This window comes from Pinus tabuliformis, chromosome 6, assembly GCF_031772625.1.
Source record: "Pinus tabuliformis cultivar Carrire ecotype Pingquan chromosome 6, CPIR1, whole genome shotgun sequence".
NCBI classification, from domain to species: Eukaryota; Viridiplantae; Streptophyta; class Pinopsida; order Pinales; family Pinaceae; genus Pinus; species Pinus tabuliformis.
Genome location: NC_142292.1, coordinates 499,598,516 through 499,742,694, shown reverse-complemented (window position 1 = coordinate 499,742,694; position 144,179 = coordinate 499,598,516). Strand labels below are relative to the sequence as shown.

Genomic DNA, 144,179 nt, shown 5'->3' with positions numbered 1-144,179 from the left:
ACCGTCGGACCCTGAGATGGAAGAGTGGAAATCTCAGATGCCTGATCCAGGCAATACCAGAGGTAGACTAACCCTATACCGTCGAGCTCTTCACACTTACTGGGTCCTCAAGCAACTTTTGGCCAAGGCAATGGAACAAGTCGCGACAGAAATGGTGGAGATGGCTCAGGAATCAATGGCAGCAAGAAAGGAGATGGTTAATGTTGAAGGTATAATGCGTCAACAGAATGAACAGATCAAGGAGATACATGAGATGCTGAAGGAACTGGTAAAAACCAAGGACAATAATGAAATCAAAAGGGGAAGTGCGGAGATTTGACAGGCTAGTTAACTCTCTCTTTTTTATTTTTGATGCTACTGCTCTATTTTTGGGAATTTGATTGCATGTCGCAACAACCAGTAGTGAAGATAGGTCTTTAAGTAGATCTTATAAAAAACAGTCTCTGAAAACATTCTGATTACAAAGGTTTAACGTCTTGCAAGTTTTTTCTGACAGTATGTAAAAAGAAAAACAGTACCGAATGCTTGATGAAGAGGAACCGACAGATCTGGTTTCCCATATGGGCGGATTGAGGTTCCTTAGTATGTATTTTTCAGTTTGCTGTAGATAATAGAAATTCCTTAGCTTACCAAAAAAAAAAGTTAATGTTTAATAATAATAATATCAATAAAGATAAATTTAAAATTAAAGTTTAATAATAATAATAACAATAACTTTGAATATATTATTATTATTATTATATGAATACATATATTATTAATAATTGACTATCATTGAATTTGGTCAACTCAACTCTATAAGAATAATATTAAGAGTTGACCAACCTTACTTACATGTCTAATAATAATGATATTGGAGTTGTGATTAAGATTTAATATTTAATAATAATAATAATAATAGGGAAAATGAATAAGGTTTAATATTTAATGTTTAATAATAATAATAATAATAATAATAAGGTTGATTATATTGTTAATATATAATTGAATATGTTATTAATAATTTACCATGATATAAATTGGTTAATCTTGTGTTTACCACAATCAACTATAGGTAACTTTGATCTCTCATATTCCTTGATCACTCAGAGTCCTTTTTAATCAACATAACTCTACCATTTTCAATTACAACCAACTATTTTTAACCAACTTCAAACTAGGTTAACCTTAGTCAACTAAGATCAACCTTAATTGGTCATAGTCCAGATTCAAAAATGTTTAATAATAATATTGATAATATAAACAATAATAATATTATTATTAATACCATTAATATTTATACATGAATATTAATAATAATATTAAAAAGGTTTATCAATAATATTAATATTAGTTTTTCTAAATAATGTTTAAAATTCAATAATAATATTAGGTATGTGAATAAGATTAAATGAGGTTGAGTAATAATAATAATATTAATGTTAACGTTGACTTTGTAAGGTGACCATAGTTATCTATGGTCATCGTGTTTTATTATGATTAACCATACTCAACTATTATTGCTTGTAGGTAACTATGGTCAACATGGTCAACTATCATCAATTATGGTTCACTCTGTTAACAGTAGTTAACAATAGTCAACCATGTTTAACCATCAACTTTAGTTAGCTACCCTAAGCCATCTTCCACAATGGTCATTAATTATCAACCATGAACAACCATGGTCATATCTAGTTAACCATAGTCAACCTTGGATAACGATAGCCAACACATGATCAACATGGAAAACCATGGTCAACCATGGTTAGCACAGTCAAACATGTTTGACCTTAGCTAACAATGGTCAATATTAATGTGACATTATTAAATAGATTTAAGATTAATACGTTGTTACGTTAATGGTTGACCATGGTCAAGTTAATCCTTGATCAATGATATTGAATTAAGGTCAAGCTCCTCAACCATCTTCAACCATTGTAGACATTGGTCAACAGATCCACACCACACACGTGTAGTACAACCACATTATTAAATTTGGTTCATACAAACCAATTAACATAATTTTCTACCTCTTATAGGCTAATTATGGCTTGGTAATTGATATTCAACCAAGGTCAACCTCGTCAACCATGATCAAACTCCTCAACCATCTTCAACCATTATAAACCATGGTCAACAAATCCCCTCTACACACATCTAGTACAACAAAATTAGTAGATGTAATTGATATACACCAACTAACCTCATTTTCTACCTCTTATAAGCTAATTAGTATATCAAAACTGAGATGATCCACATATATCAACCGCGTTCACTAATATAATTATGTTAGTATTAAATGATTTATTCATATTATAATAATTGTATTACATTAGTAACTTATAATATAATTTATTTATTTTTAATATATCATATTTTAAATTTATATAAAATTTTCATATAATCCAAATTGGTGATATTCTATTTAATTTTCTTTAAATTATCTTTATATTAATAAAATATATTGTTATTTCAATCATGAATATATTTATTTCAAATTTTAAATAATTAAGCCTTGGTAATTGATATTCAACCAAGGTCAACCTCATCAACCATGATCAAACTCCTCAACCGTCTTCAACCATTATAAACCATGGTCAACAAATCCCTCTACACACATCTAGTACAACCACACTAGTAGATGTAATTGATATACACCAACTAACCTCATTTTCTACCTCTTATAAGTTAATTAGTATATCAAAATTGAGATGATCCACATATATCAACCACATTCACTAATATAATTATGTTAATATCAAATGATTTATTCATATTATAATAATTGTATTACATTAGTAACTTATAATATGATTTATTTATTTTTAATATATCAGATTTTAAATTTTGATAAAATTTTCATATAACCCAAATTGGTGATATTCTATTTAATTTTATTTAAATTATCTTTATATTAATGAAATATATTGTTATTTCAATCACGAATATATTTATTTTCCAATTTTAAATAATATTATCATCATACAGTCACATATTACACATAATTGACTATTACTTATTACTTTTCAAAACAACTAAATATAACCATAAAAATAAAAATAATGGTTAATATACTTTCATGTTTTAACGTTCTTTTCAATTACCTTATCCTTTCGTCACTCCTTTGTTGAATTTGTAGTAAAGTCAATGAAGTTTAATAAATAGTTTATGAATGTACCCACATAAAAATAGTTTTATATTTTCATGTTTTAACATTGTCGGCAATTATCTCTAATTGCGAATTTGTTGATGTTTTATTATACGTTGAAGTTTAATGAATACAATTTATCGTTTGATCACGATAATAACATTTGACAAATAGCTTCCTATGCCTTGATCACGACAATAACCACATGCCACACACACTGCTTATTGCTTTAGGAATTTACTTGAAAACGAAATCTACTTTACCAATTCACCCACAACATTTAAAATAAAATATAACAAATTATTACCTTCCTCGTTTGTAGTGCAATCAACCTAATCCATGCTATGTTACCTGCTACTAAATATAATGTGAGTTTTGGCTGGACGTACCAAAATTCCCGCTATATTTTCATACGAGGTTATATATATATATAAAATAGTTTTCGTTGTTTAAAGGGTCACTGAATTTAACATTTAAACTAAAATTTAGTGAAAGAGGTTTTTACTTATTTTATAGAAAAGTTTGTAGATACGTTTTTTTTTTAACTTAATTTTTTATTAATATCGCAAAAAATAGTATATAGAGATAGTCTCAAAATAGGTGGTATTAACTAGACTGAGTTTGTTGGCCAAAAAATTCATTACGAAAAAAATACAAAAAATAGGTAATGACATCGTTCATAAATGGTTGGGTCAGAGGCACCGAAACACAACTAAAACATAAAAAATATCAGAAATCATACTTGTCATGTGACGTAATGGATGCAGGGTCGTTTGGGACCGTTCCAAAAGGCGGAGGAGGGCATAAGTCACATTTAACTTGTTCTTTCTAGTGCACCATCCATGTCTCCAACTTTTCTACTTTCTCTGTGAGCTGGTTTTGCCCAACAAGTATTTCCTGAAGCTGACTTTGAATGTAATGCAACCGCTCAAGAGAGACCATCTACATGGCATGCTCCTCCTGCCCCACTCATTTTGCAGCATCCACCCTGTCCATCAAACTAGCAATGAGAGCATCATAGTTCTCTAGGCAACAGTGTTGGAAACCCTGACCCCCCTGAGCCTTGGGTGCTATCAACCCACACTTCGCCCTGTGGCCTACCCCAAGTTAACTACTGGTTGAATTTAAATTAAAAATGAAGTATATACAAACTAATTAATTTAAAATTTGTAAAATAACTTCTTTAACTTTTAATATAAGTAACTATAAATAACTTTTCAAAAATAATTCTCATCCTTCACTTTTTTTTTTTTAAATTAGGTTCTCAATCCATTATCACTAATGAAAATAAAAATTATACTAACAAATAGATTTAAATACTTTAAATAAATAAATTAATTTTTATTCAAAATTTCAAATTAATAATCAGTGATTATCTAGTAGATGGTAGAAATTTAACTTCCATAAAATATGTTGAAATATTTACTAACTCAACCATTTAAATTAAATAGTTGGTAAATGTAGATATGCATCAATCCATAATAAACATCAAAACATTTTCTTAATCACACATTTCAAATTGCTAAAATTTAAAAAATCATAATAATTAACTAAATTATAACTTTATTTAAAATAGTAACATTTATTATTAAAATTAAAGTGAATTAATATATAAGTTAAATATATATACATTTAAAAAAATTGTATCATGAAAATTCATTAAAGATTTTTAATCTATATATAGACATTGTTACAATACCATGTGTCAATATCCTTATCATTTCCAAAAAACCATAACACATTACACTTATATATCATTTTTTAAATTAATAAATTTAATTAAAAAAAACTTCAAATTATAGCTAGCCTAACCACATGGCAAAAAAATTATGCATATATCACTCCAATTTCGAACAATATGTTATCACATTCCAACTAAATTTAACTCCATAGTATATATATATATATATATATATATATAGATATATATATATATATATATATATATAATTGAATGTAATGTAATATGACCTAATATAATAAAGGTAACCATTATATCCTCTCACAATAAATAATATAATGTACCCTCTCAATATAAATAAAAACCCTTCTGTATTCATTTTAATTGTAAATCTTAAATATCGAAATCTTTTAAGAATATAGGGAACTTGGAAGTGTAATGCATATATCACTCCAATTTCGAACAATAGCCAGAGAGCACATGGATTATGCTATCACATTCCAACTAAATTTAACTCCATAGTTAAGATATATATTTATATATATATAAAACTGAATGTAATGTAATATGACCTAATATAATAAAGGTAACCATTATATCCTCTCACAATAAATAATATAATGTACCCTCTCAATATAAATAAAATCCCTTCTATATTCATTTTAATTGTAAATCTTAAATATCCAAATCTTTTAAGAATATAGGGAACTTGGAAGTGTAAAACAAATTTAAAAGACAATAAATAGAAGAAATTACGTTCGACCAATTTTTCCCTTTTGTGAAAAGTTTTAAGTTGACCAGTACCGATTGTTAGTGTTCGGCTCAATTAGAGCAACAACAAGGTTTTAAACGCGGAAATCATATTATATGTGGAAGTGATTTACGTAAGTACCCTACATCTAGATGTCAATTCGGTTCCTACAGCCAATAAAACCCTCAACGTACTAACGCGTTAACGGATTAAACAACTTTGGCACTGAATCAGTTTTCTCCACACATCAGCACTCTTTGATGGCAATCTGTAATTGCATTTTGCTATCTAAATCCTTTCCGAAATTTGAAGACATCTTCGTCTCTTCGAACTCCGAAGCGAAGTGGTAATCGAACAATTCTGGATGTTATAGGCGCTTGGCTCTGAAATCTAGTAACGCGGCCTCTCTTATAAGGTTAATTATCGTATTGTTGAGGCTTTACAGAATAAATGTAATTTATTATGATTCATGAGGAATTTTGCTTTAACGGTGGTGTATTTGTGTGTTCGAATCGTTTGAAAAGTCTCAAATTTTGTTTCATGGAACAAATGTATCATTATATGCGAAGCTACCTACAGACTATTTGTGGGAGGAACAGACAAGACTTAGCAGAAACAAGGAGACGTATATAAGTAATAAAATAGAGTTGTTCTTCCATATAAGATTTTAGTGGCCTCATAGATGCAGCGTTACATTTTAGATTTCGGTCGTGCTCTTCAACAATCGAAAGTTTATGAAGTGAATATAGTATTTGACGATATCACAGTGGAAAATTTATATGTATCTCTTTCCTGTTTGTTGCATGAGGGTTTGAATTACAAGTAGAGTAATATAATGTATCTTCCATAGTTAGATACTATATGAGGAAATTGTTCTCTTTCTGGGTAGTGGAGAAGTTTGAAGCCATTTCGAAGCTATCTTTTGGTTGAATCCAAGCTTAATTTTATTCTCAGAACATAAAGATATCTATGGGTCACTAGAAACCGATCTTCCAATACGCTGTGGTCCTATCTATCCACTGAGAACAACAACAAAAATTTCTCCCATAATCCGCAACAGTATTTCAAGCAGGGCTTTATAGATATTCCCCTTCCCAGAAAGATGCTCGTATTCGACAATATTTTATCAGATTTGGCCCTAAATGGTAATATATAGAGAACGAAATCTTAACGATTTCTGGAAGAAACGTGATGCTTCGTTATAAAACCCAAAGCACGTAGTGTAAGCATTTCTTCATTTGGCTTCTGTCAATCATTCGAAAAGCTCAAGTGGCGAGCTTTTATAATTTCAACTAGAGAATCTTGGGGCACGCTAAAACCGGAGTGGGCAAGATGTTTGAAAAACATGTTTCAGGTTATAAACGTTACGTCATGACAATATACACTGGGACAATATTAGAAGACCTACAAAGAGGTTCAGATGATTGATTGTTTTATCCATCCGTAGGTTCTTATTCCTTCCTGCATATGGACGACTCCTAGTTAAGCCCGATAGGCGTTTTAATGTGAGTTTTTTTTTTGAGACACTTTAGAGATTCGTCGGCCTTTACTTTAGAGATTTGATGATGTAAGATTTTGTCGTGCTCAAGTCCCGGTCATGAGGTCTTGCACAGTCACGTCACGTTGATTTCTGTGAGAGAACTGGCTAAGGGGATTTTCCTACAATAACCGGCTGGAAGGGCGATGAAAGATGAGGCACGAAGATCTATTTTGGACAACATTGGTGGACATGGGGGACATTCATTCACACCGTTGACTTCCACGACAAAACAGCGCTAAGAAAGTCAAGCAGATTTAGCATAGTAAAATAGAGTAAAAATGGGAGCAACACAATAAAATTTTGTCATTTTGGAAGATGGAGTTTTCGATGGCGGGAACGATGGAGCAAGGGTTTACTCTGTGCAAGAACGCTTTCCTGGGTGCGGCCGCTTTGCCCCTACCTGTTGTCGGCTTGAAGGGCAGCCATGGCGGCCATGATTCATGGCGGCAATGGAGGATTCTTTACTACACGAATGCATCGTCCATGCTTGGTCTTTCTGGCTTATTCTTAGCACATGGGCTCTCGGTGGTATGCCCTCACAGGCAAACTGAAATGCTATGGACGCCCTGTTTCTTGTTGAATCAGACGGGTTTGGGGGCTCAAAGGCCGCAGTGGGTTTCCCTCCACAGTTTGATTCACGCACAGGAAGCGGGACAAGGGGAGTATGTGCCCAATAGTGATTCAGGGCCTGAGAGGGGGCTTTTGTTCGCCCAAGGTATGCAGCAGGGGGTAGAGCTGGGAATTCCCGGAGGTATTACGGGCCCGGGGGTGGACGCTGGACGGACTCTCTTCCTAATCGGTTCACCTGCCGTCATGGGCATTGATACTCACTTCCTGTTGGTTGTTGTGAACCTCGCATATACAGAGGAGGCGTGGACTCAAAATCTCCTGTATGCCAACATCTGCTCAGTGCGGCCCTCGGTGGCCTTTGCCCATTCCTTAGATGCGCGCCCTGGGGGTTACAAGCGTGAGGAAGGCACCAGATTCCAGGCAGATCATGGTACCGAAATAGAGCGGAGCTCTGCATCGACAGCCTGGCTATCAACTGGACAGAGAAAACCCAGCAAAATAGCAAGGGGACAGACCACAGAGGCTTCTTTAGAGCGGGGAACAGAGACGGGGAATAACACAAATGAGTCGCATAAAAACAGGGGAGCGAAGGAAATGACACAGATCACATACAATCCACAGAAGCTCACCCACAAAGCGGCTGAACACTACCAGGACGAAAACAGGATTCAAATTTTTATAAAATCTACTGGGGAAGGTCACCGATGCATGAGACTCCGTAGGGGCTCAAACATACAAGAGCTCAAAAAAGAAATACAACATCAACTTGGAATACCATCAAATCAACAGAACCTGATTTGTGCAGGACGTTGTCTACAGGACCATCATACTTTTCAGGAATATGGGATCTGTCAAGATACAACCATATTTCTTAACCTAAGGCTGCGCGGTGGATGCAAAGGTTCCGGTTCAAAGACGCCAGCTTCATTCCGTGACGCAGTCAAGGGTAAAGAAAAAATGCAGAACAAACCAGTGATACTAACAGAGCTACCAGGCCCATATATAGTAGATCAAAAGCTGGAATCCCCAAGGCTCCAAGTTACAATGCCAGAGGTAACAGCTCTACACTCTGCCCTCACTAAAACTGCTATAATATGTAGATTCAATGGCTTCTGGCCTAAATCTGATGCTTTACACCAGTGGATTTATTCCAATTGGACTCCAGAATGCGATATACATCTATGCTCAAAAGGCTTCTTCATTGTTAGCTTCCATACAGAAGAAGAAAGGGATAGTATCATTACTGAGGGGCCTTGGTTTTGGGGTAATGCTGGTCTTTTTGTAACCCCTTGGTTCGCTGATTTTGATGCAAACACTATGAAAATCACAACAATGCCGGTTTGGGTGCGGCTTCATAATCTCCCACTGCATTTCTGGCATCACTTAGTCTTAGCAGCCATTGGGAATACCTTAGGGAAATTCATAAAAATGGATGAGGACAGATTATGCAGAGGAATCTTCTCCTTCGCCAGAATTTGCGTTGAAGTGGATATGAGTCAGGGGCTGCCTGAACATATCTCACTAAACTTCAACAACACTCAGTGGCTTCAGTCCCTTGACTATGAAAATACCGCATTCGGATGTCGCAGCTGCAGGCAAACAGGACACCTCCAATACTCCTGCCCCCTGGTTAAAAAGAATCCCAAAGGAAACAAGAACAGAAAAAAAAAGCCCAATGGATGGCAGCACACGGAACCGCTGGAAGAAGAGGACATACTCTCAGAACAGGCAGTCAACCAAGAGGAATCGGACACAAATATGGAACAACAGGGTACACAAAATGATATCTCCCCAGACCCTCATCGGGAATCGCCCCAAATTCAAACCCAGCAAAATCCTCAGCTGGATGTAGGTGGCATCAAAAGAACACATGGTTCGGAAGGCTCTGAATCCGACAAGGAATCACCAGTGAACAATCTGGTATCCATGCAGGCTATCATTGTTCCCTCTCCTGACACACAGGGTTGGCGTAGAGTGGAGAAGAAAAAGGGCCGCAAAGTTTAGGCTTGCGGTTATTTGTATTTTATTATTTGTATCCGTCCTTCTCATGGACGGCTTTATGCATATGCTACTAGCATCTACAACATGTAATTTTCTTCATTTTATGAATAAAATTACGAACTCTATTTTCCCCGGAAAAAAAAAAAACACAATAAAATTTTGGATTATATTTCCAATGCACGAAATATATTAATATGGAGAGTGTGGCTCCTTTCAGAAGTAAAATAAAATATATAAAATATTTTATTGCGAAAATAAAATGTTTTATTGCTATTTACATTTCACCGGGACCAAAAATTGATCCTCTATTTTCTCTCTAAAAACTTCTCATAAAGGCTTTCAAATTACTTGTATATTCAAACATACATTTCAACACTCTAATTCATGATAGTCAAAGTATTAAAACATAGTATGGACGTTTGTACAAAATATATGATTTTATAAACTTGCAGGGAGTGTAATAGTGTGGAATAAAAATTTGACCATACTTTTTTACCAACCATGCGTTAAATGCCCATGTGTTCTTAATTACTTCATGTGTGTCGCAGAACGGAGAATTTGTACTCGTGCTTAGAACTTCGTTTGATTCATGTCCTTTAGCTTGCAAACAAAATCCGCAACTTGCAAACAAAATATACTTAGTTGATTTACACTTGTACCACAAGTATGGTTGCACTCAGTTTATTTAAGGTGGTGATTGAGATTAATTTTCCAACACTCCCCCTTAATCAAAACTTCCGCCATTGACATTTCCCAAACAATCTCTCACATAAAAAAAAGTGTGGGTGTCAATGGCTTTATGAAGATGTCTCCAAATTGATCTTGTGACTTGTAGTGGTGAAACACAATTTCACCATTGTTAATCAAATGATATTTAATGTCAATTTGCTTGGTCCTCTTGTGAAAACATAATTATTTGATAGTGAAATTGTGGAATTGATGTCAAAGAAAATAGTTGTTGTTCCCTCTTGTTCATGGCATAAATCCCTCAGCATTATTCTCATCCAAACTGCTTGACATGTTTTTGTTGCGGTGACATATTCAACTTCTGTTGTTGACAATGACACTATCAGTTGCTTATTGGAGGCCCATGAAATGGCTCCCGAACCAAAAATGGAAAACATATCCTGATGTGCTCTTTCTATTGTCAACACTTCCTGCTGAGTCATTGTTAGTGTAACCAACCAGTCTAAAATCATTTGTTGCGATGTAAAAAGTACTATACTCTTTTGTCCCATTAACATATCTTAAAATCTTTTTGGCTGCTTGCCAATGTGTCTCCATGAACTTTGACACCAAACTCATTGCATATGTATTATATCAAGCCTAGTTGTTTTCAAACACGTCAAACTTCCCACCATACTTTTGTATAATGTTGGATTAACATTATTGTTGTAATCTTCCTTTCACAAATTCAATCCCATGACAGTTGGAGTTGGTGTGGGCTTAATGTTTTCCATATTAAACCTCTCCAAAATTTCTACTACATACATTGCTTGGGAAATAAAAATACCATTTTTTGTTTGCTTTACTTCTGTCCCCAAAAAGTATTTTAACAACACCAAGTCAATCATTTCAAACTCACTTTTCATGACTTCTTTGAAATCAATGATGAGGAAATCATCACTCCTATAAAAATCAAATCATCTATATACAAGGAAAAAATAAAAAGCTTACCATCACTCTCTTTGATGTAGAGAGTAGGCTCACGTCACATCTTCTGAATCCATTTTCCATCAAGTAAGCGTTTATCCTCCTATACCATGCACGCAGTGCTTGCTTCAACCCATAAAGAGTTTTCCTCAACATATACACTTTTTCTTCTTGGCCTTCTACCTCATAACCATGTGGTTGCGCAGCATATGCTTCCTCTTTCAGCACTCCATTCAAGAATGTTGATTTTCCATCCATTTGATACAATTTCCATTTATGTTGCACAACAGTTGAAAACACTATAGGAATTGTGTCCATCCTTGCAACTGCGACAAATGTCTTCGCATAATTTCTTGCATGTTGTTTCTTGTATCCTTTGAAAAATAGCCTTTCTTTATGCCTTTCAATATTTCCTTCAACTTTGCTCTTCGTCTTATAGAACCACTTCACTCCAATGACTTATTTTCCTTGTGGAAGGTCCACAATCTCCCATGTCTCATTCTTCTCTATTTCTTCTATTTCTGCACCCATTGTCGTAACCTATTATTCTTCTTTGACTGCATCTTCAAAATGGATAGAGTCATCTACATGAAAAAACAATGCAAATAAAGAATTCAGACCAACGCTACTATCAACTTCATTTTTCTCATAAATTTCACTTGAAATTTTGTATTTATGTCTTCTTATGCTTGCAGAAGATGGGCTTGTCATGTCACTTGATGTTGTGATTGGGGTAAACGACGTTGCGGGCCTTTACGGTGTGCTTAGATTAGTAGTTGCTTGACTACACAACACTGTCCTGTTATTTGTTGACAGTGTCAATTGGTGACTACTTTGTTGAGCTTGAATAGGAGTAGGTGGAATCACCATTGAGGAATTACTTGTTGTGGTCAATTCCTCTTTGTATTCATGTGATATACATGTTTTCACATTGATTCTATTCTCTAAACTTCCATCCTCTGCTTCCTCTTCTATAAAGTTCACATATTCATTGATTATAACCTTCTTGGTTAATCGATTGGAGAGCTTGTATGCCTTGGATTCATCGCTATATCTAAGAAATATGCATTTCTACCCTTTTTTTCCAACCTTTTCCTTAACTCATTTGGGACATGTGCATATTCCACACATCCAAACACTCTCATGTGTGTGACACTATGCTTTCTTTGACTCCATGCCTCTTCATGAACCATATTCGTGACACTTTTGGTTGGATGCATATTAATGACATATGTTGCACAAGTGACAACTTCAGCCCAATATTCATTTGGAAAATGCTTTTCCTTAAATGTAATTTCCTTTTCATTTCCATAATGGTCATATTTTTTCTTTCCGCAATGCCATTTTGTTGAGGTGTATACGTTGTTGTAAATTGCTTGTGAATTTCATGCTGCTTGAAAAAACATAGGAAGTTATTTGAAATGTATTCACCACCTTTATCAGTCCTCAAATATTTGATGTAGTGTCTAGTTTGCTTCTCAACAAGATATTTGTATTGGCGGAAGTTCTCAAACACTTCACTTTTATGCTTTAGTAAGTAGACCCATGTCTTCCTTGTATAATTATCTATAAAAGTGAAAAAATAATAGTTGCCACCAATTAATGGTGTTTGCATTCGTCCACAGAATTTTAAATGGACAATCTCCAAGGGTGTCTTTGCACTCATTGACTTTCCCGCTGGAAATGTCTCTCTATGTTGTTTTCCCAAGATGCATCCTTCAAATATGTTGTCTGTTTTTTCTATGAGTGGAAATCCCTTCACCATGCCTTTCCTATGTAGCAAATTCAAACCTGCAAAGTTCAGATGAGAAAATCTCAAACTCCATAACTAATTTTCAAATCTAGTTTTATCTTCAGAGGAAACATTCTATTGCTTGTCATGTGAACTTTGACAATCAATTGTCTACTTGGAGACTTATCCAAAATTATGGAATAACCATTTTTGGAAAAGGAATTCTATCCCTTTTGCATGAGGCATCCAATGCTTATGAGGTTATGCTTCAAACCATGGACAAAATAAACATCTGAAGCGTACTTCTTCTCCCCCTTCTTTGTTAGAATATTGAATCTTCCTTTGCGCATGACAGAGACTTTTCTATCAGTCCCTAATGTCACTTCAAATTTCACGCTTTCATTTAAATTGGAAAACATTTCTATGTTCCCTATCATGTGGTTGTTGCACCCTGAATCCAAAAACCATACATCCCTTTATTTTTCTTGTGCTACATTACAAGCTAAAAACATGTTATCTTGGCTCTTATTTCCTTTTGTGAAATTTTCACTTGGTTTGTTACTTATGTCATGTTGTTTATTTCTACACTCATATGCATAATGACCATACTTATTACAATAATGACAATGAACTTGAGATTTATCATACATAAGACCTTGTGCTTTATTTTGGCTTGGGGCTTGACTTGGATTTTGATTATTGCCCCTTCAACTTGAGCTTGAAGGGCTACCCCTTCAACCTCTGTGTGGGATTATTCATCTTCCTCTAGCATTTGATCATTCTTTGCCTCTACCTTAACCAAATGAAACTTGTTTCTTGAAGGCATACTCCAATGAAGAGATGTTTTCTCTATTCAGTCTATGTTCATGTGAAATCAGTGATGCATGAAGCTCATCCACTAAAAATTGTAAGAGATCATTTGTCTCTTCTATGGCCAGAACAATGACATCAAATATTTCTTGCAGACTTCTCAAATTTTTCTCAACTATTTTCCTTTCCTTAAGTTGCTCACCATGAGACCTGATTTGAGTAACCAGTCCAATTATTTGTATAAAAAATGAGTCTATATTTTTAGACATTTTCATACAAATTGTCTCAAAATCTCTCCTTAGCATTTGTAGTTTCATTGTCTTCACTTTTGCCATGCCTTGGTAGACTATCTAGAGGGTGTCGCATGCTTGTTTGGACTTTGTTGCTGCTGCATTCCTTGGGAAAATACTATCATGAAATGCTTGAAAAATGTAGAATAGGGCTTTTGAATCATTCTTCCTTTTATCCTTCAACAAATTGTTCTATGCTTGTGACAAGGCATTGTATGATTTGCATCTATTGGTTCTTGGAACCCATTCTCCACCAAATCCCAAATATCATGACAAGAAAATAGAGCCTTCATTGTAATAGCCCAATAATCATAAATTTTCCCATTAAATTCAAGTATCCGAGGATTATTCAATCTTTTGATTGATGTTGCCATTTTAGACTGTAAAAATATGCTCCAAAGAAAATCTACCTTCAAAACAACCTCTAACTCCCAGTGAAAAGGCTTACACTTACACTAATAAAATTTTCAACTACTCTGATTCCACGTCAAAGATGAGGGAGGAGGATTTATTTTGGACAACAGTGGAAAATATTCATTCACATTGTTGACTTTTGTAACAAAATATAGCTAAGAAGCTCAAGAAAATTTACGTAGAGAAAAATAGAGTAAATCAGAGCAACACAATAAAACTTTGGATTATATTTCAAATACATGAAATACATTCATATGGAGAGTACTTCACCAAGTAAAATAAAATATCTTATTGCAATTTACACTTCACCAAGAGTTGGTGAGTAACTGTAAAACCAAGTAACTATTTGTTTTCACGTGCCCACGAAAAATTTCTCCATGATTTTCTCTCTAAAAACTTCTCAAAGTTAGGATTTCAACTTCCTTGTATAGTCAAACATACATTTCAACACATTAATTCATGAAAAAGTCAAAGTATTAAGACATAGTATGGGCACTTGTACAAAATATATGATTTTATGAACTTGTAGATGTTGCGAAGTGTCAGTAACAGTTGTAGAATAAATATTTCATCATACATAAATATTTCATCATACTTTTTTACCAACCCTGCATTAAATTATCATCATGGATAATTTTAGGGGCTAATATTCCTATGTGGGCTAATTTTCCATGATTTCTCCATAAAAAGCATAATAAATATTTCATCATACTTTTTTACCAACCCTGCATTAAATTATCATCATGGATAATTTTAGGGGCTAATATTCCTATGTGGGCTAATTTTCCATGATTTCTCCATAAAAAGCATTCGTTAATTTCCATTTTTTTATAAAACAGATTCGCCCAAATTTTATAATATAAGATTATTTTACCCTAAAAATCACCAACATTATATAGAGAGTATATATGAAATCGTTATAAATATGAATAATTTTACAAATGCACCAATAAACATTTTATAGTTTTCATATTACGGACTAATGAGATTCGCCAATCTTTTCAAACTTCAAGATAACTCTCCATCCTAAAAATTTTCCCTGATGCCCATTTGTTGTTAATTACTTGATGTATATTATAGAATGGATAATTGTACTACTACTCAGAACTTCATTTCATTCATGTCCTTTAGCCTACAAACAAAATCTGCAAGCTGCAAACAAAATCTACCTGGTTGATTTACATGTGTACCACAAGTATTGTTGAGATTAATTTTCCAACAGGAAATACATATTCCCAATCTATAGGACCATTAATGTGGTCGGGTTGTATATGTCTATCATTAGATTTAAACAAGTACATAATCTAGAGGTGGCATATAGAACCCGACCACATTAATGGGCATATGACGTGTGAAATATTGGTTGCAAGCTAGAAGCCTCCCATCATGATACAGAATGGATGTGTGTATCAGGTTTGTTGGTGAATGGAAACTTCTAAAAGGCAGGGATGGATAATAGAACATCACGGGTAAGAGCGATGGATTCGTTGCCTAGGTGAAATATAGAATGGATGTGTGTATCAGGTTTGTTGGTGAATGGAAACCTCTAAAAGGCAGGGATGGATAATAGAACATCACGGGTAAGAGCGATGGATTCGTTGCCTAGGTGAAATATAGATGGCTTGGTGGAATACATCAATGAGGGGAAGAGGGAGGGAAACATGTACTTGGTCTTTCCTGAAGGAAAGCATGCCATGTGGTTGGGAAATGAGGCACATATCAGGTAGCAGATAAGTTTTCAGAAAGGATCCACATATTCTCTCACATTCAGTGTGGTGCGAGCCTGTACACAAATGGAATCGCCTAATATTTTTGTGCACTCGTCTACTAGGAACGTGGATTTGCGGAATTTGTGTAATATTTATGGCTAGGATGCCTATCCCTATGGATATTCCCGGGCTTTGTATAGTATTTATGGTTGGGAAGCATTGATTGTTCTCTGCATTGTATTGTCGAAGGGATTAATTAATTGTGCATCGAGTTTTGATTGTTGCCTATGTTGTCATTGGTTATGCATCTGGTAGCGTTGAAACAATAGTATGCAACATTGAATATCTACATGAAAACGCTGCGTTGAATTCTGGTATGTACGTTGGTTGTTCCTTCTATGCGTTGCAATGGAATGCGTTGGAGTGGTTCGTAAACATTGTTGGAGATGAACTTCTGTAATGATGAAAACAATTGTTTATAGCAAGTTTAGGCATTGTTAACCAATCTTTATTTCAAACCAACAGATCTTGACCTTCGAATAACCCAGAGGATAGATGTGGTGCATGTGGTTAGGTTACATCAGTGACCAAATCAAATACTAAGATTTATGAAATCATCAAGTATCGAATTTTCATAACATTCCAATTTGCAAAGGAGATCATGCTTAATGCTGCAAATGAGGACAATATGTGTTCTAAAAATGAGGACAAAGTTCTTGCATTTCAAAAAAAATTGCAGATCAAGGACGAAGCGAGTACTGGAAAGATTTTTAATTTGAGATTTAACCAAACATGCTTACCTGGAAATTGTATGCCCAAAAAATGTGTAATTTAAAATTGGAATTCTCATTTCTTCATCCTGTCAAACACCTGTCAAAAAATTTAGAAAATTAGGTGTGATGACCCATTTAGTTTTCCTTCAGCTTCGTATATGTCGTGTAGCAAGTGAAAGGAGGCTTTCAATTCCATTAGGGCACGAGATGAGTGGTATACCACGTGCTGGTATGGGATACATGATTATGTATAGATATTGGGTTCAATAAATCCAATGGAATGTGGATTTGCAAACTCTGTATAATATTTATGGCTCGGATGCCTACTCCTGGGATTTTAGAACAATCAATGCTTCCCATTCATAAGCTAAAAATGTGCAGGTTATTTTCCAAAATACTGATTTGGGGGAGGATCCAACTTGTCGTCCCATTCTTGACGCCATCGCCTTAAAACATATTTCTACTCCTGAAAAGCTAGGAGGAAAGTTCAAAATAAACTTGTTTAATTATTCAGGTTTGTTGTTTAAAAATAAATTTTGGTTGCGGTTCTTTGAAAATACGGCTCTCAAACTGGAGGGAGGATGCATAACATTTTTAATAAATGATTGGATGTAAACTTGTTTTTGGTTAAAGTTGGTATTATTATGGAACTTTAACCCAATGTTGACGATTAATTTCAATAATCTATAACTAATTAAATTAATATTTTTAATATTAGTGGTAATCAATCTAAAGAATGTTATCATCTAGAACAGTGATTACAGGTAGTTGAGATAATTCTTTTAAATAATTGAGGGAATCTTAATAATTGAATAACAAGGAAAAAAATGTTAACAAAATACACCTAATATTATGAATTTTAATTATTTAACATGCGTTTTTTTAATGTTTAAATAATTTCAGTGTCTTGAAATGTCAAGGTCTTGTAATTTGTGTTTTACGACTGAAGATTATAAATTTTAGTTATCTTAAATATATTTTAAATATTTCAATGTCAGGAAATGTTAAGGCCTTAAAACCTACAATTTTAAAAAAATCATTAAAATATATTGATGATGACTTTGATAAAAATTTATCTTTACAATAATTTCGACTAGCTTAGCTAGCTAGTCTCCTTTACAGTAATTTGGATTCTAACTTCGCTCACTCGTCTCCTTCATAGTAATTTGTACTTACTCCACTCACAGTCTCCTTTACTGTAATTTGGACGAACTTCGCTCACTGATCTCCTTTACAGTCATTTGGACTAACTTAACTCACTAGTCTCCTTACGGTAACGTGGTAACGTGGAAGTTGGACCAACTTAACTCACTGGTCTTAGAAGCAGCGACGAGCGAGAGCAGGGAAACATTTTATAATAGTTAATACTTAAAATAAAGTTAACCATGTATTAGGAATCTCGAGGCATTGACTTGACTTTCACATTGTTTCCCTTTGTTACTAATTTTTTTGAAGTTTGTGCAAGATTAATAAGTTTTTAATTGATCAATTGAAACTCATATATATATAAAATTTATTTTTACTATATAAGTATTATATATCAAAAAATGGTTTTAAAAAGAATAAATATATATATATATATATATAATTTATTTTTACTATATAGTTATTATATATCAAAAAATGATTTTAAAAAGGAATAAAAAATGATGAATCTTTATTGATTTGAGGCTTCTACGCTCTGTATTCTGGAGTCATCGTATTTATGTTTGATTGGAATGAATGTTTCAACCAATCGATGTTTCAAACAATCTCTATGGTTCATTATCAGGATTAGATCCATGAGTGAAATAAGTCAGAACTCAATGATGATGTAGTTTTACTTTATAATTGTTTATTTTTATTTTTATTATTAATTTAGTCATTGTTTATTGGTTTTAATACATAATTTAATATTTATTTATTTATTTATTTTTAAGATCAAAATTAAGATTATAGGTATAAATATTAATTAGTGATCATTAACTAACCATTAATTAATTGTATAATTAATTAATTTATGAATGATAGTGATATGATGTGATTAAAATGAATAATGAATATATGTGATATGGTATGATTGAAATGAGTATTAATAATATGATATATATGTGTGTGTGTGAGAATTATATATGATATATATGCTTTATCCTAATTTTTAGTTATAAAAATGAAATATGATATAATATAATATATAATGATGTATATTAAAACATGATTAGTACCTAGTGACTAGTAATGATTTAAAAACAAATGTTATTGTTATGCATACTAAGTTAAATATTATTAATTAATTCCAAATAATAAATAAATTAAATTAAGTATTAATTAATTATGTATTTATTTTTGTTTTGTTTGAATTAAACCTATCTAGTCTTAATTGTTTTATGCACTTATTGATTCAATTAAACTAAATTTATCATATTAATTAATTGATTGATTGATTTATTATTGTTATTATTTTTAATGACTTAAAATAATGATTATAGAAAGGGTTTATACTTAATGATCTAAAGGAGAAGGGTTTAATGAATTTAGGGTTTGTGTCATGACGAGGAAGATCGTGGAGGTCCAGTCGAGGGATGAGAAGGCAATGACATTATTTTAGGAGAATGAAGGATTAGAGGTAAGAGTCGGGATCCAATTGTCACTAATTTTCCAACCATCATCGCGGTTGAGGTTATTAGTGTGTTTACCTATTTTGATGGCTTCCCTGAATTTTATATGGTGATAATGGTCAATTTTTGCTACAACACATGAGTTTTGAATGCAAATATGATGATTTATTTTATTGGAGTGCTTGGCTAAAGTTGAGCTTTTAGAGTGGTTATGTTTGATGTCAGTTGCATGTTCTCGAATCCTGGTGGAGATTGATATACCGATCTCACCAATGTAGGTTTTGCCACAAGAACAAGCAACCAAATAAACCCCTTTGTGGCATTTGGGGTCAATGGGATATTTAACTGATTTTAGGCATCTGCTAATGGTGCTCATAGGTTTGAAGGTAGTCTTTATGTTATTCTTCTTTAAAATATGCGATATTTTATCTGTGGTGCCTAATATGTAGGGGAGGTTTACCTTACCAACATACTCATTCATGGGTCGTTTGTTTTTAGGGTTCTCAACTTTCTTGAAAGCTTTGATTCCTTGGTGTCTTCTATATCAATTCTTTTCAAAAAAATCCAAAAGATGGTTCTTTTCTTGTTCAAAATGATCCTGATCCGAAATGTGAATAGCCCTGGTAGCTAGAGTGTTGAGTATCCCTAGTTTTTGAGCAGGATGATGGTGTGAGCTGGCGTGCATGTAATGCTCTCTGTGGGTTTTCTTACGATAGACTTGCTGAGATATTGTTCCATCCTGGTTTCTTTTGATAAGGATGTCAAGAAAGGGAAGGCTTCCTTTCTCTTCCATTTCCATGGTGAATTGAATAGAACTAGATTGACTATTGATGTGTTTTAGGAAATTGTCTAGTTTTTCTTTACCATGAGGCCAAATAATAAAGGTGTCATCGACAAATCTTTTCTAGAGTTTAGGTTTTAGTGGTGAAGAGTCTATGGCTTTAGTCTCAAAATGTTCCATAAATATATTGGCAATGATGGGAGACAGAGGTGATCCCATATCCACACTGTAGGTTTGCTTGTATATATCATCTCTATAACTGAAAAATTGTGATCTCCGACAAACTTCTACTAATTTGGTTGTGTCAAGATCAATGACCTTTTGGATTACCTCCATGGCTTCACCTATGGGAATATTAGTATAGAGTGATTTCACATCAAAACTCATTAAGATGTCTTTTTGGTCAAGTTTTATCTGTTTGATTTCATTGATGAAGTGATTGGAGTCTTTGACAAAGGAACTGGTATTCCCTACCAAGGGTTTACGTTTTTTAGCAAGATATTTGGCAAGATGGTAAGTGGGACCTCCAATAGTGTTGACAATGGGTCTTATGGGGACACCTTCTTTGTGAATTTTGGGGGCTCCATAAATCCTAGGGGTGTAGGGATTGGTTTTGATAAGATTCTTAATGTTGTGTTCTTTGCTAGATTTTATTAAGCTACTAGCGACCTTGGATATCCTTTTTATGGGATTATTTTCTAATTTTACTTAACAGCTATTAGTTAAGTGGTCTATCATCTTCTCATTGTAATCCTTTGTGTTCATTATCACAGTGGCACCATCTTTCTTAGCATTCAGGATCACAATGTTAGGGTTTTGGTTAAGGTTCTTAAGAGCAAGATATTCTTGTTTGGAAATGTTGCTTTTGGGAGGTTTGGCTCTCTGCAGGATGATGGAGCAATCCTGTCTGACAATTTCTTTAATGTTGTCCGATAAATCCTTAATCTCATACTCAATATTGCATAGAATGTCTTCTTTAGGGATTGTACGTGGAGAGATGGCAAAATTGAAACCTCTTTCTAGTAGGCCTAAAGTGACGATCGATCAAGGTGCTGGAAAGATTTACTATATGCTTGCCTACTTTTTCATCGTATGATAATGTTGTTGCCTTTTCAGAATTATCGTTAGTAATCTTATTTTTCGTTGATTTTACCTGGGCAGTTGTATCCACCATTATACTGTAGTTGTTCATTATTGGATGAGATATCGAGGTTGCTGTGAGTTCATAGATGGAATCATGTTTGAATGGATCTATTTTCTTTTCTGCAGACCCGTTTTCTGTTGTTGAAGTTGAAACTTTTTCATTTTTCAAAGTCGAGTCAATCTTTGCATATTCGTGAGCCGAACTGGGTTTCTGCGCAGTGCTTTCCTTAGTTACGCTATCCATTTTATGCATCCTAGTTGTCGTGAGTTCATTGCTGGACTCATATTTCGATGTGGTTGTTCTCTTTTCTGCAGACCCTTTGTGTAATATTGATCTCGGAGTCTTTATCAATGACGAATCAGTAAAACTATATTTGTGAGCCGATCTGGTTTTCTGCGCAGTGTTTTCCTTAGTTACGCTGTCTTTTCTATGCTGGGTTGCCGTGAGTTCATTGCTGAACTCATGTTTCGATGTGGCTATTCTTTCTTCCGCAGACACTTCCTATATTGTTGATTTCGGAGTCTTTATCAATGGGGAATCCATATCCATAAACGCATCAATCGAAATAGGTTTCTGTGCAGTCCCATCTTCAGTTTTGTCTGTCAGAGTGGACTTATTTATTATGGTTTTATACGAAAAGTATTATACACGGTAAAAGAAAATATTAAAATTCATGCGAAGGGTTTTTTTTCAAATTAAAACCGTCACAAACATATTCCTAGATGAGTAGCGGCAGGAGTCAAATTTAACTTCTGATAGGCACTATAAACTAGGTGGTTTTTTTTCAAATTAAAACCGTCATAAACATATTCCTAGATGAGTAGGGGCAAGGGCAGGAGTCAAATTTAACTTCTGATAGGCACTATAAACTAGGTAGATCCTAAAGGAAGCATAAACACAACACACAGAAAGACCTACCTAATCTATGGGACCTTTTCTTAGAATCAACACTGAAATTTGACACCCTAGTCTTCTAGCCATCTTCTAGACTACACCTCCCACACATATTTCCTTCTTTTTTTATTCTGTAACATCTCTTTTCTTATTTGAGGGAGAGAGAGATATTTTATGTCAGGCATGATAGGAGCAAGTCATATAGCCTGTACTGGGTATGTATTGGATGGTGAGAAACATGCTTGTGGTGTGATCCCTCTAGCTAATATAATGGACCATTTGAAAAATAAAATAATAGATTAGGTGGGAATGAGACCTACATAAGGAATGACTAAGAAACTAATTGGATTTATTATACGTATTCATGCACATGTATTGGGTTATTCGATATTGTTACCCTTTAGACATTATTGGAATAATATTTCCTGTTTTTTTAGGTGTTTCAAATACAACTCATCTTTGGTCTTATGTTTGTAGCAATGTTCCTCTTCTATATTCGGCATGTTCAATAATTAGTATTTGTTGTGCTATTTTTGTAACAAGGAACATTACAAGTGAGATCAAAGCTTTGGGTTCATTACCTGTCGCTCGCTATTAAGCATCTGGTAGGAACTCAAAGTAAGTTGCATAATTTGACTTGAGCCGAGTATGGCATTAACATGCTATTATTTGTATAATTTGACTTGATCACCTATTGATTGCCTTAATTGATCTATTTGTCCTCCATTATATCTTAATATTGACACTTAGAGAGCGCTGGTTTATTGCAATATTTTAATCATTTTAATTATATATATATATTAAAAAACATGACTACTATGGACATCATAATCAACAATAATCAACATGACTACCATGGTGAACCATATTTACCACAAGCATCATGGTCCATTTGTACGTGAGCAATATTGAACAATAGTGAGCTATATTGAACCATAATGGATGACCATGGTTGACCATGGAGGCCTGTAGTGGATGGCTAGGGATAACTATAGTCACACCATCATTAACCATTAACAACTACCATTGAAATGGTAACCATAATCAAATCATGGTCAACTACAAAGAAGCCAGAGTCAAAATATGGTCAACCATAGTCAAATTATATTCAAACCATGGTAAACTGTAGTATATATAGTTGTGAAGATCATGAACAATATATAGTCAATCATGGTCAATTAGTTGACTATAGTCAAACCATGGTAAACCAATGGTGAATCATAATCAAACCATGTAGCAGTGAAAGAGTATTGCAGTTATTTTATAGAAAAGTTTGCAGTTATGTATTTTATTTTTTCTAGTGATTTCAATTGCTAGTTGAATTTAAATTAAAAATAAAATATATACACATCAATAAATTTAAAAATGTCAAGTAATTTTTAAAAATTTTAATATAAAAAAGCCATCAACAACTTTTAAAAAATAATTTTCATTTTAACTTTTTTTGGTTAGGTTTTTAATCATTTATTATTAATGAGAATAAGATATAGAATAACAAATAAATTTAAATATTTTATATATTTTCATTAATTTTTATTCAAAAATTTAATTTAATTAACAGTGATTATCTAATGAATAGTAGAAATTTAACCTTCACAGAATATATTGAAATATTAACTAGCTCAATCATTTAAATAAAATAACTGGTAAATGTAGATATGCATCAATCTATAATAAACGTCAACACACTTTCTAAAAATTAAGTAGAATTAACTAAATTTTAACTTTATTTAAAATAGTAACATTTTTTTTTTTTCCTAAGTAGTATCGATCTATTAATATATTACAAAAAAGTTACAGAGAAACCTGATCACAGATAAGTTAAGCATTAGCCATCATCTCAAAATGCAACAACTGGTGTTGGACTGCCACAACAGAGGGGAAACCAGTCTAAGACGCATTAAAGACTACCCCTGTTATTGGATTTTGCCACAACAGAGGGGAAACTAGTCTAAGACGCATTAAAGACTGGCCCTGTTATTGGGGAAACCAACCATTGAACCATAACAACTAAACCTTGGTTTTTCAAAATGAACCAGAAAGTCAAGAACCATGCAAATCCTGAACCAAAAGGACAAGAACAGAGCCAAGGAACAATATGACATTTCCAGTTGGCAGAGAAACACCAGAGAAAACAAGACATTTGGCATGGAGACAGAACCCAAATAGACCACAAAACCACATTACGTAGAAACATATCCACTTGGAAGTCGGAGTCCTAAGCCTGAGACCAAGAGACTACAAAACAATGTGATAAACCCATCTGGGAGCCAAAGGCCTTAGCAAGAGGCCACATGCTAGGCTGGAAGATCCTCCGGAGCTGGCTCTTCCTCAATCTAGCAGGCAAACCGATACCAATCATCTTCCTCTTCAGACGCGCCTCGTCCATGAACGTTTGGAGCCTCCACAGTGCCCTCAGCATCCATCTGTCACTTACCAGTATCCCCACCTTTGTCGTTGCCATGCGGAGCCTGACTGCTTTCACCTTGCTGCATGTTACTCATCCCATGACTTCCTGGCTCTACCCTGTTCTGCTTGTTCTCACGATCGGACAGAGTATCTTGTGCTGCAAATTCCTCCTTGAAAGAAATTGTGACTGTAGCAATAATTGTAAGCCTATTTAGGGAACTGCAGAGATGAAATTGGGTGTTGTGAGGGCCAGAAAGAGGAACGAGTGGGAGCTCCATGGTGTGGACAGCATTGTCCCGCCAACCTCTCCCACTTCTGGTATTTGGGTAACTGGGCAATTCAGTGGTTGAGTCTGGGGAGTCAGAGGAGGAGCTGGTAGAAACTCGCGAGTGGTTGAAGCCTCCACGTCAGCCTCCGCGTCTACTGCGCATGCGGTGCCTGAGGCGAGGCATTACTAAATTGGTAGTAGAAGTATTGGGCTGAAGGCGATGATGAGCGAGAGCAGGGGAGGGCGAGCCACAGTCAAGATGACAATGACGAGAATGCGAGTAATGAAAACCATTACCAAAATCCTGACAAGGGAGAATCAGGCAGCGCCTACCTGTAACAGTTCTGAGACAAGGTTTGGCCGCTTGCAGAGAACAAACACCATGGAGAAGGGGAGGAGAAACTATACTGTTTGCAGAGGCCATGGTGCGGAGGGAAATAAGCTTGTCACAGCTTTCAGAGACAATAAATGTCGCCTGCAAGGTGTGTTAATTTCAATTGCGGTGGGCTCTCAGGACAATGCACTAGGCCAGTTGGCCTCCCAACTCACCGGCAGACCGTCATATCAGTTAAATGCTATTGATAACACCTACATCCGGGTAAAATAGTAACAATTATTATTAACAATAAATTGAATTAATATATAAGTTAAATATATATACATTTAAAAAAATTGTAACAAAATTTTCAACCATAAAAATTTATTTGAGATTCTTAATCTATATAGACTTTGTTGCAATACCATGAAACAATATAAATTATATAAAAAAAACGGCAAGACATCACATTTTTTTAATTAATAAATTTAATTAAAAAATGTAATAACATTTTTATGACATTTATTTAGTTAATAAATTCAATTCAAAGAAAATATAATCACATTTTTTAATTAATAAATTTAATTCAAAGATAAAAAAAATTCACTGCTTCAAATTAGAGTGAACCCCATATCACATTCCAAATTCAAAGAGCAGTAAAGCGCAGGGCACAAGGATTATGCATATATCACCTTCCAACTAAATGAAACTCCATAGTTAGGATGGCTGTAAAAAAAAATAAAAAATTAAATTGAATGTAATGTAATATGACATAATATAATAAAGGTCACCGTTATATCCTCTCATAGTCAATAATATAAAGTAGCCGCTCAATATAAATAAAAACACATTTACATGGTAAATGTCGTAAATATCCAAATCTTTTAAGAATATAGAGAACTGAGAACCGTAAAACAAATTTAAAAGACCATTATATCCTCTCACAGTAAATAATATAAAGTACCCGCTCAATATAAATAAAAACACTTTTACATTCATTTTAATTGTAAATCTCTTAAATATCCAAATCTTTTAAGAATATAAAGAACTGAGAACTGTTTTATTACGTTCGACAATCTTTTTCCCGTTTATGAACTTTATAACTCCAAAATGAAAGTTAATGACGTTTACTCCCACCACTAACCTGCGAAAAGTTTTAAGGTGACCAGTACCGATTTATAATTAGGTTGTTAATGTTCATCTCAATTGGAGCAACACCAATGTTTTAAACGCGGAAATCACATTATATCCCTACATCTAGATGTCAATTCGGTTCGTACAGCCATAAAACCCTGAACGTACTAACGTGTTCACGGAGTAAACAACTTTGGCGCTCAAACAGTTCTTTCTCCATTCCCAAGTCTCCACACATACAGCACTCTTTGATGGCAATCTGTAACTGCATTTTACTATATAATTCCTTTCCGAAATTTGAAGACATCTTCGTCTCTTCGAAGTCCAAAGCGAAGTTGGAATCGAACTATTCTAGATGTCATAGACGCTTGTCTCAGATCTAGTAAGACAGCCTCTCTTATAAGGTTAATTATCATATCGTTGAGACTTTACAGAATAAATGTAATTTATTACGATTTATGAGGAATTTTGCTTTAACGGTGGTGTATTTTGCTTTAATTTGAGGAAAAGGCTCAAATTATGTTTGATGGAACATATGCATCATTATATGCGAAGCTATCTGCAGACTATTTGTGAGAGGAACATACACGGCTTAGCGGAGACATGGAGACGTGTACAAGAAGTAAAATAAAATTGTTCTTCTATACACGATTTTAGAGTCCTAATAGATGCAGCGCTAGATTTTACATCGCAGTCGTGCTCTTCAACAGTCTAAAGTTTAAGGAGTGAATATAATATTTGACATTGTCACAGTGGAAAATTTATATATATCTCTTTCCTGTTTGTTGGTTGAGGGTTTGGATTACAAGTAGAGTAGTATAATGTATCTTCCATAGCTAGATACTATATAAGGAAATTGTTCTCTTTCCGCGCATGGGAGAAGTTTGAAGGCATTTGGAAGCTATCCTTTGGTTGAATCCATGCTTAATTTTATTCCGAGAACATAAAGAGATCTATGGGTCACTAGAAATCGATCTTCCAATATGCTGTGGTCCTATATATCCACTGAGCACAACAGCAAAAAATTCTCCCATTATTGGCAACAGTATTTCAAGCAGGGCTTCTGTCAGATCATTCGAAAAGAGAAGAGCTACAAAGAGGTTAAGATGACTGATCGTTTTATCCATCCGTATTCTTCCTGCAAATGGCCGACTCCTGGTACTAGGAATAGTAGTAGTAATAATGGCTAAAACGACAGGTGGCAATTGCTATCGTCACATTAGGGATACTCCTGGCATCTCACCGCTCGCTAGAAAAGATAAGTAAGAAAGCAATAACATGAATAAAATATCAAACACAAGTCATCCTAATATGCAGTGAACGTAATAAACATTATATTAACTTTAAATATCGTTTAAAAGTATCTAGTGTATCAACAATTCATATCATATTAGCGATTTATATTATATTAATTGTAAAACTGGTTCATAACACGTTGCCATCAAATCATAATAATAACGATTATAATGGTCAGTCCCACCCTACTCATTACAGTAAGAAACTTATAATGAATGTTAAAGAACCTTATAATGAATGTTCGTCCGTCAGCGCTCACTCACCCAGAAAGATGCCCACCTGTACTTTACTTTTCAATGAATACACGTTTCTAAATCTCGATATATCATTCCTATGTTGCATGCAAATAGTTAGGCAGTTCGTTTTTTTGTGTGCGTAAAGAATGGTGTAATTAAAATAATTTATTTTGGTTTTTGTATATTTCTTTATTTTTTTTAAGTAGAATTGTTGTAGGTAGGGTATAATCTATTTAGTTTTGTTTTTTAATGAGGCCAAAAATTTATGACACTTATGTATAGTTTAATATTAAGATTTTATTTTTTTTAATTATTTATTTGCAAGATGATTGGTTGAGGTCTTATTAAAAGTCGTTTAGTAACTTTTATTTTTATTAGGTGTTAAATTTTTGTTTTTAGTTTTATTTCCTTTTTATTTAACTTTTTGATTTTTTCTTTTTCTTTTTTTTGTTATTTCTATTTTCATGAATTATATTTTTTCACAAAATTTTCAATTTAAAATGACTTATTATTACAACAAAAATATATTTTAATAAATTTAATTTTAAACAATTATATATATTATAGCTTAAATAGACCTTAATGAAAGAAAAAAGCAACAAAGGCACAAAAATAAAACAACTAATAAAAAATTATTTTGTTTTAATCTCATCACAAAAAATTAAGAAATATTATTAAGTAATATTGTTTCTATTAAATATATATATCTGTATGTGTAATATAATAATAAATCAACTTCAATTGAAAATAGTATGAAAAAATTATAATTCATGAAAATAGAAATAATAGAAAAATAAAAATAAAAAATAAAAAAATTAAATAAAAAAGAAATAAAATTAAAGGAGTTGTCTATAATGCGACTTTTTGAGATTCCGGTGACGGAATCCGGCGGAAGAAATTGAGATGAAATCATGATTTGTTGCAGTTAAAATGGTTTTTTAACTGCATATTCGGATTCAGCACTCTGAAAAACCCCTGGGACGGTTTCATTGTGCAGAAATTAGCTATCAAACTTGGATTCCAATAAATTACTGCCGGATTTTCACCGGAAAAAATCGCCGGAAAGGCTTTCAAAAAGTCGCGTTAAATACTACTCCAAAATTAAAAACATAAAATTAGTAAACTAATAGAAATAGAAGTTTATAGAAATATTTTCAGAAAAAATCACATCATAAAATCTTTGTCGAAGCCTTTTGAACCAACGATTGTGGTTCAACCTCAATAAGTTAAAAAAATCAGATCATGGCTCCATGTTAAATAGGCATGGCAGATGTTCCAACGGTGAGATTTGACTGGAAAAAAGTCTATATAGGACTCAATTGGACCAAGGTCACAATTGATAAAGAAACGGTTAGATTGGTCAAAATGATTAGTTATAATATTATTATAAAAAAACATTAATATTTTATAATGCCATTTAATAATTTTTCTCTTTAAAATCTTTTTTGAGTTAAAAGTTATAAATTAAAAATGTGGATATAATACTATCATTAAAATTAATAATACTAAATATTATTAAATTATTATCATTATATAATAGTGGTAATATTTTTATCATTATAAATTTAAATAATAATCTTATAATGGATAATAATAACGCATTCAGTTTTTTTTTCCAAAGAAAAAATCCAACTTTTTATTTCCAGGATAAAAAGTTGCATAGTATATGCTAAACCATTCATTTTGCTCTATAATTTGCGAATCATAAATAATTAATTTTTGGGAGAATTAATATTTAAATATATATATGGATTATTAATGAATATAGAATATTTAAGGGTATATTATGATATACCAATATTATTAGTGTTAATATATTTAAACTTGAAATATTGAATTAATATTGAATATTTGACCATCTGTTTAATAGATATTTACGATATACCATTATTATTAGTTACACTTTGATTATGGACTTTAACAACCCTATAATCTGATATTTACCTTAAGGAGCTAAATTCTAGGAATAATTATGATTTGGTTGGAATTATAAATTATTAAGTAGATTATTTAATAAACATATATAACTTACTAAATTTAAATTTGCACAGACCATTATATTTAAATAATAGATAAAAATAATATATTCTAAAGATCTATCTTACCATTATTACCAATTACCTAATAGTGTTTATTACCTTTTTTAGAAAAATATATTGGAATAATATCAAATATAAATAAATGTGAAATGACCAATATAACTAGATTATTAGGATATGGTATTACCTAGGAATTCTCTTATTATTTAATATTAGATTTATTTATTTTTAAATTAACTCCGTTATTAAATTTTTTTTTAAATATTAACTAATTTGACTAGGGTCATTGGTCAAAATTAGCCGTTGGAGTCTCTGCACCTCTATTTAATCAAGCTTAGCCAGATTGGTTCTTCAACTTGTCCTGACGATGAACCACACTGGTTGGTTCAAAACGCGTCGACAAAAGATTGGTTATGTGATTTTGCCGAAGATTATCTAAATAATCATAAAGCTCGCTGGATGAATATCCACCTAAAAGCAAGTAGAGAAAGGCACTGAGCAAATGCATGGCCTCCTTGTATGAGGAAGAGTTCAGGCCATTGCCTATCAAAGATGAGAGCAACGTTGAGAAAAGAAGGGGTAAGAAATAGAAGCAAAATTTCAAACAACCACAACGAGAATAGAGGATGCAAACTTGGAGGATCAAGACTTCCTCCCCTTTTTCTTCTCCACCTTTCACCATTCTCCTTGGGCTCGGGTTATGGGAACAATTTGTAGTGAATTTTCTTTGCCGGACATAGGATTTTCTGTGTCTGAATCTGAAGCATCTGATGAATGCTACCTTTTGGTTCCACTAATTTCCATTGAATTTGGATTTTTCCCAGATTGCAATTCCTTGGTCTCTTGTATAGAAATCTATTGTGTTTTTGTTGGGATACTTTCATTTGGACCACGGTCTTCCTCTTCATCCTCTTCCTCCTCTTCCGAATCTGAATGGTTGAATTTCCATCCTTTTTGTTGACTGCCAGTTCTCTTCTTTCTGTGGTTGTTCTTTTTATATTCCGGACAAGCATTTTGGAGATGTCCAGTTTGTCGACATATTCTGCATCTGAAAGCTGTATTTTCATAGTCTAAAGACTGCATCCAGCTACGATCTTTGTGTTTCAGTTTTATGCTTCCTGGTAATCCTTTACTGAGATCTACTTCCACCCATATGCGTGAAAAGGTAAAATTCTTTCCTCTATTCTCTGTGTATCCATTTTGATATATCTGCCTATGCTTGCTAGCACCTTTTGATCCCAAAAATGGATAGGGAGGTTGTGAAGACGAACCCATACTGGCATCTTAGACACAACGAAAGTGTTTGCATCAAAATCTGGGAACCATGGAGTGATGAAAAGACCCGAAGATCCCCAGAACCAAGGTCCTTCTTGGATCACAAGATCTCTGACTTCTGGGGATTGAAATTTGACTATAAAAAACCCTTTTGAGCAGAGGTGGATCTCACAGTCTAGAGACCATTTCGTGAGAATCCAATGAAACAGATCAAATGGTTTGGGCCAAAAACCGTTAAAACGACAGATGATAGCTTGCTTTTCATAGCTATTACATACCTTCTCTGCTTCTGTTGTTTCAATTGTTAGTTCTGGAGTGTGCTGCAGCTGCTCCACTATGTATGGGCTCGGTTCTGATCCAGCCTGTTTCAGATCTGTTGGAGAAACTTTCCCTCCTTGTAAAATATGCTTGTAAGATGTTTCGTCACCTCTATGCTGCTGGAGTGGATCTAGGATGTGGGTTGATTTAGATCCACTGCCTCCTACTGCTGCTTTGCCAGATGTTGTGCCTCCTTGTAGTCTCAGATTGAGGATAATTGTAGATCCTGGCTTTATATTGTAATCCTTTATGGATCAGAAGTCCTGAAGAGATCTGCCTCCTATTAACAGGTGTTGCTTGCCAGCTGGGTAACCAATCTGATATCTTACACTGTCTATAGCTGAAACCCATATCAGTGTTGAGTTCCCCTTGGGCGTTCTAACAAAGATTTGGAAGCAGTCATTTAATTCCAAATCTACCCCGTTTGCCAAATTTGACTCTATCAGATCTGCATCAGGTCTGGCTCCACAGTCCTGGTCACGACACCAGAATCCTTTCCTCCAGAGTGCCGGCATTGGGAAGATGTCGTGTTTTCTGGCTGCCCCTTTGGATCCCGCTGGGAACAGATTCCTGATAGTCGAAAGCCCGATGCAGCCGATTTCTACCTTGATCGTATGAACTAGGCTGTTGGACGGCCATTCCTTATTGATCCAAGCCGTGTCAGACCAGAGAGAAGAGAAATTCATGGCAAGAAAAGTAGATCTGATTCCAAATCTAGCCTCCAGCACTGCCTGTGGCTCGAGATCTGTTCTCCCAGCAGCATAGAGACTTCGATCTCGTCCTGGGAGTCTCCCTTCCTCCGCTTGTAGGTTTTCGGCATCAGTGATCGCCTCGGAGAAATCGCCAATGCTGCTCTGCGTTCTCCTTTCAGAACAGTTCTTGGGTGCCTGCACCCTCATCTTCCCCACGATGTAGCCATCTAAATCCCTGTGAGGCAGTTCGATCCAGGGGCTGATGGGTTTGCCGAGAGAGTCCTCGATTACAGGTTGCCTTGCTGCGGCCTGCTGCATTTTTGGTTTGCGCGGGATCAAAACCTCCGAGAGCCGCAGAGCCCAATCCCCCTTATCTATAATAAAACAATGTTTATTTTAATGCATTTATAACCCATTTAGTTATAACAAAGGTAATTTGAATTATAATAATATTATTAAGGTATATCAATAATGTTTTATAGTATTCTTTAATACGAAATAATATTAGTATTATAATAATCTTAAATATTATTAAAATATCATGATATTATAGTAGTAATAAATTTACTATTTTAATAATAATCTTATAATATGTAATATTAATTCATTTTAGTTAGTTAAGCCAATGGTAATCTTAAATATATAATACTAATATAATTGTTAATCCAAGTCAATATTAATAGTATTACAATAATATTATCCTTAAATCATAACTAAACATTGTTAAATTATTATTATAATATTATAATAGTAATATTTTATCAATAATGGTTTTGGGAAACATTTTAATGTAACTTATTCAATAAGTTATCTAAAGAGAACCAAAACTTATTATTTAAAAGGGGGAAGGGAAATATTCACCAGTAGGGTTAGTTTAGATAAGGGAAATCTTAGAGAAAAGGAAAGGGGGAAAAGTTTTTAGAAGTCATTAATAGAGGGGGGAGGCATTGAAGAGAGGAGATAGGACTGGGAAGAAAGGGCACGGATCCAACAACTACTAATTTTTTAGCCATTGTCCTTATTGAAATTATGGATCACAGACACTTAAATTAAAATAGAAATAGAAGTTACTAAACAACCAGTATTAAGACCTCAACCAATCATGTTACAAATAAATAAATTTCAATAATAATAAAAATTAATAAAAATTGAATTGCTATTGTTAAATTATGGATAAGCGTTATAAATTTTTGGTCAAATACACACTAATACCCAATCAAAGAAAAAACTGAATGTGTTATACAATGCATGTTGCAGGGATAATAAAAATAAAACACACAAGTAAATATATGTGTTAATATAAACAATATTATTTAATCATATTTCTTAATTTTTGGTGATGGCATTCAGCAATACAGTATTTTATTATTTGTTTTATTTTTTTATGAATTTTTTTTTGTTATCTTTTTGTTTAACTAAGTTTAGTTTAACCTAAGACATGGTATTAGGCATTTAATTTCTCATTTGAGTGTGTATTAGTTTATTTTTGACCAAATATTTATGTCACTTATCCATAGATTAACATAGGGGATTCATTTTTTATTATTTTTTGATTTTATTTAAATTTATTTATTTATAAGATGATTCATTGAGGTCATATTATGAGTTATTTAGTAACTTGCACTTCTATTAGTTATTATTTTTTTCTTTTTAGTTTTATTGCTTTTCTATTTAAATTTTTTACTTTTATTTTCAGTTTTCTATTATTTCTAATTGCAGGAATTATAGTTAATTTTCCCATATTTTCAATTTAAGATGAAAATTATAAATTGAATAAAATAATTTAAATTGTAAAGAGAATAAAATAATTTAAAAAAACCTTAATTTTTTTTATTTTTTTTCTTTTTCAGTTTATTACTTTTTAATTTGACTTGTATATTTTTTTTCTTTTTCAATGTTTTTTTGGAAGATGACAAATTTTAAAGACGAAAAAACAATTAAAAAATCTTTTTCCAACATATATTTTTTTCTTACTTTTTAATTTCACTTATATTTTTTTTTTGTCTTTTTGTATTGGTTTCTCTATTTTAAATTCCAATTACAATAAACATATTTTTTTTTCTTGTTTACACATGGTTTTTCTAATTAATACTTATTATGATAATTAGTTCTTAGTTTTTACAATTTCTTTCCTAATTTTATTAAGAAAGTTTTATTGATGTATAGTTACTCATTTTTAGGATCTCATGACCATTGCTTTTTTAACTTTGAGAAAAAATCAAGAAATTGATCTTATAACAAGAAATTGAATTTAAGAATTCCATAAATTGAACTTTTTGAGTTCAAGAAGTTATTATTATTATTATTATTTTTAATTCCTTTAGTGTGTCTATGATTAATGTTTATTGTTCTCGCATGTCAAAGGATTTTAAACTCTAGCTTCGATATTATGAGGATCCCACCTTGAAGTTCCATATTCTATTTGAAGTCGTTTGACATTATTCCGCATTTATTGGGAGGTTAGTCTTCAATTTCTCATTTGTTTCAATTGGTTTGTTAAAGTTGTGTTATCTTCTTTCCTTGAATCAAACACAAAATATTGATATTAGTTACCATGCAAAAAGTTAATGTGTGAATTTTGTTAAAACTGTTTAATCTACTACAACTTTATTCCTAGTTTGATTCAAAGTGACTATCAAATTCAATCAATTTAGTACTATATCAAAAATCATATAAAAAAGTATATTATTTAGAAAAAAATTGCAAATGGATAATGATATATTTTATTTATTTTAATATCTAAAAATTTTAAATGATTTTTTTTTCACGATACCAAATGTTTTAGGAACTAAATATTTTGATTAGAAAGTAAGTTTTTTGATATCCATCTATAGTTAGTAGTGATTTAATTTATATAACTATGCTAGTTATAATTTAGTTGTTAAATTAATAGCGAGACATTTGTTATTATGAATTATTCATAAATATTAATTAACATGTCTTTATAATTTAATTTAAAAATCAATTTAATACTAAATCACAAATTATAGATCACCTCAACTCAATTTTTCTTTGCAAAAGAAAGAGACACCATTTGAGTGAAACAATAAAAGTTTTGTTTCATATTCCCATATCTTCACTACCACAAACACAATTGCATTCAACTCTATATCAATCATGTTCAATTCCCATGAACTTTGTAATTCCCATGAACTTTGTAAGAGACAATTGGTTGTGAAAAATAAGTTTCTTGGAAACGACATCTCATTGAGTGGAAACTAAGTTTCTCCATATCTATTTGAACTAAACACTACCAAAAAGATATGTTATGAAGCTTCATTATAACCAATGAAAAATTCATACTCCAATTAACTATATTTAAACTAAGCAAGTACTAGGTACTAGCTACTATGTAGCATTGATTCCCTGTTATTTTATTTTTTTAATTCATTAAGATTTATCATTTAATATCAAAATATTAAATTTAAAGCTCTTTTCATAAATCTAAAATCATTTTTTCATTAAGTTTTTTTGTTAGAGTAATTGTGAAACATGGTTTTTGAGGTAATAGGAAAGGCAAAGATTTTTAATTGGAGTAATTTTCATACTCATTTTATTGGTTATTTGAAATTAATTACTTATTGTAACTACTATATCGGAAACACCAATTTTGATGTAATAACAAGGGCTTAAGTTTAGTGATGTTTGTCCACCCAAAAATCCCAATATGGTATTACAAACTTCACTCAGGGTCAATTTCCTTGTCAAAAATCAATAATTACCATCAATAGAAAGAATTTGAAAATTTACAAGTTTTGGTGTAATAAAAAACCTCAATCCCCCTTTTGGTACGTGTTTTCGATTCTTTCTAACTATACCAATAGATCGACTCACTCATGATCAGGCACCTACTCTAGCAAACTTGTGTTCTAAAAAACCTCAATCCCATTTTCAATTCTTTCCAACTACACCCACAACTCAACATGCTGAGGATCGTGCACCTGCTCCAATCAACTTGTATTCTTTATACTACATTGTCTCATCGAAAATTTTTTGACCAATACACCCCAACTAGATGCATAAATCTAGCATATTTTGGAGTCTCATTATCAAGGTTGAGTGGTGTTATTCTACTGTGTAGTGAATTACTCTGATATTCTACTTTTTTATCTAAGCTGTGTGTAGGTTTTAACCCTGTATATAAATTACCTGCATATGAATTCTAAAACACATAAAATAAAAATTGCGAGAGCATAACACATAAAACACATATACACAGAGATTTCCCCTGGTTCCCAAAACCGGGACTACCAGCTTGATTTTTCATTATGTTCCTTTCAATATTATAATACATATTTATACATGTCAAAGCATCCAATACCATGGACCAAAAAATATCGTGTCCAAAACCATTGACCGAAAACCATCGCGTCCAAAAAAATGTGCGCAAATCATGCACAAAACCATAGGTGGGTCTGCCCCAACCTAACATAGGTTCCAAAACCAAAATTTTCTAGGGTGCTTCCCTACACCCCACACAGTGGGGTTACCTTCACCCCTCAAATCCCTTGTGACCCCCCCGCTACGCAATCGGTGCAACGAAAGGGGGGCTCCGCCCCCCCTCTAACCCCCCGCTTAACTATGTCGGCTAGTCGTGGAAAGAGTATAACACAACTCAAAATTCTCCCGCTTGTTGTTTTCTTTCCATAGTGGGCCACAAGAGAGCTTAGTCATTTATCTAGCCCTACAACACCCATTGCTTTTCTACACCAAGAGAACTTCTCAGAGCTCACAGATTTTGTCAATGCATCTGCAATATTCTTCAAAGTGTCCACCTTTACCAGCAACACCTTTTTTCTTCTATCATATCCCTCACAAAGTGATACTGAACATCAATGTGATTTGTCTTTGAATGATACGTAGGGTTATTTTCCAAGAAAATTGCACTTTGGCTATGACAGTCTATCCTATAGCTCCCTATACTAACCCCATACTTGAACACAATCTCTGCAACGAAATTGCTTCCTTTCCTGCATGAGTGACTGCCATGTATTCTGCCTCTGTAGTTGATAGTGCCACTACAGATTATTTCTTACTCATCCAGCTAACTACACCTCCAAATAGGTTAAACATATACCCACTTGTAGATCTTCTCTGATCCAGATCTCCAGCCCAGTTTGCATCAACAAAGCCACGAATATCCAACACTCTGTCCAATCCTGGTCTTCCTTGGTATCGCAAACCATAATCACTAGTGCCACACAAATACTTGAAAACCCACTTCACTATTGTCCAATACTCCTTTCCTGGTTTTGACATAAACCTGCTCAATACTCCCACTGCATGTGCAATGTCTGGTCTAGTACAGGCCATTGCATACATTAGGCTACCGAGTGCACTTGCATATGGAACACGGGACATGTCCTCTTCCTCTTCTTGTGTCATGGGACACTATTCAATAGATAACTTTACACCTACAGGAATAGGAACCTTCATCAGTGTACTATCTTGCATATTAAATCTATGCAATATTGTCTCGACATAGTTCCTCTGGTTTAACCAGAGCTTCCTCTTTGCCCGATCTCTTTTAATTTGCATGCCCAAAATTAAGTTCGCAGCACCAAGATCTTCCATGTCGAATTTGGAGGACAATTGTGTCTTCAAATCCTGGATAATTTCTTTGTCATTTCCAACCAGCAACATATCATCCACATACAAGACAAAATAAATAACACAGTCACCAATTAATTTAAAATACACACAGTGATCTGCTTTGCTTCTAGTGAAGCCAAGTCCCTGTATAAATGTATCAAATTTATGATACCACATCCTTGGTGACGTTTTTAACCCATACAGAGACTTCTTTAACTTTCATACTAGCTATTTCTTACCCTTCACTGCAAATCCTTTAGGTTGCTTCATGTAGATTTCCTCTTCCAGATCCCCGTGAAGAAATGTTGTCTTCACATCCATCTGTTCTACCTCAAAATTAAAAGCAGTAGCAATAGATAAAAGTAATATAATAGAAGTTACCTTGGCAACGGGAGAGAAAATATCACCAAAATAAATTCCCAGCACATGGGAATAACCTTTTGCTACCAACCGAGCTTTGTATTTCTCCACCTTTCCTTCTGCATTTGTATTTTCCTTCAACACCCATTTTCTGCCAATGGGTTTCCTTCTAGCCAATAAATCCACAAGATCCCAAGCCTCATTTTTGTGCAAAGATGCCATTTCATCAACCATGGAATATTTTGAGAGTTTTCCAACCTCTGAATCTACTACTTCTTTCACAGTTCTGGGATCATCATTAGTAATAGATAAAGAAAAATTTGAATAGAAAGTAGATGGACTATACCTTTCTGGCTGCCTTCTTTCTCAAACTGATCTTCTCACACCCGAAGTTTGTGGCTCTTCATCTTCTGATTCCTCCTCTGTTGTAGAGTATGATTCTAGCTCAAACTCTATCTTCTCAGGTTCCTTTGGTTGGACTTCGTGTTTAATAACATCTTTCACCTCTCTGAACACCACATCTCAGTTGTACAGAACTTTCCTTGTTACTGGGTTCCAAAGCTTATAACCCTTTAAACCATCCTTATACCAAATAAAGATGCACCTTTTAGATTTACTATCCAACTTGGTTTGTTTCTCCTTTGGAACATGTACATATGCATCACATCCAAATACCCTCAAATGTGAAAGAGAGGGTTTCTTACTAGTCCATACCTCTTGTGGAGTTTTTTCCTGTGATGCTGATGAAGGTGATCTATTGACCAGGTAACATGCTGTCTCCACTGCCTCTCCCCAGAATTCCTATCCTAACCTGGCACCACTGAGCATGCTTATTTCCCTTTCCATCAACAACTTGTTCATTCTTTTTGCAACTCCACTTTGCTGAGGTGTATATGGAGTAGTCTTCTTCCATGCTATACCACACTTCTTACAAAATTCTTCAAATTCCTTACTACAAAACTCTCCACCGTTATCTGTCCTCAACACCTTTATCTTCTTCTCTGTTTGGCTTTCCACCAGAGCCTTGAATTCTTTAAACCTTTCAAAGACTTCATATTTCTTCTTAAGGAGATATATCCATGTATTCCTTGAGAAGTCATCTATAAATGATACATAGTACATAGACTTACCTAGTGATGGAACCTTCACAGGTCCAAACACATCACTGTGCACAATCTCTAATATATGTTTCACCCTCTTACCACCAGAGGGGAAAATCACTCGATTCTTCTTCCCATATACACAATTTTCACAGAAATAAAAATCTAGAGATCTCTTACTATTACCTTCTACCATACCTTTACCATGAAGTATTCAAAGGCCCTTCACTCCAATATGTCCAAGCCTTTGATGCCACAACATGGTCTTCTCTCTAGAGACCACTAGATTTTTTGCTCCACATTCAGGAACCACAGAATTGTTGCACCCATCAACAACCGTGCTACCTTATAGCTTGTACAGAGTTCCAAGCCAAACTCCCTACATCAATACCAGTGCTCCCCGAACCATCATGCAAGTATCCTTCTCGAACACTGTTTTTACACCTGCATCATCCAACTTGCTTACAGAAATCAGATTTCTGGCCAATGCAGGAATATGCAGAACACCCGAAAGTGTTTTAACCCTTCCACCTTGCAACTTCAACTTTACTTTTCTACGATCAATGATTCTACCCTTCCTATCATCCCCTAAGAAGACATCACCACCATCGTATTTTTCATACTCACAGAACCACTCTCTATGGGGAGTGAAGTGAAAGGATGCACCTGAATCAATCAACCATGCCCCATGATCTACATGTGTACTTGAAGAAGCCAAGTACACATCCCCACCTTCATTTGAGGTGGTTTTCACCTCTACAGAAGGAGCATCATCATATCCCTTTCTTTTATCAGGAGCTTTATATTTACAGTCCCTTTTGTAGTGCCCTTCCTTTCCGCATTTCCAGCACACCACCTTTATAGGTTTTCCTAGAGATTTAGATCTCCCGCTCGATGACTTATTTTTGTTTCTGTTCTATGACTGTCCTCGTATAGACAAGGCATCACCATTCCGGCTCTCCATATTTTTCTGTCTCATCTCCTCCATCAACAAGGATGAGACTATTTCATCAAACTGTAAGGCAGTTGCATTGCTACCTATTGCAATAATCAAACTATCCCACGAATTTGGTAAAGAACACAACAAACTAATGCACTTATCTTCATCTAAAATTTTATTATCAACAGATGTTAACTGACTTACCATAGTATTAAATGCGTTCGGATGCTCTGTCACCAAGTCTCCATTTTTCATCCTCAGGTTATACGACTTTTTCCGTAGGATCCATTTATTCACCAGAGACTGAAATTTGTACAAAGTCCCTAACTTCTCCCACAAAGCATTCGTTGTAGCTTCCCCTGATACATTCAACAATACTCAATATGAGACACACAATTGTATTTTGCTCTTTGCCTTCTAATCCAACTTCTTCCATTCTTCATCGGACACTCTCTTTGGTTTAGTACCTGGATCTACCGTGATCGACTGATCTTTATCCACCAACAGATCCTCCATCTTGAGTTTCCACAACTCAAAAATCTGACCATTAAATTTCCTTGTCTCTATCTTTCCACTTCTCGCCATCATCTTTCACCAGCAGAATCGATCTCACAGATCTCCCATTGAACAGGCTCTAACACAGGCCCGAGCGAAACCCCTCAACAACAAAGGCATCCCCTTGAAGCCAAAAATAGCTCTGATACCAAATGTAGGTTTTAACCTCGTACAGAAATTACTTGCATATGAATTCTAAAACACATAAAATAAACAATGTGAGAGAATAACACATAAAACACATATACACAGAGATTTTCCCGTAGATCCCAAAAACCAGGACTACCAGCTTGATTTTTCATTATGTTCCTTTCAATGTTATAATAGATATTTATACATACCGAAGCATCCAATACCATGGACCAAAAACCATCGCGTCCAAAACATGTGCGCAAATCATGCATAAAACCATAGGTGGGTCCACCCAACGTAACATAGGTTCCAAAACCAAAATTTTCCGAGGTGCTGCCCAAGACCCCATGGAGTGGGGTTACCTGCACCCCTCAAACACCCTGTGACCTTCCTACTATGTAATTAGCGCAATGAAGGGGGGGCTCTGCCCCCCTCTAACCCTCTGGCTAACTACATGGGCTAGTCGTGGAAAGAATATAACACAACCCAACACTATGCACCCTAGCAAAACACTTTATCTATGGTGTTGCATCCACCTCTTTGTCGACTACGCTTATTATTTCCATGGGCTCACCCAACTTTTGAGATAAAATTTTTTCTGTCTGTGACCACCATTAATGGACATCATCGAATACCCAATGTTGTAGAAAATTTTATGCTTCGCTACCTTACTTTCACTAAAATTTTTAGGTTAATTCAATTAGGGTTTTAAGGGATCTGTTTGCAAATATCTTATGGGAGCTTAGTAGATCTTCTAGATACTCATCTCCACACCATTTGCATCTGGACATATCCACACCACCGACAAGGCACTCCTGTGCACTAATACAACAACTAGGGTTTTATATTTTCTCTCTTTGGAAGGGCTCTTTTAGAGATTAGAACGCTCGGACTCCTCCTATAAGGAGACATCATGAAGACAACACTTATTCACTTTTAACTTCAAAGAATATCCAATAGTTAACATTATGGAGAGAAAAGACCAACAAATTTATCTCAATAAATAATAAAAAATATTAAGCAAGTTTTTATGTTACAAACCAATGTAGATTTGTTTTAAGTAGGGCTCGAACAAGAGTTTAGAGGGATCAATTTTTTTTTTAGCATGAACTTCATTTAAAATACTTAGAAAAAAATTTCATCCTCTCATGCCTTGATATATCTCAATGAATGCATAGTTTCTATCTCTCTCTATATTTAATTTTTTATTTTTTAAATTGTATTAAGTTCAAAAAAATCTTTATTGGATTTGGACTAAACACCATATACCTAAAAAAGACCAAACTATTTTAAACGTTTTAACCACGAAAGCTTATTTTTTTCAATTGCTTTATGTGATATATGCATAATATTTTTAAAATAATTTATAATATATACATAGTTGACATTAAAATATTTTACATAACATGTGCAACTAGACATTTTATCGCCCAACATTAAGATGTTTTTTTACTTATTATATAACAAGATTGGTTAGTATTAAAATATTATATTGATAACCCCGATTGATATTTTTTTGTTATTATGAATATTTTCAAATGTCACATATTATATTATTTTATATTAATAATTGGATGAATTACACATATCACTTAATAAATTAATTTTTTTTTTTTTACTTTTTAGCTTTCAATTACCTTTTTCCTTTGGACATTGAATATTTTATTATATAAAACATTAAAATAATTTATTTTAACATTTTTCTTTATTTTTCCCCTGGGAAAAAGTCGTAATTTTCATTAAGGTTAAGAAAATTACATTTTGCAGATGCCGTAGCATATTCATATGCAGGCTTAAGCCTGTCGAGTTCATTTTATAACTGCTATATACAAGAAGTCTCCACACAGGGAGCATTCAAAAATAAGTCAGAACTATGTTCAAAATTTATGCTGGCTCTTCGCAGAGAGCAATATATACTGCTGTAAAAAAAACAAAAATATGTAGCTGTATCTACATACTGTAATGAGCAAAAAACTGCACGTGAATATAGGATTATAGCCCATCATTCCAGTTGTTCATCAAAAGGACGATGATAATACTGATAAAAAGTGCCGTCGACTTCCTCTTGGATCCACCATTCTTCCCCTATTCTGTGTGCTGCCTCTTTAGAGAGCTGGTCGGCAGTGGTGTTCTGTTCCCTGTAAATATGATGACAGACAAAAGATTCAAAGGTAGTGATCAATCTCTTTGCTTCGTCAAGAATATGTCTCAAAGCAAAAGCATGACAATGTGATGCATTATTGAGCCAATTGCAAACAACTTTGGAGTCACCAAAAATCTGTAAATGTCTGCATTGTTTAAGGATAGCAAAGTGAATGATGTGCTTGGCTGAGCTGAGTTCTGCGAAGTTGTTAGTGCCTCTGCCTAAGTTAATTTGTATCTTGTAGCGGTGTCTGTCATTAATGTGAAGTATGCCCCGCCCCCCTTCCACAACCATCATCTTGGGCAGAGCCATCAAAAAAAGCCCAAGGCTTAGTATTATCAATGGGGATAGGTCTGAGAGTTCTCGGTGGGTTGGTGTGGTCCTCATCAGGTAACAAATTATAATCAGCAACTGTGTGAAGAATGATCGATGGCCAGTGAGGCAATTTAAGTTGGAAGATAGATTGGTTACGGGCGATCCATATAGCCCAACAAATCAGCAGAGGTAGGTTCTTGGCCTTGCCTGTATGCTCTAAGCACCAGTTAGACCAAGCCTCCTGAAGGGTGTTCCCATGCCATTCCTTCAAATGCGGGATATGTGATGATATTGACTGCCAGAAGGTAATGGTCGAGCTGCAGGATAGGAACAGGTGCTCAGTGCTTTCATCAGCATTTAGGCATAGATGACAGCGAAAGGGTCCATAGAAGGATCGCTTCATGAGATTAGAGCCTGTGGGTATTTTATCAAATATAATATTCCACATCAGAAGTCTCGTCCTGGGCGCGGCCTTGAATTTCCAAATCGACTTCCAGGTGGGATGAATGTCAGGTGGTTTATGTGGCTCCATAAGTCTGAGATATCCCAGCTTAGGTGAGTATACTCCATGTTTTGCATGTGCCCAGATAATCTCATCTGGTCCCTCCGTAAGTCTGATTTGAGCCTGTGTGAGAGCAGAAGTATAATCCTTCCAATCATCTGTCCATTGGTTAGGCAGGTCTAGAGCTCTGGCGGATAACCAAGCCTGCTGGAGGAAGGAGGAGTTAGCTTGGTCACCAATGTGTTTGATGTGCGTGATGCCTCTGTCATGGAGATGTTGGATGAGATCAGCTGGCAGTCTGTGTGTATTCCCGCATCCAACCCAAGGGTCCACTCCAATACGTACTGCATTCCCTTCTTTTATCCTCCATGTGATGCCATCTCTAAGCAGGGGAATTGAGTCAATGACAGCTTTCCATATGTTGGAGAAATGATTATTGTGTCCATGTCTAGTACAAATCCAATCTAATATGGATAGAGGCTTGATGTATTTGGAATAAGCCACCCGGGTCCAGAGACTGTCTGCTGTGAGTAAACTCCATCCAAGTTTGGCCGCCAGTGCTTTAGAGAAAATGGCCAGCCTCTTTATGCCCCATCCTCCCCAACTCTTAGGCTTAGTTATGGTCTCCCATTTTACCCATGCAAATAAGCGCCCCGGCTGGTGTCCTTTCCAAAGGAATCTGCAGCATATGCTCTGCAGCCTGTTTAGGATGCCCCTTGGAATCCAAGCAAGGGCCATCCAATATACAGGTGTGGCTTCTATGACCGCTTTGACGAGTACTAGTCTGCCCGCTCGCGAGAGGTATTTGTGGTACCAGACTTGTAGTCTCTTCTCTACTTTGGAGATAAGCCATAACTAGTCTGCAATTTTGTAGCCAGATGGTTTCAATCGAAAACCAAGATACTTTATTCCATCAGTTAATTCCAAGGTGACAAAAGGGAAGCGCTGTGTGGCATAGGTGATTTCATGCACCGAGCAGCCAACTGATGTAATAGTGGATTTATTATTGTTGATCTGCATCCCCATGGCCTGCTGGAAAAGAAGGAAGGAGTTATGTAATGAGGAGGAGTCACCGATACTGCCGTTCAGAAAGATGAGAATATCATCAACGAATAAAAGGTGAGTAAGGAAGAAGTTATCCACTATTTTGATGCCAGTAATTTGTTGTCGATCTCTGGTGGATAAGATTATCCTACTCAGTCCTTCCATAATAAGGAGAAAGAGCAGCGGAGAGAGTGGGCATCCCTGCCTGAGCCCTCTCTCAGCAGTGAAAAAGGTAGTAGCTTCTCCATTGAGTAGGACACTGTATGATACATCAGTGATGCAGCTCATCATCCATTTGATAAAATCATATGGGAAACCTAGATGAGTAAGCAGCAACCTAAGGTACAACCAGTTTGTTCTGTCAAATGCCTTAGAGAGGTCCACTTTGAGTATCATACCTTTCTGCTTCTTGATCTGAAGAGTATGCATGAGTTCCTGTGCTGTGGCTATGGCTTCATGGATCTGTCTGTGATGCAAGAAAGCAAACTGTTCAGATGATATGTGCTGTGAGAGGATGGGCTTGAGGCGGTTTGCAATGATCTTTGCAATGATCTTGTACAGACAGTTACAGAGTGATATGGGCCGAAAATCATCAAATGAGATCGGATCATCAGTCTTCGGTATGAGGGCGATGAAGGTGGATTTGATAGCTGATGATATCCGGCCTCTTCTCCTGCTGTCCTCCACTATACTCAATAAGTCATGACCCAGAATGTCAAAAAAAGAGATGTAAAATTCAATGGTCCATCCATCAGGGCCAGGGCTTTTATCCTTTTTAAACCATTTCAGTGTGGCTTCCAGTTCATCCATGGTCACCTCCTTCAGAATCTCTTCCGAATTTTCCTGGTCCACATATCTGGGGAAGAGTTCAGCCACTCTCATGATCTCCAGTATGTTTACATTCCTTGGTGCCTTGTAGATACCTCTAAAGTGCTCAGTGGCAAGCCTGGCCAAATTCTGCTGGTTAGAGATGGTGAGGCCATGATGATCCTTTAATTCCCATATAGTGTTGATGGCTTTCCGACCATTGGCAAATTTGTGATAGAATTTTGTGTTGTTGTCTCCCTCGGTGAGCCAAATAGCCCTGCTTCTCAATCTCATGCTTTCTTCTCTTTCCTTCAATATTTGAGAGCGTTTGGCAAGCAGTAGGTTATATTGTTCCTTACTCTCCGGAGTGTTGAAAGTTCCTGATGTAGAATTTTCATACTCAGTGATAATCCTTTCTGCCTCATTGAGGGTATGGTTATCCTGGATCCGCTTCTGATGTGCCCAATTTTTTGTTATCTGCTTGAGTTCTGTTAGCTTCCTGACAAATCCAGCAGAAAGTTCCTCTTCTTCCCGGATAGGGTTATTCTGCCAGTATTCATGGACCAGCTGAATGTATGAAGGATCTTGTAGCCAGGAGGCATTGAATTTGAAGGGGCTCTTAATTTTGCGAGTGAGGCCATCAACCTCCAGGAAGATAGGTCGGTGATCTGATAAGCCACCGGATCCTACCCATTGACGAGTTCTGGGTAGGTCATTGTATAACTGTTCTTTAATGAGGAAGCGGTCGAGTCTCCTGGCCAAACTCTGATCTCCACTCCTATTATTTGTCCAGGTATACTGAAGTCTGGCAGAGGGGATGTCCACCCAGTGATGGTCCTCTAATAAGGAGGAGATGGTATCAGAGAGAGTATCCACTTGTGCCATATGCCCCCAGGATTCACAATAGCCCAGGGAGAAGTTTAAGTCCCCCCCCAATATAATGTTATCCGCTTGAAAGAGCCCCCTTTCAAGTAGGGATCTCTTGAATGAAGCTCGATCAGAACAGGGTCCATAGACATTTATGATACGGAGATCCCTCTCAAGTGTATGATCAAATATGTCAAGGCCTATAAACCCTTTGCCTCCCCAAAAATTGCAGATGTCCACTGTCTTGTTACAAACCCCTATTGCCAGGCCTCCGGATCTCCCTGATGCATCAAGTGCATGGAATGTCCAGTTCGGGAGCCAAGAGGTAAGAGAGTGTATGAGATGGTCCGCTTGGCAGAGGGTCTCCTGAAGAAAGATAATATCCAGTCGATCCGAGGTTAGCAACCTCCTAAGCGCTAGTTTTTTGGCTGAACTAGCAAACCCTCTACAGTTGAATGAGAGGAACTTCATGAGGGGGGAGGGGGAGGGCCATCCTTCGCTCTAAGGGCCCCAAAAATGGTCTGCTGTCGCCCGAGGGTGACCTCCTCATCCGCAGTATGCCTTGCTTTAGTAATACGAGATGGACGACCTCGTGAGGTCTTGTGGGAGGTGGGGGGACTTTTAGGGTCAAGTCCTACAACATCTGGGCCTCGGTCTTTGATTCGAGGACGAAGGGAATAATGGGGAGATGGCCTGGATAGTACCGAGGTCGAAGTGATCAAAGTGGGGGGAGCCAAAGGAGGAGGGGGCGGGATCGAGCAAGTGAGTGATGAATGAGAGTGAGAGAGTGCTGAAAGTGTTACAGGGGGAATAGAGTAAGATGAGACCGGTGTAGTGCAGGATGCATAAGATGACAAAGTGATAGGAGGAGATGACATACCCGTAACCGCTGAGTCCGCCGGAGGGGTCAGTGTATGCTCCTGAGCCTCTGAGGACGTTGGCGGTGCCGGGGTAGGTGCTGCAGTCTCAATACTTGCAGGCCCTGATCCTGCCTGAGGTGCCTCATCCCCTTGTGTGCGCTGATGAGTCTCAGGTGGCTGTACCGGATGTTGTTCCAGTGGAGTCGACCGGGTGATATCAGCGACCTCTTCCTTCTCATTCCTTTGCGATTTCCGAAGAAGCGGGCAATCCCTGTAGAGATGCCCAACTTTGTGGCATCTGCGACAGCGATATGGGATACCCTCATAGTCGATAATCTGTCGTCGCGCCGTATCTTTCCACTGTATAGTGATGTACTCATATAGTCCTCCCCTAGTATCCATGTATATGAGAATCCTGGCATAAGCCATCATGCCCGTCTGTAGATAGGACTTGTCATAGCCCATGTAAGTTCCGAGTGCATTGCCAATGCGCTTGAAAATTTCCTCAGACCAGTATTGAAGGGGGAGTCCGGGCAGTCGAATCCAAATAGGTCCGACCCCAATCTGTTCTGTCTCAGGATCAAACAAGGGTGTCCATCGCTTAAGGAGCACAGGCGCGTGGTCAAAGTGCCAATGTGAGGACAGAACCCAGTTTGTGTGATCGGCACGCGCGAACCTCAGAGCAAACCATCCCCTCACAAATGTCTGCACAAAAGGGATATCTACCAAGTGATGCCCCCAAATCTCGGTAGCCCATGCCTTCAATCGTGCCGCCGTATAACTGCGACCCCTGATGCGCCCGACCAAGACCCGATCTGCAAAATCCATCGCTTCGCCCCACTGTATGTCCTCTTCCAGTCTGAGGAAATAATCAGCTTCTCTTGATTTGAAACACTTTGATTTCCTTCTAGGGCCGCCGGGAGGGATAGGGTTCTGCGGATGTCCAGATGCCGGAGGGGAGAAATGTGATGGTGCCGAGGGATGGAAGGTGGCAGGGATACCAGCAGAGAAATCGTGAGTAAACCCAGTAGGGGGGCCCGAGAGCGGGGGTACGGAAGTAAAACAGCCTGATGAGGGACCGAGGTAACCCAAGGGGCCGGAAGAGGATAGAACCAGGTTAGGGTTGTGGGGTAGGCGGTGAGATGAACCGACAGTCTGAGGGCCTAACCCTGGGGTAGGGTTTAGGCTACTAGCAACAAACCCTAGGGTCGCCGGGGAGTGAGGAGGCGTCGAGAGTGCCGGCCAGGTGGGGGGTTCATCCGGGAGGACCACCGGCAGAGATCTGGAAGATTCACCATGCGAGTACTGTGAGTAAAGCCCAGAGAAGTCGTCGTAATACATACCTTCTGAGCTGGCATTTGGGGTTCGCCAGATGGAGACCCCCTCCAATGGGTCAGCAGAGTAATCAACGGTCTCCAGGTCCTCCATAGTCATCAGCGTCTCGGAACGGTGAGCACTTTGCGGAGCAGTGAATCCCGGCGAAAATGACATGTAGCGGTTGTAGGTTCAATGAGAAACCGCCACAGTAGAGTGCGTAACACAGCTTCAGGTAAACGTATTAACCCCCGAGAGTCGTGAACCCGGACGGCGATAGGAACGGTAGTGTAGCTGACGGAGGAAGTGCGCGAAGGAGAGTAAACGGAGCAGCGAGTTACCAGCGTCTGCAGGGTTACAGAAACCCTAGCCTAACCCTGAACGCACGATAAACCTACGCGGCTTCCGCATCTTGTCTCTCAAGTCTCTTAACATTTTTCTTTATATATAGATAGATGTGAATTTATTATTGACATAAATTAGTTAACATATATCTTCAAATAACCGAGTTGAATAATGTTTAAAGATCTTACTATACATTATTTTTACTTCTAATTATTTTACAGAGAATTATAATATGTCATGTAAAATTAACTAAACATGCATAGTATATTTATTTTTATTTTTTATTATAGCCAACATTGTCTTTCTATTAGAGAATATTTTATTCTTACTTTAAGAGGGCACACGTGTTAACTCCATGTTAAGCACAAAAGGAATTACACATCCCCATCATATTAAGTTTTACTATCCATCAAATCACAAACCCTACAAAATTGTCCCTGTATATTTGCTCCGGGGGATCTCAAGAATTGGAAATGCAGCTGCTTTCAAGGGAAAAACTCTATATGCTCCCACCACACGTCTTAAAATTGTGTCCCATTTTCTAGAGATTGGTAGTTGGATGCCCCAGACCTCTGAATGCCCTGCATCTTTCAAGGAATTGGGAAAATCCTATCCAGTGGAATTCTTTGATGGCGCCTCGAATATAGGAAGATGTGGATGTGGAGTGCTCATCAAACTATGCCTTAATCGTGAATACCACTTATATTGGCATGGAGGAGAGGGGACAAATTTCTAAGTCGAGATTGTTGCACTATGGGATATCCTACAACATGCAAAATTGCTTGCAATTGACTCCATGAATATTGTTGGGGACTCAAAATCGATTATTGAGTTGTTGTATGGCATGAAATCCCTTGACATCCCTGTTGGTATCATCCCAAGACCCCTTTTTCCTCCTCAAAAACATATCATTTGTTCATTCCTTTTCATCATATATCCCTTAGAATCCTTGAGAATTAATTATTAATAGTCTTATAGTTATTAAATTGCATAGAAATTGATTTAGGGGTTTTATGTTGAAGAATTAGAAGTTTTTGATGAAATGGTTACAGGAAGTTCCCACATCCTGTAATAAGCTTATTGTTTGACATGTGGCGCAGCAGTTGGGCTAGAATGAAAGGCATGGACGAAAAGCAGAATGTCCAAGCATGGACAAACACCTATCTCCCAGCCGAATCGATCCTCCTATATGCGCGGTCAACTCAAGTCAAAGCATGCCACACTGGCAGACAAAAGCAGCAACAACAGCTCGTTCTATTTTTATTTAGTTTTTGTTCTTTTTGAAAACACTTAGGATAGAAACATTTTGAAAAGGCTTGATGTAATAAAAGCGGCAATAGCCGAATGTACATTCATTGTAGCAATGACATGGCTGTGGATATACATATGTAAATACAGTCCGGTTAATGGTTAATGTTTAATCGTTGAATCGTTCCAGAACAGAGTTTTTAAGTTTAATACTAAGACCTATTCACAGTTACGACTTGTGTATCTCGTGCATTGATTTGGTAGCCGGTCGATTATAAGCCAGTGTACCCTTGGAACGCGGACGGGCCCTACGTTCAATCGGTATGTTGTCCATTTATTTCATTTACATTTCGGTTATCGTATGGTTTGCACAGTGATTGGATTTCGATTTCAATAGGTTTTATATGGTTTGCATAACAGTTACAATTACATAGCTTTCGATTTCCATAGCTTTCGATTTCCATTGAATGTATATGGTTTGCACTTATGATTGGTTTGCATTTATGGTTATGCTGCACAGTCATCACTGAGATTTGGAAGTGCGTCCTGTAAGGGATTCGATCCCTGTGTGTCTTGTAAAAGCACCATCATAAACTCTGTATTTATTCCACAATTCATTTATGCTCTCTATATAGTTTGATATAGTGTAAATATCATTGAATGCTGTGTGTTTGCTGAACAAGGGTTTTCTGGGTAATATCTTTGTAAGGAGATTAGAATCATTGTTACAGTCATACGCAGTGCTTAGGTTTGCACAGTCATACACAGTGCTTAGGTTTGCATAGTCATACACAGTGCTTAGGTTTAGGGTTTAATTTGGTAAATGCATTTAATGATAAGCATTGTAATCAGGTATATTAGTAAGGTAATCTCAGTGTTTGAATGATAGGTGACATATCCCAGCCTTCCGTAAAGAAGCCTTGTAACCTACATCATAATCACTTGGCCAACAATCCTTTATGTCTATATATTTTAGACCATGCCTCTAAGCTTACGCACCTTGGTCGATATTAAATATACAGTCTAGCCTAGTACCCTGGCTAGAACACTACATTTTGGCGCCGTTGCCGGGGAGGCGTACTTAAAGGATTCAAACAAAAAGAAAAAAATTTCAATACACAAAAATAAACAAAAACACAGTTAGAAATCATGGTCATTTATGCCTAGACTTAGAGACAATCAAGGGAGATTTGTAAAAACCCCCCACCATCTAAAAACTAACCCATCATCATCAGGAGCAGACTCTCTAGGGAATACAACACCAGCTGAGGAGGATATCCAAACATTGGAAGAAAGATTTTATTCAGGACAGCAAATTACTCTTGTTGAGAGGGAAACTCTATTTTCACATAAATCACAGCAAAAGCCTTTTCCTAGATCTTCTACACAAGGAAAAAGTAGTACAATTACCAAGCAATCTTCTTTTTTCTCTTTTCCACCAAGTGACACTGACACAAAGAGACCAATTAGAATGGCTGAGGAGGGATCTGGATCAGTTCCCCACCAAGAGGAGGAGGAGTCAACTTTTAAGTTCCCTATACAAGAACCACAGGAGGATGAGGAGATCAAAATGAAAAATATACCCCCATCCGTGCTACCCAATTTCTATGGTATGGCTTCAGAGGATCCGGACTCATTCTTATTCGAGTTTGACATTGTATGTCGAACTTATGGCTATACAGATGATGCTCATAGGCTTAGATTTTTTCCAGCCACATTAAAGGCAGCAACCTTGAAATGGTTTATGGGGCTAGGTGAGCATGCCATAGTTGATTGGGATGGTATGAGGAGAATATTTCTAAGGAAATATCAGCCTTATTGCAGATCCAAAGACTCTAAAGATGACATCTTTAGAATGAGTCAGCAGGAGGATGAAACCTTAGAAGAATATTTAGAACGGTTTGTCTATAACTTGCAAAAATCTAAACACCGAACAATGCCTCCTGATCTGGTCCGCACAATATTCTTGAAAGGTATCCGGGAAGAATACATGGATGATCTCAACTTAATGGGAAAAGGTGACATTTCTGCCTTACCCTTTGAAGAAATAGCTGAACTGTGTGAAAAATATTCAAGGAGTAAAGCTAAAATGGGAAAGAGAACCTTGTCATCAAGGGTCACAAAAACTGCCTCTGCAAGTGTCACCCGGGCTGAAATTGGTAATCTTTTAGAAGAGTTTAAAACATATTTGTTGAGCACTCTAGGGAACCAAATTGATACATTAAAAGCCAAAAGGAAACAGGAAGAAGAAGATAATATCATGGCTATTTTCTACCCCAAACGCCGCAAGAAACATGCATTAAAAGACTGCCCTCTAGAAAATATCCAAGTTTGTGCTTTCTGTACTGAGCATCATGATATGTTTAACTATCCCAAAGTTAAAATTTTGTAGAACTGTAACATGGCAGCTAGTACAGAGATGGAAAACGTGTATTACATGGGCGCAAAGCGACCATGGCAGCCAAGGCAAGCACCCCAAGGTATGTTTCCTAATCAAAATCTACAATTTCCTATGAATGATCAGATGTATGCACAAAACTCATGGAATGTACCCATGCCATGGCAGCATGGAAACCAACCACAAAATCAATGGAGACCGTCTCAACAGTACTCACAATCTTATCATCCATATCCGCAATCATACCCACCTTACTCACAGCCATATCAGCAGTACCAACAACCATATCCATCACATTCTCAAACATATCAGCAGCACCCTCAGCAAGTTGTTTATCAGCGCCAACCTTCTCAACAAGCACTGCCTGCTCCTCCACCAATAAATGTACGACAACTCTAATTTCCAACTAACCCACAACCTCCCAGACCCACTCAAATACCTTCTCAAACTGTCCCAAATCCGAATAATAGAGCAGAGAGGCCAGCCTATAATGTAGAGGAAGGAACTTCATACTCCACACTTCCTTTGCAAAACATTAATCTGATGTCTAGTAGGGTGCTCCAGAAGGATTCTCCAATAACAGATCAGCAAGAAGAAAACTCAGAAAAAGACAATGAAATGACAACTCAAACAAAACCAAGCAGTGATACCAAAGATAAACAGATGCAATCACTTCATCCACCTTTTCCAGACCGATTGGTCCAAGTAAAACCACCACTGTCTCCACCACAATTTGATGTCTTGGATGAACTTAAAAATGTCTACATAAAAATCCCACTGCTGCAAGCTATAAAGGACATTCCTATCTATACCAAAGCCATCAAAGACATGTGTCTCAAGAAGCTTGCTAGGAAAAGGATTGATCCTCAGACCATTCATGTTTTAGGAAATTTAGCAGGCCTTATGACCAATACCATCTCCATGGAGAAGTATGTTGATCCTGGCATTCCCAAAGTGACCACCATCATTAACAACATACGGATTCCAAACACTTTGATCGATCTTGGAGCCGCAATCAATGTCATGACCCTTGAAACCATGAGAACACTCCAGCTCATGAATTTGCAACATACCACGATTGTTCTTGAACTAGCTGATAGGTCCAAAGTCATTCCTGAAGGGATTTTGGAAGACATCATTGTCTCACTAGACTCTTGGGAGTATCCAGTGGATTTCCTAGTCCTTCAACCCAAATCCAATTTAGGAGGACACCCTATCATCCTAGGTAGACCATGGTTAGCGACTGCTGATGCATTCATAGGATGCCGATCAGGCAACATGATTATTTCTAGAGGGACCGAAAGAAAACAAATCACCCTCTATCCATCGGCACAATCACCAGCAGTAACACATAACTTGTGGCTTGATGATAAATTTAATGATAAAGAAGAGGTACAATCTGTTTTTAGCATTGACGAGATCTATGATTTCCACGAAGACAATAATGATTTGGTAGAATTATTTCTTTCTCAACCTGATGTGTCTGAAAATTTGAGAAATGAATAATATAATGCTGCAGATGTACTTTTGGCTCAAAACTTTCAAGAAACATGCACCATCCACTCTTTGCAATCTACATTTCACGACATCTTTCCAGTTCAATCCATCACCAATACACAGAGTCAGGTCATAGAGATCAGTCCAGGGAAAACTTTGAACATAGGCAACCACCTTGACTCATCTCAGCAAGAGAAATTGATTAGACTCTTGAAGAAGTACCAAAAAGCCTTTGCTTGGGATTACACTGACATGCATGGGATCCACCCCAACACATGCACTCACCATATCTACACAGATAGCACCATTAAACCAGTGAGGCAACCACAAAGAAGAATGAACCCCATGCTCCAAGACATTGTCAGAGAGGAATTGCAAAAACTTTTGAGAGTCAACTTTATATATCCTATTTCTGACAGTCAGTGGGTATCCCCATTGGTTATCGTGCCCAAGAAAAATGGTAAGTGGCGCATCTGTGTTGATTACAGACAGCTGAATAAAGCAACGCTCAAAGATTACTTCCCACTGCCATTTATTGACCAAGTGTTAGACACCCTAGCTGGCAAATCATCATTTTCTTTTCTTGATGGTTTCAGTGGCTACAACCAGATCAGGATTGCCTCTGAAGACCAGGACAAAACCACATTCACCTGTCCTTGGGGCACCTATGCCTACAATGTTTTGCCATTTGGACTTTGTAACGCTCCAACTACATTTCAGCGAGCTGTGTTAGCTATTTTCGCTGATTTAATTCATGATTGTGTTGAAGTGTATATGGATGATTTTTCAGTATATGGCAATTCATTTGAACATGCATTAGAAAATCTTGAGAGAGTTTTGAAAAGGTGTATTGAAGCTAACCTGTCCCTCAACAACGAAAAGTGCTTTATGATGTTAAATGAAGGGATAGTGTTGGGCCATTATATCTCTTTTCAAGGCATCCAGATTGACCCAGCCAAGATCCAGATTATTGCCGATTTGCCTATTCCACAAAATCAGAGAGAGGTAAGAAGTTTTCTTGGGTATGCAAGCTATTACCGCAGATTCATTGAACATTTTAGCAAGATAGCTTTACCTTTGTTTAAACTTCTAACCAAAGATGTACTTTTCAAGTGGACTGAGAACTGTCAACATGCATTCAAACAACTCAAAAAGAAACTATCTACCGCACCAGTCTTGAGAGGGCCTAATTGGAGTTTACCATTTCATATTTTTACCGATGCATCTGACACTACAGTAGGTGCATCATTAGGCCAAAAAGAGGAATCTTGTACTTATGCCATTTATTTCATTAGTAAAAATCTAACACCTGCAGAGCTAAACTATACAGTTACAGAAAAGGAAATGCTTTCCATCATTTATGCTGTGAATAAATTCGGACATTACATAACTGGTTATGAAGTCTTTGTACATACTGATCATTCTGCCATTAGACATCTCATGAATAAACCAATAACTAGTGGCAGAGTTACCAGATGGTTACTATTGTTACAGGAATTTAACATCACAGTGTTAGATAGACCAGGCAAAGAGAACCAGGTGGCTGATTTTCTCTCTAGACTGCAAAATCTAGGTGAGGTTGTTCCAGTTGAAGATTCTTTTCCGGATGAACAGTTATTTGCAATTTCCATAGTAACTCCTTGGTATGCTGATTTGGCTAATTACTTGTCTACAGGAAGGACACCTCCACACTTCACTGCAAAGGAAAGGAAAAGACTAATCAAACAAAGTGCTAGATATTCATGGCTTAATGGCGATCTATTTTATACTGGTTTTGATATGATCATTAGGAGATGTGTAAGAAATGATGAGGTAATTGACATTTTAAAATCTTGCCATGATGAACCATGTGGTGGGCATTTTGCAGCGAAGCGGACCGCCTTCAAAGTTCTTACTCTTGGATACTACTGGCCATCCATTTTCAAGGATGCCAAGAAGTATGTAAAGAGTTGTGACAGCTGCCAAAGAATGGGCAGACCAACAGCTACCGATGAGATGCCCCTTCAACCCCAAGTTCACTTAGAACCATTTGATAAGTGGGCTCTGGACTTCATAGGACCCATTAACCCAACCTCCAATGGTAAGAAGTACATCTTAGTATGTACTGATTACGTCACAAAGTGGGCAGAAGAAAAAGCACTGGTGAGAGCAACCGAACACACAGTAGTCAATTTCCTTTTTGAGGAGATTTTCGTGAGGTATGGAGTACCAAGGGAAATTGTAACTGATCAAGGTACTCAATTCACCTCAAAGCTCATGAAGGACATCACAGACAAGTACCAAATAAAGCATAGGAAAAGTACCCCTTATCATCCACAGGCCAATGGGCAGGTGGAATCAACAAACAAAACTTTGGAGGGGATCATTACCAAAATTGTTGCAATGAACAGGAAAAATTGGGAAGAAAAGCTCAAAGAGGCACTCTGGGCTTACAGGATTACTTGGAAAGATACCACAGGATTTACACCATACCAATTGGTGTACGGTAAGGAGGTCATGCTTCCTATTGAATTCCAAATTCACACTTTTAAACTGGCTGCAGATTTACAAATTGATTTGGACCAAGCACAAAAAGAAAGAATCCAGCAGTTGAACCAGCTGGATGAGATGAGGCAGCAAGCAGAACAAACCACCATCCTCATGCAAAAACACAGGAAGCAATGGCATGATTCACACATTAAGAAGAAGCACTTCAAGGAAGGTGACTAGGCTTTCCTTTTTGATTCAAAATTCAAGGATCATAAAGCCAAGTTCACCACCCATTGGATGGGCCCCTATGAAATTATTCAGGCTTATGACAATGGTTCAGTTAAGCTCAAAACTATTGATGGCGAAGGTCACTCCTTCACAGTCAATGGTCATCGCCTGAAACTGTACACGAAGCCCATCAACAAGCAAGATTTTCTCCATACACTATCTCAGCAAAGAGAGGTCGAGATACTGCAGCCCTCAGCTGCAGTATCACTGCCTTAGTTTCATTTCCTTTCAATTTCAAAGTCAAAAAGAAAAAATAAAATAAAAAATATATATATAAAAAAATTTTATAAAAAAAAAAAAAAAAAAAAAAAAAAAAAAAAAAAAAAAACTAAAAAAAAAAAAATAAATAAATAATGGGTTAGATGTGAAAACCAGTATCTGGCACAATCTAACCCCGAATTCCTACTTGAAAACCAATTCGTTGGCGGGTATGAATTCTCTTTATTTTGTTCACTCTTTAATTTCTCAGATGAATCATGACTTGAGGACAAGTCAAACTTTAAGTCGGGGAGAGAGGCATCAGCATTCTGTTCTGTTACTTTTATCTCTCCCTTGTAAATTCTTCAAGATTTCTTATTCTATATTTTAACTGTAAATTTCCAACAGCAGCTTGTTCCAGCATTCCAGACTTCAATAAATAAGCTGTTTTGTCATGATTTTATTTCAGAGGGACCTGGTTATAAACATTTTGCAGGGGGACCTGTTCTGTTCAGATATCTACGCTACCAACACCAGCAGTAATGGGACCTGTTTTAAGACATTCAGAGGGGACCTGTTAAAGAAATTGACACCAAGGGCTACTTCAACAGAATTTCATCAAGCTTCTACAAGGATTTGGGCACCAACACTCCATCAAATGCCAAGCTCAGTGAACCTGTAACAATATAAGGAGCTGCATGAACATTTTCAAAAATTTTCTGAGGGACCTGTTACATCTTCAAAAAATTTCTAAGGGACCTGTTACATCTTCAATTTTTCTCAAAGGACCTGTGCATTCAATCTTCCTCAGAGGACCTGTTACAACAAGCAAAAGAACAGTCCAAAAAGGGACTAGCTACTCAGCATGTCAATACAATAACGATCAACAAAAGAGTAATGTGTTTCTGTTCTTAAACATTTAATTTCCTAGATTGATTTTTAATGTAACTTTGATGACTATGAACTGTTATGATTAGTTTCAAGGACACCTACATCAATCTCCTATCACCTCTCCTATCACCCCTTATCCCACCGATTCTCATCATTCCCATACATCAACCTATTCATATCCCTAAAACCCATTACCAACACATCCACCTTGTCATATATCCTACAGTCATACCAACATCCTCTATACGACCGAATACCAACTGAAAAGGGCACGTGGTGAGTTGTGTTTTTAAATACAAAGGAAGAGACAGATGTAAAGCGGCCTATATATATTTCACTCCACACAGCCAAATCATAATAAGCGGCCTATATATATTTCACTCCACACAGCCAAATCATAACTTCACCACCCAACGTACCCAATGATCAAAAGGGGCTCCCCGAAATCATACCCAGCATTATAGATACGCTACCAGCGCTCTTGTGGTGACATCCATGCAAGCGTACATCACTCCTCTGTTTTTTTTTTTTTTTTAATGAATGGTTACGTTGTGAAGTGAGTACAGGGTTATCTCACCATCATTTCCACCTTCGATTCCCATAACTTCCAAAGTGAGAACCAGAAGCAAGGAGCGCCGAAGAGAGTATTATCATTTGGGTAGATTTACACAGTGGAATTAGAAGCAAGGAGCGCCGAAGGGAGTATTACCGTTTGGGTCGATTTACACAGTGAAGATTGAAACCAGTGAGTGCCGAAAGAGGAAAGTATCACCATTCTATTTTGACTCCCATCATAGTCATATCGACCGGCCGAGCATCATATTGAAGACTGATGGAAGCGATACATTAGGTAACCAACTCGAAATTTCTTTGTTAAAATTGTAAGAATATAGACAGAGAAGGGCTAGAAGCACGACCCTCTGCCACCACCATGACTAATAGGGTCGAACCGAGTGTGTTCGACAGTTCACAATACCATGAGGATTGCATTGAAATTCTCAGAGAAATACAATGGTTACCATTTCTAGAAAAATTCCATGGAAGTAATGAGGAAGTTACCAAGCAATTTGCCTTCACCTTTAATGGAGAAAAGGCCCTAATAGGTAACTTCTCCTTCAGAATTTCAGAGGATACTATAGCTCAGGCAATAGGGATTAGTCCAGAAGGGGAGAAGTACTTTAAAACCAAGCAATTTAAAGAGAAATCATGGACACAGTTCATGTCTAGATCTAGAGTCTCCTCAGTAAACTGGAAGAAGGGTGTTCCAAGAAGCTGGTTAGTTCATCCTTGGGATGAAATGGTTTACATCCTTCAAAAATTCATAACCTGTGAAGGTAGGTACAGTATTGTTTATCTATACCACATCAAACTACTCCTCCATTTGAAGAAACAATGTGTAATCAGTGTGCCATATTTTCTGCTACAAAGCTTAACTAAGATGTCCAAGACTATCCAGAAGCAAAAAGGGAATGAAGACAAGAGCTTGTACCATTTTGGCTTAATTAAAATTCTCATTGAGCATGAATTGCAGAAAAGAGGGAAACCATGGAAATAATTCCTAGTTGTCAATCAAATTAGTGATGAGGAAGAAAAAGAAGAAGTGCAAGAGGACTCAGGGTTTATGAAGGACATTGATGAAGAAATTCCAGTATCCAAAGCCAGCAAAGCACCTCTACCTGTGGGCAGCATAAGGACCAAGAACATGCAAAAAGGAGATGCTAAGAGGGCCGAAAAAGACAAAATTTTTACCACTTACTCACGAAGAACAAGGCGGACACCAAAAGCCCAGTTGCAAGAAGACCAGTTTGAATCTCATGCACCTGCACAAATGGATGTTGAGAGTGGTGACCATTCACTACCAGCACCAGAAGTTGACATGGAGGTAGAAAGCAATAACAAACAGGAAAAATGTTCACCACCTCCCATCAAAAGACAGAAGAAATTAGAGAAACAAATTGAAGAATTGAAGGAAGAGCTCATGGAAGCTAACATGTTGGAAAAAGTTATTAAAAGAGAAAATGAAATGCTCCGGGTGCAAAGCAAAGAAACACAGAAGAAGAATGAAAAGTTAAAGGAAAGAATCAGTGAATTGGAGGCCGAGAAAACTGAGATTTCTAACTGGGCCACTAAGTGGTACAATCAGAAGAAGACCCTTAAAGAAAAATACAAAAAGTTAAAGCAAGAGCTCAAGGGACAGAAAGATAACTAGGTGAAAAAGAATGTGGACACCTTGCTCAAGGCAGCAGAGATCCATGCAGGGACAGATTTCAAGGGAAGCACTTCGGGGATAGCATGAGGACATGCTAAATCCTTAAGTCGGGGAGAGATGTTGGTATCATCCCAAGACCCCTTTTTCCTCCTCAAAAACATATCATTTGTTCATTCCTTTTCATCATATATCCCTTAGAATCCTTGAGAATTGATTATTAATAGTCTTATAGTTATTAAATTGCATAGAAATTGATTTAGGGGTTTTATGTTGAAGAATTAGAAGTTTTTGATGAAATGGTTACAGGAAGTTCCCACACCCTGTAATAAGCTTATCGTTTGACATGTGGCGCAGCAGTTGGGCTAGAACGAAAGGCATGGACGAAAAGCAGAATGTCCAAGCATGGACAAACACTTATCTCCCAGCCAAATCGATCCTCCTATATGCGCGGTCAACTCAATTCAAAGCATGGCACACTGGCAGACAAAAGAAGCAACAACAGCTCGTTCTATTTTTATTTAGTTTTTGTTCTTTTTGAAAACACTTAGGATAGAAACATTTTGAAAAGGCTTGATGTAATAAAAGCGGCAACAGCCGAATGTACATTCATTGTAGCAATGACATGGCTGTGGATATACATATGTAAATACAGTCCGGTTAATGGTTAATGTTTAATCGTTGAATCGTTCCAGAACAGAGTTTTTAAGTTTAATACTAAGACCTATTCACAGTTACGACTTGTGTATCTCGTGCATTGATTTGGTAGCCGGTCGATTATAAGCCAGTGTACCCTTGGAACGCGGACAGGCCCTGCGTTCAATCGATATACTGTCCATTTTTTTCATTTACATTTCGGTTATCGTATGGTTTGCATAGTGATTGGATTTCGATTTCAATAGGTTTTATATGGTTTGCATAACAGTTACAATTACATAGCTTTCGATTTCCATAGCTTTCGATTTCCATTGAATGTATATGGTTTGCGCTTATGGTTGGTTTGCGTTTATGGTTATGCTGCACAGTCATCACTGAGATTTGGAAGTGCGTCCTGTAAGGGATTCGATCTCTGTGTGTCTTGTAAAAGCACCATCATAAACTCTGTTTTTATTCCACAATTCATTTATGCTCTCTATATAGTTTGATATAGTGTAAATATCATTGAATGTTGTGTGTTTACTGAACAAGGGTTTTCTGGGTAATATCTTTGTAAGGAGATTAGAATCATTCTTACAGTCATACGCAGTGCTTAGGTTTGCACAGTCATACACAGTGCTTAGGTTTGCACAGTCATACACAGTGCTTAGGTTCAGGGTTTAATTTGGTAAATGCATTTAATGATAAGCATTGTAATCAGGTATATTAGTAAGGTAATCTGAGTGTTTGAATTATAGGTGACATATCCCAGCCTTCCGTAAAGAAGCCTTGTAACCTACATCATAATCACTTGGCCAACAATCCTTTATGTCTATATATTTTAGACCATGCCTCTAAGCTTACGCACCTTGGTCGATATTAAATATAGAGTCTAGCCTAGTACCCTAGCTAGAACACTACAATCCCCCTCCATGGCCACTGCATAGGCAACATCTTGCAACTCATTCCTTCTTTCGCTGATATCTCTTTTGTTCACGTGTACCACAAACAAGACATGGAGGTGGAAGGTCTGTCCAAACTTAAGATTTCCCTCTATTCTCAAAGGACGGTTTTGAAATGTTGCACGATAGCTCTATCATTTTTTTTCTAAGTAGTATTGATCTATTGATATGATACAAAAAGTTATAGAGAGACCTGAACTCAAAGATGTTAAACATCAGTCATTATCACAAAATGAAACTGTTTGTATTGGACTACCCCAACAGAGGGGAAACCAATCCAAGAAGTTTTAAAGACTGCCCCTGTTATGGGGGAAACCAGCCATTGAACCAGAAAAACTATTTCAAAGTAGACCTTGGTTTTCCAAAATGAACAAAAAGGAGTGCAATTCTAGAACCAAAAAACAGGGACATAACCAAGAAACAGTGTGACATGTCCACCTGGCAGAGATTCAACCAGAGGATCCAAGACACATGGCGTAGAAACAGAACACACCCAGACGACAAAACCATGAAACAATGAAACATATCCACCTGGAGGTCAGACACCTTTGCATGAGACCAAGAAACCACAAAACAATGAGACGTATCCACCTGGGAGCCGGAGACCTTTTCATGAGGCCATGTGTTAGGCTGGTGGTTCCTCTAGAGCTGGCTCCTCCTCAATCCAGTAGGCAAATTGATACCAATCATCATCCGCTTCAGATGCGCCTCGACCCTGAGCAGGTGGAGCTTCCGCAGTGCCTTCTGCATCCATCTGTCACTCACTAGTGTCGTTCTGCCTGCTGCCTGAAGCTTTAGTGCCATTTTTCTTTTCCTCCTTACTAGAAGTGTCACTAGATTTGGCTTTTCCATACAGAGCCTTGCTGCTTTCACCTTGCTGCTTGTTGTTGGTCCCACAACTACCAGACACTTCCCTGCTCTGCTTGTTCCCACGACTTGATAGAGGAGCTTGCATCCCAGACTCTTCCTCGAAGGAAATTGTGATGGTTGCAGTGATTGTAGGCCTATTTAGGGCATTGTGGAAGCGAAATTGGGTGTTGTGAGGGGCAGAAAAAGGAGGAAGTGGGAGATCCATAGTGTGATAGCATTATCCCTCCTACCTCTAGCACTTCTGGTATTCGGGTAGTGATGAGTGGGGTAAATGGGCAGGTTGGGCATTTCAGTAGTTGAGTCTAGGGAATCAGAGGTAGAGCTGGTTGAAGCTTGCGAGCAGATAAAACCTCCACGCGTTCCTCCACATCTACTGTGCATGCGGTGCCTGAGGCGAGCCATGGCATAGATGTAAGCTAAATTGATAGTGGAGGAATTACAAGAAAGGTGACCCTGAGCATGAGCAGGGGTGGGTGAGCCACAATCTATGAGGTAATGACTGGAATGCGAGAAATGGAAACCATTACCAAAATCGTGACAAGGGAGAATCAGGCAGCAACTGCGTGTTGCAGTTCTAATACACGGTTTAGCCGCTTGCGGAAAACAAATGGCATGGAGAAGAGGAGGATTAACAAAATGATTTGCAGGGGCCATGATGTTGAAGGAGGTGAGCTCGTCATAGCTTTCAGAGTCAATAAAGGTCGCTTGCAAGGTGTTGTTAATCCATCTACGGTGGGCTCTTACGACAAAGCAAGTAGCGAGATGGCTTCCCAACCCACCGGCGATCCGTCTTGTCATTTTAAATGCCATTGTTGACACCCGCATCCGGGTGCGTTTCCTCTGCATTTGCACTTTCCTTTTGCACTAGATCATTGAAATCCTGCAATTGATGTGTGTTGGCTATAATGCTAAGAGCTCCCACCTGAAGAGTCTTACCACTATCAATGCCAATGTTTACTAATAAGTCTGCTAATTTGTTACCATTCCAACGAGTGTGCCTGATGGTAACTGCTCGATGAATGAGTAGCCACTATTCAATCTGTTCCAACCATTCCGCCAATCACCAACTGCTACCCACTTTTTGTGCTAGAGTTCCCTGTAAGATCTGATTGATCATGTTAATTAAAATCTGAGAGTCCCCTTCTATTATGAGTGGGAAGAATCTATTGTTCTGAGAAAGGAGAAGTCCTTGCCATACTCCTTCTAATTCAGCTGAGTTGTTAGTATCCCAACCGATTGACCCCATAAATGTTTGGAGAACATTGCCCTTATGATTTCTGAATATTCCTCCAAATCCTGATTTACCTCGATTTCCTTTTGATGCTCCATCAAGGTTGTGCTGTACCATGGGTGGTGGGGGTGGAGTCTAATTGTCAGGTGTAGCTCCAGATGGAGGGACTTTCCTTTAGTGTACCTGCTCATGGTTCCATTTAAGGTTCCAGTTCACCCATATATTTTGTTCCTGTGGAGTGGAGGGGAAATCATCATCAAGCCAAGTTTGGAGCATCAATGTTTCTCGTATGTTTTGACATATGTTGTTCCATAGAACTTCTATGGGAAAGGAATGGTCCTTGAAGATGTGGCTATTTCTCCCTTTTCAGATTTTCCAGATGAGGAAACCCGGTATTAGCTTCCATAAGGCGTTTAATAATTTTCATTTATAAGGGTGAGATGCCCAAGAGCGAATAGTGCTGGTTGAATTCTCCTTATTTCGTCCATCGCTTTGCCATTTGAAGCTAACTTTCTCCCAAAGTCGGGTTGCTAACAGACATGAGTTTAGGAGATGTTCCTTAGTTTCTTCTGCCTATTTACAATTTGGGTAGATGGAAGGTCCATGAAAACTCCATTTCCTTAGATTATCCCAAGTAAGGATTCTATTTTGGCATAGCAACCAGAGGAAGGTGGAGATTTTTGGCCAAATTGGTGGATCCCAAACTTTGTGCCAGAGGCTATCCTTGATGGTATGGTCCCTTAGTATTATATGATATGCTTCTTGGGATGTGAAGGCAACACTCGTTTCATAACCCCATCTAATGATGTCTTTCTTATTTGCTTGGTGTATTTTCCTGTTTGAGAGTTCTATATCCAAGCTATCTTTGATGGACTGCGTGGCTTGCCCAAGAATGAGGTTCGAGCTTAACCATTGTTTGTAACCTTGGTTGTGAACTTCCTCCCAAAGTTGATTTACTTTAATCGTCGGTTGCTCTACCCAATCCTGAAGCTGGTGGGGTGTGAGTAGGTCCTTCAATTTGGGTCTTTGCTGCTAGGAGTCCTCCCAAAACCTTGCATTATCTCCATTCCTGATTTCCAAAAAGCTATGTTGTTGGATTATATCTTTATGTTGTTTGGCAGCATTCCAAATTAGAGAGCTCGTGCCAACTTCTTTGAGCCGAATTAAATCATCTACTGGTCTGTTATTAGCATACTTAGCTATCCAGAAGATTTCCCAAGGAGTATGAGGGTTCGAGAGCCATTTCTACCAGATGCACGCTCCCATGACCTCACTGCTATGCTGAGGATCCCATAATCCAGTGCCTCCATAAGATTTTGGGTGGCAAATTGTTTCCTACTTTACCAAATCCCATTTTCTTTCTTGTTTTATATTCCCCCATAAATGATCCTGTTGAAGATTTTTGATTGCTTTAAGAACCCATTTGGGCGCTTCCAGGACTCAGAAAAGGTAGAGTAGCATAGATTGTAACACTGCTTTGATTAAAACTAGGCAGCTTGCCATATTGAGAGCTCTGAAGGTCCATGAAGAGATATGGGCTTCCAGTTTTTCTAAGAGTATTTTCCAGGATGAGTGCTTTAAGGCAGAGGTTTTCATTAGAACTCCCAAGTATATGGAGGGTAGAGTTGCAATCGAGAAGCACAGAATTCTGGCTATGGAGGATTGAGTGATGGGGGGTGTGTGAAAGAAAAAGACTTGGGATTTTTCTCTATTAATGCATGTGCCAGAGGCATCTAAAAATTCAAATAGAATGGACTTCAGTTTACGGGCTTCCTGGACCGAAGGATGACCAAATAACATATTGTCATCCACGAATTGCTGGTGGGTGAAAGCAAGGGAATTCTAGAAAGAAAGGCCACATAGTTGCTTGTTATGAAGGGCATCTTTGATGTAATGTCCAAGACCTTCCACCATAATAACGAATAGAAAGGGTGAGAGAGGGTCCCCTTGTCGTATGCTTATGGACAATTAGAAGGGGGTGGAAGGGATCCCATTGACTAGAATTGAAAAGAAGGTACAAGTGATGAGACTCATAATCCATCTAACCCAGGGGGGGTAAAGCCAAAGGTTAGTAGCATTTTTTGAATATATTTCCAGCTTAAAGTATCAAAAGCTTTTGAGAGGTCGAATTTTAGGAGCATATCTGCCTTTTTGGACTACTTTAGGGAGTTAATGATTTCATGAGTGAGAATAATGCCGTCAGTGATATACCTTCCTTCCACATATCCTGATTGGTCCATTGATATGAGTAAGGGAAGCAAGGGCTTGAGGCATATGGCGATCACTTTGGAGACAATTTTATAAATGACATTGCATAGTGCAATAGGTCGGAATTTGTCCAGAGTTTGGCTATGCTCCTCCTTAGGGATGATAGTGATGAAGGTGGCATTCAAGGATGGAAGCATCCATCTGCTAACTTTGGACTCGTCGACTAATTGCTAGAATTCCTCATTGATTAGATCCCAGAAGTTGTGAAATAAGTTTGAAGTGAAGCTGTCTGGTCCAGGTGCTTTCCCAACATTGAGTTGTCGCATAGTTGTCTCCACTTCTTGTAAAGATATAGGCCTGAGGAGGATTTGATTGTGTTCCTCAGTTACGATCTTAGGAATATTCTTAGTGATTTTCTCTATAGCTGGCAGCCGATCAATCTCCGTTTCCTGATGCACCCTCCGAAAGTGGGTGAGGAGTTCCTGTTCTATATCTTCATGCTTTTCTAGATGTTCCCCTTGTCGATTTTGGAGGAGAGTAATGTTGTTGTGCATTCTCCTTTGGATAGTGGTATGGTGGAAGAACTTTGTGTTGCGTTTGCCCTCTTTAAGCCATCTGATCCTCGACTTTTGTCTCCAAAGAATCTCTGCCTATTTTTCTCTTTCTGAGATTTGCGTTTGTAGTTGACATTCCAATTTTGCTTTGGTTTCATATCCAGCTATGATTCTCTGCTGTAATTTTTGCATTTCTTGTTCAAGAGCATCTTTCACCTGAAAGATATTGCCGAAGGTAAAGCGATTCCACTGTTTTATTTTTTCCTTGAGATTTTTTAGCTTTTGTTGGAACTTGAACATTTTTGTGCCTTCGGGTGGATTGAAATTTTTCCATGTCTCTGTTATCAGGTTGTGAAAGTCTGGGTTATTCAGCCAGAAAGCTTCAAAGCGAAAGGGCCTGCGAACATTGTCTCCCGGTCTTTGCTAGTGAATCTTAATAGGACAGTGGTCCGAGCTAGAGAGTGGCAATATAGAGGCCAAGAGATACCCACCAAGATGTATTGCGTTGTCAGAGAGTAGAAATCTTTCTAACAGAGATGCTATTTGGTGGGCATCTACACGCTTGTTGTTCCATGTATATACGCCATTGTTGAATTCCATATCTATGAGCTTGTTGTTATGAATGTAGTTTTTGAAGTGAGTGCTTTCACAATCCAACTTGACCCATCCTCCTCTTTTTTCCCCCAATCTTGTAATCATGTTGAAGTCTCCTCCTGTGATCCAAAGAGGGTGGGATCTTTCTAAGTCGATCCAAGTTAACGTATTCAGTTTGTCAACCTTGTTTTTTGCCTCCTGGGGAAAGTAGACATTAGTTAAGAGTCCATGAATGTTTTTCCCTGTTAAATGAAACATGGCTTGAATAAAGTGCTTACTAGCATGTATGTTAGTAAGTGTTATAGCTCTATCATCCCAAACTATGGCTAGCCCTCCTGAGGCTCCTATGGCTTCCACAACCACTTCTTTGCTTCCTGGCCATGCTTTGGCGAGGATCTGATCCAACGTTGTGGAATTACACTTGGTCTCCTGCAAGAAGAGAATTTGAGGCTTTTCCTGTTGTAGCATGTTCCTTATTAGTCGACCCTTTCCCGGGCTGTTGAGCCCTCTAATGTTCCATGAGATGAGCTTCATGATTCACGATTGGGAAGGGGATTATAATATTTGGTAAGCTTGGAGTATCTTCCAGATTCCACCAGCATCTCCCCTATGTGGATGGTTCTCTGAAGATATGTTTTCCTTCCTCGTTTCTTATTGTCTTTGAAGATATTTCTTCCATTCCACTGACTTCCAGTTTGAACACATAATGATCTTTGCTTCTATGCTCTTGAGATAATTACTTCTAAGTTCTCTAGCTGTCGCTCAGGAATTTTGTCATATTCCTTTTTCTTACATGCCTGTTCAAGTCCCAGTATATCTAGGTCTCCGATGTCAAAGCTCTTCGGTTCCTCTTCCATGTGTTGTACTACTTCCTGCTCTGCCTCTGTATCATCTACAAGCATGAGCTGCATCTGAGTGCCATCTATCTCCATTCCTTGAGTAGTCCTTTTTTGCGGGTTACTGGGAGAGGGTGATTTGGTATCTGTGGGTTGCTTAGAAATGAGGGCTTTCTTTGAGCTTGAGGGAGTAGAATGGGCGGTAGTCTTAGGAATGGCTTAAGTGTGTTCCCGGTTATCTACTATTTGAACCTCCGGCTAGAGCAAGGTTTCAAAGTTGTTGCTTATTGATGGCAAGGAGGTGTTGGTGACAGGTTTTTTGACTGAGGAAGAGGGCTTTTTATGGGTCTTTTTGCGATTGGGAACTTTTATGAACCCATCCGAGTCTGGTTTGTCCATTGAGGGGGTGGTTGTGGATTTCTTATTGGAGGGACAGTCTCAGAATAAATGGCCCAGGGCATGGCATTTTCGACAGCGGAATGGTACATGCTCGTAATCTATTGTTTGTAGCCATTCGTAATCATCATGGTAAAGGCTTACCGCATCTGGGAGAGCTTTGCTGAGGTGCATGTATACATAGATCCACGCATAGGAGGTGTACCGCTTTAGTTTTGTCTCCTTTGCCACTTTGATGAATTCACCTAAACCATTCCCAATGTCTTGCAAAGAGTCTTCATCCAAATACTCTAGAGGGAGAGAATAAAGGCACAACCACACCGGGGCCCAGCTCAGATCTTCTTCGTCCGGGTTAAATTGCTCGATCCATCCTCTCAGGTATAGACCTGCTGCGTTGAAGAAATATGGTCCGCCATCCAATATCTTGTTTTGGTCCTCCAGACAATTGAAAATGGTAGTAAAGAGGCCCTTAGGCCCTAACTACAGTGTTATGTGCCCTTTTGGCTTCCATTTGGTTGTGATCCAGCCATGCAGTGCTTTCTTCGTTGGCCAAAGGCCTATGAACTTTCCTATGAAAGCATGATCCTTCATAATCTGGATCTGAGTGTTGATCCTCTGACTTGGGAGCTCAATTTTGGGTCTATCAGCTGCTATAGGCTTGTAGGTGATTTACATCACTCTTGGTTCTTCATTTGTGTTGTTATTCCTTGTCGCATTTTCATTCTCTGTTGCTATATCTTCTTGATGGTCCTTCCTGACATTTTCAGTTTTTCGCAGGGCGTTTTCCATGTCAGCGGGGGGAGGCATCATGTCCTCCCCCTGAGGGCGTTCCATCACACGGTAGCTGTGCCTTATTGTGCTGTAGATGTCTTATGGATAGAGTTTAATCGCAGAACGGTCCAGTCTGTAAAGGTCTGCCAGTTGTAGAGCATTGTCAAACCCTAAGCACTCCCACCTACGCACATCCTATTCTCATGATAGCTCTATCATTGACGTGGGCTCCTTCGATCATTAACTTAGAAGTTTTTTCATGGATTTTCTTACCTTCTTCTAGCTATGTGCTATTGTTATTTTCTTTCCTTGTACACGAACTTTGTTAAGACTTTATGGACTGTAATTTGCACAGAGAATGCTCTCGCTAATTTTGGTTTTTTGTTGTGCCATATGTAGTAGTCTTTTCACACCTACTTTTATATTTGAACAAGCAAATTTTTCCTCTCAAGTTGTATGAAACTCCTCTTTATATTAATGAAGGATGTTATGTTTTTTTTCCTCTTAAAAAAAAAGAATCAGTCTCTCCTCCAATTCTTTCATCATGTATATGTCCTTCTCCTTCTTCCGTTGTTGATTCTTCAGAGATTACATAAGGTTCCTCAACTTGATTGCCTTCCTCTGGTTCCTCTAATGGTTTTTCAATCAAAGTTTCTTCTTCTTGCTCTTCTTCTCCTTCATTATAACATACTTATAAATCTTGTCCAATAGGTTGTTCACCTCATGAAGAAATGAAAATTACTCCTTTAGCTATATGTTCTACTACGATTGCTTATGTAGATTAAGTTGCTTCTTCCCACAGTATAATTTATTATATGTGTACCTCGGGAAATATTGTTCTAGCTACAAAAGATGGAATGTGTGATATGAAAGTTGGTGCGACTCTTAGAGCACCACATGGTCTAGTGCACGTGAGTGGTGTTGATGAGTTTGAACTTCATACTCTAACAAATTTTCCCTTTGAATCTCATTCCCTATACATGTGTCCTAAATGATTTTAATATGAGTTTTTAATTATGCAACAATAATGAGATGCAATTGGAACAAATCTAGTTATGAATAACCCCACAATTGTGATGCATAGGTTCTTAGTAGTTGCCTTACAACTCCTCCTAGATAGAGTTTTATAAATAAAAATAATAAAAAATTTATTACCTATGCATGCTTCCCCGATAATGATGCCAAAATGTTAGGTAATTTAATTGTCTCCTAAATTACTTGCATTAAATGTCAATCTAGGGTTCGCAACCTTGTGAAGAATACTTGCTTTGTATATGCTAGGGAATTAAATTTTTTTTTAAAAGAAATATAATCTATTTTGAAAAGAATTGCAGAGCATAAAATAAATTCCTATCTATGAAATGATATTTAAGTCAATACACACAACACTTTCTAAAGCAAGACAAAACTTCCAACGGAAATAGAGTATTAAATTATGAACTAGAAATCAATGGAATTCCTACCTATTGAATTGAAATCACAACTATATTCTAGGAAAATAAATGCGCTTTTATGAAATTAATCCTATGTAATGAAAGCTCTTTCAAGTTATCTAAACTCCTATTCTAAATTCTATTTTAATGAACATGAAAACAAATATATTCTATAGAAACCATAAAGTTTACTCTATCAAATTCAATTAATAATTCTATTCTAGAAAGCAATAAAATGATGTTTTTAGGAAAGCACTAAAATCCTATTTTAAGAGAAAGGAAACAAAAATTATACTCTAACAGAAATTGAAAATGACAATTAACTATTTGAGAAAAAAATTAAGATGTGTGAATGTGTGTACAACAATTAGAGTTCATTCATATGAAAACTTAACATCTATTTGTAAGAAGAGAGAATGTAATATTGAAAACAAAGAAAATATTTTTATGTTTTTCTAATTTTACTCAAGTTCTTGACATATAGAAAGTTGAGAGAAGCAAGTGAGTGAAATACAAATCGAAACTAACTAAATAAATGGAGCATTAAATCGAAATATTGAAATGAAACAAATTATTAAAAATGAAGTGAATTCTTAATGAATCTAAACTAATCTAGCTCTTACTTTTGTAAGGGGGCCACCTGAGATGCACGAGTAGTTGTAAACTACAGATCAAGAACTTGAATAAACCACCAACACTTTTCAAAACACCATAATAGAGATTATATTACTGGAAGTGCGTACACATAGGTTGCAAAATAACAATAAGTCTGGAATTCAGGTAAACTATTAAGACAATCTATTAGCTTCCAAGTGAAGCAATTCATAAAGTATTCAAATAACAATTTATGAGAGTCTATTGGTGAAAAACTAGTTACATAAAGCAACATATCCGTAATTTATTCTTATCATAGTTCTTCCTTTTCATGATTCACTATTGGAGCAATTAATTATCAAAGGACCAGATCATCGTCTTTAATATATTATTCCTTCTTTCAACCACCAGATCTTTCTTCCTTGACTTAAATCTCACTCACTCGATATTATCCCTTCTAAAGATGCACTAGAGATTCCTTTTACCGAGAGTTTGACTTTAGTTTTGTGGTTGATCCATGGACATCCACCTTTTGTTAATAGGTGGATCACAATCTAGACATCATTTGGAAAATTCTTATACTGTTTGGTTGATTTATAGCTTGTGGGATCTTATATAACCTTTTATTTAGCTACAAAATGGAATTGGAGCTACAAAATTCAATATTTGGTAGGTTATCCCTAATTAAATAAATTTCATAAAAAAAGCATATATATTGGTGAAAATATTTGGGTTTTACCTTATTATTGCACTTGTATGTCTTTGATGGATTTTAACTAAAGATAGAGGTATGGTGGTATGAAGATAAGTGGAAAAATGGGTGAAATATATGGAATAAACTGTAAAAAGGAAAGCAATTTTGGAGGTTTGACATCTTCTTATCTTCAAAGCCTTATATATAAAGGGAAATTGCTCCAGTGCTCTAGCTAGTTAAAATATTACTATAGTTCAATGAACTCGGCCATAGTCTTCAATCCGAAACTACACGATGGAGCTCCTAGTGGTTTTGTCTCTTTCAAGGATGCAGTGATCGGGAAGACTTCTTCCCCTGTAAATAAAATTCAAAATAACCTAGGCCCATACATACAGAACAAATGGAAAAAGTACTAGCCATGGAAGCTAAACTTCCTGAGGTTAATTCTTTGTTCTTTGTGTCACCCATACAAAGGATGCTAATTGCAGGTTTACTAGCTTCTGGCCTAAATCTAAAGCATTGCACCAGTGCCTTTTTCTCCTTAGACTCCCAGCTATGACATTTATTTATGCTACAAAGAATTCTTAATTATTAATTTCGATACACAAAAATATTTAGAGAATGTTTTGAATGATGGGCCATGGTTCTAGGGTAGAGCTATGCTTATCATTACCCCATGGTTCCAGTATTTTGATCCCACAAATATGGCAGTATCCCCAATGTCTGTTTGTGTGAGACCTCCAAATATCCCTCTTCGTTTTTGGCACCAAGCGGTCCTAAATGATATTGGAAATACTATGGGTAAATTCAAGAAGATAGACCTTGAAATAAGAGAGAAAGGTTTATTTATTTTTTCCAAAAAATTTGTAGAGATAAACCTTAGCATGTACAAATTGGGTTGTCGGATTACAATTTTTGATGAAGTTTTAATCAAAATCACAAGGAACAAACCTACGTTATTTCTCTACGAACATTAATTCACAATTTAGAACAAAAATATTAGATGTGGAAGAAGAAATAACACACATGCAACAATTATTTTTATTCAGGGAAAGAAATCTTCTAAAAACCCCAACATTTGCCTGCATTAATCAAATGAATAGACATGTATTATAATTTCCTTGCCCAATTGAGCTCACCCTAGAAGTGCACAACCTATCTCTCTACTCACTCAAGGCCTCTGATTGAAACTTAGTAAAAAATTTCCTCAGCTTGAGCTCTTATTTCCTTGCATTGTTCCTTGTGTAATTAGCCCTCATTATTTGGGAAATTCCTCTAACAGAATTATGAAAAATACATATTCTGATCATATGACTACATGTAACACTTGTACAATAAATACTAGCCTACAATTAATGTTACCATTCCTCCAAATTTCCACCTCGATTGTGTAACTCAAATTATGTGCATGCAGTAGCTATTTTAGGCTGGTTGATTAGTTAACTAGATGATCACTGAGTTTGATTGAACTCCCACTACTTAACTGACCTTCCACTAGTTCCTCCAAAAGTTGGAACTAGTTTAACTGAAAACGACTTGAGATAACTGACCTTGATTGCTACAAATTAGTAATCACACATGCAAGACTGAAATTTAACTCCTCCAACTCAAATTTAATCAGTAAACTAGATGAAAAAATCCATGTCATAGAAGCTAACATCATCGAAGTTCTCTGTTGATGTGGAAATTCAAATTTTCTCAATTTAATCAAGGCAAAATCAAATTGAGAATTTCTTGTTGCATTTTTGCAACACTCCCTCTTAGCAAGAAAGTGACTATTAACCACCACTATCCCACATCTGTGGAACTCAAACTTACCTCTTGACAAGGCCTTTTTCAAAATAACATTATATTGTTCCTCTGTTGGAAGCTACTACAACAAAATTGTCCACCTCTACATATAGTCCCATCAATGGTGCTACTAAATATCTATATTCTTGGATAGATCATGAAAAATAGGAATTTCAGAGAGCATGATGAAACGATGATTATCAAAGTAGATCACAGTTGGATCCATAATGTGACCAAATAATGAAAAAATCATCTTTCTCATCCAGATCGCACTGCATGCTACTTGAAGTATATCACCTCTCACTGGTTAGCAACTGTCCATGTGGAACCTATGACGTATATCATTGGCATACTTTCCCTGAGAGACCAATAGTTCCCCATCACCTTGCCATATTTCCAATCCAAGGATGTAGTGCATGAGACCCATTTCCTTCATTTCAAACTCTCTTGGAAGGTCCTCCTTACAAGATTTGATTCGTTTCTCATGACCAGTTAAAATCAAGTCAGCAATATATAAGACAATAATCAACAGTTTACCTTCTACCAAGATATGGTAGATGTTTGCATCTACTTCACTTTTGGTGAAACCCAAACCAGTGAGATAGCTATCGATACTGGTTTACCAAGCATGAGTTATTTTCTTGATACTGTACAATGCTAGCTTAAGTATGCATACATGACACTCTCGATAAAAAGTATCAAAGAATTATGGTTTCACGATGTACACTTCCTCCTCAATAACTCCATTGAGGAATGTTGTTTTCACATCAATATGGTTGATATTCCAACCCATCTATGCATCCAGAGAAATAATTGATCTAATGGATGAGTACCTTACTACCAAAGAAAGGGTCTCCTCATAGTCAATCCCTAAACTTGAGAGTACCCCTTGGCCATAAATCTAAACTTATACTTTTCAATGCTTTCGTCTATTGCATGCTTTACCTTAAATATCCATCTCGAACCCACGATTGATTTGTCTACTAGTCTTTGGACCACTTCCAAAACAATGTGCTTTACAATGGATTCATAATCCTCCACCATTATGTCAACCCATACGTGTATCTATACTTCTTCCTCAAAATAGGATGGCTCAACCACTACCAGCTCAGTTATTAGAGCCATGTAGCCATTGTAACGATCTTGTGCCTTTCTCTTCCTATGCAAGGAGCACCCAAATTATCCCTTACATCCCACACAAGTCTCTCATCTTCCCTAGTCCTTTTCCTACCCTTTGCGGATGGTTCTGCTTGAGTGGTTGTCTCCACTCTCTGCTCCTCAACTTGTGGCTACTACACAAGTTCTTGAGGTTCCTCCTTTGGACCTAAAATATCCACTTTTGTGGGATATGAAGCTCCCTCTCAAGAGAATACCACATCACTTTGTCTTCATCAAATTTTGCATCCCTTCACACAACTGTCATTCTGAATGATGGCAAGTATACACAGTAGTTTTGGGGATTTTCTATGTAACCAACACATACCACCAATTTTTTTTTGGCTCTAGCTTCTTCCTTGATTCTTTGGAGACATGACATTAAATATAGGCTCCAAAAATCCTAAACTGTGATACATCCAACTTTCTACCAGAGAAAGCCTCCTCTAGTGTAATCATGCCCAAAATTCGATGAGGACTCCAATTCTTCAAATAGATTATTGTGTTTCATGCCTCAAACAACAAATGCATAGGTAGGCCTTAATCATGCAACATAACACTTGTTGCTCCCACAATGCTATGTCTCTTTCTCTCACCCACTCCATTTTGTTGTGGGTTGTGGGGTGATGTCAACTCTCGTCAAATGCCTTATTCTCCACATAAATTTTTAAATTCATTCAATGCGTACTCACCTCCATTATCACTCTTGAGAGCCTTCAACTTCTTACACATTTCTTTCTCAACTAGTGCCTTGAATTCAATGAAATTGGAGAGTGTCTCATCCTTCCTCCACATGAAGGAGATCGAGCACTTCCATGAGAAGTCATCAATAAAAATGACAAAATATTTGTGCCTAGTAGTGGAGCCTATGGAGAAAGGTCCTTGGATATTAGATTGGATCCTTTCAAGGACTGCATGTTCTTTGTTGTCCCAATCATGGAATGTCGATTTTGTGAACTTCCCTAGAGTACATCATTTGTATACATCCTACTGCTCAAGTTCTCATTTGGGGAGGAATGTGGTTATCTATTCCATGATCTTCAAAGCACCATGATGTAAATGCACAAGTCTTCTATTCCAAATTTCACTGACATCTCGACTCTGCATCTTCCACACCTTTGTGCTTAATGCAACACAATCCTCCACATCCAGCTTGTACAAGTTCTTCACATTAATCTCAATTTTCTTCACCTGTCCCTTGGCTATGTGTCTAATGAATACCTTTCCTTTTCTTAATATCACATCATAACCATGGTATTCCCAAACCTTAATAGAGAAAATAATTTTCTTTATGCCCAGAACGAACATGAAATCCTTGAGCCTAAGGGGGGTGCTCGACTCCCTCTAAAAGCTAGGTGACTATACCAATACCATTTGTGTTATACCTTCTATCATCCTTCTTCTTCATGTGCATCTGCAAATATTTCTCATGCAGGTCACTAGAAAAGTCTTAATTTCCTGCCAAATTGAACGATGCACCTGAGTCCAAGTATTACATGCTCCGCATCAATGTGTTAGCCATGCATGCAATGAGGGTAAAGTAAAGGTCACACTATGAAGACAAAGATTCACCTACTACTCCTCTTGAGGTCTTCTTGCATTTATTCTTGTGTGAACACTTTGTGGCATAATGCCTAAATTCATGAAAATGGAAGCATTTAATTTTTGACAAATCTTTCTTCTTCCCCCCTTGACTAGATTCTAGTTTCAATTGTGATTTCTTCCATTTTCCCTTCTTTTCCTTTCCATCAAATGAATTTTTTTCCTCATCCGTACCCTTGGATGAAGTCCTATCTCTGGTATTCCACCTTATTTCCTCTTGTACCAAATTAGACCATGAGTGCTCCCAACTCAGTAGTTTCTCCCCCCCCATTCAACGAATCTTGATAGTTATGCCAGCTCTTGGTAAGGCCAAAAAGGACTAGCATTACCAACTCTTCTCTAGGGACATTAACACCAACCCCACTAACTTCATCAGAAAATAGCGTAAACATTCTCAAATACTGTGAAATTATGTCATTCTTCTACATCTTAATGCTTCAAAGTTTGTCCTTTAGCGCCAACTTCTTGTGGTCAACATTATTCTCGAACAATTATGTGAGTTCTTTATACACAGTGAAGAAAGTTTATTTACCATGGATGTTTGAGACAATATGATCTTATACTCCTTCCAAGATTATTCTCCCCACCTTTCCTACATCCTTATTCCACTGAGCTAGGTTTTGTGCATCACATGTTTGAGGTTTTTAAACATTTGTCTTGATGCATACTATCAATCCATTATCATCCAATATTTCCTCCATGTGATCCTTCCATGCAACAAAATTTGAGGTTCTTTCCAAGGCATACTCTAGCCTTAGTCCATTGAAGGCTATCATCTCAGCTCTAAAGAAACTGTGTTATACTAATCTTCAAATTCGAACCTCTATGAAACAACTTTGAATTTCTTGATGTAACGTAAATATACCTCTGATACCTTGTAGAAAGATGCATATTTTCAACTTCTCGTGAAGTTTTAATCAAAATGATAAGACACAAACCTACACTACTTTTCTACATAAATTAATTCAATTTAAAACAAAAATCTCAGATATCCAAGAAGAAATAAAACACATGCAACAAGTATTTTCATATGGGGAAAGAAGTATGCTAAAACCCCCAAATTTATATTACATTAATCAAATGAATAGAGATGTATTACAAGTTACTTTCTCAACTGAGCTCACCCTACAAATGCACAACTTATCCCTCTACTCCCTGAAGGCCTCTGAACTTAACTCAGTCAAAGTTTGCCTTGCCTTAAGATCATATTTCCTTTCTATTCCTTGACGAATTAGTCCCTGTTATTTAGAAAATTCCTCTTATTGAATTTATCCATTATTTAAGTTGATTATCTAACTGCATTAAACACATGTACACTCATGACTATTCTATGTGAGTGATGTTATACAACCTTGGAATCTCCACCTCAACTAGGTATTTTGATTTTTTTTGCATGTACTAGTTTTTGTGGGTTGATTTATTACTTAAATGGATGATCATTAAGTTTGAATGAAGTTACACCTTCCAATAGTTCCTCCAAAACTTGGAATTAGTTTAATTGAAAGCAACCTAAGATAACTTTCCTTGATTTCTATAAATTAGCAATCACACCTGTAAAAATGAACTCTAGCTCCTCCCACTTGAATTTATGGAGAAAAATGGATGACACAAGCCATATGATAGAAGTTAACATCATCCAAGTTGTTTGTTGATGTGGAAAATTGAATTTTCTCAATTTAATCAAAGGCAAAACCAATTTGAGAATTTCTTGTTGCATTTTTTCAACATAGTAAAAGTCTACTTGACCATATTATATTGAAACATCATTTTTTTTAGTGAACCCAAGTATTATATTACAAGAAATTTGAATTTACATGTTGAATATTTTTTCCAAATATAACATTTTCAAAACAATTTCCCTTAGTCTAAAAACAACCCCAAAAAGAAAAAGAGGCTGACCCAAAGGCCAAAAGGATGGTAGGTGTCAATCCCACACCTATTAAATGAAGATGTAAAAAATACCATGGATAACCATCCATCTCAAATTGAAGTGGGTGCTCATACTCGATATGTTCCATGAACAGAAGAGGATGTCACAACTTAATCTGAAATTATAACATTAATTGAGAAGGGTGTTGAATTAGATGAGATTTTGGAATTTCATAAGATGGGGGACACAAAAAGAGAACATGTTTATAAGATCTCAAACTGAAACAAAGAACCTTCACCAAAGGAAAAAGATAGAGATTTGGCAATGGTTCTTGTTGAGTCAAAATCCGAAGGATGGTAGGAAGTGCAAAAAAAGAAAGGAAAAAGAGAGAATTTAAGTGAATATTTTCACACTTAACTTTCAATATTTCATATTGTAAGATTTTCACTAATATTTTTTTCCTTTTTAGCTTAATCCTCTAAGGTGTTTTTCCAAAATGCTTACACCATATAAAAAATATAAATTTTCTCTATCTTTTCTCATGATAAAATTATGGGTTATTTTGTTAGAAAAAAAATACTTATACATAATTAATATACTAATATTTAATACTTAATATATTAATTATATTTAACTATGCCATCAATATAATAGTAAGACATATATATGAAATTATTAGTACATTAGTGTAACATTAATACCATTTGAATAACATCAATAAGGGTTTAAGGTAACAATAATAACACATTAATAATATATCAATCTATACATTAATAATGTCTTAACGATAGATTAATGTATACATTAACACATGTTAACTATGGTTTAATATTATTAACATAGTCAACTATAGTAAACATGGGCATCATTGTCAACAATAATCGACATGAATACCATGGTGAACCATATTTACCACAGGCATCATGGTCCATCTGTAGGTGAGAAATATTGAACCATAGTGTATTGCCATGGTTGACCATGGAGGCATATTATGGATGGCTAGGGTTAACCATAGTAAAACCATGGTTAACCATTAATAACTACCATTTCAATGGCAACCATAGTCAAATCATTGTCAACTACAAAGAATCCATAGTCAAAATACGACCAACCGTATTCAAACTCTATTTAAACCATGGTAAACTATAACATATATAGTTGTGGAATTCTCGAAGCATATATAGTCAATCATAATCAATTGTGGTCGAATATATTAAAACTAGGGGAAACCAATGGTAAATCATAGTCAAACCATGTTCAACGATAGTCAATCATGATGAACCATAATCATACAATTATTAACCATAGTCATTCCTAGTCAAAACGTAGCCAACAATATTTAAAAATGGTGAACATGGACAACTATCATGAATTGTGTTCAAGCATAGTAAGAAAATTGTTAGACATAGTCATTCATATTCAAAACATAGTATGTGATATTTAAATAGGATGAACATGGAAAAACATGGTCAACAATAGCCAAAAAATTATTAACCATGTAGTCAAAACATAGTTAGAGATGTTTAGCAATAGTCACACATGGTCAACCATATTCTAGCCATGGTCAACTATCGTCAACTATTGTCCCCATTGTTGACTATAGTTAACTATGGTCGCCATGGTCAACCACTGTCAACCGTAGTTGACTCTAATCAGCATGGTTAACAATCATGAACCATGGTTACACATGTTTAACCATGGGAAATCATGGTTATCTTTGGTCAACCATAGTCACCATAATCAACCTTTGAAAAGCATGCTCAACCCATGCTCAACATGGCTAACAATGGGTAATATGGTCAAACATGGTCAACCTAGGTCACCTTAGTCTACTTAGGTTCACCATGATCAAACTTGGTCAACTACATATCATTATTATTAATATTGACTATCTTGCAAATCAAATGGCATGAACATGCAATGTGACATTATACAAAAACAACGTAATGCGGTTGTATAAGAAGGATTAAAAGAATTTTTTTTGAAGATAAATGCTTTGACAATGTGATGAGAAAATCTAACCTCACATTATGACAAATAAACTAATGTGACAAAAAAGTCAACCCCACATTGTGACAAACATTTTACGGCTGTGGAATGGTATAGAAATCTATCCAAGGTTGAATTGTGACAAAATTTCTCACAATGTTACATTGCATTACAATTTATCCAACATTGTAATATCACACTATGAAATTAATCGAACATATTTAATAATGTGGTTGACTATGTTCAAGTATTTTTTACTATGCTTGATAGTCAACACTCCTCAACTTTCATCAAACATAATCACATATTAATATTATTGATCAATATTAATAATCAAACATGTTGTCATGTCGTAATGGTATAAAAATATTTCCAACATCACAATATGAAAAACATTTTTGCAATTTTACATTACATTACATTTTATCGAACAACACTATGCGGCATTACAACATTAGTCAAGCACATTTACTAATGTGGTTGACAATGCTTGACTATGCTTGATAGTCAATAGTCTTCAATTTTGTTCAAGCATAATCGCATATTAATTTATTGATTAATATTAATAATTGAACATAGTCAACCACAATAGTTAAACATATTTATAAAAATCAACCTATATAGTTGGCCATGATCAAACTTAATGAACCCTCTTTATACCATATTTAAAAGTAGTCAACCTTGTTTTCTCATAGTTGTCAATCAATGTAACTCGACTAGATTCAATTATAATCAGTTGACGAAAGTTAAACATTGTAAATCTTAGTCAATTAACATCAACCTTGGTTGGTCATAATCAATATTTATAAATATTTCATAATAACTATTAATATTAACTAAATTGACTAATAATAATAAGAATAATAGTAATAATATTAATATTAAGCTTATCTATATTATTATAATTATTATTAAATATAATATTAATATTTAACAATGATCAAACTTGGTTAACAATATAACATTATTATTAATGTTAATAAAGCTAACTAACAATAATAGTAGTTATTAATAAGGTTGACTACATCATTATTATTATATGATTGAATATATTATTAATAGTTGACCATGATCAAAGTTGATCAACTTTATGTTTAGCATAGTTGATAATACTTAACATTGTTCACTCATATTCATCTTGAATTAATGTAACTTGACCATATTGATTTACAATCAACCACGCTTGACCAAAGCTAATCAGGCTGAGCCTTAATCAACCAATTTTAATCTTTGTGACTCATTTTCAATGTATAAAAATACTTAATAATAATAATAATAGGAATAAAGTTAATGTTTAATAATAGTAATACTAATAAAATTAATGTTCTAGAGATTTCTGGATAACACTGTGTAATATGTGTGACCTATAGTGGCTAACATCTCCTCTAGTGGCTAATATCTCCTATAGTGGCTAACATCTTTATGGAACACTTTGAGACCAGAGCTCTCAATTCTTGGCATCTCAAAATCAAATGTTGGTTCATGTTTGTGTATGAAACATTTGTCATTTGGCAACATGGTTACCATGCACTTGATTCCTTTCATTCCCATCTTAATATCATTTCCCCTTATATCCATTTTACTATGGAAAATGAAACCAACAAATCCATTCCTTCCTTAGAAGTACTTGTTACCCTCCTCCCTAATGGCTTTCTCTCACATCAAATCTTCCGCAAAAAGACTCATACAGACCGTTATATCCATGCCCTTTCTCGCCACCACCCATCCCAAAAGTCTGGGCTTCTCAAAACCCTCTTTTGTAGATCTTTAAAAATCTCTGCCCCCTAGTTTCTTTCATCTGAAAAATATAATCTTGTCAAGGCTTTCAAAGCTAATGGCTATTCCTCTGCTTAGATCTATAAATCTCTCTGGTCTGTGGCTCACCCTAAACCCAAAAATTCGAACCCCTCTTCCTCTTACAACCTTGTCACCCTCCCTTATATCAAAGGGACCACTAATCTTATTACTAATATTTTGGCTAAGAAAATTATAAAAAATGTATTCAAACCCCAAAAAACCCTCGAACAATTGTTTTGATTGGCGAAAGACATATCAACCCCAACGTTGGGATCATGGGTTTATAAAATTCATTTTTCTTGTGATAAATCTTATATTGGTCAAACGGATCGTCCTTTCAAAGCCCGCCTCAAGGAGAACATTGTTGAAACCAACCATAACCATCTTTCAATGTTTTTCATCATAGAACACTCATATAAATCCAAGCACTTCAGTTGTTTCAATCAATAAAAAACCATTGCCTCTACACCATTCTATAACTCTCGTATTATTAGAGAAGCCCTTGAAATAGAGAAGAACCCTAATAAATTTAATAGGGAGGATGGTTACAGACACAACCATTTCTAGAAACTGGTCATCCACCATCTCACCCATTCGGTATTATCCCAACCTTGATTTCCATTTCCCCTCTCAAGTTGGCTCTTTTTAACCCTTTTTATCCTTCCCTTTATCTGGAATTTTTGGCCTTCTTATAGCATTTCTAGCTTTACCTAATATAATTAAATTCTTATGTGCTTCATCATCTTATTTGATTTCAAACCTTAACTCCTTTTATTAATTTTATTTTATTTTAATTCGTAGCTTCTGGAATTTCCTAGCCATATTGTCGACCATTGAATATAAATTAAGAAAGCCCTAAATAACCCCCTTTTTCATTTATTTAGGATTTACAAACAAATATAGGTTATTATTTTTATCATTAATCTGGCTATGTATGTTTGTAATTTTTCAATCTAAAAATTTTCAAATAATTATTAATATCTAATAATTAATAAAAAAAAAATTACTTTTGAATTCCCATCTATATCTTATATGAATAAAACAATTTATTTTTCAATTGTATAATAAAAATTAAATAAAAAATTCTAATTTCTATTTTCACTATTACAGAATTAACAACTCCTGATTTAATTTTTATTATTTGTTGGTCAAATTATTTCAAAAATGTAATTGGTCAATTATGATTTATTCAATTAAAATTTAACCGTTAATCCAACATCAAAAAATTCCCCTATTAAAAGGCTCTCTGGCACTTGTTTACTCTCAAGTCTCCTTGTGGTCGTTCATGATGGATGGAGTCACCATCCAAAACATTCGATAGATCACACATATTATGTTATCTGAAAATCTCTACAATAAGATTAATTGTGAAAGTCTCCAATTGCTAAAAATTAATTTTTAATAATAATAATATTAATAAAGTTAAAGTTAACCTTAAGGGGCCCATAGGGGTTTGGTCTCGTGGCCAACAGATGGTCTGCTAAGTCGTTCGTGTCACTGTGCAGGTCACAGGTTCAAGTCTCTCTTAACTCGAGGGTCGTTCTTGTGGGCTGGGCAGTTCCTCCTAGCGGTTATAGTGGCAGCTGGTGGGATTCGACCCCGTGTAACATGAGTATGATACCATCGCCGTTGTTTATTCCACTAGATATAAAGAAAAAAAAAAAACAAAAAAAAAAACAAAAAAAAACAAAAAAAAAAAAAAAAACATTAAGGTTTAATAATAATAATAACAATAACTTTGAGTATATTATTATTATTATTATATGAATGCATATATTATTAATAGTTGACTATCATTGAAAATAGCTTCTGGGAAATCAGAGAGGGAGATCATACTTTGTTTTGGGAGGATAAATGGCAACAAGAACCTACATTGTTAAGAGAGGACTTTGTGGACCTCAAGAAAGAAACTGACACCAAAGGGTTACTTAGGGTAAAAGATTTTTGGGATCAAACCAATAGTGATGGAAAATGGAGAACCCTGGAAGAAGATAGATTATAGGGATGATAGCCCCTTGAAAGCAAAAGCTGAGGTAGTTTTGGAAATGTTGGACCAAAGAAAAATTTTAGTGACAGAGGGGCAGGACCAACTTATATGGGGCAACAATAATGAAGGTACCTTCAATCTTGAGGCAAAACACATACTCCTCGAACTAGACTCCAATGTACCGAACAAGGTTTGGCAGAACCTAGGGAGGCATCAAGTATGGATGAATATCAAACTCTTCATGTGGTTGGTACATCATAAGAAAATTCTTACTTGGGAAAACGTTCAGAAGAGGGGTGTTTTGGGTCCTTCCAGATGCCAGCTTTGTGAAGCACAAGAGGAAACAATGGAGCACCTTCTCAATAATTGCATTTTCACCTCCAGGTTGTGGGATACTTTTGCTACTATTTTCCAACAAATAGACAGGGACAAAGGAAGCATTATCAACACCCTAAATAACTGGAGATAAAATTTCTCTGATTATGAATTTCTTTGCTCAGCTTGGGCTTTAATGCCAAGTTTCATAATATGGAATTTCTAGAAAGAAAGGAACAACAGAATCTTCAAAAATGAAAAAAGTTCCTCCCAATGCATTTTTTACCAGATCTTAAGATAGCTTAAGGAGACAGTAGGTACTATAGTGCGAACTTCCCCAAAGAATCCACCTTCAGAAGCTGAAATGCAGATACTTCTTCAGTTGGGTATGCAAGGGCTTATACCACAGGGCTTGGATAGGAAGGTAATGAAACTGGACACTAAGCAGGATTACTGGCATCCTCCCCCTCAGGGTTTTTTGAAATACAACATTGATGGGGCCTCAAAAGGAAACCCAAGTATTACTGGCTTTGGAGGGGTGTTAAGGGATGAAAATGGCTGCATCCTTTTTATTTTCCATTGCCATTTGGGAAGAGCCACTAACAATATGGCAAAATTAATGGCACTTGAGCAATGTTTAGAATTCTTGAAGCAGGATAATATCCAGAATATAATAGTTGAAGTTGATTATGAGTTAATCATTAACTCGGTCAAGAGAATCGGCTGTGGCATGGATCCAGAAAATGTCTCAAAACATTGGAGGTTGTTGCAGGTCTTTCAATAGATTCAGCTTCACCTTTGATGCTTATGTATCGTGAGTTTTTCGCATGTGCGAAGGACGACAAATAAATTGGCAAAAATTCTGGCCAACGAAGGGGTGCTCTGCACCAATATCAGGGTCGAGCAGAGTTGGCAAGAGATGCCTCAGAATAGATTAAATGCATAATGTCATGATCGGGTGGATGATGACAGAGTGATGTTTCAAAACAGAGCCACAAAGATGAGGTCTAGTTGATGTGGGTTCATTATGAAGTGTTATTTCCGAAGTGAGGTCATATTTGGGATGCAGGTCACTGTCGGTCTCCTCAACCCTAGTAAGTACAAACACAGAAGTCTTAGGTGGAAGTTGCTCGGCAGATGTTGTTTCTCGAATGGATGGCTAGACAGATGGATCTTCATCTTCCTTTGATTCATTCACCCAAGGAGATGGGATGGTACATGGGGTCGGAGTCCAGGATTTCTCAGCAGACTCAAAGCCCTCGTATTTCTTTCTATGGTGGCAATACTGCTCTCAGGGTGGTTTCTGGTTTTTTGTAGGCCCTTCAAGCTAGAAGCGGTATTTTTATTTCGGAGTTGGGAGCGATTCCACTCACCAAGCAATGCCAAGGGAGGGGAGGAAATACCACCCTCATTGTGAGATAATTATCGGTGCTTTTGGCTCAGACGATATGATCCTCAGCCGTTGGATCAAGCAAGATGAATCTACGGTCAAGATTAAGTGAGCATGTTGGTGGGTCTAGGTCATTTATCACATGCTAATTCTCCATGGTTTTTGGTCTTGCAATATTATCCTCCATTTTTGGATCTGGAGAGGAGAATCAGATTAAGGAAAAGTGTGCAGGTCTAGGTGAGGGTTATCTTCCGTGCTTGTTTCACTTCATGGTGAGAATCGGTGGTTATCGAGTGAATTACATGCTCGAGGGTTATCCCCCCATTCAGACCCGAAATCCTTATAGAGTGGTCCCTGTTTTCTCTTTGGGTCTGATTCTAATTTTAAAGTGCTTGCTTGTTTTCGCCTCGACTTGAGCCTCGGCTGTTAGATCTCTGAGGGGGGATTGAATGGTCTCAACTTTTGTTTGTATCTCGAGGGTTTTGTAGTCATGTTTGCGGGCCCTTGGCTTGGGTTTTAAGCCTTTATCTTGGTGTCCTAGGCTATAAGCGGATAGTTATTTCTTTGGCCCATAGTTCCTTTGGGACTATTGTATTTTATGTAATTTGTTTTTGATTTAATGAAATAAAAGGTATGACTCTTGCTTTAGCAAAAAAAAATAGTTGACTATCATTGAATTTGGTCAAATCAACTCTATAAGAATAATATAAAAGAATTGACCAACCTTATTAATATGCCTAATAATAATGATATTAGAGTTGTGATTAAGATTTAACATTTAATAATACTAATAAGGTTCATGAATAAGGTTTAATATTTAATGTTTAATAATAATAATAATAATAATAATAATATTAAGGTTGATTAGATTGTTACTATTATTATTATTGTATAATTGAATATGTTATTAATAGTTTACCATGATTTAATTGGTCATTCCTATGTTTACCATAGTCAACTATAGGTAACCTTGATGACTCATAGTCCTCGATCACTCATAGTCCTCTTTAGTCAACATAACTTGACCATTTTCAATTATAGTAAACTATTATTAACCAACTTCAACCAAGGTTAACCTTAGTTAACTAAGATCAACGTTAATTGGTCATAGTCCAGATTTAAAAATGTTTAATAATAATAATACTAATAATATGAACTATTTTTAATGTCAATCATATTATTAATACAATATTATTATTGCAATATGATTGAATATATTATTAATAATATAAACAACAATAATATTATTATTAATACTATTAATATTTATAAATTAATATTAATAATATTATTAAAAAGGTTTATCAATAATATTAATATTAGTTTTTCTAAAGAACATTTAATATTCAATAATAATATTAATCTTAAGGTTGACTATATAAGGTGACCATAGTTACCTATAGTCATCATGTTTTACTATGATTAACCATACTCAACTACTCTAGTTTGTAGGTAACCATGGTCAACATGGTCAACTATCATCAACTATGGTTGACTCTATTGACAATAGTTGACAATAGTCAACCGTGTTTAACCATCAACTTAGTTAGCCACCATAGGCCATCTTCCACAGTGGTCATCAATTATCAACCATGACCAAACATGGTCATCTCTAGTAAAAACCATAGCCAACCTTGGATAATGATAGCCAACACATGATCAACATGGAAAACCATGGTCAACCATGGTTAGCATGGTCAAACATGTTTGACCTTAACTAACAATGGTCAACATTAATGTAACATTATTAAATAGATGTAACATTAATAAGCTATTACGTTAATGGTTGATCATGGTAAAATTAATCCTTGATGAATGATATTCAATTATGGTCAACCTCATCAACCCTTATCAAACTCCTCAACCCTCTTCAACCATTGTAAACCATGGTCAACAAATCCACCCCACAAATGTAGCACAACCACATTAGTAAATGTGGTTGATATACACCAATTAACATTGTTTTCTACTCTTATATGCCAATTAAGCTTGGTCAATGATATTCAACCAAGGTCAACCTCATCAACCATGATCAAACTCGTCAACCCTCTTCAACCATTGTAAACCATGGTCAACAAATCCCCCTACACACATCTATTACAACCACATTAGTAGATGTAATTGATATACACCAAATAACATCATTTTCTACCTCTTATACGCCTATTAGTGTATCAAAATTGAGACAATCCACATATATCAACCACATTCACTAATATAATTTTGTTAGTATTAAATGATTTATACACTATTATAATAATTGTATTACATTAGTATCTTATAATATAATTTATTTATTTATTTTTCTGTGGAGTGTGCTCACTGAAGGAGCTGTGCACCCTAGCCAGTGATCACAACAAGAAGCACGCAGCTGCCTCCTAGTAGCCTTTTGTTGCTGGGGCTTGAGCTCCATGGATGCATTAGAGGACGGAGAGCTTCCTTCAGATCAGTAGCAAGAAAATGAAGGAACAATAAAAGCTTTTTCCTCTCTCATTTCTGTAATGGGCCCGATAAAGAATAGAACATCAGTCACCAAGTTTGTTAAACAACTGGAAGATATTCCTAAAATCTCACTCACTCCTGCGCTTCCCTGCAAAGCAGCACTTTCCCTGGGAGAGTGTGGATTAGTGGGGCAGTTCGCTGGGTTATGGCCATCACCCAAAACTGTGAAAAAATGGGTAGAAAGGAACTGGACTACGTCAATAGATGGGAAAATCTCAATCAGGTTTTACGGAAGAGGTTACTTCACCTTCCACTTTGAAACAAAGGAGGATCGAGATCTGATATTTAGGAATGGACCTTATTTTATTGATACTAGGGGTTTGTATCTAAACAAATGGACGTTGGATTTTGATCGAGAAATGGATGTTCCCAATGTCGTCCCCGTTTGGGTCAGACTGCCACACCTTCCCCTTCAATGTTGGCGGGACGATTCAGTCAAAGAAATAGGAAACGTAGTTGGGAAATATATAGATAGGTGTGAGCCAAAGGAAAATATGCATGCATGCGCTAGAATATGTATAGAAGTGGATCTTGGGAAAGGGCTACCAGAAGCCATCAAAATCAAAGTGGACTAGTGGACGCACATACAACAACTTGATTATGAACAAATCCCCTTCAAATGCAAGGTATGTCATGAATATGGTCATTTTTCAAATAGATGTACAAAAAGAAAAGAAAATGAAAATGAAAAGAGTGAAGATCCGAAAAACAAATGGAAACAGGTAAAAAGAAAGAAGACAGTCTACAAACAACCAAATCTCTCTTCCTCGTAGCCCTCCAGATCCTCTAACCCCCATCCTCCATCATCAAAAGTTAATAATCTTCTTGCTAGCCCTAACCTTTCTGAACCTCTGGATCCTTCAACCCCCCCATTCCCTAGAGCAAGATCCATATCCCCACAACATACCCCCAATCCCCCCTCATCCCCTCTGGTTTTAAACACTCATACCCCTCCCCTACCCCCAGTAGACAGAATACTTAGGAAGTGTTAGTGTCAGCCTTTGAAGCCTTCCATCAATGATCAAATATGCTCTTACAAAGTGGTCTCAGGGTGTCAAAGTCAATTTTTTTCATTTCAGTGAGTCTTCAAGTAAAATTTGGTTACTAGGTATTAGGTCTAGGGTTGTTTTCACTCCTTCCAAAGTCTTCCAAGTATTGGTCCATGTCACCGTTAAGGTTAGTGTACCACCATTCAAAGAGTTGTCATCATCATTTCAGGTTCCAATGGGTCATTTTACACCTTGTTCATGCTTCAGTTGTACTTGGGTAAGCCTCATTTTCCTCTCTTAGGGTTTTGAAGGTAATTTTTCTTGGATGGTCAAATCGTCAACAAAACTTGTATCCTGATGCTCATACACTTTCCCCTATCCTTAATATACCTTCTTAAACAATTCCCATCACTGATATCCCTCAAATTCGTCATTTTCCAACAAACCCTATCTTATTGCTACAATTTGACAATTTTCTAGGTTAGGCCTGTGTTTTTCCCTTTTTGACCCCTTCACCTCACTCAATCTTTGAAATTCCACTTTCCCCTGCTTCCTAACATCCCTCCCTACCTCCCAAATTTTTTTCAATAATTTAGAAGCCTCGCACCCCTTCATTTCCTTTCATTTCTACAAATCCCCTATTCCACATATCGGGATAGGTTTTCTTCAAACTATGTTTCTGAGCAAGAAAAGATGAATTTGACAAAAGTGAGAGACATTTTTTCCATCCTTGACCCAAGAAGAAAAATCTCTTTTAGTATTTACAAGGTTTCATTATTTGGGAGAAATGTCGAAAACATCATTGGCCTCACAACGATTGATGCACTTTTGGAGTGACCTTGGGAAAATCAAGATTTAGCCTAGTTCGGATGACCAAATGACTTGCTTGATGAGTCAACTGATAAACAGAAAAGGAGAGGTTTCCAGAGATCTATCATGAGCTTAATTTGGAGTTGTGGAAGACCTTCAAAAGTTGACTGCAACATCACTTTGCATTCAGGTAGTCTCATTCTGCACATTTTGACCAGTCCTGCAAGATTTGACTTTTGATAGGGAAAATGAGCTCCAAATTGAAACATCCAAGATGTTTTCGAAAGTATACTCGACATGCTCTCCAAAGAGCTATCACATGCCCAATTTGGACATCAAGAAGGCCTCCAAAACTAGTCTGCAAAATGGTGTTTCACATTGGGAGCTCGGCATTGCGCATCAGAGGGGCGCTGTGCATCAGGTAGTTTTCTCCTGTGTTAATTTGCACTGGCATTGTGCATCAGAGAGGTGTTCTGCATTGGTGAGAAGGTGCTGCGCATTGGCCAGTAAGACCTCAAAACCACCAAACTTCACCTCAAATCATTCTCATTGCTGTATTTATCTTCCAATCAAGTAAGTAGCCTCACTTTTGATCTCACATAGGGTTTTTATGCTATAATTATGGTTTTAGCCTCCTAAAACTCAAAACCCTAGTTCTCTTCTACCTTATTTTTCACCAGTGGAAAGTCTTGTTCCTTGTCTTGATATTCACATTCTCACTTGCCCTAAACCTACCCTTTAATCCTATCTCACTTCACTCATATTCCTTTCCCCCATTTCCCTATTAAAATTAACCCCTTTATCAAACCCTGAACTCCCTCACATCAAACCCTAGCTCCCTTATAAACCCCACTTACCCTCTTATTTCACTCCATCACTATTTCCCTTTTATAAATCTCTTGACACTCATCTTTCCCTAACCTAATTATCTACAATTCATCAAACCATCCCAAGAGAGACAAACATGGAGAGGGATAGTGACAATGATTTTGAGGAGGACATCCTAAGTGACAGCTCTAGGGAAAGGATATTGTAGTAGTTTGATAAAGGAAACGGAAAGGTTACAGAGGAGGAGCTTGGTGATGATGTTGAGATGGATTTTCAGCTTGAGGAGCATGATTCTGATGTGCCACCTCATCATACTTAGGTAATAGACCGAGATAGCCCTTCTTTTGATCAAAGAATTCTTTTGAAAGAATAGGAGGCGTACATTAACATGCTAGAGGACAAGATAGCTCAAGGAAGATATATTATCAATTACCTAGAGTAGGAGAATAACCAGTTAGAGGGTAAACAAAGCCAAATGGAGTTAGAGATGATAAAAATTCAACAGCAAAGCAACAAAGAGCATCCGGTTCCCTTGACTCCTATTGAACAAGAAGTGGAGCATGATAGAGAGATATGGTTTGAAAGGGTAAATATCCACCTTGAGGGCCTCCTAAACAAAGCAAATAGATAGGACAAGATGCTAAGGCATATGGCCCACCATTATTTGACCCGAAATAGACTATGCAACAAGAGGATCAAGCACCTTAAGGCAAGATTAAGGGGGGCCTTAAAAGGCAAAAAGAAGGATGAAAAGCTCAACATTTTGGCTGATGTGACTTTAGCCCAACAAAGTAACCCATGATGCAACTTTGAGCCAAAATTGGTAAAATTTTGAGACAATTTTGTCATTTTCCAACTTTTGAATTAAAAAAACAGAAAATTCTGGCTGATGCGCAGTGCCACCGGCGCTACGCATTGAATTGGTGTATCCTCTTGACAAATGGATTATAGATTTGGATTTAAAATTAAAAAATAAGCAAACCCAGCAAGTTTCATCAATTTTGGAGAAGATCTTGGCCACGAAAAGGGAAAAAAACACTCAAAAAATACCCTCTTTGCCACTTTTTGGACCCACAAGAAGCAGTCTAGGAAGAATTGATGTTTCAAGGGGAAAATCAAGTCCAAATCAGAAAATTCAAAGTGTTCCAGAAACGAGGCAGGCAAATATTTCCAACAAGCTATCTTGGGCCTAATTTGGATGAGTGGAAGGCCTCCAAAAGCTTCCCTAAAGCGGTGCTATGCATCAGGCAAACTTTTGTCAGCTTTGCCTAAAAGTCAAATTTCGCCTAGTTTCTTCAGCAGTTGACTTCTTCTTCTTTTCTTGTTAAATTTTTCATGGTAAATGATGTAATATGATGTAAATATTGATGGATAACACTTTATGGGGTAGATACGTCAAATGAAAAGTGGCTTTGACCTGAATGTATTAGTTTCCTTAGTTTTACAGGCAAGTTGTTCCACTGCCTATTTTCTTGTTCCTAGTTTAGATGTTGTTGAAACAGCTCCTTGACTCATGGATTCGACCCTTGATGACTATTATGAGTTGTTTGATGCCTATATTATGTTTTCTCTTAGTCATTTGTAAGGGTTGGACTTTGGTGGAAGTGGTGGTACTCATTGAACATTTGTATCAGCAGTTTGGCAAGGAATAAAACCAGGTTTCACATCTATTATTGTGGGATTCTTGTGACAATGAGTTTATGTATTGTTTCTTCTTTGTAATGAGTTTTTCTTATGTTTTATATGTATCCAAATCCATCTTTCTCTTCTAAAACTAAATAAATCAAGGTGAATGGACAAAATACACTGCTTGCTTTGTCTTGGGAATGCATTTGGTTTTCAATGTTTTCAACTGTTTGAAAAGGATTCATAGTTTATTTATGCCCTCCTCAACTCCTCAACTATCTTAATCTACCATTTTAATACATTTCTAGTACATAAACCCTTGTCTACCTTGCCCTCCAGAACATGACTGTATCCCTGAGTTGATTTCCCAGACCTATCTGCCTTCTCCAATGGATCCAGCAACCAAAACCTAAAAGTCAAACTAGAAACCCTGAACTACTATACCTAGCCTAAAATATACATTAAATTTAGTCATCTCAAGCCCTAATTTCCAATATCCTAATTCATATTGACAAAGAGAGAGCCCTCTACCGACCTGGTAGGGCTAGCTACCAGGTTAAGCATGGTTTTATGTTACACTAGACCTGCCTTCCTTTAGCCTGAGGTAGATCTAGGCCCTAACAGGACGTACATCAAAATGTAGAATACCAAAAAAAATCAGGAATAAAGACAAACAAAGAAATTAGGGATGAAGCAGCAACAAAGTAAATGGCATTAGGAATAAAACAACCTATGGAAACCTTCTTAGGAAGGAATTCAGGAAACAATGGAAAAAGTCAGAGAAGAGGGAAAGGAGCCATGCACCACCCAACAAGTAAATAATGATTGTGGTCTCCTAGAATTGTAGAGGAATGGGATCACCCATCAAGAAAAATGTCGCAAGAGACATTCATGCAAAAGAAAACCCAGACATCCTTATGATTCAGGAGACAAAAGCATACAGCCAAGAAACTAAAAATATAAAAAAAATTCAAAAATTATGAAGGGGGGGAATAGAGGCAATAGGACCATCAGGAGGCATATGCACAATATGGAAAAAGGGAACTTGGGAATTAATAAAATGCAATAAAAGATCAGCACTGGATCCAAACGAATCTAATGCAAATCAGTACAAAAGAGAAGTACAGTGTCATAAATATATATGCCCCAAATCATTACAAGGAAAAATTGAAATGCTAGGACACCTTAAAAGAAGCACTAAAAGAAGTGCAAGATGGGAAAATAATGCTAGGAGGAGATTTAAATTTGGTAAGAAGCATAGAAGAAAATTTTGGAGGAACATATCAGACAGACCCATCTAGGGATACTCTAGAAGAATTAATGGAACAACACAACTTAATAGATATCCCGCCAAACAATGGGAAATACACTTGGAGCAATAAAAGAGTGGGCAAAAGTAACATAAAAGAAAGGATGGATAGAATTACGATACAAGAAAATATAGCAGCAGTGCACAGCTCCATAAAATAGAAAAATTTACATAGCACAACATCTAATCATAAACTGGTGATAATAGTCATGGGAAAAATGGAAAATCAGGGTCCGCAACGAAGAAACCAGTGACTTAGTTAAGGAATCATGGTAGACAAGAGTAACAGGATCACCACAATATATTTGGGAAACAAAATTAAAAACTGCAAGAAACAAATTAAAGGAATGGGCAAGAGAAAATGAATTAAAAAAAAAAGGAAAAGAGAAAAGAGTTACAGTAGAAAATGGACAATATGCAAGCCGAAAAAGAAAACAAAGAAGAAAGCAACCAATATTACCTAAGAGAGAAGGAAATCTTTTTAGAAATATATAGGGAAATTAGGAAAGAAGAAGAGAAGGCAAGATTGAAATCAAGAAGCTTGTGGCTCAAGGCAGGGGATGAAAACACATCATTTTCCATAACACAATGAAGATAATAATAGCACGAAACCAAACAGAAAAAGTTCAAGTTGAAAGCCAAGAGGTCAAAGGAGTGGAGGAACTAAGAAAAGCAACCTATAAGCACTTTAAAAACTTACTTTCAGCCAACGAAGAAATGGTTGAAAGTGAATACTTATTAAGGCACACAAAAAGCAAAATAAAAAAAGAACAAAATGCAACAATGTGCAAAGACCCCACATAAGAAGAGGTAATGACGACCATATGGAGCTTGCATCTAGATAAAGCCTCAGGGCCAGATGGCTTCACAATAGCATTCTACATATTTCATTGGTATACCATTAGAAAGGATTTCTTAAGAATGGCGAAGAATGTTTTCAAAAAGAAAAAATAGGAGGCAACACCAAATCCTCCTATCTTTCTCTTATCCCAAAGGAGGCAAACACTTCAACTTTCAACAGGTTTCGCACTATCTCTCTCTGCAATTCATCGTATAAGATAATAAAAAAAATAACTGCAAATAGAATCAAGGAAGTACTTCCAATAATTATATCTTAAAATCAAGGAGGATTTGTGCCCAACATGAAAATCATAGATAATGTAATTATTGTACATGAAGCGGTTCACTCCAGTATACTAAAGCAAGAAAAAGGCCTCATAATCAAACTAGATATGGAAAATGATTTTCACAGGCTCAGTCATCCATATCTAATGGATGTCCTCCAGAAACTTGGATTCTCTAGAGAAATTGTGGAAGTCATGCAGGCATGCATCTCTACTCCATGGATTTCCCCCCTCATAAATGGAAGGCCCAGTGACTTATTTCAAAGCACAAGAGGCCTTAGGCAAGTTTTCCCTCTCTCCCCTAGAAAATCAAAGAAAGGAAAGAAATATCACAGGGATCAGAATAGAAAAAGGGGTAAAAACAATAAACCACTCACTCTTTGTTGATGACACTCTGCTGCTGGGAGGGGCGTCAACAATAATATCAAGGATGTTCAAAAAAGTTCTGGATGACTTTTTACAGGTTTCAGGTGGGCTACTAAACAATACAAAATGCAGGGTATATGGATGGAACACCCCTCCCAGAGTTATGCGAAGGATCTCAAAAATCTTAGATATCCCTGTATAAGAAAAATGGACACACTTCTTTTACCTGGGACTTCCAATTTCAAAAGAGAACATGAAGACAGAAATATGGACTAAACAAATTGAAAAAATGAAAAACAAAATACAAAGCTGGGGTATGATGTGGTTGAATATGGTAGCAAGGGTAATTGTAATAAAAGCACTCCTTGTAGCACTACCTATCTATCAATATGCCATAATCATGGCCCCAACAAGTGCCCACAAACAAATGGAACTTACTTTAAGAAGCTTCATGTGGCAAGGGGGGAAGCAAGAAAACAAAAAATTTAGCCTGGTCAGGTGGGAGCAAGTAGTGCTACCTTATGAAAAAGGAGGCCTATCAATAAGAAAACCTGGGCTCATGAATGCAGCACTGGGAATGAAAATAGTATGGAGACTAATTATAACAAACGTGAGTTGGTGGAAAACTACTCTTATAACAAAATATATGGATGGCACTAGGAAAAGACTGCTCAATGGAAATATCTCAATAAGACCATGTACCCAAGTATGGAAGCTGGTTAAAAAAACAATTCCATTAATGAGTAGATATATTTCTAAAATCCTAGGCAATGGAAAAACAACTTCAATTTGGGAGGACAGAATCATGGGAAAAGAACCATTACAGACTCATCCAGAAACTGAAGACATACAAGAGTGGATGAAAGATAAAGGTTTCAACACCTTACACTCTATATCTCTTTGGGATCAAAAGGAGTGGAAAAATTGGAAAAGCTTATCAATCCTGATAGATCTGGAAGGGCAATGGACCAAAATCAGGAAGCTCTTAAAGGGGGTAGTGCCAATCCACTTTGATGAGGAAGATGCTTATCTTTGGGACCGAAGCGGTGGACACTACACAGTTAGGACTGGATATAAAATCCTTCAGGAACAATCAAATCAATAAGACTAGGATTCTTGAAAAATAGATTGGAAATCAAAAAGTCTGCCTAAGATCAAAATGTTCATCTAGACTCTACTAAAAGAGAGAATATTGACCAGTGACAACCTAAGAAAAAAGGGCTTTCAAGGCCCAACATGATGCCCATTATGCATGCAGGCTGAGGAAAATATTCAAAACTTATTCCAAGAATGCACCTTTGCCAAAGAATGTTGGCAGCAACTGATAGGTCCTTTGGAAATAAGAATAAATTTGGAATAGCCCCTGCTGGACTTTCTTCGGACCCTCAAGAAGGCCTATCCATATACAACAAAGAAGAAAGTCACAATTCAGAGGATATGGAAGTGCATCCCAGTTGTTATATGTTGGAAAATTTGGTTGACTCGAAATAAGTGCATTTTCAAAAATCAAATTCCAAGGATAGGGAAGACCCTCTCAAAAACATGGGGTTTAACATTTGAAATCCTCAATGTCAAAGGAACAACACCGATAGATCACAAAACTCTTCAACAGGAAGAGCGAGATTGGCTTAGCAAGGCCATAATAAACAATAATGGACAAAAAGGAAATAGGAAGATAAACTCAGGAAATATTTGGAAAATAAGAATGAGTGAAGGGGAACTGACAAACTGGAGGAAAAATTAGAACAGTTACTGTCTATACTTTGATGGGGCCTCAAAGCATAACCAGGGAAAGGCAGGGGCAGGGGGAATAATCCTAGATCCTAATGGGAAAGAAAATGTCACACATGAATGGGGATTGGGACAAATATCAAATAATAAGGCAGAAGCATACAACTTGCTGATGGGAACAAGAATTATCAAAAAAGAGAAATTAAAAATCCTATCATAATAGGTGATTTGGCCATAATAATAGAGGCAATGGCAAGAAACAAAAACCCAAGCAATGAGTTCTTGAACAGAATTCTTAGAAGAATAAGGAAGAACTTGGAAGGCTCTAGTAATGTAGTATTCAGATATGTCTTGAGAATTCACAACCAATAGGTGGACTATTTTGCAAACCAAGCAATGGAAAGAAATGAAGGGCATGTTCATGAAAACCAGGAAGAATACCATAACTTTGTTCCTTAATGAGCAGCCACAAGAACAAGTATAAAGATCACCAAAACCAAGGAAAAAGCACAAGGATAAAAGCAATAAATAAAAAAAAAATAGTAAAAAAGAAACAAAGGACTCATCACTGCAGTAACAATGAGGAAGTCAAGGAAATGCATAAGAAAATCCATGAAACTCTAGACTCTAGCATGAGAAACAATAGGAAGGAAGATCGCAATCATGGCCACAAGAGCCATGTCGCAAACTATTTCATCAAAGGTAGGGATCATGTGGCATTAAAGCACTATAATAATAGAGGGTGCAATCATCACAGAAGCCATAGCAGTGAAGAAATCTTCACCTTCCAGGTCAGTATAGTGCTTCTTTGGATTCAAAGCCCCTTCCTGCCTTATATAATAGCCCTCAACGTTACCTCTACTAAGCGAGCAGACTTCAAATTAAGCCCTCTCCCCTCTTCTTACCCAACTCGTTCACCCCATATCCCCCATCCCCTCCACTCCCTCCACCCAGTGACCCATTGTAGCGTAAAGCCTCTGTTATAACCAGATTTTGGTCCTCTCTCTAGAACATCATTTTTACTGAAATACAATGGAAAATCAGGACTGAGAGCTTAATTCAGACTTCAAATAAGCTTTCATTTGCACCTAAATATATCGCCAGGTCCGCCCCCCAAGCCTTCATCACACCGCTTCTCCCTCCTCTCTCTGATCTCTGATCAAAGCTGGATCGTTCATTTGGCGCCTAATCCGACGGTTGGCGATCAGCCCGCCCTTCCAAACTTGTGCGATTTTCCCCCACTGTCGATTTGTCCCCATTGGATTTGATGGTTCTAATCGATTTTGGGCCGACAACATGCTCGGAGATTACCCACCCGAAAAGTGGTTTTCTCTCTCCCCTCCTCTGCTACATGTCGCTCAGTCAATGGAATCGGGTGCCCTCCCCTTTTTACCACTCACGGTTTCTTATCCGCTTGAAATACCACCTTCACCTTTAATCCCACCTTTCTCATTGATTATCTTTCGAACCTTTTCGTGCCCGATGACCGTTGATTTGATTCATCGACGACAACCTCGATTCCTCCAGAGTGTAACACTTCTGGATAATCTCTACCGTCCTTCCCATGATTCTGAACTTTGCGACTTAATCTGGGTAGTTATTAAACTGAAAACTCTGTTCATCGACTCCAATGGCCCGACAAAAGGAAAGTGGTCAACACTAGAAGAAGAAAAAGCACCTCAGGCATTACAAACCTAAGGAAGTATAACAAACAAGGAGTAGAATGAAAAGCCAAAGGAAGAGGAGGAAATCAACTCAAATGGAACCACAAAGGCACATTACAAAATCAGCAACACAAGTAATGAAGGAGAGAACTCAGTGAAATATGAAAACAAGAAATAGCCAACTTAGGAGCAAACAGTCTATAAGCTTTGAAAAATTGTCAAAGAACCCATGGCATGTAAATTTCTCTTTCAAATAGGTCAATTTGTTAATTAGTACACTAGAATACCCATAAAAATACATGAAGTCTTGAACAATAGCCTAGAAGAAGAGACTACGTTCCTATCTCCTAGTTGAGATGTTTTTCTTTTTGCAGTTGTTTGTAATAGGAGCTTGCTCCAACAAAGCTTTTGACAATACATCAACTACCCAACCTTATCAATATATATATATTTAATTTATTTATTTTTAATATATAATATTTTAAATTTATATAAAATTTTAATGTAACCCAAATTAGTGATATTCTATTTAGTTTTCTTCAAATTATCTTTATATTACTGAAATATTGTTATTTCAATCACCAATATATTTATTTTCCAATTTTAAATAATATTATCATCCTACAATCACATATTACACATAAGTCCCTGTTACTTATTACTTTTCCAAACCACTAAATATACACACAAAAGTAATGGTTACTATACTTTCATGTTTTAAATTTCTTTTCAATTACCTTTATCCTTTCGTCACTCTGTTGAATTTATATTGAAGTCATTGAAGTTTAATAAATCGTTTATGAATGTACCCATATAAAAATGGTTTTATGTTTTAACTTTGTTGGCAATTATCTCTAATTGCGAATTTGTTGATGTTTTATTATATGTTGAAGTTTAAAGAATAAAATTTATCGTTTGTTCACGAGAATAACATTTGACAAATAGTTGTCTATTCCTTGATCACGATGATAACCACATGTCACACACATTGATTATTGCTTTAGAAATTTACTTGAAAACCAAATCTACTTTACCAATTCACCCACAACATTTAAAGTAAAATATAACAAATTATTACCTTCCTAGTTTGTACCGACATCAACCCCATCCATGCTATGTTACATAGTACAAAATATAATGTGAGTTTTGGCTGGAGCTACCAAAATTCACGCTATATTTTCATATGAGGTTATATATATATATATATATATATACCTTATATATATATATTGATTTTTGTGGTTTAAACGGTGAGTAGATTGGACATTTAAATTAAAATTTAATGAAAGAGTTTGTTACTTATTTTATAAAAAAGTTTGTTTATATTTTTTTTAAGTTAATATTGGAAAAAGTAGTATATAAAGACGATATTAGAATAGGTGGTGTCATCTAGAGTATGTTTGTTGACCAGAAAATTTATTAGATAACAAAAATACAAAAAAGTAGCTAAAGACATCATAAACCGTTGTCCAAAGGCACCAAAACACAACTAAAACATAAAAAACACCAGAAATCAAACTAGTCATGTGACATAATGGATGTAGGGTTGTTTGGGGCCGTTCCAAGAGGCAGAGGAGGGCGGAAGTCACTCTGAATATGTCTTTCGTAGTGTGCCATCCATGTCTCCAACTTTTCTACTTTCTCCGTGAGTTGGTTTTCCCTGTGCCATACGACAACTAGTCTTTCCTAAAGTTGATTTTGAAAGTAATGCAACCACTCCAGAGAGGCCATCTACATGACATTCTCCTAATGCCAAACTCGTTCTACAGCATCCACACTCTCCATTAAACTGGCAATGAGAGTGCGGTATTTCTCTAGGCACCAGTGTTGGAGACCCTGACCCTCTTGAGCCTTGGGTGTTGTCGCCCCACACTGCGCCTTGCCGCGACAGATATAGCCTACTCTACTGGTTGAATTTAAATTAAAAATAAAGTATATACAAACTAATTAATTAAAAATTGTCAAATAACTTCTTTAACTTTTAATATAAGTAACTATAAATAACTTTTGAGAAATAATTCCCATCCTTCACTTTTTTTTTTTTTTTGGTATTAATTAGGTTCTCAAATCTTTATCATTAATGAAAATAAAAATTATACTAACAAATAAATTTAAATATCTTAAATAAATTAATTCATTTTTATTCAAAATTTCTATTTAGTTATCATTAATTATCTAGTAGATGGTAGAAATTTAACTTCCATAAAATATGTTGAAATATTTACTAACTCAACCATTTAAATTCAATAACTGGTAAATATAGGTATGCAGCAATCCATAATAAATATCAAAACATTTTCTTAATCATACATTTCAAATTGCTAAAATTTTCATAATAATTAAGTAAATTATAACTTTATTTAAAATAGTAACAATTATTATTAACAATAAAGTGAATTAATATATAAGTTAAATGTATATACATTTTAAAAAAATGTAACAAGATTCTTAACCATAAAGATTTATTAGAGATTCTTAATCTATATATAAACTTTGTTGCAATACCATGTGCCAATATCATAGCTTATCATTTCCAAAAAAACTATAACACATTATACTTGTATATAACATTTTTAAATTAATAAATTTAATTAAAAAAGTTAACTACTTCAAATTATAGTTAGCCACATGGTAAAAAAAATTATACATATATCACCATAGTGAACCACATGTCACGCGGATTATGCTATCACATTCCAGCTAAATGAAACTCCATAGTTAAGATGGCTATAAAAAAAAATTAAAAGTTAAATCGAATGTAATGTAATATGAACTAATATAATAAAGGTAACCATTATATCCTCTCACAATAAATAATATAATATACCCTCCCAATATAAATAAAAACCCTTTTATATTCATTTTAATTGTAAATCTCTTAAATATCCAAACCTTCTAAGAAAATAGAGAACTGAGAACTGTAAAACAAATCTAAATGACAATAATTAGAAGAAATTACGTTCGACAACTTTTTCCCGTTTATGAACTTTATAACTCCAAAATGAAAGTTAATGACGTTTACTCCCAACACTAACCTGTGAAAAGTTTTAAGGTTACCAGTACCGATTTATAATTAGGTTGTTAATGTTCAGCTCAATTAGAGCAACACCAAGGTTTGAAACGCGGAAATCATATTATATCTAGATGTCAATTCGTTTGGTACAGCCATAAAACCCTGAACGTACTAACGTGTTCACGGAGTAAACAACTTTGGCACTCAAACAGTTCTTTCTCCATGCCCAAATCTCCACACATACAGCACTCTTTGATGGCAATCTGTAATTGTTTTTTGCTAATAAATCCTTTCCGAAATTTAAAGACATCTTCGTCTCTTCGAACTCCGAAGTGAAGTCGTAATCGAACAATTCTAGATGTTATAGACGCTTGTCTCTGAGATCGAGTAAGACAGCCTCTCTTATAAGGTTAATTATCATATCGTTGAGGCTCTACATAATAAATGTAATTTATTATGATTTATGAGGAATTTTGCTTTACCGGTGATGTATTTGTGTGTTCGAATAGTTTGAACAGGCTCAAATTATCTTTGATGGAACATATGTATCATTATATGCGAAGCTATCTGCAGACTATTTGTGAGAGGAACACACACGAGTTAGCGGAGCCATGGAGACGTATACAACTAGTAAAATAAAATTGTTCTTCCATACACGATTTTAGAGTCCTAATAGATGCAGCGTTAGATTTTACATCGCAGTCGTGCTCTTCAACAGTCTAAAGTTTAAGAAGTGAATATAATATTTGACATTGCGAGAGTGGAAAATTTATATGTATATCTTTCCTGTTTGCTTCTTGATGGTTTGGATTACAAGTAGAGGGATATAATGTGTCTTCCATAGTTGGATACTATACGAGGAAATTGTTCTCTTTCTGGGCATTGGAGAAGTTTGAAGCCATTTGGAAGGTATCTTTTGGTTGAATCCATGCTTAATTTTATTCTCAAAACAGAAAGAGATCGATTGGTCACTATAAATCGATCTTCCCATATGCTGTGGTCCTATCCACTGAGCACAACAAAAAAGATTCTCCCATCATTCGCAACAGTATTTCAAGCAGGACTTTATAGATATTTCCCTTCCGAGAAAGATGCTCAAGATTAGAAATTGTCCATGTTCGACAATATTTTACCATATTTGGCCCTAAAGGGTAAATACATAGAGAACGAAATCCGAACAGGTTCAGGTTCTGAAGAAACGTCATGCTTCGTTATAGAACCCAAAGCGCGTAGTGTGAGCATTTCTTTATTGGGCTTCTGTCTGATCATTCGAAAAGGTCAAGTGGTGAGCTTTTATAATTGCAACTAAGAATCTTGGTGCACGCTAAAACCGGAGTGGGCAAGATCTTTGAAAGAGATGTTTCAGGTTATAAACGTTAACTTGATGACAAAATACCGTCGGACAAAAAGAGAAGAGCTACAAAGAGGTTAAGATGATTGATTGCTTTATCCATCCGTAGATTCTTTTTATGGCTCGGCTCTTGCATGATTTTCCATTCTATTATTTTTTGAAAAGCAATGGAACTCTGTGTTGTTTTCTATACTGAAAACATTTGGGTTTTCAGAATAACAATCATTTTCTAATTGTTTTTGAGTTCTCAGATTTTTTTGTAGATTTTTTGTTGTTACTGTTATTTTACTTTGAGAGAGGATTTGAAGTCTTTTAATTCTCCCAATTTTCTTTATGTCAGATTAACTTCCTGCATTGTCTGAACCATGATGGACATTCTTCATGTTGAAATAAAAGGGAATGTGATGGTTTGTAAGAAACCTTTGTTATCATGGACAGATATAAAATAACCTGCTTTGCCATCTCGTAATCTGGTTGATCCATGTGGTTCAACAGCAACAAGAAAAATATTGCCTAAAATATAGTCAATTGGAATATTTCCAATTGCAAACTTTATTTTCATACAATATTTTGAAAAACAAAGAGTTGCACTAGAGACTTCATATTTAAAATCTTGTGTACCTACTCAAGTGACTTGCCTATATGCACGTGTCTAGTATTTCGTTGGGATTACTTTTTCCTTTAAAACATTGATGTCTGCACCTAAATCTATTAATGTTCTGAGAGTGAAGTTTTCTCCTTGTATATTAACATTTAATAGTACATGGTGTTGCTGATATTGAATGGTCATGATCTTCATATTGCTAAATCCTATGCCATTGTTTTGCATATCTTCAAAAATCTCTACATTAGTATCTTCTACTGGTTCTTGCCATTTTTCCTTTTCCATCTGTGAAACTTTTGCTTTCAGCTCAATTATTTCCTTTTATAAATGATGAATCTCATGACTAACTTCTCCTAAGGTCAAAGATCTTGGTTTTCTTTGAAAAGATTTTGTGTTTTTCTCATAGGAAGCGGAAAAAAACAGTGCTTTAGAAATATTACCGTTTGAGATATTACAAAGATCTTTGTGTTTGATTTGGAAAAAAAAAATTCTAGAAGTTTTTCTTTATTTCTCATTTTGCAAGCATCTTGATGGGTGCCAAGACTTTAGATTCATCATCATCAACAGTGTGTGCCATACACACTTTCTCTTTGGCTCGTGCTTTTTCTGTTTCTGTTTATGAGCTAGAATCTGAGTCTACCTCAGAAGGGTTGCAATGGCATTAATCAGTGTCTGTCCAATTGCATTGTTGTACATTCACTTGTTCTTCACTATGTTAAGATTCAGATAAATCTGAACCAGATGATTCTGATGAACTACAACAATTTTTCTTCATTAGGTGTACTTCTTCCTTGAAGTGGATTCTAGGTCTTCTAGAGGCATACTCTTGTGTCTTTTTACCTCTATTTGTTCTTGACTCTCTTCCTTGAGGACATTTATTTGTAGTATGTCCAATCTGGCCACATAACCAACAGATAATCATATTTTTTCTTTGAGACTTAAGATGGATATCTTTGGGCTCATAGTAGTGTGTTTTGGGCACTATTTTATATGATCCTTTCTTGTGCCTATTTTCCTTATGAGGGTGACTTTTAGCAGACTATTTATGAACCTTTTCCTATGTTTTTCTGAATTTTCTTCTTTGCACAATTGGATCATCAATAATCAACCCATATTTATCACAAATTGACTTCTTGTCGCAGATTGACTTCCTGTCAGGTAGCTTTGACATATTTTGTAAGGACTTATTGGCTTTCTTGCTGGTACAAAGTTCTACGAAAGCTTTTGTTATCTTGCAATATATCTCTCCCCATGTATAGTTTTCAAAAGAAGTTTGGAATGCTCCTTGTTGTGAGATGTACTGAACAAATTGGATGGTAATGCTACTAAATATACTTGTTTCCACAGGTCATTCTGACTTTCTTTTACTTCATAAATTCTTTGTGTCCAATCTCTATGGAAATCTTCATATTGAGACATTTTCTTACACTTGAGATTCATCAAGATCATCTCATGTTTATTTGCAATTTCTATTGTTTCTCCACAACAGTGTTCTAAGATGAAGGAGGTTAATGCTCCAATCATGTTATTTTTTGGTTCACCATTTTCATTGTGGATAACATCTCCAACTTCATCTTTAACAACTTATGCTTCCATTTTTGCAATTAGTTTAGGGGAAGATTCTACTTCCCACCATCTCTGTAGGGTGCCTGTAAAGCACTGGATCAGAGTTTTACAAGATTCAACTTCAATTTTCCTCTCATACACATAAGCTTATACTCAGTGTACATTTGGTCAATCATTTGCCTAATTTGACTAACACTTAAACCATCAATATTCCACTCCTTATAAGATCTAGACTGAAAGGTATGAGTTTCTGGCATCTTTCCTTTGCCACTGAGGTCAGGAGATGGATATTTAGTGAATTAGCTCGAAACAGGTTCATATATAGGAAAAATATGTTTTCCTTAGGACCCTTGCTCTTCTTCTTTGGTGATGGTCCCTATGAAAAAGAGAATAGGATTCACTGAAAGATTCTTTGGTGCTAGTGTGTTGCTTTGGTTTTTCTTGAGGAAATAGAAATGGAAACCTTTATATAGGTTTTATGGCATGGTGAGTGGGTACATAGTGGATAAACAACATAGAGGTCGGGATACTTTTATCTTTGGGAGATATAGCAAGTTGGTCAAATTTTTCAGAAAGTTTTCCCAGAAGTGTCTGAGTACATTCAAACTCATAATCTACTTTTTTCTCTATGCTTTCAATTTGTGTTGTTGATTCTCTGACAAAATATTTTAATATAGAAACTGAAAAGTTGACATCATTTAAAGTTTTATGCACACTATGTACAGTGACTAATAGTGAGTCAAAAAATTGCTTTTGTTCACAAGTTTTTACCATATTCATTTCTATCCCTTTAATTGTTGTATTTGTCTAGTTTATTTGTTCACTGGCCTTCTAGATCCTTTCATATATTCCTAGGTCTTAATCATATTTTAATGCTAAAGGAATGACCTTGGATGAGTTACTAGCTTTTCCTATCCTAATTCTCTTGTATGGAGGGAATGTGTTAGTTGTTTCTACCTTGCTTTCATCACAAGTTGTCCATAAATGTTTTTGTGCAGATGAAGTTTCTACATCTTCCATATGTACATCTGGTTCTTGCTTTAATTTCTTCTAGACATAGAAGGAGATCCATGAGTTTGTTTCTTCCATGTTATTTTTCCATTCTAGAGAAAGAGCATATTTTTTGTTAATAGATCTGTGATCATATTTGGAAATTTAGCAGCAAATTCAAGTGCATGTTTTTGTAATGTGATCTAGCCATCTTCAATAGTATGTCCCAGGGATTTGATCTTTGTTTGAAACAATTTCATTTTCTTCTTACTTGATACAAGCCCACTTCTCTTGACTACACGTGTAAAGATATGTACATGTTTGAAATGTTCTTATATAGATTTAGAGAAGATTAACACATCACGAATATATACAATGAGCCAATCAAAATATGGCTTGAAAACCTGGTCCATAACCTTTTGAAATTTAGATGGTGCATGTTTTAGACCAAAGGGCATGACATTCTACTCATAATGACCAGTAGCAATACTGAAGGCAGATTTGAATCTATCTTCTTTTGTTAGCCAAAACCCAGATTTCATATCAAATTTGGAGAAAAACTTAACTCCTGCTATTCATCTTATTAGGCTTCCTTTGTGGGCAATAGGATATTAATCATATCCTAGCAAATAATTTAGATGTTTGTAATTTGTGACTAATCTAGGAACAGTTCTAATATTATATGAATGTTTATTTACATAGAACCTGTAGCAGTTCCAGGGACTAGTAGATTCTCTGATCAATCTTATTTTTAAGAGACCTGAGATTTCTTTTTGGCACAGAGTTCTGTATTCACTATTCATAGGTACAGCTCGGCTCTTGCATGATTTTCCATCACATTCTTTTTTGAAAGGAAATGAAACTATGTGTTGCTTTTTATGCCAGAAAGTGTTTGGGTTTCAGAACAATAATCCTTTTCTAATTGTTTTTTGAGCTCTGAGATTTTTTATTGTCCCTTTTGGGACTGTAGATGTACTTTTATTATGAGAGAGGACTTTAAGTCTTTCAACTCTGAGTTTTGTTTTTGTGAGATTAACTTCCTGCATAGTGTGAACCATGGTGGACATTCTTGGTGTTGAAATAAAAGGCAATGTGATGGTTTGTAAGAAACCTTTGTTATCAGGGACATATATAAAATAACCAGCTTTTCCATCTCGTAATCTCGTTGGTCCATGTGGTTCAACAACAAGAATAAAAATATTTCCTAAAATACAATCAATTGGAATATTTCTGACTGCAAAATTCATTTTCATAGAATATTTTGAAAAACAAAGAGTTGCCCTGGAGAATTCATATTGAAAATCTTTTGCTAATATCCCATTGATTTTCTTATATGCATGTGTTCGGTATTTGGTTGTGATTACTTTTTCGTTTAAAACATTGATGTCTGCACCTGAATCTATTAATGTTCTAAGGGTGAAGTTTTCTCCTTGTATATTAGCATTTAATAGTACATGGTGTTGCTAATACTGAATGGTCATGATCTTCATATTGCCAAATCCTATGCCACTATTGTTCATATCTTCAAAAATCTCTACATTAGGATTTTTTGCTAGTTCTTGCCATTTTTCCTTCTCCATCTGTGAGACTTTTTCTTTCAACTCAATTATTTCATTTTTTAAATGATGAATCTCATGACTAACTTCTCCTAAATCCAAATACCTTTGTTTTGTATGCTGTTGGTTTTTTTAAAAATATTTTGTGTTTTTCTCCTAGGAAGCATCAACAAACAGTGCTTTAGAAATATCACCTTTTGAGGTATTACCAAGATCTCTGTGTCTGATTTGTAAAAAAGTTTCTAGAAGATTTTCTTTCATTTCTCCTTCTGCAAGCATATTTATGCCTACCGAGATTTTAGATTCATCATCAACAACAGTGTGTGCCATACACACTTTCTCTTTGGTTGGTGCCTCTTCTGTTTCTGTTTCTGAGCTAGAATCTAAGTCTCTCTCGGAAGGGCTGCAATGGCATTCATCAGTGTCTGTGCAATTGCACTGTTGGACATTCACTTGTTCTTCACTATGTTTGGATTTAGATAAATCTGAACCAAACGATTTTGATGAACTCAACAACTTTTCTTCATTAGGTGTGCTTCTTCCTTGAAGTGGATTTTAGGTCTTCTAGACGCATATTCTTGTGTCATTTTACCTTAGTTTGTTCTTAACTCTCTTCCTTGAGGACATTTATTTGCAGTATGTCCAGTTTGGCCACATAACCAATAGATAATCATATTTTTACTTTGAGACTTAAGACGGATATCTTGGTCTCATAGTAGTGTGTTTTGGGCACTATTTTATATGATCCTTTCTTGTGCATATTTTCCTTATGAGGGTGGCTTTTAGCAATATTTGCATGACCCTTTTTCTATGTTTTTCTGAATTTTCTTCTTTGCACAATTGGATCATCAATAATCAATCCATATTTACTGTAGATTGACTTGTTGTCACATAGCCTGGACATATTTTGTAAAGTATTATTGACTTTCATGATGGTACAAAGTGCTAATCAAGATTTTTTTACATTGCAATATATCTCTCCCCATGTATAGTTTTCAAAAGAAGTTTGGAGCACTACTTTTTGTTTGATGTACTCAACAAATTTGGATTATAATGATGCTAAATATACTTGTTTCCGTGGGTCATTTTGAGTTTCTTTTACTTCATAAATTCTTTGTGTCTATTCTCTGTGGAAATCTTCATATTGACACATTTTCTTACATTTGAGATTCATCAAGATCATCTCATGTTTATTTTCAATTTCTATTGTTGCTCCACACTAGCATTCTAAGATGAAGGACGTTAATGCTCCAATCATGGATTTTTGGGTTCACCATTTTAATTTTCGATAACATCTCTAGCTTCATCGTTAACAACTTCTCCTTCCATTTTTGCAATTAGTTTAGGGGAAGATTCTACTTCCCACCATCTCTGTAGGGTGCCTGTAAAGCACTGGATGAGAGTTCTACATGATTCAACTTCATACTTTCCTCTCATATACATAAGTTTATACTCAGTGTAAATTTGGTCAATCATTTGCCTAATTTCACTGGCACTTAAACCATCAATATTCCACTCCTTGTAAGATCCAGACTAAAAGGTATGAGTTTCTAGCATCTTTCTTTTGCTACTGAGGTCAAGAGTTGGATATCCAGTGAATTGGCTAGACAAAGGTTCATATATAGGAAAAAGATGTTGTCCTAAGAACCCTTGCTCTTCTTCTTTGGTCATGGTCCCTGTGAAAAGAGAATAGGATTCACTAAAAGATTCTTTGGTCCTAGTGTGTTGCTTTGGTTTTTCTTGAGGAAATAGAAATGGGAACCTTTCTATAGGTTTTGTGGCATGGTGAGTGGGTACATGGTGGATAAATAACATAGAGGTGAGGATACTTTTACCTTTGGGAGATATATCAAGTTGCTCATTTTTTTGAGATAGTTTTCCCATAAGAGTCTGAGTACATTCAAACTCAAAATCTACCTTTTTCTCTATGCTTTCAATTTGTGTTGTTGATTCGCTGACAAAACCTTTCAATACACAAACTGAAAAGTTGACATCTTTTAAAGTTTTATTCACACTATGTACAACGACTCATAGTGAGTCAAAATGTTCCTTTTGTTCACAAGTTTTTACCATATTCATTTCTAGCCTTTTAATTGTTGTATTTGTCCAATTTATTTTTTCAGTCGCCTTCTTGATCATTCCATCTATTCTTAGGGCTAAATCATCCTTTAATACTAAAGGAATGGCTTTGGCTGAGTTGCTATCTTCTCCTACCATAATTCCCTTGTATGGAGGGAATGTGGCAGTTGTTTCTACCTTGCTTCCATCACAAGCTATCCATAAATGTTCTTGTGCAGATGAACTTTCTGCATTTGCCATATGTACTTTTATTTGTTCCTTTAATTTCTCCCAAACATAGAAGGAGATCCATGAGTTTGTTTCTTCCATGTACTTTTTCCATTGCAGAGAAAGAGCATATTTCTGATCGAAAAATTTGCCGAGACAAAATTCTTTGGATTCAGGATGTGTATAAAGATCCCAATTTAGCATATTCTTCACCCATTCTGTATTAATGTTATGTTTGGGACACCTATCCATGAGGGAGAAGAATTTGTTCATTTCTGGGTTTGATGGCTTCTTGCAGTCTGGTGGAATAGGATATTGAAACCTTGAAGATGGAATGATACTGTCTAGTCTTTCAAGATATCCTAAGCAATATTTTAGCATACCACGTGGTCTCATCCTGCTAAACATTTCAGTGAGATGGGGTTCTTCATTCTCCAGGGTGGGTAATTCGTGAATCGTCAAGACAGTGTCATGAGGACATGGAATGTCAGAGCATTTTGGATTTGGACATGAATTTGTAGTAATAGTAGAATGGGCCTCTCCAGTCATGGGATTATGAATTTTATGGAGAACAAGATCTGCGAGAGATTGTAAGCAAACTATTGCTTGGAAGACATGACATTTGACTTCGACAGTGGAAAAATGTAATAGTTGAGTGAGTTCAAATAAATGAACATGTGAGCAGCTTACAGATGGAGTATTTATATATGTGGAAGTAGATGGCTAAAATGAAATATGATCGGGGTTTATATCGTATTTTGTGTCTTGACATGCTTCTTGTATTCTTTTTCAATCCAAAGTAGATTTATAGGGAAGGACATAGTAGCTTTAGTTTTTCCTTCTTGTATCTGAGAAGTTGTGATACTTTGATTTTTTTGAGACTGAGCTAGATCTACTACCCAATTTTCCGGAAAGATGAGATCTTCCCATTTGATGCTCTGGTGCTCAGTTTTTTGATTGTGAGCATCGTTGATTACTAGGGTGTTGTATTTTGACTCTTGACTGGGTGTATGCAGAGTGACTGGATATAATGTGTTAGTGTGATTGAAACACCCTCTAGTATGAAATGCAATATTTTTTCTTTTTCTTTTCATATCAAAACCACTCATTTTTATTTGCCACTGTAGGATGTCCTTAATGTGTTCATCATACACATAAACTGAGAATTTTTTGTGGCAATCAAACCATACAAGACCATTTGATAAAGGAGCCATGATACCACCAATTAATGAATCAATATAGCTGTTATGAGTGAGATCTCTAATAGTATCCAATACATATGTATTAATCCCTCTACGAGTTAAGGAATTTATGCCCACTCAGAGAGAGCCAAGGCGTATATAAGAAGTACCATGCCTTCAAGCTTCTTACTAAAGCTTTTTAGGATCTAAAAGAGAAATCGTTTGAATGGATTCAACATTTTCTTGAATCTGAGAGACACATTCCTTAACAATGACTCTAGTTATAGCTTTCAAATGAAACATAGATAAATCACTATAGACTTCTGATGGGCTTATGGATGGGAGAGCCCATTGGTCTGATGGCTGAATTTCTATTAATTGTATTTCTGTAGAGTTAACAATTAAAGATGATGCACTATGAAAAAAATTTGCCATATAAAAATTGTTTTCTTGTGTTTCTTCTTTCTAAAGTTATCTGAGTCAAATATATCTTCTTCTTGGTTCCATGTTATCTTTTGAGATAGTTTAAAAGATAAATAGCCATATGAACCACTTACTAGCTTTGATGACAATTTGAAGAAGGGGCTTCCTTTGAAGGAGAAAATGCAGCTTCTTGTGCAATTTCTAACTCTTACATGAACCCGTACACAAACCTCTAGATCTTCACACAACAACTCTCTTTAATGACCTTCTGCCAACACGAGAAAAAGGTCCGTCAATCATTGGTGAACCTCAAATGAACCTCTCCTCTCACAGAATGTTTAGAATAACATAACATAACAAAAACTCATTTGGAACAATTTGAAAAACTTCTCTCTTCTATCAATTTAAAGAAAAAAATATGAGTTACAATGTTGGAAGACTTTGAGAAACTTCAATCATAGATAGATTGCTTGGGCATTTCCCAGATACTACACCTTAAAATAAGATGTAATCTAGAGGCTACTTGGCCCTTTGTAGACTCTACCTTTGAATTCTTTAAAATATACAGATTCAAACCTACTGAGTTCAACCACTTTAGGTTCTTTCCAGAGTTGTTAGGCCCTGATATGCATGCTTTTCAAACCTGACTCTGAAAGATACTTTTGTCGTGATGCAAGCAGATCGAGCATAGACGTTTGCAGATGCAGAGCAGGAATACTATCTCAAACTCGAAAACCCAAAGACTCTAACTCGGAGACTCAACCCTGAATGTCCCAATGAGCCTTACTTCTCTCTTATAGATGACTCGTTGTACCAAGAACAATAGTACTAATAATGGCTAAAGCGACAGGTCGCAATTACTATCATCACGTTACGGATACTCTTGGCATCTCATCGTTTGCTAGAAAAAGTAAAAGGTAGGAAAGCAATTCCATGAATAAAATATGAAACGCAAGTCATCCCAATATGAAGTGAACGTTATAAACATTATATTAACTTTAAATATCGTTTAAAAGTTTTACCACTTAATCTAATAGCACCTACTGTATCAACAATTCATAATTCATATCATATTACTTATTTATATTATATTAATTATAAAATTGGTTCATAACACGTTGCCATCAAATCATAATAATAATTCTTATAACGGTCAGTACCACCATACACATTAGAGTAAGAAACTTATAATAATGAATGTTTATGAGTCCGAGCTCACTCACCAAGTAAGATGCCCACCTATACTATACAATGAGGGCAATGGCTAACGAGCCTGCTATCGGGCATTAAATGCCCGCTTAGCTTCAAGCTCGATAGCCATATAGCTTTCGATAGGGATGGAGTGTTCGGAAAGCACCGCGCGCGTCTATTTTATATGGCTATCGAGCTTGCAGCTAAGCGGGCATTTAATGCCCGATAGCAGGCTCGTTAGCCCTTTCCATACAATGATGACACATTTCTAAATCTCTATATATCATTCGTGAGTTGCATGCAAGTAATTAGACAAGTACCTTGAGAGTTGGGCATTTCCTTTTTCTTCCCTTTTCTACAATTTGGTCATGGTATAACAAATTAGTTTGTTTTTGGCTATTTATGACGCTTATGTATGCTTTAATATTAGGAATTTAATTTTTGTTATTTTTTATTATTAATTTTTTGTTAATTTTTATTATTATTTAAAATTATTTCATGGCAAAAATAAAAGAAATAATAAAATATTATATTGTTCAATGTCATCACCAAAAATTAAGATATATATATATATATATATATATATATATATATATATATATATATATCTATATATATATATATATATATATATATATATAAGACGTGTGTGTTTTATTTTTATTAATATATATAATTGTCTATAATTAAATTTATTAAAATAAGTTTTTAATATAATAATAACTCACCTTAAATTGGAAATATCGTGAAAAAGTTATAATTCATGAGAAACGAAATAATAGAAAAAATAAAAATAAAATAAATAAAAAGTTAAATAAAAAGGAAATAAAACTAAAAATAAAAAATTAGTAAACTAATAGAAATGTAAGTTACTAAACAACCCATAATAAGACCTCAACCAAACACATTACAAATAAATAAATTTTAATAATAATAAAAGATAATAAAAATTGAATTCTTAATGTTAAATTATAAATAAGCCCCATAATTTTTTAGTCAAAGACAAACTAATACTGAATCAAAGGAAAAACTAAATATGTTATACCATGTGTGTCGTAGGTACAATAAAAATCAAACACACACAGATAGATGTATGCGTTAATATAAACAATATTAGTTAATCGCCTTTCTTAATTTTCGGTGATAGTATTCAACAATACAATATTTTATTAGTTGTTTTATTTTTCAGATGTAAATTTTGTTTTGTTATTTTTTTTAATTAAGTTATATTTAACCCAAGACATGGTATTAAGTATTTAGTTTTTCATTTCACTATGTAGTAGTTTGTTTTTGACCAAACATTTATGCCACGTATCCATAGTTTAACATAGGGAATTATTGTTTATTATTTTTTGTTATATCTAAATTTATTTATTTGTAAGATGATTGGTTGAGGTCTTATTATGAGCTGTTTAGTAACTTCCACTTCTATTAGTTATTAAGTTTTTCTTTTTAGTTTTATTTCTTTTCTATTTAAATTTTTTATTTTATTTTTTCATTTTTCTATTATTTCTATTTTCAGGAATTATAGTTTTTTTTTTTCCATTTAAGATGACAAATTGTAAATTGAATAGAATAGTTTAAATTGTAAAGAGAATAAAATAATTTAAAAACCTTAATTTTTTTTAGTTGTATTACTTTTTAATTTGACTTATATTTTTCTTGTCTTTTTTCTATTTTTTCTCTATTTTCAATTTCAATTACATTAATCATATGTTTTTCTTGTTTACGCATAGCTTTTATAATTAATAACTATTATGATAATTAGTTCTTAGTTTTTAGAATTTCTTTCCTAATTTTATTAAGAAAGTTTTATTGATATATAGTTACCCAATTTTAGGATCTAGTGAGGACTGTGTTCTTAACTTTGTTGAATTTGTTTTATTTAAGCATAAATAATTTTGCCTCTAAGTATATAAAAAATTCAAGAAATTCATCTTATAACAAGAATTTATAACAAGAAATTGAATTCAAGAATTCAAGAAATTAATCTTTTTGAATTCAAGAAGTTTTATTATTATTATTATTATTTCCTTTACAGTGTCTATGATTAATGTCTATTGTTATCACATGTCAAAGGATTTGAAAGTCTAGGCTAGGATATTCTCAGGATCCCATCTTGAAGTTCCATATTTTGGATTTGGAACTCTAGGGTAGGATATTTTCAGGATCCCACCTTGAAGTTCCATATTCTGGATTTGAAACTCTAGCTAGGATATTATCAGGATCCCACCTTGAAGTTCAATATTCTATTTGAGGTTGCACATTTATTGGGAGGTTAGTCTTCAATTTCTCAATGTTTCAATTGGTTTGTTAAAGTTGTGTTATCTTATTTCCTTGAATCAAACACAGAAGATTGGTCTTAGTTACCATGGAAAAAGTTAATGTGTGAATTTTGTTAAAACTGTTTAATATACTACAACTTTATTCCATGTTTTATTCAAAGTGAGCATCAAATTCAATCAATTTAGTACTAAATCAAAACTCATAGACAAACTTATAATATTTAGAAAAAAAATTGAAATGGATAATGATATACTTATTTATTTTAATATTTAAATTTTTTAAATGTTTTTTTTCACGATATCAAATATTTTAGAAACTAAATATTTTTATTAGAAACTAAGTGTTTTGATATCCATCTATAGCTAGTAGTGATTTCATTTATATAACTATGCTACTTATAATTTAGTTGTTAAATTAATAGTAAAACAATTGTTATTACGAATTATTCATAAATATTAATTAACATGTCTTTACAATTTAATTTAAAAATTAATTTAATACTAAATCACAAATTATAGATCATCTCAACTCAATTTTTCTTTGCAAAAGAAAGAGATGTCATTTGAGTGATAAAAATAAAAGTTTTGTTTCATATTCCCATGTCTTCACTACCACAAACATAATTGCATTCAACTCTATATTAATGATGTTCAATTCCCGTGAAATTTGTAGCAGACAATTGGTTGTGCAAAACAAGTTTCCTGGAAATGACATTTGATTGAGTTGAAACTAAGCTTCTCCATATCTATTTGAACCAAACACTACGAAAAAAATAAAGCTATAAAGCTTCATTACAATCAATGAGATAGGGTGTTCTCCAGAAAGCAACATCTTAGCACAACATTTTCACTTTCTTTTCTATTTTTTTATGAAGGCTTTAATTGATCATCTCACACCTTATTAGCAGTTCATAGTCCAGTTAGCTATATTTAAACTAAGCGGCAAGTACTAGCTACTAGCTACTATGTAGCACTTGTTCTCTATTGTTTTCATTTTTAATTCATTAAGTGTCATCATTTAATACCAAAATCTTGGGTTTGAAGCTCTTTTCATAAATCTAAGATATTTTTTCATTAATTTTCTTAGTTGGAGTAATTGTGAGCTCACCTTATTGGAAATTAATTACCTAATCAAAATGCCATATTGGAAATATGGATTTTGTGGTAAAGTGAAAGACAAAGTTTTTTAATTGGAGTAATTGTCATTACTCATTTTATTGGAAATTAATTACTTATAGTAACTACTATATTGGAAACACAGATTTAATGCAATGATAAGGGGTTAAGTTCAGTAATGTTCTTCCACCAAAAAATCCAAATATTGTATTACAAACTTCACTTAGATTCAATTTCCTCGTCGGAAATCAATAACTACAATCAAAATAGAGAGAATTTGAAAATTTACAAGTTTTGGTATAATAAAAGGCATCAATTTTCCTTTTGTGCTTGTTTTAGATTATTTCTAACTATACTGACAATTTGACACACTCATGATTAGGCATCTGCTCCAGCAATCTTGGGTTCTAAAAAACTCTGATTCTCCTTTTGTTCTTATTTCCAATTCTTTCCAACTATACTCACAACTCAACACGCTTAGGATCATTCACCTACTCCATCAAACTTGTATTATTTGTACTACATTGTCTTAGGAACAATTTTTCAACTAATACACTCCAACCAGATCCACAAATCTACGATATTTGGGAGTCTGCTTATCAAGATTGAGTGATGTTATTCTAGCGTGTAGAGAATTAGTTTGATATTCTGCACTTTTTTTTTCAGTACGAAAAGAGAAAAATGTATTACCATATGAGATTAATTACATATTTTGACTTCTCTGATATCCATATCATATACATCTTATATCATTTCTGGGCAAGCATACCTCTTCCCATCCAGTAGTCCAAACCAATAATATATACATCATATTATCATATTATCGCCCATTATCTAGTTGATAGCCATATAATACAGGGGTCATATATAGTCAATTCGTACAAAAGATAGAAGATCACCCTCCAATCATCATGTGTATATATATAATACATAGATTCCCTTATAATTTTATCACCTTTTCACAACATGGGAAAATGAACCAGGTAGATTTTCAAAAAAGGAAAAACACAAAGTATACAAAAAAATGCAACTATAATTACCGAGGAAATGGAAACAACCCGACATGCAGTATAGTGTCTCTTAGTTTTATTTCAATCTGCATACCATCCAAGTGCTCATGTAGCCCCTGATTCGATAGTTTATCTACTTGTTGATTGTATTCCCTTCTGATGTGCCTGATCATGAAATTTCTGAAAAGGAACCAAAGATTGTCTATTTTCCAGAGCCATCTGAGGATCATTTGTTGTTTTATTTTTGTGCATCCTTTGACATGTTTAATAATAATCTTCAAGTCCCCAAATATGTGGATGTCATGGATGTTGAGGAAGTGTGTAAACCATAAAAGGATCTAGAGGAACATCGCTTCAGCATATGTATTTGTGTCATTTCCTACATTACAGTGTACCCAGAATTCCTCTTCGTTTATAAAAGCTATCCAAAAACCACATCCACATTTGTTTCTTTGAGCCACCCCATCGAAGAATCTTGCCAGATACTCCATATGGGGGCTTGGCAGCTTGCGAAGTTCTTTTTTAGGCCCAGTATAGAGGGAAAAAAATAGAATAATAAGAGACAGTGTGCTCAAAAACCAGCATCAAGCTCTCATTAGAGATTTCAAATATATTCTTGTTTCGCCACTTCCACATCATCCAAAAAAGGATTGTGGGGATAATCGTCCATGGGGATTTCTATGTGTTCCAATAGAACTAGCCAATTTATTCCATACCTGAACCATGTTCGGACATTTAAGAAACATATGTTCATTGTTCTCCTTCGTGTGGCTGCATATCACAAAGACACTCAGTACATGCCACTGCCTCTTTTGAAGATTTTCCCATGTGAGATTTTTGTTTTTGCATAACGACCAGAAAGAAAAGGATAATTTTGATGGGATTTTTTTTTTCTAGAATTTATAAAAGTCACATTTCCCCGCAAAATGGACCTCCCTTCCACAGAGAGCGTTATATGTGTCAACTACCATGATGTTCCCTGCCTTCATCTTGCTTGTCCAGACACTCTGAGCACTATTTCCTTCTCAACAGATTCCTAGTAATTTCATGCCAGCATATATCCAATCCCATTCCCTTGCCATTTTCCCAACCAAACCCATCTCCTCTGTGCATTTCTAAGTAGGAAATGGACCCTGCCAAGTAGACATAACTTGGCTCCAAAAAAATATACCCCAGCCATTGATGCATCTTATAAATTCCTCAAGAATGTAGCATTCCAACCCAGTACCCAAAACCTGATCAACACCACTAAGAATCCTGTGTCCAGACCCCATAAACCATGCAAGATTCTGTAAGAAAAATTTATCTATTTTTTTCAAGCTAAGTTAGATGGTCAAGACCGTTGAGATCCTAATACACCCTTTGCAATACCAAAACAGAAAATATTTCTCCTTCTGGTACTTATCTCTAATAATCTTACCCCAGTTTCCATCACCAAAAATCCCCATCCATAAAGATTCCAGCAATAAAGCCCACCCAAAGCGTCGAAGATTCATAATCCCCCAGCCCCCCATACCCTTTTGGAGAGTGATTTGATACATCTTGGCCAAATGAAATTTGTTTTTTCGTTGCTACTCGCCGAGATGAATTTGGGCATAATTCTATTAAGAATATTAATAATAGAAAGTGGGATATGAAACAGATGAGCCCAGTATACAACCATTTGAATGAGCACAACTTTTGTCAGTATGATGCTAGCCCCCAATGATAGACATATGAATTCCCATCCAAAAATAATTTTATAGAACCGTTCCATAAGCCACATCCAATCCACAGCCTTATAGCTACATGGTTTGATATGGTAACCAAGATATTTCATGCCACTCATCATCATATCCGCAGCCACCCCAAAAAGACTTTTAATATATGAAACAATCTCCATATCACAAATGTCGTGATATACAATGGACTTCTGAAGATTCATATGTAATCTAGCAGCATTAGTAAATTTTGAAAATACATGAAAAAGAGTTAGTAAAGCAAAGAGATTAAGCATCACCATTATAAGAACATCATCAATGAAATGGCTATGTGAAATTTTAATGTCATTTCCATGTGCAGAGCCTGAAACTATCAATTCGCCACCAATTTTTTTATATGAAAACTCAACCCATCCATCACCAGGATAAATAGGCGTGGGGAAAGTGAGCATCCCTATCGGAGGCCCCTTCCGAGCCTGAAGAAATTCAATGGATAACCAGTGATGATAATAACACAATTTATGTTTGTAATGCATGCCATTATCCACTCTGCACATTTGGACCGTATTCCAAACTTTTGAAGAACTAGCTTGAGGTATCCCTAGTCAAGGAAGTCATATTCCTTCTATAAATCCACCTTCATGACGTTAGCATTTAATTTTTTTGTGTGAATCAAATGCAACCACTCCTATGAAATTGCAACATCATCATGCATTTGTTTATTTTGTAGAAAACCAAACTAGGTGTAATGAATCATGACAAGGTACTCTTTATCCTCTTTGCAATTTTTTTATATAACCTTATAAATAAGGTTACAGAGCAATATGGGTCAGAAATATGAGAAACTATGTGATTGGCTCCATGTTAGAATGACAACAATATATGTGGAGTTTACATGTGGGGTGGATAACTCCCTTGAACCTTGACTCCTCCACCATGCCAAGGAGGTCATGTTTAAAGAGATCAAAGAAGTGTATAAATAGTTCCACCATCCACCCATCCGGGCCCAGACTCTTTTTACCCTTAAAAGGTCTTAACACCTCCAAGAGCTCAGCCTCAGAGACAACTTTGTATATTTCCAAGTTTGCGTCAGCATCAAAGATTGTGGGATAAATATCCAGACCCCATATAAGGTCATGTGCACATATCTCCTCATTTTCACTGTAGGCCTTCCAGAAATGTGAAACACCAACATTGCAAACATCCCTCTGCGGCTAGAAATGATTCCCATAAGCATGTTTAATCTCCCATATCAAATTAATTTTATTCCCATGATTTGGAAATCTATGGAAAAATTTTGTGTTTCAATCCCCCTCCCTAATCCAAATGGCTCTACTCTTAAGGAACCAGATGGATTCATTATTAGAGAGAATATGGTTCTTTTTTAGTTCTAATTCATGAATACGATTTCGAGTAGCATTCAGGAGACAGTGTGTACTCATCTAGGGACGAAGAGCATCTAGTTCACGAATAATATCATGCAGATCCTTATTCAATTGATATTTCTTCTACTTCAGCCAAGCTTTTACCTCCCTACGAAGGATCTGAAGGTTATCCAAGATATGCTCCATGGGTGATGTGTCTCGAACCCCATTTCGATCCCAGACTTTACACACAAGTTCATCAAAATCCGGGCCGTCCAACCACAACCTGTTCAACTTAAAAGGAAACAAATTTCTAAACTCCACCTTCCTCCATTTTAAAATAATGGGCCGATAGTCAGAAATGTAATTGTGTATCACCTCAGCTTCTACATTTCCAGGCTGCTCCACCACCTTCTCATGCAATATAAAATAATACAGCCTCTTCACAACATATGCCATCCCCACTCTACCATAGTACCATGTAGGAACCAACTTTTTAGGACATATATCAGCGTAATTGTGATCCATAATAACATCTCTTATCACCTCCTCCAAAGGGTCAATTTTCCTGGAATGACCCCAAACTTCATCTAGGCCAACCATGCAGTTTAAATCACCCGGAATGATGAGTGGTACGAGCTCCAGAATCCCTGATGTAATTAGCTTGTCCCAGAAAACAACTCTATTTTTGTATGGTGTGTACACATGGAGAATATGGATGTGTCCCATAAGTCCTAATATATGTCCTGCGAGAAGTATACCATAAAAACATGAAAAGGCCCTTACCTTGACACATCGAGGGTCCCAAAGAGCCACTAGTCTACCCGTTAGACCAGTAGTAGCCAAATGCCACTCTGGAAGCATCTTCCTGAAATATTTAATCACATGTGGAACTAAATGCATGGTTTCCTGCAATAGTATGATATATGGATGAAGAGAAAGAAAAAGTTGTTTGAGGGCCAGATATTTCAGGGCAGCCCCTAGACCCTGAATGTTAAGAGATATAATGAAAGTCACGACAACCCATGTGTAGGCATCCATTCTCCAAGGGCCCGAGAAGAAGGAGTATCAGTAATAAGAACCTCAACAAGGAAGCAGTCGTTTGGGGAATTGAAAGGGAGAGGCCTAGCTCGCCGATGGAAATGTCGATTGTCACAATTTTACTTCTAATGGATTGTGATATTACTGATAGAGGTGGGGCCAATGTGCGGGGATGAGGAGCCAGGTGGTTTATGGATAATAAGAGTGAAAAGATCCAGGGTCTTCCTCTGAAGAAGAAAGTCTGGGTCACTACGAACAAATTTTATAGGGTAGGCAAGTGGCAAGTTAGGCAGTGTAAGGTTATGCCTTGGCACCTGGGAATGATGTGTGAATTGAGAGGGAGATGGTACAGGAGCATATATAATATACGAATATGATGGTGCGTCATGTGATGTGTAAGGGGCCGTAATGTCATTTTTGGGAAGAGAGTTTCTCGGAGGGGAGTTTAAAATATACGGGGAAGGAATCTTTTCTAATGGGATACCTGACTCATCAAAAGACAAAGGGGACAAAGGAATAGTGATGGGCGAGGAGCCATAATTTGAGGGTCAGTTAATAGAGGGATGTATAGAGAAAGGGGCATTTGGAATACCTGATTTATGCTAAAAAGCATTTCCATGTTGAGGCGCCGCACATTTGTATCCGTGAATGCCATCCCCATTTTGTGATGGCACCGATGCACCAAAATAATTCCATCCATGAGTCGTACGACAACCACCCAGGGGGCGAGGGAAATGCACCAAAAGGTGACCAATGCGATGACAATTTAAATACCAGAAAGGAAATCCCCCAAAAATCCAGTCGTTAGGTAAAATGTGTGTCCCTGTAATGCAATTCAATATGATTAGGAAAGCCACCTCTATACTCCTTCTCAATCAGAATCCAGGCAACTCTTTTATCCTGTGCTTCTGAACATCACAGATCAAGATATACAAACTTGCCAATAGCATTCCCGATGTCCATGAAGACCTGCTTCATCTAGAACTAAATAGGTAGTGCTGAAAATTTAACCCAGATTAATTTATTCTGTGGCATATCTATCAGAGGATTAAACCCAATATACCAAGAGGAGCACCAAAAAACTTCTGCAATTTATCCATGGAATGGCTTAATTTTCATAAGGTCATCGTGGTTGAGAAAGTGAAAATTGTACCACCCCTACAACAGCCTCACCACAATAGGCATGTATCCCAACATGGATTTCAATTTTGTATCAACGCAAATACACATCTCAGCTTCTTTTAGATCCACAAATTCCCACCGATCAACGAGAGATCACTTCTACAAACTTGTCATATGATCAATCAACACATCAAGGTAAAAAACCAGAGCAGGTGCCAGGGTGGTGATCTTGATAGAACATTGTCGATGTCTAGATCGTCGTCCAATATTCGTGTGATTGACACCATGCAGATTGAAGGCTGCATGCGAACCATCTGGCATAGGTACATCACCTTGTTGGGCGTGCCAAGTTTCTAGAGACCGGGTGCCACCTTGCTAGTCCACCTCCTATGATAGATCTATTTTAGACTCAGCCTCCATGGTGGCAGGTATAAATTCCTTATGGGAAGATGTGTCAAAGTCCACTGTATACATACCCCCGTATGGAAAGTAAGTACAAGACGAGAATGATAACAATAGAATATTGGCGCGTCTGGTAAAAATGGTGTGTCAGAGTGGTAGATGGAAATAAATGGATGATAGAGAAAGAACCACGAGAAATCTAAGGATCATAAAAGCACAATCCATGAGAAAGGAAGGCACACGGAGAATAAAACCCGCGTCAATAAAATGGAGAGTACCTTTGCGAGTGCACAATCCAAAATAGGATAAAAAAGGATGCCAGGAATATAAAAATAAAAATCTTGATATGGGATAGTGTACGAGGATCCCAAATCACATGAACATCGAGGACGAATGTTAGGTAGAAATAAATAGCGGTAGATCCAAGTCCACACCAAGAGTAAATTCCACCCACCACCCTGTGGAATTTGAAAACCACCGAATTAAGCAATTTTCCAATGTTGGGAAATCCAAGCCATTCCAGTGCCCAAACCAGTGCAGAGTAGAAAATAGGAAAAACACCATAAGGACCCTGAGCCAAAGTGGGAGAGTTAAAAAATGACTAAATTTCTTCATAGCAGTGTTAGTTTGACAAAGAACTTTGGTTATCAAATGTAGTTAAACAGTTTTCTTTGTAACGAATAATTTTTTAGTTATGTAACGGTAGTGACATGAATATATTGAATGTCATGGAGGAAATTGATCATCGAATAAAACAGATTCACATTTTAGTTTCTATTTCTTGGTCTTCTCTCTCATTCTGTTCTTGATGTTCTTTCTTTCTCTGCTATTAACTCAATAAGTGGTATCAGAGCTGAGTCGAATCTAGCGTGACGGCAGTGAATCCCTGAGTCGAATCCAGCGTGACGGCAGTGAATCCCTGAGTCGAATCCAGCGTGACGGCAGTGAATCCCTGAGTCGAATCCAGCGTGACGGCAGTGAATCCCTGAGTCGAATCCGGTTTCCTGAGACAGCGTGACGGCGTTGTGAGATCTTGCTGAATTGTTGGACGCGTTGTGAGGCTGCTACAGCCCTGTGGACGGCGTGGACGGCAAGAACGTTGTGAGAGCTTGAAGAATCGTGGGTGAGGCTGCTGAATTCCTGAGGACGGACTGTTGAGGCTTGAAACGGTGTGGTGGACGGCAAGAACCCTGGCGGTGTGACCCAATCCGGGTATCGTTTTTTTTTTAAGCAGAATTTTTTTTTAAAAGAAAAAAGAAGGGTTTTGCAAATTCTTTAAAAGATAGCAGTTTGATAGCAGTTTGCAGAATTTTTTTAAAAAAGATAGCAGATTGCAGATTTTTAAAAGATAGCAGTTTGCAGATTTTTTAAAAGATAGCAGTTTGCAGAGTTTTTTAAAAGATAGCAGATTGCAGAATTTTTTTTAAAAAAGATAGCAGAGGTTGTTGTTGTGGTCTGTTATAAAATTATTGAAAAAAAGGGAAGGGTTTGCAGAATTTTTTTTTAAGATAGCAGCAGAGATTGAAAAGGGAAAGGGTGTTGTCGTTGTTTTTTTTTAAATATTGTAGAAGAACAAGTTTGCAAGGGGGAAGTTATTTTTTTTTAAGCCTGAAATCCTAGGAAGGAGGGAAAATGGCCAAGATGTCGAATGCAAGATTCGAGGTGAAGTTCACCGGAAAGAGCAATTTTGCTCTTTGGAAACTGAAGGTTAAGGATCTGCTTGTGCAACAAGGGTTGCACAAGGCATTGGATGGGGTTACTAAGAAACCCACAACCAGGACTACTTCAGATTGGGAGGACATGGATGCCCGAGCTCTCAGTACCATCCGGCTATGTCTAGCGGATGAAGTTCTCTTCAACATCGTTGAAGAGACTACGGCGTCAGGTTTGTGGGAAAAACTTGAAAACCTTTATATGACGAAATCATTAACCAACAGAATTTATCTGAAACGACAATTATACAGTCTTCGAATGAAAGAAGGTTCAAGCGTTGCAGAACATTTGAATGTTTTTAATACACTAATTTGTCAATTAACAGATATGGAAGTCAAAATACAGGAAGAAGATAAAGCCATAACCTTGTTGTGTTCTCTGCCTGAATCATGGGATCACTTCGTAACCTCAATCAGCTTCAGCTCTGCTGATTCTTTGAAGTTTGAATCAGTCATGGGAGCTCTTCTGTCTGAAGAGGTACGAAGGAAATCCAGCACTGATACAACTACATCAGAAGCCATGGTCGCTAGAGGACGCTCAAAGGAAAGAGGAGACAAACCAAGGGGGTCTTCCAGGTCGAAATCGAAGGGCAAAAAGTGTAAGGCAAAATGTTGGAACTGCGGTAAAGTTGGACACTTGAGGAAGGACTGTTGGAAATGGAAGGAATCCGAAAACCTGAAGAACGAAGCAAATCAGGCTGATTCAGGTATTGTAGACGAAGTTTTATCTGCTGAAGATTTGTGTATGATAGATGAAACTTCACCTGAATGTAATGTCTCTCAGAGTTTTGATAGCTGGCTGTTAGACTCTGGTGCTTCGCATCATATGTGCCCACATAGAAATTGGTTTACTTCGTATGAAAATGTAAACGGTAGTTCTGTGTTTATGGGTAACAATATGTCATGTCAGACTGTTGGGATGGGAGATATCAGGATTAAAATGTATGATAACACAGTTAGGACATTAACTAGTGTTAGACATGTACCTGATTTGAAGAAAAATTTAATCTCTTTGGGAGTGTTGGATTCAGATGGTTATAAGTTTACAGGTCAGGATGGCGTCTTGAAGGTCTTCAAAGGTGCTCTTGTGGTTATGAAGGCAGAGAAGGTCGGGAATCTTTACAGGTTAAAAGGAAGTACTCAGGTCGGTGAAACAGCAGTTGCGTCAGAAAAGGAAGAAGCAGGTACTCGTCTGTGGCATCAGCGTTTGGGTCATATGAGCGAGAAAGGTCTTCACATACTGATGAAACGTAAATCTCTTCCCGGTCTGAAATCCTTGAATTTAGATTTCTGTAAACATTGTGTGTATGGGAAACAGTGTAAACAGAGATTTAAAGTTGGTAATTATAATAGTAAAGATGTTTTAGACTACATTCATTCTGATCTGTGGGGACCTTCCCCTGTTATGTCATATGGAGGTGCATTGTATTTTTTAACGTTCATTGATGATTACTCTCGTAGAGTTTGGGTCTATATGCTAAAAAGGAAAGCTGATGTATTCAATGTTTTTAAACAATTTAAAGTAATGGTAGAGAAAAGAACAGGCAAATCTATTAAATGTCTAAGAACTGACAATGGTGGTGAGTTCACTTTTGTTGAGTTTGAACAATACTGTAAGGATGAGGGCATTGTTAGACACAAAACTGCTGTTTATACTCCTCAGCAAAATGGTGTTGCTGAGCGTATGAATCAGACTCTTATGGAAAGAGTCAGAAGCATGATCAGCAATGCTAACTTGCAAAAGGAGTTGTGGGCGGAAGCAGTATCTACTGCTTGTTATTTAGTTAACAGATCACCCTCAGTAGCAATTGATTGTAAAATTCCTGAAGAAATCTGGACAGGTCAGTCTTGTGACTATTCTCATTTGAGGATATTTGGCTGTGATGCTTATTCTCTGATTCCGAAAAATCAGCGTTCAAAGTTAGATCCAAAGTCGAAATGTTATGTCTTTGTTGGGTATGACTATGCAGTGAAAGGATATAGGTTGTGGGATCCTACATTGCGGAAGATAGTCATTAGTAGAGATGTAACATTTGATGAATCCTCTTTGTTAAAATCAAATGTTGAAAGAATTGAACAGGAACAGGTATCGCCGTGTCAACGAGTTCAGTTGGAGGCTAGATCTTTCGGTGACAGTCGAAAGGAAGGAGAGACTTCTGGAGACAAAGGTGTTAAAGACACAAAGGAAGCCGTTGAAGCTTCTGAACCAGTACAAGTTTCTGAACCAGTTCAGCAACCAGTCACTCTGAGAAGATCAACAAGGGAAAGGAAAACTCCTAAAAGGTATGAAGATTCTGCTTCATCTTTTGCTTTGGTTACTGAAGATGGGGAACCGTCTTGTTATCAGGAAGCGATAGATGATACAGATAGCGAAAAATGGAAAAAGGCTATGGAAGAAGAAATGGACTCCTTAGCCAAGAACAATACCTGGGATCTTGTAGAGCTTCCTGAAGGGAGAAGTGTTGTTGGATGTAAATGGGTCTTCAAGCTGAAACGGAAAGTTGATGGTAGTATCGAGATATATAAGGCGAGACTGGTAGCAAAAGGATATTCTCAGGTTGAAGGTATAGACTTTCATGATATTTTTTCTCCAGTTGTAAAACTTGTTTCTATACGTACTGTGTTGGCACTAACTGCGTTACTTAATCTTGAGTTAGAACAGTTAGATGTTAAAACAACTTTTCTACATGGTGATTTGAACGAAGAGATATATATGGAACAACCAGAAGGTTTTGTACGAGGTCGCAGCAGAAGATGAGTTTGCAAGCTCAGGAAATCATTGTATGGTCTGAGGCAGTCTCCCAGACAATGGTACAAGAAGTTTGATTCCTTCATGGTGAGCCAGAACTTTATAAGAAGTGAGTATGATCATTGTGTGTACTTCAAAAGTTTCAATGGCATATTCATTATCTTAGCTTTGTATGTTGACGATATGCTTATTGCAAGCAAAAGCATGGAAGAGATCAACTAGTTAAAGGCTCAACTCTCTAGGGCGTTTGATATGAAGGATCTTGGAGCAGCAAAACATATCTTGGGCATGGAGATACACAGAGACAGAAAAAATGGTAAGCTTTGGTTATCACAGCAGAAGTACGTGGAGAAGGTACTTGAAAAGTTCTCTATGAATAATGTGAAACCTGTTAATGTTCCCCTAGCTTCCCATTTTAAGCTTTCTTCGGTTTTGAGTCCTAGAGCTGATGAAGAAAAGCAGTATATGTCTCATGTACCATATGCAAATGCGGTAGGCAACTTAATGTATGCGATGGTATCTACAAGACCTGACATTTCACATGCAGTTGGAGTTGTCAGCAGGTTCATGGCAAATCCAGGTAAAGAACATTGGCAAGCAGTGAAATGAGTGCTTTGATATCTAAGAGGCACAAGAGATCATTGCATCGTCTTTAATGGTAGTGAAGGATCAGTCTGCGGATATGTAGATGCTGACTATGCAGGTGATTTGGACAAAAGAAGATCTACTACAGGTTACGTCTTTACTCTTGCAGGTGGAGCAATTAGTTGGATGTCAAAGCTTCAAGACACGGTTGCATTGTCCACTATCGAAGCTGAATATATAGCTGCTTCAGATGCCAGTAAAGAAGCAATCTGGTTAAAGGGTTTGCTCGATGAAATTGGAAGAACATAGGATTAAGTGAGTGTACTTTGTGACAGTCAAAGTGCTATTCACTTGGCCACAAACCCTGCCTATCACAGCAGAACCAAGCACATTGATGTGAGATATCATTTTCTGAGACATGTGATCGATGGTGGAAAAGTAGCTCTTAAAAAGGTCCACACACGAGAAAATTGTGCAGACATATTCACAAAGCCAGTTACAGTAGAGAAGTTGCGGTGGTGTTTAGCTTCTCTTGGCTTGCAGGAAAGATGATGAATGGGAAAGTTGTTGTCAAGGTGGAGTTTGTTAGTTTGACAACGAACTTTGGTTATCAAATGTAGTTAAACAGTTTTCTTTGTAACGAATAAATTTTTAGTTATGTAACGGTAGTGACATGAATATATCGAATGTCATGGAGGAAATTGATCATCGAATAAAACAGATTCACATTTCAGTTTCTATTTCTTGGTCTTCTCTCTCATTCTGTTCTTGATGTTCTTTCTTTCTCTGCTATTAACTCAATAAGCAGCAGGAACAAAAACAACAACCGATGCAAGTCCAACACCTATTACAAATGCAAAAACCAAAATATTTGCATGAGAAAGAGATAATGAATGAGTTTATCCAGCCAGAGAGAGTGGAAAATATTTGGATACAGGGAAGAACCCTTCCTGAAAGAGACTTGTGGAAAAACAAGATCAAAATTCTTAGTGCCGATAGGCATTTGTACGCTTAGACAGAGCCGAAATATGGGTCATAAAGATACAAAAAAGGAAGTATATCGCAATAACTATTAACATCAATACGCTTAGACAAGGGAGAAATATGGGTCATAAAGATACAAAAAAGAAGCATATCGTAATAACTATTAACATCAGGATGTGAAAGAACTCTAACTCGAGAAAAAAAAATAAGGACATACTAAACCTGCCCAAAGAGAAGATCAGGACCATTCAAAACATTCCATGTAAAAAATGATAGAGAAAGTAAATTCAGTGGCCACCAACACATAAAGAAAAAACCCCAAAAAATAATATCCGAGGAGTACAGACGTGGAGAGAGATAGACATCAAGGAAAACCATAACTGTCAGTGACCATCCAATGAAGACCCATCGAGGAACCAAGAGAAACAAACCTGTAACATAGAGATCCCTCATTGGAAAGAGATGACCGGGGAGGATAATATGGTGGATTTTGTAGAAGGGAGAATGCAGATACCATAGCCACATTCAACCTATCCTCTTCTAAGCTAACTGATGGTAAATTCATGTTCCCATATTATTATTTTTTAACTAAGCTCTACACCCTAGCAAAACGCATCGTTTGTGGTGCTGCATCAACGTCTCCGTCGACTACGCTTATTATTTCCATGGGCTAATCCACGTTTTCAGCTAAAATCTTTTTAGTCTACGGCCACCATTAATGGACATCATCGAATACCCAACGTTGTAGAAAATTTTCTGCTTCGTTACCCTGTTTTCACTGAATATTTTACGTTAATTCAATTAGGGTTTAAAGGGATCTGTTTCCAAATCTCTTCTGGGAAGTTAGTCAATATTTTGGATACTCATATCCACACCGTTTGCGTCTGGACATATCCACACCAACAATAAGGTCCTCCTGCGCACGAATATAAAAACTAGGGTTTTATATTTTCTCCCTCGCGAAGGGTTCGTTTGCAGATTAGAACGCTCAAACTTCTTCTATAAGGAGACATCACAACGACAACACTTATCACTTTAACTTCAAAGGATATCAAATAGTTAACATTTTCACTTTTAACTTCAAAGGATATCCAATAGTTAACATTTTGGAGACAAAAGACTAACAAATATATATAAATAAATAATAAGAAATATTAAGCAAGCTTCTATGTTACACACTAGTGTAGATTTATTTTAAATAGGGATCAAACAAGAGTCTAGAGGGATCAAATGTTTTCCATTGTCAACTTAATTTTAAAGTATTTAAGAAAAAAATTCATCTTCGTGCCATGATAAATCTCAATGAATGTGCAGTTTCTATCTCTCTCTGTACATAATTTTTCATTGTTTAAATTGTAATAAGTTCAAAAAAATCTTTATTGGAATTCAACTAAATAACATATACCTAAAAAAGGACCAAACTGTACTGAGACTACTTCAAACGTTTTAACCACAAAGACTTATTTTTTTCAATTGCTTTATGTGATGTATGAATAGTATTTTAAAATATATATATAATATATACATAGTTGACATTAATTTTTTTACATAACATGTGCATCTAAACATTTTATGGGCCACTATTAAAATGTTTTTTTTTGTTATTAATATATTTCTAAATATATAACAATATTAGTTAGTATTAAAATATTTCATTTTTTGTGTGTAAATAAGCTTTGATATTAACAGAAACAAATATAGTACAAAAATTCTGCAGAAGCAGATTACTGGCCGTTAAACTGCAGGCCTTGCCCCATGATACCAGAAGAGATTAGATTGACAGAGTACTGGAAGAGACTAGATAACAGAAAACTAGGAACATGCACACCACGCAGGGCGGCTATTAGCAAGAGTGGACAATAGACAAAGGCAGAGGAAACCTAGACATATGGCATAGTAACCCGCTGAGAGGAGAAAAGCTGGGGAGGCCTGAAGGACTGCAGAATCAAAGGCGATTGAACATTTCCAGGATCGGGTTGGGTCTGGCCATGTAGCTCTGCCCAGGCTTGGCTGAGGTGCCCTGCTGGTCTCCTGAAGGTTCATTCTTCTGTATGTCGGAGGGCTTGTTGTCTTGCCCAATGGTTTGCTTCAGAATCTTGATAAGCACAGTGAGTTTCTTCGTCATGGTGTCGACTTGTTGGTGGATTGCGCTCAATTTAAATTCCCTACTTTCCACCACTGCCATGTGGTCATGCGACATGGTTTCGACAAACTGTTTGAGCTGACGCAACTGTTCCGTGTGCTCGCCTTGGACATCCATTGCTTTGGCAAGGAGGGTCTTCATTCGCCAAGCTTCTGCTTGAGTTCTTACAAACTGAGTGGCCCGAGTGCTGGGAGTTCCCGGGTCCTGACTTCCTTCCCGATTTGTTGATCAGAGAGCTTACTTTCCTTGTCCTGGACAGTGGCTTCTAAATCAATGATTTTGCGCTTGTTCCGTTGCGAGGTTCGCCTCTCAAACATCTCTCTTGCCTGCTGCAGATCATTGTTGGCTGATTTGTTGCGGCTAGTCTCCCCAGCCATGGTGTTGCTGTCTTGCCTAGCTGTATCCCGATCGCTGTTTGCAGATGGAGTGGGGACGAATTTACTGCTCACTGAGACAATGTTTGTCGTTGGGTAATTGAGAGTGGTTATATAACCAAAATCGGGGAGGTTTCCAGTGAGTGATCGGTTAATTTTGTGCAACTTGCACGTCAGATCACCATAATGGCTGCGTGATGGAATTTTGGATGGGTTGTGGGATAATTGAGCCCGTCTACGGTCGTCGCGCCCTGCTTGCTCCATATTGTGCCATGTGTCCCTGTTCCTTGTAATGTTTCGGCGGCTCATATCACCACGGATTATGGCTCTGCCCAAATCTTTGTCACCTGCTTCTGTCATGGTTGCCCTCATCCTGTATGTCCTTCGCATTCTGCTGGTAATTAATGGTGCGTGCCTAGTCAGCCTGTTCATACAATTATGGCGTTGGGCTATTCGACCCTCCGGTCAGACTCCTCTGTCGACACCGTATCTAATCGTGAGAGTTGGATGCATTTTCTCTTTAATTGCTGATTGTCGACCTGTTGCAAACAGTTGTCCCATGCTTCGTTGGGGTGTTCAATCCCATGATTTTCCAAGTGGTCAGCAACCGCATTGGCATTTCGCCTTACCGCATAAAAGATGAGGCCTTTCATCGCGCCTATCAGCTTGGCAATGTTGTCTGTGACCTTGGACAATCGCCAGTGCTTTGTGACTCTGCTAGCCGGTGTTCCTCCATGGATTTTCCTGGCCACATTAATGGCTACTTCGGAGTCTCCTTCAATTACTGCTTTGCCTGTTTGATTAGTTTGGAGGATTCTTAGCCCTTTTTCCAGAGCTGCGAATTCCATTTCATTATTTGTGCCTTCCCCCAGAGCTTTGTTGTATATGCGGAGTATGTCTCCTTCATGGTTTCTGATGATTCCTCCAATACCTGCTTGGTCGGGATTGCCTCTCGAGGCACCATCAAAGTTTTGTTTTAAAAACCCTTCAGGCGCTAGCCTCCAACCCTTCGGTTCTGTATTTAGGATTTGCTGCTCCCCAAGGGATCCCGGTTGTTGTGCATTGAGCAGATTGAAGGCATTCAGAATGCGCAGGTCCTCGGCCGAAGGATGATTGTCAGGGTCTGCCTTGCATTTTACAAGGATTAATTGGTGCATGTTTTGGATTACGGTGCTATGCAGGTACTCTATACTTCTGTGCTCATCTTGAAAGACTCTGCGATTTCTTTCTTTCCATAAGGTCCAAGTAATGAAGCCTGGTAGAATTTTCCATATGTTGTTGATTCTTATGTTGTTGGAGTATTTTCTAGGCCAATTCATGATGGTATTTTGAATGGATTCCCTGTCTCTGTTTGTTTGCTACAATATAGTTTCCATCCCTTGCCATAGTTGCTCGGCCCATTCACAGGAATTGAAAAGGTGGTTCATGGTCTCTTCTGCCTGTTTGCACATAGGGCATATGGAAGGGCCTTCAAAACCCTTTCTGCGCAGGTTCTCCCATGTAAGAGTTTTCCTGCTCATAAGGAGCCATAAGAAGGTTTTTATTTTAGGCCAGAATGTGGCGTCCCAAACCTTGCTGCTCCATTGTATCGCCTCCATTTGCTCCGAGAGTTCTAGTTGTTCTCTGGCCTCTTCGAGAGTGAAGTTCCTGCTTCCTTTCATGCCCCATCTCAGGATGTCATGTTCTGTGGTCTTCCTGATAGTGCGATTGTTTATGCTTTTTAAGAGGTCCTTTGTGTTGTCGTTCTCTTCAATTGGGTTTTCAGCATCCTGGATAGCCCATTCCCTCCATTCCCGGTCGCGGCTGTTAGGGTTCCAGTAGTGGTGGACAGTAAACTCTCCCCTGTTCTGGCATTCTGTTTTGAACTCTTCAAGCTCTGGTTGTTCCAGCTTTGGGAGCTGCTACCACGCATCTTCCCAGAAGAGGGTAGTTTCCCCGTTGCGGATCTCCCAGAAACTGTGGTCCTGAATTAAGTTGTGGTTTCTTCTGGCTAAGTTCCATATTGGAGAACCCTCCAGAGTTTCCTGTATCCTGATTAGGTCCTGATTGTTATAGTTAGGTGTGTATTTCTCCTTCCAGTGTCTATCCCATGGTAGGTTGATTTCCTTTAGCCAGCGCCACCACAACTTGGCTCCACATGTCTTATTGATGGTGTGGGGTAAATTAAGCTTAAACCACCAGCTGCTTTCGAGGTGCAGAGCTTGCTCCAGGCTACCAGTGCCCATTTTCTTTTTTCCGCATTGCCACTCCATAGAAAGGATCTTTGGATGTTTCAAATCTTTTGCATGATACCACTGGGGGCCGACATAATGGATAGCAAATATTGCGGGATGGCCTGCAGTACAGCTTTGGTGAGGATGAGTCTCCCAGCGAATTTAAGATCTCTGTGAGTCCAATGCTTGCATTTTTTCTCCAACTTTGCTAAGATGTTTTCCCAGTGAGTTTTTTGCCAAGGCTTGGTAGTGAGAGGGGCTCCCAGATACTTAGAAGGGAGAGAGCCTTTTCGGAAGCCCAGAATGCTGGAGAGATGGTTCTGGATGGCAGGATGAGTGTTAAAGAAGAAGATAGTTGATTTGGCCTGGTTTATCTCCATGCCTGAAGCTTTGCTAAAGAGATGAAGCATGCTTTTGAAAGTCATGGCTTCTTTGACGGTTGGAGAACCATGCAGCATTGTGTCATCGACCAACTGCTGGTGCGTAGTGGAAGGTATGGTGGGGAAAGGTTGTAGGCCATTGAGCTTTCTCTCCATTCTAGCTTTGTGAATGAGCCTGTTGAGCCCTTCCATGAGGATTACAAATAGGAAGGGGGATAGAGGGTCTCCTTGACGAATGCCTCGGGAGGGGGAGAAAGGAGCAGAGGGGGAGCCATTTACTAGAATGGAAAAATTGGAGGATTTGATCAGGGCAAGGATCCATTTGGTCCATCGCCTGTCAAAGCCAAAGGCATTTAGGATGGCCTCCAAGTAATTCCAGTTGACTTTGTCAAAAGATTTTGAGAGATCTAACTGCATTAGCATGCCTGGAATTTTCCTTGTCTGTAGGGTGTGAATCATCTCCTGAGCTAAGAGGATGTTGTCTAGGATTTTCCTGCCTTCCACATACCCTGACTGTTCTTCTGAGATTAGGTCAGGCAGAACAGGCTTAAGTCTGTTGGCTATGACTTTAGAAATGATTTTATATATCACATTGCAGAGAGCTATAGGTCGAAACTTGTTAGGGGAGTTGGCTTCTTCTTCCTTGGGGATAAGCGCTATGAAAGTGGCGTTCAGGGATTTGAGAATAGAGCCTGAGCGTCTAGAGTCTTCGACAATTTCCCATACCTCTGTTTTGATAGTTGGCCAGCAAGCTTTGTAGAAGTTGATTGTAAAGCCATCAGGCCCCGGTGCCTTATCATTTGGCATGCTTTTGACCGCGTCCTCCACCTCCTCCATTGAGACCTTTCTGAGCAGAGCAGAGTTTTGCTCTGAGGTTATGATGCGGGGTATGGCTTTAGTTAGCTCCTCTATGGCCTCGGATCTATCATCTTGCGTTTCCCGAGCTATGTGCTTGAAGTGCCTGGTGAGCAGCGTTGATATGTCCTTGTGGTTTTGAAGGATTTCCCCTGGTTCGTTTTTAAGCCTGAGGATTTTGTTTGCCCCCCTGTAGTCCATCGTTGATCTGTGGAAGAATTTTGTGTTTTGTTCTCCCTCATTCAGCCAATGGATTCTTGATTTTTGCTTCCACAAAGTTTCTTCCTGTTGGCAACGAAGTTGCCATTGCTGCATTAGAACCTTCTCCTGTTCTTTTGAGTCTTCTTTGTAGTTCCTAGAAGCCCATTCCTTGTGAATTTGATTTATCTTACCTTCGATGGTGTTCTTTTCCTGGAAGATGTTTCCAAACTTCTCAGTGTTCCATTCTTTGATTCTGTGTTTGATGTGTTTTACCTTGCTTTGGAACTTGAACATTTTGGTTCCTCTTAGATCTGATGGTTCGCGCCACCATTCCTTCAGAAGATTTGCAAAGTCGGGATGAGTTAACCAAAACTTTTCAAATCTGAAGGGTTTATTTCTAGGGGTGCAGAGGATGGCTGCTTCCAAAGCTATAGGCCAGTGATCTGATCCCGCACTGGGGAGGATGTCAGAGTCCACTATGGTTCCTCCGAGTAGGATACTTTCTGAAATCAGAAATCGATCCAGCCGGGAGGCAATCCTGTTGTCTCCTCCTCTTCTATTGTTCCATGTGTAGGAGCCATTTTTGGGGAGAATGTCTACTAGCTTGGCAGCTTCTATGAAATCAACAAAGAGTTTTTTATCTTTGTTAAGCTTTCTGAGACCTCCTTTCTTCTCCAGTAGGGATGTAATCATGTTAAAATCTCCCCCCATGATGATCTTAGAGGTGGGGTATCTTAACTTTAAATTCATAAGAGAATTAAGAAAAGAAAATTTGTCGTCTAGTCTTTGCGGGCCATAGACATTAATGCATAGGTAGGTTTCAGAATTACCTGTTATTTGAACTTCTGTGGCAATAAACGAGCGTGCAACCTCCATTGAGATGATGTTTATTGCTCGGGTGTCCCAAAATGTAGCTATGCCTCCCTCCCATCCTTGACTGGCTACATCTATATATTTGATTGGTTTGCCTAGTCTTTTGTTGATGTTCTCCATTTGATTGGTAGCGCATTTGGTCTCCTGAATGAACATGATGTCTGGTTTTTCTTGTTGGAACTTTCTCTTGAGCAGTCTTTGCTTAGCTTGGCTGTTAAACCCTCTTGCATTCCATGAGATGACCTTCATTGATAACTAAAGACTCATTGGTAGGTCTAGAAGGCATGAAGAGCCTTAATTTTCCAAGAGTTGATCATTAGAACCCCCAGGTCGTGCAATACCTCCCCACTGGTTCTTCTGCCTCTTCTTTTATTTGGCTTCCGGCCTGTTGGGTTAAGAGATATGCTCTTTGACTGATTACCTGTGCCTTTTGCGATGCCTAATCTTCTGTTTTGCCTCTCGAGTTCCACCTTTTGTCTTGCTATGAAGAGATCACTGATTTTCCTGATTTCTTCTTCCGGAATGTTGTCTAGCCCTTGGGTTTTCCAATTTTTTTCCATAGCTGGGAGGTTGACTCCTTCTTTTTCTAGGACTGCATTGAGCTCTAGATCCTCGCTTCCCCCGTCGCTGGTTAACATGTCTGTGTCTTCATCATGTTCATCTTCGAACTCTCGCATTTGCACTTCTGTTCTGAGTGTGTTTTCCTCCCCATCCTGAGTGGTGTGTTCTGTCTTGTTTTTTGGTGCTTCAATAAGTTTTGTATCTCTGTTAGTGCCTTCCGAGTCTGTATCCGTTTCCAGAATGATGAAGGTGTGGCTGATGATACCAGGTCCTGTTTCTGCTCTGTGTGTCCTTTTTCTGTTGGCTCTCTGTCTTACTTTTGGCCTTGTGAAGTCCTCTTTATTCTTTGTTGCTTGCTCTTGTTTGTGTTCATCCCCTATTTTGTTGAGAGGGCACTCTCGAACTAGGTGTCCGTGCTCATCACACTTTCTACAACGGAAGGGGAATTGTTCATAGTCAATGGCTTGCTAGTAGTCTTCATATCTGAATTCCAGCCACAGACCTTCATGCAGAGCCCCTGAGACGTCCATCTCAACACAAATGTGTGCGCAGGAGGTATATCTTTGTTGCACTGTTGCTTCGGAAGCTTTAATGAAGGTTCCAAGCCAAACTCCAATCTGCTTAAGCGTTGCCAGTCCCCAGTAGTCTATGGGAAGGGAGAATAGCCGGATCCACACTGGAACTTGTGTGAATGTCTCTTGTTCAGGTACGAAGTTTGCTTTCCATGGCCTCATGTAGAGCCCAGCTGAGGCAAAGAAGTAAGGTCCGCCATCGAAGACTCTGTCCTTATCTTCTAAGTTTGTAAAGACAACCGTGAAGAAGCCTTTGGCTCCAAGGTGGAGTTTGACATCACCTTTTGGCTTCCAGTGCTGTTTAATCCATTGGCAGAGTGTGCATTCTGTTGGCCACAGTCCCATAAATTTGCATATGACTGCATGCTCCATCATGTGGTCTCTATAGGCCTGAATATCTGGATCTGAGAAGACTACTCGAAAGGTTTCCTTTTTCTTTGGTTTGCATGCCCCTTGCGTTGTCTGTTTGGAGTCGGGGTTGTCTATCTTTGCTTGCTCCTCTTCCTCTTGTGAGTGCGGCCCTGTTCCTTTATCTTTTTCGCCTTCTGTTTGGACTGTTATTCGTGCTGTGTGCCTTTGTTCTGCTTCTGGTCTTTTGTCCTTTGTCTCCTGTCCATTATTGGCTTTATCCGTCATCTTGGGGTTTTTTCTTGTCTCTTTCTGCAGCTGCTGTGTCCTTTCTCCTCTGCTGTCGCTGCCATCCTTACGATCTCCAGGGCCATTGATTTTAAATCCTTCTAGCGTTTTCTGCTTTTGCATGACTACCTGTTTGAAGGTTGGGGTCCCAGTGGACCCCTCGTTTACCATTTTTCGGGTCAGTCCTCGACCTCTATGGAGTAGAACTGCTAATCTGTCTCTTTGTGCTTCCAGAACTGTTGCTGAGGCTACAGGTTGCGGCTGCAAAACCTAGGTCTCTCCCACAGATCTCAACATCATATTCAACAAAAAAATTATTAAAATATTACATTGATAACCCACATTGATTTTTTTTTTTTTTATTACGGACATTTTCAAATGTCACATATTATATTATTTTATATTAAGAATTGGATAAATTACACATATCCCTTATTAACTTGTTTTTTTTTTTATACTTTTTAACCTTCAATTACTTTTTTTTCTTTGGACATTGAATATTTTATTATATAAAACATTAAAATATTTTCTTTTAAAATTTTTCCTTATATATAGATATATGTCAATTTGATATTGACATAAATTTGTTTAACATAGATCTTCAAACACCCAAATTGAATAATGTTTAAACATATTACTATACATTGCTTTCACTTCTAATTATTTTACATAAACTTATAATATGTCATACGTAAAAATAACTAAACATGCATAACATATTTATTTTTATCTTTTATTATAGCCAACATTGTTTTTCTATTAGAGAATATTTTATTTTTATTTTAAGATGGACACATGTGTTAACTCCATGTTGAGCACGGAAGGAATCACACATCACCATATGATATGAAATGGGGCACTAAAAGGCTTCTTGTCAAGATTACAAGAACCTCTCCGACTCCAAAGCTTAAATATTCCAAGATCTAGCTTATGATTATCCAATTGCGGAATTAAAAGTGCTTGAAATATGTGTATGCTTGTGTTTGTCCTTAAATGTTTATGTGCTTTGAGTTTATTTTCTTAAAACTGATATGAAATACATATAACAGTAAATAAAGCAACAAATAAGCAAACCAAAAAAGACAACAACGTAATATTGAGTTCACCATGATATCTTGGGCTACATCTCCTTGAGCTCTAGTCAACTCGACTATGCTCTCTGGGATTATGGTAATTTTTCTTTTACAATCTCCACACTCAGCTTCATTGGTTTACAACTGAACCTATGGGTTTAGAATACCATCTTTCCCCTGGCTGTCCTCACTCTGCAGACAGATCTAGGCTTCTTTGGACTTCACTCCTTCAGTCAGTGCTCTGAGCTTCTTGAGCTTCTGGCTTCTCTGACTCCCTCAGAGTTCTTTCACTGTCTCTGGAACTCCCTCTTTTGTCTTCATCGCAGTCTGGACACTAGAAAATCATTGATCATTTGATCTCTTTGTTGTTCTGAACTTCATTACAGCCCACAACTCTTAGAAGTTTGTTTGAGCTCTCTGGCTCTGCGGCTCTACCTCTCTAGCTAACAGGCTCTGGCTCTCAGCTCTCTGGCTCTCTTAGCTACCTGAATCTATCAGTCTGGCTCTGCCTCCAACCTTTGGCGGCTCTGCCTCCAACCTCTGGCGGCTCTGCCTCTGCTGGGCCCTCTTGCTTTGAAGCTCTCAGGCTTTCTGGCTCTCGGCACTCAAGTTCTCAGGCTCTCTGTCGCTTTTGTGTTTCGGTCGACCTCCAAGTGACCCTCAGTAACCTTCAGATCTCTGTGTTATCTCTCGGCCTCTGCGCATCCCTGTCAATTTTGTTCTCTGTGTTTTTGTAACACATCGGTTACAGTCCTTCATCATTGAAGAACCCAACTGTTTCATCACAAGAATCAGTTTTCAATTGGAAAGGAACCAGCGGTGCGGGAAACTTGGTCGTTTTTCCTTCCTCCGGCAAAAATAGCCAAATAATAGAAATACACAGGAAATGCACACAAAACACATCATGGCCTTTATCTGATACTTCAAATAGCCTTCAATTGCATCCATATCCCTCTCAGGTCTGTCTTGTCATCCCAAATCATGATCGCATAGGCGTATGGCCAAAAGACCCAATTACACAGGAATACATTGAAAATTTGAAAATCATGACTTCAAATAATATGAAGCTGCATTTATAAACCATTTTGGGTCTGTCCCTTTATCGCAATATCGCAATTTCATTGCACAGGCCAAAAACCCAATACACGGGAAATACACAGAAATCCCGTAAATCTAGATTTCAAAAGTTATGAAAATCGCACTTATAAACTCTATCGGGTCTGCCTTTTATCGACATATCACAATCGCATATCACAATGTGCATTTTCCCTTTGTATCGGGGATCACCGATCGACGATTGCTAATTACTGATCGCTCTATCAATGCTATTTCTATCGGCCCATCACATCGTTATATTGCATCAGCCCAATGGACTGTGTCTCTACTCCTCCAATTGCCCGATCACCCGATTACTGATATCACGCATCGCTCATCGACATATCACATATGTAACGACCCTTTGTATTGGTGTGATGTGATTCAGTGATCGCCAATCAGCGCTATCGCATATCACACAGTCGCACAATCGCATGTCACATTGTCCTCCCACCAGGCCTTCGTCCATTCAACGCTCCGATCCCATACATCTTACGGTTCCAATAAGGGTTTAGGCTATGGAATATAATATTTCGGGTTTGCTCGTTACCATTGTGATGCAATATTTTCATGTAAAGCCTTAAGCCCATTTTTATAAGAATTTGCCTCCTTTCCAAAGGACAATGGGCAAACTTCTTTTTACAATAACTTCACCATTCGAAGTCCATTTTAGCCCATTCAAATTGCGTTAGATTCAAATTGAAGAGATCTATGCATTGGGACTATTTTTAGAAGCATCCATTGACTTTAATTTTTGAGTAAAAAGTCATCTAGGATCATTTTTTGATCACACCTTCCCACTAAAAAGCTTTTGGTCTCAAAAATTCTAATATGCTAATATAAACAGTAAATGAGAGTAAAACACCCTCTTCTTTCAGTCTTCCTACACTTGCATGCATGTCTAGTGCCTCTGAACCAAAACCTTTGAACACTCCCTTCCTAGATGTGCTAGTCCTCCTCGGAAGAACTATCTTCCTTCCTGACTCCATGCAGAACTCCTGCTGAGAAGGTCACAGAAGGTAGTTTGAACTTCTCTGCCTTGATCATTGATCCAAGGTGGCTCAAACCAATGTGAAGTTACATCTGCTTCACAAAATTTTCATTTGTACCTGTTTGACATACTGCAACAACAGCTGTTGACAACAATAGGTTTACAGACAAAAATTGGATGGCCTGAACTCCTCCTTCAGCAAAAGAAACAGATTTCACATCTTGTGAACACCTCCATGTCTTTACATTTGCATACAAATGATTGACTAGATAACAAGCCAATAAAACATTCCTTTAAAGCAATTACCTTTCAAGTCAAGCATGTGGGAAAAAGAATTCTACAGTTCATTTTCAAAGATGAAACACTTCATCATTATCTCCATCTTGGACACCAAATCAACTTTTTCCAAGTTTTTATTCCATTACATGCATGCCAAATCAATCAACCCTTCAATTTAATTACACATACATGTTCAAATACAAGGAAATCATCAGCATCCTTGTGTTCATGCACATCAAGCTTATGCATGCATTTAATCCTTCAACCTTCGCTTAAGTACATTGTACTTTCAAAGATGAAATGAACATAATGTTGTAGCAATAAAGTGAGTCTCCTACTCAACTTTTCCATTCAGCTTCTTGGTAAAATCCTGCAACTTGCATTCCATTAACAAAGAAATGCAAATAGATGCAACTAGATAAAATGCATTTTCAAAAAACATGCAACCTTAATTGGATAAGAATTCCAACAATTTTTTACGAATCCATTTCAAAGGTGTTAGATTTGTCTACACAACAACATCAACATGTGAATCATCCTGAAACACATCATTCATGGAATCTTCCTCTCCATTCCTGCCATTTTCTCTTTCCACCTTCTTCAAGTTTCGTGGAAGCATCGTTGGATTCAGAGTCCAATATTTTGGAGCAATATGTCCTTACTTATGGTAGTAAGTAAAACACATGTGCATCTTCTTGACAGCATGATTTTCCTTGTCCAATGGACCTTTGGCTTCTTGCTTCCTTTCCTTCAAAAGTTTCCTGTATGTGGCCATTCTCTTCCAACATCTAGAAACATTATGCTTATCCAAACCACAAAAGGAACATGCAATTCTTTTCCCATACTTATATGGAAATTTACCATGCTGAACATAATCAAAAGGAGTATGATTAGAACCATATTTGTACCTTTTTCTTTCACCTTTATTTCCTTCTTAAGGAGGTGAATCAAATGAAGAAGTAGCTCCCTTTGGAACACCATCAACCTCTTCAAGGCTTTCAGAGTTTCCACAACTCTCTGGTTCAAGTGTATGCTGATATACACCTTCTTTCTGCAAATTATGCTTCACACTATTGCATTCCCTAAGAATACAATCTTCACATTCTTGAGGTAGAAGACCTGCAATGAAACTCCTTCTTGGAACTGTTTCAATGGCCTTCATGGCAGCTTTGGAACTTTCTCCATAAGACTGTCCATAGCCAAGATCCAAATACTTAAGCCTTTCCTCAACTATTATTGGCTCAACAATACCTAGTGCATGTTTGCCCAAACCTTTTCCTTCATAGCCCATCTTGGACATTAACTTGGAACCTATGCCTTTGGTATGTTTTTCAAAAGAACCAATATAAAAATTCTTAGAGGAAATTGAAGACAAACAAGAATCGTTTACCTCTTCTTCAAGCTGATACTTGACTAAGGCTTCCTTTGCAACAAAGAGCTGTGTCTCCAACTCATGCATCCTTTTCAGGTTCATATTTGCAACATAAGGTGGCCTCTCCATTTCCTGCAATTTGTCAGAAAGCAACTACTTCTCTTCCTTCATGGAATTCAATTGCTCTCTAAGTATGATGCTCTTCCTTCCATCCTCATACATTTCTCTCACCATATCCATCATGATGAACAAGTCTTGCTTCATTTCTTCATCAAAGAATCTTGTGAAGAAAGAGGAATTTGAGGACTCACTTGTAGAAGTAGTCATTATCAAAATGAACAAAAGAAATTCAACAAAATGCAATAAAAGAACTTCAATACAATTCAGAATAGTACTTCACTAGATTCTGAATCAAATGACATTAGAGTTAAGCTCTTATTCAAGCAGCCTTTTGCAACAAACCTCTTGTACTTCAGGGATTGGTTTGAGGTCCTTTGGGATAAGAAGAATGCCTTTGGCCCTTCTTCCTTCTTGTCCTCTCCTAGATTTAGCTAACAAGAGCATTCCCTGAATCTTTGCAAACTCAAACAATAGCCAGTTTACAAACAATTAAACAACAAAATCCTTGCTACTGTTTGAACACCTTTCAAGTCAAACAAGCATATACTGGTCTGATACCACCTGCTTCATGGTATAACTAGTTTTGATATAACCTTCTTTAAAGGTGGGGTTAATCAACCTTAGGCTCTGATATAACCAACTTTGATATAAGCTTCTTTGAAGGTGGGGTTAATCAATCTTAGGCTTTGATACCACCTGTTCTAAAATGGGGCACTAAAAGGCTTCTTGTCAAGCTTACAAGAACCACTCCCACTCCAAAGCTTAAATATTCCAAGAGCTAGCTTATGATTAACCAATTGTAGAATTAAAAGTGCTTGAAATAGGTGTATGCTTGTCTTTGTCCTTAACTGTTTATGTGCTTTGACATTATTTGCTTAAAACTGATATGAAATACATATAACAGTAAATAAAGTGGAAAACAAGCAAACCATAAAAGAGAATAATATAATATGGAGTTCACCCTGATATCTTGGGCTACGTTTCCTTGAGCTCTAGTCAACTCGACTAGGCTCTCTGGGGTTATAGTAATCTTTCTTTTACAGGCTCCACGCTCAACTACATTGG

At 36.6% G+C, this 144,179-nt stretch overlaps 1 protein-coding gene across 1 annotated transcript; it reads right to left on the bottom strand.

Moving 5' to 3' along the window:
• Nucleotides 1-43,131: 43,131 nt before the first annotated feature.
• On the bottom strand, nt 43,132-47,278 carry LOC149259508 (uncharacterized). The gene is made up of 4 exons (XM_089454342.1): nt 45,915-47,278; nt 45,532-45,824; nt 43,812-44,922; nt 43,132-43,267 (listed from the first exon to the last, which is right to left on the bottom strand). The coding sequence occupies exons 1-4, from the start codon at nt 47,276-47,278 to the stop codon at nt 43,132-43,134; spliced, it is 2,904 nt and encodes a 967-aa protein (XP_089310468.1).
• Nucleotides 47,279-144,179: the final 96,901 nt, after the last annotated feature.

What these genes read in the sequence shown, in the direction of transcription:
- LOC149259508 (XM_089454342.1), bottom strand. Translation starts at nt 47,278, where the DNA reads ATGAAGTTCCTCTCATTCAACTGTAGAGGGTTTGCTAGTTCAGCCAAA. An exon ending in CTGGAAGCCACACTGAAATG is followed by an intron (nt 45,825 to 45,914) that starts GTTTAAAAAGGA and finishes TGACTTATTGAG; the next exon opens with TATAGTGGAGGACAGCAGGA. An exon ending in TCAGATCAAGAAGCAGAAAG is followed by an intron (nt 44,923 to 45,531) that starts GTATGATACTCA and finishes TCTCCAAAGTAG; the next exon opens with AGAAGAGACTACAAGTCTGG.